Source organism: Pituophis catenifer, unplaced genomic scaffold, assembly GCF_029215685.1.
Source record: "Pituophis catenifer annectens isolate HBS135680 unplaced genomic scaffold, rPitCat1.0.hap2 SCAF_4, whole genome shotgun sequence".
NCBI classification, from domain to species: Eukaryota; Metazoa; Chordata; class Lepidosauria; order Squamata; family Colubridae; genus Pituophis; species Pituophis catenifer.
In genome coordinates, this window is record NW_027256884.1 from 96112207 (window position 1) to 96234102 (window position 121896).

The 121896-nt window shown below is 37.7% G+C and overlaps 1 protein-coding gene across 1 annotated transcript; it reads left to right on the plus strand.

Moving 5' to 3' along the window:
- Positions 1-54361: 54361 nt before the first annotated feature.
- Positions 54362-120972, plus strand: CD47 (CD47 molecule). The gene is made up of 9 exons (XM_070943766.1): positions 54362-54486; positions 67284-67637; positions 92180-92269; positions 99227-99328; positions 100609-100701; positions 101722-101817; positions 103401-103493; positions 108482-108513; positions 120189-120972. The coding sequence occupies exons 1-9, from the start codon at positions 54438-54440 to the stop codon at positions 120198-120200; spliced, it is 921 nt and encodes a 306-aa protein (XP_070799867.1). The 5' UTR covers positions 54362-54437; the 3' UTR covers positions 120201-120972.
- The last annotated feature ends 924 nt before the right edge of the window (positions 120973-121896 follow it).

Genomic DNA, 121896 nt, shown 5'->3' on the forward strand with positions numbered 1-121896 from the left:
TCTGTTATGGTGCTGGTTATTAATGAACTATTTAATGCCTCTAAACTCTGTGGGAAAGGTTTCAAATGATTGAATTGAACCTCCTTCTCCTCTCTCTTTTTCTGCCCAGTTAAGTTAAGTCTAGCCTTCTCTGGCCTTAAAAGAGTTGCTAAGTTTTTTTTTTTTTAATTTGATTTATATGCCACCCTTCTCCGGAGATTCAGGGCAGCTTACAATGCGTTAAGCAAGTGATACATTATGTCTACCTGATTAGAAGCATTACAAGAATAGTCTCTTCTGCCATTGTCATTTGGTTGGGTGGTGTTTTTTATCCTAAAGCAAAGGTGAATATGATTCTTAAACATTCAAAGGCAGTTGGAGTGACTTGAATATCCATCAGAAATTCTTTCATCTTTTATGATCATTAATGACAAAGTAAAATGTTTAAATATTAATATGATTCTCTTCAGTTCATAGCAGCTAGGCAGCTGTGTGATTTTGTTCAATTACTAGGATGGACCTGACATTGCTGTGGTTGTCTAAGAGAATATTATTACTCACCTGTTGTGCCATATGCTCTTGTTCGTATCTTTCAAGGCCATCTGAAGCCCCACACTGTTTAACTGAAGCACATGAGTTGCATTCTGCGTAAGGGTTTGAAGTAACAACCCATATGGTTAAGGGAATTTGAGGGAGGGAAAATTCTTATTGTAATTGCCATCTCTTTTTCTCTCCTTTTTTTTTTTTTTTTTTTATTGCAAAAGTTTTACAATTACATTTTCACCCCTTTTTTCACCCCCCCACCTCCCTCCCCAAACTTCCCATCCTCCCTAACCCTCCCTGACCCTCCCCCCCCCAGACTTCCCTATTACATACTCATAACTAATAACACTAATATATAAACCTGAACCCATCCCTCCCCCTATATAATTTTTCCTCTTTATCTCTTTACATTAAAATATTTCTAATACATTATTTTCAAATAAAAGCTATTTGATACTTTCTAGTTTGGTATTTGTTCTGAACATATTCTATCCACCTTTTCCATTCCCATTCATAAGTCTCTTGTGAACAATCTTTTAAATACGCTGAAATCTTCGCCATCTCTGCAAAACTAGCCATCTTCAAAGTCCATTCCTCGATAGTAGGCAAAGCTTCATTCTTCCAATATTTACCTATCAACAATCTTGCTGCTGTTATCATATACAATATTAGTTTTATTTCACCCCGTGTAAAACCCTTAACTATACCCAATAAAAACAATTGTGGAGAAAATTGAATTTTTTTCTTCAAAACATTCTGCATGACCCACCAAATTTTTATCCAAAAAGCCTTAACTTTCCTACAGGTCCACCAAACATGATAATACGTAGCATCCAAACATTCGCATCTCCAACATTTTGGCTGAACATTAGGGTACATACATGACAACTTTTTGGGATCTAAATGCCATCTATAAAACATTTTGTAGAAATTTTCCCTCAGGTTCTGGGACTGTGTAAATTTAACATTCTGAACCCAAATATTTTCCCATGTCTCCAACATCACTGGTTCTTCAAAATTTTGTGCCCACTTAATCATACAATCTTTAACTAATTCAGTTTCTGAATCCCTTTCTAGCAAAACATTATAAAGCCTTTTAATATGCATTGGACCTTTCTCTCTTATATGTCTAACCAATTCTTCCTCATGCAACATAATACCAGTTTTTTGGTCCTCTTTCCATCTCAATTGTAATTGATTATATTGTAACCAATTTAAATTAATTCCTTCATCCAACAGTGTCTGTAATGTCTTCAGCTGCCATCTGCCCGCATCTGTAAAAAGAACCTCTTTATATAAAAACCCCCCGAGTGACATTATATTTGTATTCCACATAGTATGACCAAGATCCAGCCATAACGGTATTTTATAATCCCATTTGAGTCGGTGCTTCTTCCAAACTCTCATCAAAGATTCTCTAAGTATATGACTTTTAAATACTTTATCTGCTTTGTCGTCATAAAATAAATAAGCATGCCATCCAAATTCAAGATCAAAACTTTCTGCATTCAGTATTCCAGTCTTTTTACTTCCAAACCAATCACTTGTTAAAGTTAAAGCTGCTGCATCATAATATAACTGTAGGTTTGGGAGTTTAAGGCCTCCTCTTTCAGGAACATCTTGCATAATTTTCAGTTTCACTCTCGGCTTCTTCTCGTTCCAGACAAACTTATTCACACCAGACTGCCAAACTTTCAGTTGTTTATCACTTTTAAGCACCGGAATCATTTGAAACAAAAACAGAAATCTTGGCAAAATGTTCATCCTTAACTGCTGCTATTCTTCCAAGTAAAGACAGTTGCAGCTTTTTCCAAGTCTCCATATCTTTCTGGACCTCTCGCCACAACACCTCATAATTATTTTGAAACAATTTCATATTTGATTCTGCAACCTGAACTCCAAGATATTTTACCTTAGGTACAATTTCAAAACCTGCCCTCCTTTCAAGCTCATGTTTACGATCTTGTGTCATATTTTTTACTATCATTTTAGTCTTTTTTGAATTCAGTCTAAAGCCTGAAACTCTACCATAGTCTTGTATAATGTCGTTCATCAAGATTATTGATTCCATTGGTTGTGATAGGGTAACAACCAGATCATCTGCAAATGCCTTTATTCTGTAATCCTCTTGCCTTATCATTATGCCTTTCAAAATTTTAGAGTCCCGTATTGTGTTTAGCAAGACTTCCAATGTTAAAATAAATAAAAGTGGGGACAACGGACATCCCTGTCTTGTTCCTTTTTCAATTTTAAACTCTGTCGTCAAACTTCCATTAATAATAATCTGTGCCTTTTGCTCTTGATAAATTGCTGAGATCGCCTGTATAAATTGGTCCCCAAAGTCCATCTTTTTTAAAGTCTTTAGTAGAAAATTCCAATCCACTCTATCAAAGGCCTTCTCTGCATCCAAAAAAGCCAGCACTGCAGGAATCTGTTTATTCTTATCAAGATATTCCAATAAGTCTATTACTTGCCTTACATTGTCCTTCATATATCTGCCTTCAATAAATCCCGCTTGGTCCTCATGAATCACCTTTTGGATTACTGGCATCAACCTGTTGGCTAATACCTTCGCATAAATTTTATAGTCTGTGTTCAAAAGAGATATTGGTCTGTAATTCTCTGGTTTTTTAGGACCAACTTGTTCTTTTGGTATCAAAGATATATAAGCAGTTGTCCAAGATGGGGGTATTTTACCCCCTTGTTGAATGTTACAAAATAAATCTCTAAGTTGTCCCACCATTTCAGCTTGCAAAGTTTTATAATACACTGCAGTCAAACCATCCGTGCCAGGAGCTTTGGCTGTTTTTAACTGTTTAATTGCTGCTGTTATCTCCTCCTCTGTTATGGGATAATTCATTCTTTCCTTTTGTTGATCAGTAATTTTTGTAACTCTCTTATCATTTAAATATTTTTCTATAAGTCCATTCTGCACCTCTTCTTTAGCATATAATTTAGTATAATAGTCCACAAAAGCTTCTTTAATTAATTTTTGTTGAAAGATTTCTTTCCCACCAATATCAATACTATCGATAGTCCGTATACTTTGTTTTTTCCTCAATGTGTAAGCCAACCATCTGCCCGGTTTGTTAGCGTTACAAAATGTATTATGCTTCGCATATTGTAGGCTTGTTGCAACTTGTTCCGCCATAAGCATTTGAAATTGGTCTTTCAGAAGTTTTATAGCACTTCGGATTCTTTCATCTGTTGGATTTTTAATAAGTAGCTGTTCTTTATTCTTTATTTCCATTTCCAACTCAATTCTTTTCTTTTGTCGGAACTGTCTATGTTTAGAGTTCATATAGATAAGTACCCCTCTCATATAAGCTTTACTTGCATCCCAAACAATTTCAATTGGAGTACCTTTATTCAAATTTATTTCAAAAAATTCTTTCAAATGCTTTTTAAGTTCTATTGTATTTTTTTCATATCTAAACAAGTTCTCATTTAATCTCCAAGAACGTCTCTCAACCTTATCCATCTCAATTTCTATCCATACAGGGCTATGGTCAGTCAAAGTTCTTGGAAAAATCTTTGTTCTTTTTGTCTTAACAAGTAGATCATTTGACAACAGGATAAAATCAATCCTAGAAAAAGATCTATGTCTATCAGAAAAAAAAGTATAATCCAATACGTTTGAATTATGTATTCTCCAAACATCTTTTAATTCCATATCTTCTTTCATATCAAAAAAAGTCTGTGGTAGTCTAATTCTAGACTTTGCCAAGCTCTTTTTATCTAGTTTAGAATCAATTACTCCATTCCAGTCTCCCATAATTAAAATAGATCTATAGTATCTCTTTTTCTCTCCTGATTCAATCTAAAACCCAGGGATTCCCACTCAGGAAATGGTTATCTTTTCAAGCCTTAGGCAAGAATATTTGCACCTGAGGGTTGAACGGTGGGGTTCTTGGTGGTCTCTGAACTTGGTTATTTTCTTGCAGATATTTCATTACCAAACTAGATAACATCATCAGTGCTAGTAAGGAGTGCGGTTTGCTCTCATTTTATATATTAGTGACTTGCCCTGTTGATGGGAATGGTCTTGATAGTTCTTTGATTGGCATGTTATTTGCTTCTTGATTGCTGGTCTAATGTTAATCTTGGTGTTAATCTCTGCTCATCTGGGCGGCGAGGAGGTGTTTTGTCTTTTTGTTTCCTTTTTTGTTTTTTGATTGTCTCTTTTGCATGGGTAAGGTAAAGGTTCCCCTCGCACATATGTGCTAGTCGTTCCTGACTCTAGGGGGTGGTGCTCATCTCCGTTTCAAAGCCGAAGAGCCAGCACTGTCTGAAGACGTCTCCATGGTCATGTGGCCGGCATGACTAAACGCCAAAGGCGCATGGAACGCTGTTACCTTCTCACCAAAGGTGGTCCCTATTTTTCTGCTTGCATTTTTTATGTGCTTTCAAAATGCTAGGTTGTCAGAAGCTGGGACAAGTAACAGGAGCTCACCCTATTATGCAGCACTAGGGATTCAAACCGCTGAACTGCCGATCTTTGATTGACAAGCTCAGCATCTTAGCCTCTGAGCCACCGCGTCCCTTTTTTGCATGGTATGTAGATGTTATTTATCTGTATGTGCCTATGATGGGTGATTTGTCTAAGTGCAAGGCTTCCAGGAATTCTTTAGCACTTTTGGACTCGGCTTGCTCTAAGATGCTCTCAGTTTCCCAATTGAAACCATGATTCCATTTCCAGACTTACTTGTTTTTAATGTTTGGGGTTCTTTCTTCTAATTTCACCATCCACTATTGCATTTACAATTTGCCATGCACTGAAATTGCTATCCTCTGAGCCATGGCAGAATGCCCCACTTCAATTGCCCTACATGTCTGTTAGACAAATAAAAAAAAAACATTAAGGTCACTTGTTGCTACTCTGCGCAGCAGTAACTCATCTATTTTGAGTTGTTTAGAGCATTTGGTAGATGTTAAAGATTAGTAGCTCTTCCTGTGATGATTCCTTCCTTTATTCTTTTTGTTCTGAAATTTGTTGCTATTCCTCCTGGTGTTGTTATTTATGTTTCCCATTTACAAAAAACAGTGTCCTCTGGGACAGTTGCTTACAATCAATTGTTTTTATTTCAAGACTTAGACAGTGTGGAATTGCTTTGAAACACATCTGTTTCGTTGAAATCTCCCTTGCAACCTTAAAATGCAGAGAATATGCAAAGACCTGCACAACTCAGTCATCTATTTGACTGCTCATCTATTTTCCCTGATATTGACCAAAGAACAGGCATACCCACTGGTGGTATTCAGCCAGTTCTATCCAGATCGCGCAAACCAGTAGGGCCGACTGAGGGAAGCCCTGCCCACCCATGCGGATGTCATGATGTCCCTTTTTTCCGATGATTTTGAGGCTCTGCGCATGTGCGGAAGGCATTGCACATGTGCAAAGATGGCGTGCACGAGCATAGCTCACGCACGAACATTTGCGAACCGGTAGGGAAGGTAAGTGAATACCAGCCCTGGGCATACCATATCTAGGCTGCAACATTCTGACAGACTTATCAGATGGCAGCAAAGAGTTAGTGGGTAAATGAGTAGGTCTAATCAATCCCAGAACAATTATTGGTCTTCCCTCTAACATCAGTACCACTGTGTCTGATTAGGGCTACCAGTTCTGGATTGCAAAGCACTAAACTATCTCTAGATGGCACAAAATGGACAGAATTTTATGTTTCTCTTTGCAACCATGGAGTTATTGACTGGATTTTTGCAGCCCAGATTAGTATGTCTACAAAAGAATGTCACCCAAACAGTACCCTACACCCATAGTTATCATCAGTTCTTGAGTAGCACAAATTTCATCATCTGTCCGCATCTCTCAAAAAGACCAAATTGTTAGTAGCTCGCCTTTTTTATTTAAAACATTTCTATGCTTCTTGGTATTTGTATTTGTCTGCAAATTGGAGTTTTTCCAAAAACTGAGAGATTGCTATGGTGAGAACCCATAAAAATATAAGCAATGCAAATTCTTCCTAGCAACCTCACCACTGTTACTCTGGTGTATTTAAAAGTCAGTTGGAATTATGAGAGTAACTGTAGGGTTATTATTTTGTTCATCTGTATGGTTTTCTGGAACTGCGGTTACACGTAATTGCAAACTTCAGCAAATCTCAGTGAGCAATGTTCCCAGCATGTACAAGGACACAGGATGAAACAAAGTATAACCTGTAACATTTGCTGCTTTCATTGTTTGTGCATACGTGCATATTCACATGAAAACCAATTATGTAATTACTAACTAATTACTGTAGCTTGGAGATTTGTTAACCAATAATGAAATAATGGAAGTGATTGTTTCGCAACTTCAACATATTTCTTCTTCCTGGTTATTTTCTACTCCTCCATGTGAATTAAATTTAGTTAAATAGAATTATCTTCGTATCAATCAGTTTACTTGAGGTTTATGTTTTTGTTGTTATGCTCGTCATAATTGGTTTACTACATGGTCTGATTACCCGAAAGCTAAACGCGTCTTAGATAAAGTGGGGAATTATAATTATTGTATTCAGAAATATTGGTTATGGGGTACTATTAATAAAGCATCACAAGGTCATAATATTATACCTGATATGTATCCTGATAATTTTCCTATTTTTAAAACTAATGATTCTTCTAATATTGGATCAAGTGGATCAATCTGTGCTGGATGGCAATTAAAAGACCCTACTATGTGGTTTTTCTTTGATAAATATGCAACTAATGTACATCCTCAGAACTATCAATGTGCTGCAATTGAATATTTGTCTTTACCTGTACAAATAGGTGTTTCTGGTAGTTTATCAACTCGAAGAAGACGTGCAGCCTTGGGACCAACATGTTCTGATGAAGTCATTATTGATACTCAATTTGCTTCATTGCCTACTTTTGGACGTGCATTAGCTGGAGCTATAACTGGAACTCTTACTTTGGGATCGTACCCAGGAATAATGGCTCAAGGAAATAGACATTCTATTCTAGGATTCACATGTTGATTGGAGAAATCTATTAATGCTACTGCTGCAATTATTCGAGATTTGCAGAATGAAATTGAAGAACTAAATCAAGATTTGATTCAACAATGCTTTGCTATAGACTATTTGTTAGCTTGTCAAGGTAGGTTTTCTACCTTGGTTGGTCAACGTGCTTGTGCTGTGCATTTTCATTCACTTAATAAAACTATTGAAGATGAATTAGCTAATTTACAAGCTTCTATGAAAAATAATGTACATGAAGAATTTTCTCCTTTTGTTTGGCTAACTAATTGGTTACCTGATATTTCCTGGTTAAAACAATTGTTTTTCTATGGTGTGATTGTAATTGCATTACTTATAAGCTTTTGTTGTTGTATGCAATGTATTCCTTCATTTTTTGCAATGTTTTGTAAGTCTCTTTCACCTACTTTAAATCCAATTCAATTGCGTGCTATTGAAAAATCTCTTTTCTCTTCATTAAAAACAAAAAGCGAGGAAATGTAGGGTTATTATTTTGTTCATCTGTATGGTTTTCTGGAACTGCGGTTACACGTAATTGCAAACTTCAGCAAATCTCAGTGAGCAGTGTTCCCAGCATGTACAAGGACACAGGATGAAACAAAGTATAACCTGTAACATTTGCTGCTTTCATTGTTTGTGCATACGTGCATATTCATATGAAAACCATTGATGTAATTACTAACCAATTACTGTACCTTGGAGATTTGTTAACCAATAATGAAATAACACGTATAGTAGGTGAGAACGGAGAAACTAAGAAACTATGTAAACTGTGTCTGATGCTCAATAAAATTGCTGTTGATTATTCTATCCGTGGATGTTTTTCTTTCACTCATCTTCAGCCTCCGGGAACAAATGCAACAAGTAACATGTTGACACACGCTTGCAATTTGGCAAATAGATGCTTTTTGAAATAATTCTGGCCATCATTGTATGCTTTTATGGCAATGTTTCTCAACCTTCGCAACTTTAAGTTAAAACTGTAACTTCAATTTAAATTTCCCAAGGTTGAGAAACACTGTTTTTTGCCATCTTGACTGAGGAGGGCTATATAAATTTAAACTATATAAACAGGAAGAGACAAGCTCTAGGAATTGAACCCAGACATTGAAGGTAGAGGGATTAATGGGAAGCATGAACCTAAGAGGCCGTTGAGGCATGAGTGTATAGATTACCCACAAAGTCAGAAGAATGATGTGATTTAAAGAAAAATACCAGCTTTAGTATTTTCAAATAGACTGGAGAAAAGTCAGACATACATTAATTATCCAAAACAAATTATATCATGACATTGACAAGTCTGAAGCAGATCTTATGCTTAAAATTGCATAAAACAAGTAAGAAGTAAAGTAGCACAAATACAAAAGGAGAAGGACCTTTTTTATTGTGGCACCCACTCTTTGAAACATCATTTCACTTGGGATTGGGTTAGCTCCAACTCTGGTAGCCTTTTGTAAAACTTGGTTTACTGTCCAGATCTGGGACCCTGGGAATGTGATAGAAGGTGTCTTTTGACTTTGTTGATGATTATTTATGAAGCTTGGCTGCTGTGTGTTTTTATTTTATTTTATTTTATTTTAAATACATTATGTTGTAGAGAGTTAGCACCCACCCCTCTCCCAGAAAAATGAAATATTTTGGGAAATATTAAAAAGGGCAGAATATTTCCCCCAAAAAAGGAAGGCAGAAATTCACCCCCCCCCCTTTGTCATTGGGTCATTAAGGCCTGAGTCAATCCATTCTGCATAACAAAGATAGGATTAGCCTCTACCCATTTAGCAACAGAAACTCATCACATAGCACCTGGGAAGATTACATCAGCCAGCAAGGCTAGCTAAGGCACACACTCCCCCCCCCCCCCCGGAATCTGACAACCAATCAGGATACATTTCTTATACAGGAACAGAAAACACTAAGGTGGGGCCCAACAGAGGGTATAAAACTCAGGCACTCTCAGCATCTCACCCTTTTTTTTTTCTTCACCCAACATCTTGAAGCATGCGATTGCCTTTTCTGTTCAGGAACTCAAGCCATGTGGTCCTGCCATTAAAAAACCATCTTTCCAAGTAGTCTTCATGTTTCCAGTGTCTTTTCCCCCACTTGGAACTGAACCCAGGTGGACATTTCTTCCAACAATGTATTTTATTGTTTTTATATATTTGTTTGTAAGTTTCCCAGAATCACTTATACAAATATATAAACCAAATAAATACATTAAAACACTACAATGTAAAAGTGTCATATTCATTGAGGACCAGCTTGTCCTCTTTTCTGTTTATTTCAGTAATTAATATTTTTCACCATTCTAATAGTATCCTATATCCATTGCTAGCAATTTTTCTCATAGTTATATAACTTTATTTTATTTTTTTCATTGTTGATCCCTAAACTCTGCAGGTTTGACTTCCACAGTGGGGCATCATTTGTTGCCTTCTTCCCATCCAACTGTTCCTTCTTCTGTTGAAGGTCATATTTAATGTCCTTTACAGTGTGACTTTGTTCATGTAAATTACTTAATATTCCAGATAGTTTTATCTCTTTACCAATCCACATGCTTTTCTATCCATTGAATTGGTGGGTTGTTTTTTTTTTTATAGCAACATACACACTGATGGTGCTTGGTAAATGCATAATAATAATAAGATGACTGAAGCCAGAAAATACCATTTTTATGTAAGCTGTAGAAGATTAGCTGTGAAATCTATTTTTGTATAGGGGTGCGGAGAGAACACAGAAGAGTCTAAATGAAAGAGCAAAAACACATGACCATTCAGAGAACAGCAAGCATAAATTGGTGCAATTCCTGTTTGCGGATAGCAGCTGCAATAGGAAATGCAGAGAAGATTTTAAGCAAGTGTGAAAGAAACAGCTTATGAAAGAGAGTGGAAACATATAGGGGTTAAGTTAGGACAGATACTATCAGGGATCAGAGGGAGAGAAGCAGAAGTAAAAGGCATAAGTAAAGAAAGAGGAAGAAATGGGAAAGCTAAAAACTGAGCAATAAGGATGTTTTTCACACAGCTCTTTCAGTTCTTTTCTCTGAATAGCTGAAAATGTTCCAGTTGATGTGAAGAGGGGTATTACATATCTGCCACAATCACAAAGAGTCTGTTAAGATAAGTGTTGGCTGATACAAGATGTAGCCTTTTTGCAATGTCTACAAATTGGGATAACACTCCCATTGTTTGCTTGATCCTTTGCCCTTTTTCCCTAAAAGGAAGAAAAGGGGAAAAATTCCCTCAGTTGCACTTTCACCTTAGCTGGTTTTCTTTCATTTTTTTTTGCTCCTCATCAGAGCAGTGCTAAAGAGCCAATAATGTTTGTCCTGCGATTGTTTCATGCTTCTAAAAAGCCCAGGCTGCAGCTTTATTCAGCAACAGAATATCAATCAAAAGACCATAATTTAGATTTCATTTCCAATAAAAATGCAGAATTATAACTATAGAAATATATAATTCAATTTAGCACTGTCACAGCATTACACCATTAATTGGTGTATTAATGATGAATTGGGTTTAACATCCAGACATTATATGGCATAATTGTTACCATATTGAAGTATTCTCATTGTTTTATTTTTCATTGTTTGTTTTATTGTTCTATTATTTTACTTATTTTACGTATACTCTTTTCATTTCTTCCTTTTTATTGTTGTAAGCTGCTTAGAGTAGCCTCATGGGAGATAGGCGGCAAATAAATCTAACAAATAAAGTGAAATAAAAAAACCTTATAAATAAATGACCTAGACTAACACATTCCCCAAGAATGAGGAAGATAGTATCACTGCAGCTTTCTGATTCTCCTGCAATGGGTGGGGATTATTTGTCCAAGTTACATATGACATTAATAGTATCTTTGCATTCTACTTTGGCTTTATAAAAATAAATGCACATAGATTCAGCTGGAGGAGGTGATAATAAACAAAATTAGAGCAAGCCTGCTCTGGAGAATTTAGATTTTATTCTTACAGAGGTTCTAAGGAATAAAAACAGAATTCTATTAATTCTGTTAAAAATCCTTCATTTGAAGCAAAGTGTATCTTCCATTGTCATTATGGAGAACATCCTATGAAACCTGCGTGTGAAATGCAGAGATGTATTTAAGCCCATATGAGCTTTGGTCTATAACTAACAATCAACTGAACAATTAAACAGAGAATAGGCTGCTTCAGGCAACAGCTTTTAAGTGTTAAATTAGGAAAGAAAAGTCTCTTTCTTACTAAAAAGGAATTAGTGTTTACCTCCATCCTTGCTTAGGAATGGAGGCTTTTGTTAGTCCTTTGGGAAATATAGACAAGGGGTGCAACTATATTGGAGAGTATTACCAATAAAAGATAATATAGGTAGCTCAGGGTTGAACTCTGGAGTTCTTGGTGTTCTCTGAGCTTGGTTGCTTGCTTGCAAATGTTTTGTTATCTGACTAGATAATATTTTCAGTGCAAGAAGGGAGTGAGGTTTTCTTTCTGTCTATATACACTAGTTTGCCCTGCCAGCATTGGTGGATGTATAGAGTTCTCCTTGTTATTCCTTGATTACGTTGTTTACTGCTTGATTGTTTGTCTGGTGTTAATCCTGGTGTTAATCACTGCTTATCTGGGTGTTGATTGTTGGCAAGAATGTGTTCTGGTCTTCTTGTTCCTTTTTAGCTTTTGTATTGTATCTTTTGAATTTTGCGTGAATATTGTTTATTTCTGTGTGCCTTTTGATAGCTAATCAACCAACTGATAACAAAACTGTTGATGGCTAATCAGATGGCCTCTTGATGGCTGATGGTGAATGTGTAAGCAAACACATCTGGGAACATGTGCAGAACCTGTCTCCATGAGGGATGTGACAAATTACGGTATGAAAACTGCCAGTTTCTTTATCTGAAGAAATAAGTCATTCTTGCAATGTATTTATTGCAAGAATGCAATGTAGTTATTTGGAGATGGGTTTTTCTTAAAACTAGAACTAACTTGTAAAGCTTACTTTTTCCTTAGGAAGGTTCATTTCTGCTGGATTAAATTGCATGTGTGCACTTTCCATGCTTGTGCTGTCTACGTATCATAAAGCCATCATGTAAATCAGTGCATGAATTGTATGAGCCAAGAAGTATCACATCAACAAGGAAAATTAAAATCAAAACAACAGTTGGAAACAGACCTAAACAGAGAAATCAACTGGTGGACTTATACACAAATCCAATCTAAACACAAAGAACATATAAAAGCATACGAAATCTATAGAGAGAAACAAGAACTAGATAAAATTATATTAGAATCAGAAGAGAAACTAATTAGCAAAATTTATAAATTTTTATTACGATATAAAATGGAGGAGAAAACAGTGAAGGATACGATGATCAAATGGGTGCAAAATTTTAAATATACAATAGATTTGGAGAAGTGGGAAAAATTATGGCAAGTGAACGCAAAATTAACACTAGCGGTGGCATACAAAGAAAACCAGCTGAAGATGTTTTACAGATGGCATATGTCACCGACAAGATTGGCAAATATACACCCGAAAAACAGTGCAATATGTTGGAAATGTAATAAATCTCAAGGAACCTTTACCAATTATGGTGGATGTGCCCAGCAGTAACAAAATTTTGGTCTAATATTAAGAAATGGATGGAAAAATAACAAAACTGCAAATAGAAAAGAAACCAGAAACATTCCTGTTAGGAATCTTTACAAAACCATACCCCAAAGAAATAAAATATATGATGATACATATGTTAACTGCAGCACGAATAACATATGCAAAAAACTGGAAACAGGAAAAAATCCCAACCGAAGAAGAACTAATAGATAAAATCTTAGAATGTGCTGAAATGGACAGATTTACAAAAGAAATCAAAGAAAAAGAAGAGACAGACTACTACAGAATATGGAACAAATGGTATAATTGGTTTAACACCATCAATAAAGAAACATAAATACAAGAAGAAAAGAATAAAAATGTAAATATGTATATAAATAATTTTTATAGGTATATAATATGAATATAGAAATGTAAAAAAGTAAAGATATAATCAAAATATATAGATCTCTATGGGGAAAGACAAGGAGGGAAAAAAAAGGAAAGAAGAATAGGAGGAGGGGGGGGAAGTATTAGATTAAGAAAAAGGGGAAGAAGTATAAAGTATCAGATGGAAAACCACTATGAAACAATGCTTAAAAAGGATAAGCTATTTATTTATATGTCGTATGTTGTGTAAATGTCTAATTTGTGTGTTAATAAAATTTATAAATTTTTAATAATAATAAAAAAAGAAGCATCACATCCTAAATTCACAAAAGTGATCCATCAAATGTTCTTTTAAAAGTATTTTAATCCCCCACATTGCCTAAAACCAAAAATAGATCAAATTACTTTTGTCCATCAATTTCTCTGTTGCCTATTCTCTGTTGCCTATTCTGCTTATTCCTATTTTCATGGTTTTCCCACCACTCCTTTCTTCCAAATGCCAAGATTGAGTATAAATTATTCTTTACATAGGCTATATTTATTTGTTTACCAATAGAGCATATTGCAGTAGTTTTTATGGGAGATGATCAGGGCATGAGTAATTGAAAAAAGGGCTTCTTGATTCAGGAAAGGGTATAATGGTGCACAAAATAAAACTGAGCAAAGACTCTCCTAGCTACAACTGTCATCTGTTCCTCAAGCAGGAGTTATGAGTCTAGGAAGACCTCCAGATTACATACCAGGGTCTTTATGTGGTAGTACAACCCCAACCAAGACCAAAGATGGTAAACCCCAGATACAAAGGAGCCTTCTACCAGTGGTAGGATTCAGATTTTTTTACTACAGGTTCTATGGGTGTGGTATGACTTGGTGGGCGTGGCTTGGTGGGCGTGGCAGGGGAAGGATACTGTAAAATCTCCATTCCCTCCCCACTCCAGGGGAAGGTTACTGCAAAATCTACATTTCCTCCCAATCAGCTGGGACTCGGGAGGCAGAGAATAGATGGGGGTGGGGACAGTCAGAGATGGTATTTACCGGTTTTCCAAACTATTCAAAATTTCTGCTACCGGTTCCCCAGAACTTGTCAGAACCTGCGTGAATACCACGTCTGCCTTCTACCCATAACCATTCCATCTTTACCAGGTTTCAGTTGAAGTCTATTCCCTGTCCAGACCCCCATAGCCTCTAAGCACCGTGAAGGGGCCTCCACAACATCACTTATTTCACCCAGGTCAGAGATGTACACCTGGGTATCATCCATATCCTGATAATACCTCATCCTATGGTAATAGATGATCTCACATTTTACTGGTAAGTAAAATTACTGTAAAATATTTTATATATTTTACTGATGAACTGTGGTACCATCCTAGGATTGTAGTTCCCTGCAGCCTCATTTCTTGATATTTCTAATCTCTGCTGATTATTGTAAATCAATGCGAAACTCTTTAGTCTCCTTTAAACATTTGTTATTATCCCTATCACTTACAGGAGATTCCCCAGTGTTTATTCCTGCCTCTTTATAACAGTTTACCAAAAAGCTTAATTTGGAATCTTGTCTAATAAAAATATATTTGAGGCAACCCAAGTACACAAAAAGGAAATTGTGCAACAATGTAAATGTTAATGAAACCACATTGGAATACTTCATGCAGAAAGTGAAACTGCATTGCATAACACATAAACAGTATGTGCTCATTCTTATGCTGTTCAGGTTGTCTGTCACCACTACTTTCTGGGTAGCAATTAAAGTAATGAAGAGTCTTGTGGCTTAAATATTAAGGACTAGAGACCACTGATCTCATTGCAGTACACTATAATATTAAATTACTGTAGCAAAGCTAACAACATTATAATATTAGTCCCAAGAATTTCTAACATTGGGGTTGTGTGGATTTTGGTTTTACTTATTGTGTTATATAATTTGTTTTAAATGCAGGTTAAGCTCTGACACAGTCTTCTTAAAATCCCCACTGCAGCTCCAAAGTCTGAGAGTTGTAACCATAAAAATTAAATAAAATGTATGAATATCCCTGCTGGATCAAGTATCCTGATGTTAAAGAATAGACTCTTATTTGTGATCAGTTTTTAAAATGTCTTTATATTCTACAAATTAGATGTTGGAGCAATACATTTCCATATGGTCTAGATTTAATGACAAATTTAAGAACTAAATTCATGTTATATTGCTATTATATGGATTTTCCTAGTTTCTTTTTTCTTCCTTTTATGTTTTCTTCATTATGTTTCTCTATAATGTATGAAATTATTTTAACCTTTCATTGAAGTCTTACTATGATTTGCTTTTTTGCTAAACTTCATGAATAAATATTTTAAAAAATATAAAAATGTGAATGATTTAACCCCATCTCTTTCTTGCAATGGTCAATAATATGCATTCAGGAAGATCACAAAAGTGGATCAAGGGACGATTGACCTCTTCTAATCTAGCATCCTAGCAGCTAACATTGAAGCATGTTGCTAAAGTTCCAAAAGTAGGAACAACTATTAAGGTAGCTAATAATTGATAGCCTTTCCTAAATTTCCTAAATTTAGCCAATCCAAATTTTAAAATGTCTCAATTGGTGGTCATCATCACTTCTTATAGATCTTTCTATCCAATTCTTGTAATTAAACCCAACTTCCTTTAAACCCCTTCTGGATCCTGAATCTCACTGCGCTGAGTTTTAAAGCAAGTCTGAGAACAAACACTGCAATAAAGATAGAAATTTTTCTCTGAATGGCCATTCTCCATTCTGTGCATGGTTTTTAATATATCACTATCATGTTTCTTCTTACCTTTCCTCAATTCAAACAAAACCCCTGGACATTTTGCTCTCTTTTCATAAAAAGCTGCTCTTGTCCATTAATCATTTTGATTTCCTCTTGGTGTACCCGTTCTTGTTCAACTACATTCTTTTTCACCTGGAGAAATCTAGATGTGATGTCCATATTATACCAAAATGTTTGACTCTCTGTAGCAAAAAAGGAGAGTAATTTTGAATGGAGCAACTATTTCTTTTCTTTTCTTTTTTTTTTATTGAAAAAGTTTTCAAATACAAATTTCCCCCCCTTTTTTTCCCCTCCCCCTCCCCCTCCCTAACCCCCCCTCCCCACCCATCCCCCCCTGTGACTTCTTCGTAACAAAAAACCTAATTCATAACAGATTACTTACTCCCTCCTCTAAATACTGACCTTTACTTACTAAAAATATTATTAATATTATAACATCCCCCTTTATCCATACATTTCAGAAAAGAGAAAAAAAAAAAAAGAAAGACATTATACTATAACATTGTAGAATAACTTCTAATTTAGCATAATAGTATTATAACTCCCAATTTGGCAATAATCTGCCCTTTTTTCTCCTCTCCCAAACTTATATCTATATATTATTACAACAATTCAAAACCACCTTCCACTTTAAGACTATACGATAAGTCCTACTTTAACATTTAATCTTCTATATATATTACTATAACATTTCAAAGCGGCCTTCCCCATAAAATCTAGTTTAACATTTATTCCACTCTATCCATTTCCTCCACTCCCCTAAGTATATCATTTAAAATCCCTTTTCTTAAACTAATCAGTCTGCTAACTAACTTATTCACCCACTGTCCTGCAAAATTACCATACACAACAATTCTTAATATCTTTGATTCACTGCCCACACTACTTAAAAATATATGTATATATATTCCATTATATCTAAATAAAAAAAGAAAAGACAATGACTTTAAATTTATCGTCCATATAATATCTTCTTTGAAGTCTTTCCACTGGATTGTTAGAACCAACATCCATAATAGGGTAACATAGCTTGCTAATGCAACAGTTTATTCAAAATCTTCAATCATATCTGCCCCCATCAGTAGTAATTATCTTCTTATATCTATAAAAGTAAAAACAACCACCCGAGTGACATTATAATTATATTCCATATAGTAATAATTGTGGGTTTCATCAGGATTATTGATTCCCATCATCATAGTGGGTAACAACCCGATCTTCTGCATGCCCCAGCATAATTCTCTTGCCTGATTCAAGATAATTATAATATATTTATCAACACAAAAAGAAATTCCAAAGTGGATAATTCAAATCCATCAGTTTAAGGCTCTTTTTTTTTTTTTTAATTTTGATTTATATGCCGCCCTTCTCCGGAGACTCAGGGCGGCTTACAGTGCGTTAAGCAATAGCCTTCATACTTTTGTATATTTATACAAAGTCAGCTTATTGCCCCCACAAACTGGGTCCTCATTTAACCTACCTTAGAAAGGATGGAAGGCTGAGTCAACCTTGAGCCTTGGAGAGATTCGAACCAGCAGTAAATTGCAGGCAGCTGTGTTAATAACAGGGTGCTTTAAACCACTGTAGTACCAAGGCTCTTTTCACGTCCCAAGATTACGGCAATGCAGAGATCTGCCACTATCCTCAGGATGATATTGACCAATACGTCGCCTCCTCTATGTTTTCATATAATCATTCATATTTTAAAGTCACTGGCTTCACTGTTGCTTGATTTAGAAATTTCTATTTTTATGCAACCTATTTCTTTTTTTCTTTTCTTTTTGTGGGTTTGATTTCCATCCTGGTTTCCTTTCTACAGATTGTGTATCACCTAGTCGGTTTTCATTCTGCTTTGTAGATTGGTCTTGTTGGTTTTGTTTTTGTGTCTCATGTTTCTTTTTTATCCCTTGTATATCCCCTAATTGGTTTCCATGCTTGTCCTTGCCTTGATAAGTCATCACATTAAAGTCAGATGCCACTTTTCTCAAATTTGTAGATAATCCAGCTGGGATATCCGATAAATCCAAAGGCAATTTATCTGGTACAGTCTCTGTAATTCGATATTTTCCCTTTATTTCCAGCTCCTTCTGCTTATCCTGTATTATACCTGAAGATGTTAAATTCATTTTCAACCTATTTTGATAAAATTCTTCCGCTCTTTCAACAGTATTTAGCTGGTATCTTTCTCCTTGATATCTCAATATAATACCAACTGGGGCGTCCCACCTAAATGGGATATTTCTCTTTTTTAACTCAGTCACCAGAAAACCAAATTTCTTCCTTTCCATTAATATCTTAGGTGGGAGTTCCTTGTAAATCCAAATCTTTCTTCCATACAATTGCAAATTAGAATTGAAGGAATTTTGCACAATATTATTCCTAATTTCTTTATCTGTGAAATAAATCACCACATCTCTAGGCAGTTGCCTTTGCTTGGCAATCCAGGAGTTTATTCTGTAAACTCTGTCAATCCTACAAAACACTTCGTCAGGTTGAACCTTTAAAATCCCAGCTAGAATTTCAGAAGATATTCTCCTTAAATCATCTCCGTTATTTTCCTGCAAGCCTCTCAATCTTATCGCATATTCTGTGAAATTATATTGTACCATTAGAACCTCTTTTTCAATCCTCTGTTGCAGATTTTCTACATTACCAGACTTTTGAACAGCATCCATTTTAGGTTTTTCTTCTGAGCTATTATCCTGAGTGTTTATCAAATCATTTTCAATTTTTTGAATTCTATTGTCCAATTTATCTTGAATTTCTTCCATTTTAGACTCTAGTAAATTAGTATTTGTATCCAGCTGTATCATAAATTCTGAAAAACCATTAGCCACTTTTAAAATTTTTCGCTCCAAAAAATCAAACTTAGATTTCACTAATTCTTTAATTTCCTGCTTAAATTTTTCAAGATGCTGATTCACAATCTCATCCCTTCTTTCAATCTCCTCTAAGAGAAATTCTATTATATTAAAATCAGGTTTCTGAGACTGAAGAGTTAAAACTTGTTCCTTTAAGTTGTTAATGGGGGAATCCCCCCCCCTACTTGTTTATCTGACTTTATAAGTCTCAGTGCCATGTTTCCACCCAGGCAGGCTTTGTTAAAAGAAAAAAAAAACAGGAAAGAAGACTTCTTTCCAATCAACAACAATGTCAAGTCTCCAGGGGAAAAAGAGAAAAAAAAACACAGGAGCAAAGTTTTGTCTACAAATGTAGCTAGTGGTATTTATTCCGCTACATTGTAATAGTAGAAAACGGAAGGACTTTCCCTTTCAGCCTCTTCTCCAGCCGCGGCAGACACCATTTTAAAAGGTTTTTTTTTTTCCCTTTCTTTTCCTCTTTTCTCTTAAGTAATTTTTAAAAGATGAGTAAAATACTTGCGATTCAGTATTACAGGTCCAGCTCACATTTTCTTTGAATAATCTGTTAAATTCGCAGGCTTGCTCTTGACGCCTGGCTCTGCATTAGCAGAGGTCTCCCAAAGCCCGGAGCAGCGGCTGGGGATATGGGGCATCTCATCCGCTCCGTCCCAAAAGTAAAAGAAAAACTTTTGGGACTCTGCAGAGAGTTCTACCCACCCCTGCCGGCTCTATCTCCATTTCCTCATGGAAACAGAGTTTTTTCGAGCCGCCATTCCGTTGTGAAGGCGGCTCTGACAGGCAGTGGAAGCTGACGATCCCGAAGGAGCATCTGGCGGCGGCAACTATTTCTATATTGGTAATTATCCTCACTTGATTCAAAATGATATATTGCATGATGACATCATCAAGTAATTGTCATAATTATTTCCAGGCTTCAAAGTGTCTGATACATGTATAAGCATTTGCATTCTAAAGCTATAATGCATATGTCATCATTTTCCACATATCCCTTACAACTCAGAATTTAACTGTTCTTGTTCTTGGAATAAATAGGTAGTGATCTTCAGTTATATGGGCATCCAATAAAAAGAAACAAGTTAATAATAAAAGAAATTAACTCAAGGTACAAATGTCCAGGCTAATATTATCCTACTCTGAGAACACTATGTGAAGATTTAGCTCTCTGGTGGGCTATTATTCTGGAAAAGTAGAAGAAGATGGAAGAACATAGTCACAGAGGTGATAGTTGCACCATTGGAAATGATGAAGGTTTAAGCTAGGGAGAACATCTATCTATTCAATCATTAAGAGTTGACATTAACCAGATGCTATATAGTCAATGAATCTTTCTTTAAACCAATGAAATATTTTTTTAAAAAGAGGTGAATAAACAATAGAGAGAAAAAAAATAATGCAGGGAAACAAACTGAAGGCTAACTATCACTAGCCTAATCAGTAACTAGGGAATAAAAAGGCTTTAAAAGAGAATTTTCCTTAAAGGTGGGCTCAGCTCCAAATGACTTTCTATACACATCTGTACCATTTTCTTGGCAATAATTCAGAAATGCTTTGCTACAGCCCTCTTCCAGAAGATAAACAGAGAGACAGATTTATAAATTTAATTACCAATTTTGCCTACAAACCTGGTATATCTTCATGTATCCACCATTTTCATTCTTCAAATGCTAAGATTATTTCAAAATTGTCCTCATTGCTACATACTCAGAACAATGAAATACTGAATAAACAAAAACTTAGTGTTGAAAATGCTTCTAAAACATTTTTACCATTCCTGAGATATGGGTGGGGGGGGGCAAAATAGAGAGGAAAAAGCTATTGCTACAGGCAGTTTCAGAATAGAAAAATAAAACAGGTTAGGCAAGGACTAAGGTATAGTGGTTGATATATTTGGCAGACATCACAGAGATCTGGTTTCCACCCCATCTACAGGAATAGTAGCTCACTTGGTAACTTTTAATTCAACCTAATTCATAGGGTTGTTGTGAAGAAATATAGGAGGCTGGAGCACTAGATATGTGCTTTTATTTCCTGAACAACCATTGCTTATAGACTCATATACATTTATTTATTTATTTATTTATTTATTTATTTATTTATTTATTTATTTATTTATTTATTTATTTATTATATTTCTATACCGCCTTTCTCCTGTAGGACTCAAGGCGGTGTACAGTCAAGAAAAAATATAGACACACAAACATCATAAAATTGCTAATTAAAATTATTACTTAGTTTGGTCAATCAAATAAAACCCAGAATTAGATAACATTTAAAAAATCATTCACATGTTCGTATGTTTAGCCCCACCTGTTGGAACATCAGGGTTTTGAGGGCATGGCGGAAAGCACGGAGATCAGGGATATTCCGTATCTCCGGGGGCAGTTCATTCCAAAGGGTTGGAGCCCCCACAGAGAAGGCCCTCCCCCTGGGAGTCGCCAGTCGACATAATTTGACTGACGGTACCCTGAGTAGTCCCTCCCTGTGAGAACGAACTGGTCGGTGGGAGGCTATTGGTGGCAAAAGACGGTCTCGTAGGTACCCAGGTCCTAAGCCATGGAGTGCTTTAAAGGTGATAACTAACACCTTGAATCGCACCCGGAAGACCACCGGGAGCCAGTGCAGCTCGCGTAGGAGAGGTGTTACATGGGCGTAACGAGCTGTGCCCATAATCACCCGTGCGGCTACGTTCTGGACCAGTTGGAGTCTCCGGGTGCTTTTCAAGGGGAGCCCCATGTAGAGAGCATTACAGTAGTCCATACGGGAGGTAACTAGGACATGAGTGACCGTGCGCAAGGCGTCCCGATCCAGAAACGGACGCAACTGGTGGATCAGGTGAACCTGATAAAAGGCACCCCTGGCCACGGCCGTCAAATGATCTTCTAAAGATAACTGTGAATCCAGGAGGACACCCAAGTTGCGGGCCCTCTCTGTGGGGAGCAAGATCTCATCCCCTATTGTCAGTGATGGTACTAGCTGACTATACCGGGATGCTGGAAGCCACAGCCACTCGGTCTTGGAGGGGTTGAGTCTGAGCTTGTTTCTCCCCATCCAGATCCGCACGGCCTCCAGGCAACGGGACATCACAGCAAGGGCATCATTGGGGTGGTCTGGAGTGGAGATGTATAGCTGTGTGTCATCAGCATACTGATGAACACTCACCCCAAAACCACGGATGATCTCGCCTAGCGGTTTTACATAAATGTTGAACAGAAGGGGTGAGAGGACTGACCCTTGCGGCACCCCACAAATAAGGTGCCTCGAGGTTGACCTCTGCCCCCCTGCCAACACAAACTGCGAACGGTCAGAGAGGAAGGAGGAGAACCACCGAAGCACGGTGCCCCCTATTCCTAACCCCTCCAGCCGGTGCAGTAAGATACCATGGTCGATTGTATCAAAAGCCGCTGAGAGATCTAATAGGACCAGGATAGAGGAGCAACCTCTGTCCCAAGCCCTCCAGAGATCATCCACCAATGCGACCAATGCCGTTTCCATGCTGTATCGTGACCTGAAGCCCGACTGGAACGGATCCAGATAGACAACTTCATACATGCTTGCGTGCCAGGGAAGGGGCACATAACACAATAAAAATATCCAAACTTTTCTTCATAAACTTAAAGTTGTTGTTTCTTTAAGAGCCACATGATGAATCAATTCCTTGCTGCTGGGTAGGGAAGAGAGTAAGGGATTGCAAGACTGTCTGAGAACCTGTCACTAAACAGTGAAAATGAAGATCAAGTGACAGCAGCACAACAGCAGTTGATAGCACTGAAGCAACCACCTCTTTCCAAAATTTCATTCTCTTGGGAGTCATGGGTCTTGGATTTTGGACACATTCTTCAAGATAGCCCATTGATACCTTGGCTTAAAAATGGTTGCCCTATGATGCACTGTTTGCCTAGGTAAAGGTCATGACCACAAGAGCTTTAGCTTTAGTAATATTTCTATATAGCAGAAAGGGCCCTGACCTCAATGTATATTACTCTGAAATCAGCATTTCTAAGACTGCAACCTAAAATTATAGTAAGGGAATTACTTCAGGCATGATGGCAGGGTCCCCAAAGAAAATATGGTAGCTGTGTATAATTTGGGATTCCAAATCACAAGGTAGCCAGGATTTATGCAAGGCTATAGTAAGAAATCCTGTGGTGCTGAATTTAATTCATTTGCCCTCCAGGCAATCAATGGAAAGGACACCTAGAGAGAGATATGGTCAGAGTTGTTTAAGTCAGTAAAATCAGTCATTCTAATGCCACAGGCTGTATGAGTTGGAAGCGGCAAAAAGCCCTGTCAGAAGCTTATAACAGAGAATTACACATAATAACAAGGATATATTTTCATGAATGTTGATTTGCTTCAAATGGGATTTGCATCTGAAGGTTTCAGTCTTGGCTCTCTGCAATGTATGTTAGGAGACTATCTTCTGCTCCAAATGTTGTTTATTTTGGACAAGAGAGAATAAAGGTCAAGAACTTGCCTTTCATATTTTTGAACTTTGGTCTATAAGAATTAATTTGGGTCTCCATCCTGCCTTTCTTCTATGTTATGGGTTAGAACAGACAGTTGGCCTTTAGATGCTGGATTTAACTGGCTATTTACCATAATTATCTGCAATCATTTTGTTGTCACTATTGCCGTTGTTTCTGTCAGTTTAATTCTTTCTTCTTTAAAACATTTCTTTTTAGAAAAAACATAAACATCATGAGAGTTTACATTATGAATTATGCAAATGTTATAATTACTTATAAAAAAACAATTACAAAGAGTTGAATATTATCATCAAATAACCTACACACAGAATGACTTTCTCGCCAATCCCTCACTATTTTTTCCTCTTTTGATCTCAGATAATGTAATCTTAAATGAACACAACATACTATTTATTTCCATACTATTCCAAAATGTAACAGCATCATATAGGGAAGGACAGAGACAAGAGATACACACACCCTTCCTAGGGCTATGCAAATCTTTGAAGCGGTAATTTGATGTAAAGGAGATTGTGTTGAATCATCTTTTCTGACTGAATCTTTGAACAAAATCTTTGAATCACATCAAAGCTCTGAATTGAATCAAATACTTTAAAAAAAACTCTTTGGCAAGGCTGAAGATGATTCAGAGATTTGATTTTTTTTTAAAGCTTTCAAAAGCATCAATCACCACTGCATCTTTTGTTCCATAATGGACAACTGAGGGAATGAAGTAGCACAATGGGCTCTCTCTGATGCTGATATAAATGGGTGGTCAATGAGTTTTATCTCACCTCCATAAACTCTGATTTAGGGGTGCTTGGGGAAATTTAATTTAGAGCTTGTGTCTTACTTAATATTTAATTAATCTGGTTCACCTGGAGGAAGGAACAAAAGACAGGAAACGGAAACTGAGATCTATTCTGCCACTTAAATTTTGGTTGGTCTTTCATACATGGTTTTCTACCTTTTCACAAATCCAATCATTTTTATCCTTTTATTTCATTAATTTTTAGTCTGATTGTCTATCCTTTAATATATTTCCTATTGATCTCCATATCCAGGCTGGTTGTAATTCTTTAGCACTTTCCCTACCATTCATTCTTTTCTCTATACTCCCTGTTCAAAGTTCCTGTTTTCATACTGTTACTTAACGGTCTCTTTCTTGTTTTATAAAGACAGAGTGTGTCTTCTTCACTGCATGAATGTGTCTGAGATAGCATGCTTGCCCTTGGGCTAATGTTTATAATATTGACTATTATATGTAGCAGTGATAAAACACACTTTTCTCAGCCTTAATTGCTGTACATTTAGAAAATAACATCTATCTGAGAGGAGGTTATGAGTTATGCTAGTAAAACTGCCAGCCTAAGAAAACAAGTAGGCCAAAAGATGATACACATTTCAATTTTTAGTTAGAGGTTACTTTTTTTGAAACAGTTATTTTAATTGTAAGACAATTTCTTCAATAATTCAGAACAATTTTTCTACAGCCTTTTTGCTGGATAACTCAGAAACTTGCATTCTATAGTCAGTGCTCGCCTTACGACCACCATTGAGCCCAAAATTTCTGTCGTTAAGTGAGTTTTGCCCCATTTTGCAACCTTTCTTGCCACAGTTCTTAAGTGAAACACTGCAGTTGTTAAGTTAGTAACACGGTTGTTAAATGAATGTAGCTTCCTCCTTGACTTTGCTTGTCAGAAGGTCGCAAAAGGGGATCACATGACCCAGGGATACCGCAACCGTCAAAAATATGAGTAAGTTGCCAAGCCTCTGAATTTTGATCACATGACCATGGGGATCCTACAACAGTCGTAAATATGAAAAATGGTCATAAATCACTTTTTTCAGCAGTGATATAACTTTGAACAGTCACTAAATGAATTGTTGTTGTAATTGTTGTAAGTCAAGGACTACTTTTATTATCCTTTCCCCATTCCTGTAATATAGACACTGGGCACTGAAAGAGGATTTTTCAACAATGCTTAAATCGAGTCTTATTGAACTGATATTGTTATTGAACTGAATTTCAATTAACAGTAGTTTGCTATGTATTACTTTCAATCCAAACCTTCCAAATTTAAATAGAACCTTACAATATATGATTTCCAATTTAAATGTAATTTTGTAAACATTTTACGGAGCTGGAATTGTCTGCAGAAAAATCTGGAACTGTATTAAGAAAGAGAAAACTGAGAAGGAGTTTGAATCTCTTAGCATCTCTCACATTTAGCTTCTCAACAAATCATAGGACAAAATTGATTTTTAAAATACAAAATTGCTGAGAAGAAAGAGGAAGGCATAGATTTTTTTCCCCCTGCCATATCAGTCTTTCGTTGGCAGACTGCCATATTTCTCAGAGCCTCTGGCCTTGGAGCAATTTGAAAAGATGAGTTAGATTTATTTACCAGCCTGCAATTATATCTGTGATACATGGAAACTTCAATTCTGCAAATCTTATAGATTTTAGGTACTATCTCTTTCCTCCTCCTACCTAACATTAGTTCATATAATGTAGGAATAAATAGCCTTGTGAATTAAGCTTTTCCTTTATTTCAGATTTTATTCTTCCATACAATCATTCTTATGAAATCATTCCTTTATTGCAACCCAAAGACCATCTTATCTCTTGAATGTTATTTATTGGAGGACAAAATTATAATGCTAATTTTGTAGAAATTTTTCTCGTTTCAAACAACAAAAACAGAAGATAATACTGCCAATGCTCATTTTATAAAGTTTTATGGTTATGAATGAGAATGATAAAGATCTAGGATCATATAATGTATTAAGTTAATGTACACATATCAACCCCTTCTGTCAGAATGTAACAAATAACTAAAATTCAAAGGCAACAAAGATATTTTGGATAAAAGCAATTCCAAGTTTTTGATGTTGGAGAAGACTCCTGAGCATATAGCTAAGCAAACAAACCAATGTATTACTGAACATATTTATCCAGAGTTCTCACTTGAGGCTGAAATGACCAGATTCAAATTGTCCTACTTAGCAGTAGCAATAGCAATAGCAATAGCAATAGCAATAGCACTTAGACTTATATACTGTTTCACAGTGCTTTACAGCCCTCTCTAAGTGGTTTACAGAGTCAGCATATTGCCCCAACAATCTGGGTCCTCATTTTACCGACCTCAGAAGGATGGAAGGCTGAGTCAACCTTCAGCCTGATGAGATTCGATCTGGTAAATTGCAAGCAGCGAGCAGTCAGCAGAAATAGCCTGCAGTACTGCACTCTAACCATTGCACCATCATGGCTCTACTTCTGACACATTGTGTGAAGACCCAGCTCTGTGGAAAAACTCTAGTGCTGGAAAGGTGAAAGAAGATGAACAGCAGCAAGATGGACTGACTCAGTGACAGTGGTGATGAATACACTATTGGAAGATATGAAAGAACCGTTTACGGACAAATCATCATTGATAAAATAAACTATTTGATCACTAAGAATAAAAAAATAACATAATGGCTCGTGATCAATCAGTTCAATTGAATGATTGATTGATACTTACTTACAAATTATTGTTAATCCAAATTTGATTTTCTGTTGGATTCATCCTCTATGTTCACTTTAAGACGCACAAGATCCACAAATAATTTGATAGAAAATAGAACTCATAAATCGTCTACATTCACCAATTGTAGTGATTCTGCTTAATTGTAAATTAATTTTACAATTGTTAATTGTAAATTTTACTCTATCATTGTATAGTTTGGAATGAGCTATTGCTTAATGGTTGGCCTCACATAACATACTAAATGAGATTACAGTGGAGTTGATAGCTATAATTCAATGTGTTGCTGGAATTCAGCTGTTTTCTTAGTATGTTATGCAAATTAGGCCAACATACCCAATCACTATATGGTTTATTGGTTTGAGTACAGAATATTCGGTCAATACAGCAATTATGTATTTGTTAAGCTTATTTTAGAGTCTAGCAGGTTATATGACCCCAGTCTATTACATATTTTTTTAATTATATGTGGTAGAGGTGTGGGGTGTGGTATGATACAAAGGACTGATAATTGAAGTTAGCAGGAGTAAAATCACTGAGAAAGTCTTTTTCTAAAGAGAAAAAGAGCAAGAAGGGCTTGTAAGAAGCTCTCCATAAAGGTGTTTGCACCAGAACTGGGTCTGTTCAATCTTAAATATTGGCTTTGCCTGGAAGTTAAGTTGATTTGTTACTGGCTTAGCTGCAGTGTTTCTTAAATCACATCAGTTGATCTTTTCACTTGAAGCGCTGCAGCTTTGTGGAGCTTATAAGCAGTCTGTTTTCCTTGTGGTGAGAATTCATCCTCTCTCCCCTGCAGAGTTATAGCTCCTTTGTTTTCAGCCATTTTGAGTTTGGCAGAATTGAAGATAGATTTCGTGCTGCTTTTGTGGGATTGGGGAAAAGAAATGGTAATGCTGAAGAAATGGCCTTGGTCTATAGTGTAAAGAAAGTTAGATTATTAATCAATCTAAATGGTAAGGAATTGGGAAAATTCAGAAATTAAAATGGTTATACGAGTCTTTATGTTTCAAGAATTGAGATTTTAGTTCAGGGAAAACTAACTAAAGAAAATCCTATGTGAATTGGGGCTGCAAAAGCACCTTGGGATTTGAAAGGAAAAGGTGCTTCAGATGTGCCAGATGCTCACATAACCCCTGTCATCAACCCCCTATGCAGCAGCATCTTTTTCCAGGTTGCATGAGTATCCTTCTATAGTTCCCATGCAATCCTGGAAAATGGCCGATCTGATTTAAGGATCTACCAATAAATAATTCATGTATATCCACACATACTCTGAAACAGATTTTTCCCTTCAAATCTGAAACAGTGCACAGCTGTTATAAGTCTGTTTTAGAAGTTAATTTATAACTAACTTCACAAATACTGACAAGAAATATATGAAAACCACAACCTTTATATAAAACCATTACATCAATTTCTGAACCAATAAGCATTTGAGTGAGCTGAATTATCTCGCAAGCATGACATTTCAGGAGTTTATAAACAACAAACTTCTAAAATACAAAACAAGAGGCTATTTTATTTTTTATTATCAGCTGACACTTTTACATCATCTACTTATTTTTGGGTGTTCTCCAAGAGAGGTTCTAAACTCCTTCTGTATTAGATAGCTAAACATCTATTTATATATTTATTTATTATCCAAGACCAAACCCTACGTTGAAAGATGAAGAGAACTATGTTGTGTCTCAGAGTTGACATATATTTATGAGTAAAGCAGCAGTACTTGAAAAGAAAGACATTCACAAACATTTTCCAGTAAATATTTTTATTTCAGAGGTTGAAAAAGGAAATAACAACATTTGCCTACAAGTGAAAACTGGTGGGACTACAAAATAGACAAAGGCATAGAAAACAAAGAAGCTAAAGTGCTTTGGGACTTTAGAATTCAAACAAACATCTACCAATGCCCAGGTTTAACAATTGTCAATTAGAAAGAGAAAAAAGTCTGGAGAGTGAATGTGGCAGTTTGGAATGTGGAAACAACAGGTTTGAAGAGAAAGAATGGGAGAAAATCACAAAATACAAATACCTGCAAATAGAAATAGAATGACTGGCAAAAAGAAAGCAAAGATAGTACCTTGACATCTTGGGTGCAATCCAAAACAATGAAGCACTACTAGAACACCTCTGGCATTGACAAAATAACCATCAGTTAACTGCAAAAGCAGATTTACTTGGAACAGCTTACATCCTGTAACCATATCTTTAATTCCATCAAATAACAACTTCTGCCTATTGGGAATGATTCGATAAGTTAGTAAAAATGAGAAATCCAGTCTAAACATCTGGCTGACTGTGCCAAACCATAACAATAATAATCCCCAGTGAGGCACTACCTTGGTGTGATAGTGGGGCTTGTGTGCTTTGAGGAAGACAAAAGTTCTGCATTAGAAGAGGGATAGAATCAAGATCACATGAAGTATTAATGCCATTTAATAATGCCTTGGTAAAACCACACTTGGAATATTGCATCTGGTTTTGGTTGCCACAATATAAAAATGGTGTTGAGTCTCTAGAAAGAGAAGAACAACAAAGATGATTATGGGACTGGAGGCTGAGACTTATGAAGGACGGTTGTAGGAATTGGGTATGTCTACTTTAAGGAAAAGAACTAGGGGTGACATGATAGCAGTCTCCCAAAATCTAAGGGGCTGCCACAAAGACGCACCTAAAGCACCTTATTCTCCAAAGCACTTAAAACCTGAACAAAATGCAATGGATGGAAACTAACCAAGGAGAGAACTGAACTAAAACTAAGGAGAAATTTTCTAGCAGTTAGAGCAATTGATCAGTGGAACAACTTGCCTCCACAGGGTGTAGGTGTTCCCTCACTGAAGGTTTTTAAGAAGAGATTGGACAACCATTTGTCTGAAATGGTATAAGGTTTCCTGCATGAGCAGGGGGTTGGACTGGAAGACCTCCTAGTCCAATTCTGTTATTAAATCATTGTCATTCCCAAGCCAGGTATCCTCTCCTTTGCCTTTTCCTCAGAAAGAACAAAGCCCTCTAATAAAAAGAATTAAAACAAAGAATAACTAAGCATCTAGAACAGCACAAAAACAATGGAAAAATGTTCACTGTATTGAAGCTTATTACAAAAAATAGCTAGTACTAGTATTGAAAAATGGCAATACTGTAATATCAAATATAAGCAGCAGCTCAATGCAAGAAACAAGCCAACTAATATAAAGCATAGCTGCAGTTAAATCCCCAGAGCTGTTAATCCTAAAGCTTGATGTGAACATTCTGTTTTTTTCTTACCCGCTATGTGGAAAATAGTGCATAAAGTAATGCAACTCCATGTTTATTCCAACATATATCACATGTTGTGTGACACCCAAGTGCTCTTTCTAGCAACCCCGTTCTAATACATTTGAGAAACAAAACTGACTTGGAACTTACTGGCAACTATACTAAACAAATGAAATCCTCATAATCAGTTTTTATTTTCTACTTTTATTTCTTTGAATTTTTGTAAAAAATTCAATTGCTGTTCAATTCCAAAGTGTCTCTGGGTAGCATTGATCAGAGCACATAACTACAGTTCTTTCAATCTCTCCCTCCCCACCAACCCCACCAACAATGATGGCTTTACAGGTAATCCTCAATTTGCAATCACAATTGAGCACAAAATTTCTATTGCTAAGCAAGACAGTTGTCAACTGAGAAATGCCCCATTTTACAATCTTTTTGCTGTAGTTGTTAAGCAAATCACTACACATCAAAAGTAATTCATGCAGTCATTAAGCAAATCTGGCTTCCCCCCATTGACTTTGCTGGTCAGAAGCTCCTTCAAAGATTTCAGGTAACAGTTCCAGTATCAGGGTTCCAAGTAACACCCCCAATTGAATAAGACTCCGAAGCCAGCAGTCCCATTTTATTAAAAAGTTCCATTTTATTAGAGATGTCATATTGGCACATCTGGGAAAACCCGAATCTGAAAGCTTCCAGGTTTTCCCCACCCAAAGGAAAGTCAAAGTCCCTTCCCCTGCATCCACATGTCCATCACATGGTCCAGTCAATCCACCGTCCCAACTGGAGATGTGTCCCAGTCACGCCTCTCCAGGTACAGGCTGAACGTCCTTGACTCCCAGAGAAAAGAATGTTATTTTGGCTATCTATCTGTACCCACTCCATGCAATCCCCCTCCCAGTTTCCCACAGCAGGCCTATGCACTAAATGTGGCAGCCCTGAAGATCCAAAGAGAAAGATGGCCTCCAGGGCTGATACCCAGGACCTTGGGACGCTGCAGCCATTGTAAATCCAGGCCAGGTGCCATGCACCTGAAGTTTGATCATGTTACAGTGGAGATGCTGCAACAGTCATAAGCATAGAACTGCTTATGTCACTTTTTTTCAGTGCTGTTGTATCTTTGAATATTCATAAAAGCACTGAACAGTCATTAACCAAATGGTTGTAAATTGAGACCTACCTGTATTATTTATTTATTTATTTATTTTTCATATTTGTATACCGCCCTACTCCCGAAGGACTCAGGGCGGTGAACAGCCATAATAAATACAAATACATATAGAAGTTAAAAACTATTAAGAAACAGATTAAGTAATTTAGGCTCAAAGATTAAAAAAAAAAAAACATCCAAATTTATCTAAAGAGGTTTAAAACCCAATTTAAAAGACAGTTTAAAAGCCAATTAAAAAGGGAGAGTTAGGCCAGACCAGCTTGTTGGAATAGAAATGTTTTCAGGGCACGGCGGAATATGCGTAAGTCTTGGATGTTTCGTAACTCCGGGGGAAGCCCGTTCCAGATGGTAGGTGCCCCCACAGAAAAGGCTCTCCCCCTGGGGGCCGTCAGTCGACATTGTTTGGCCGACGGCACCCTGAGGAGTCCCCCTCTATGGGAGCGAACTGGTCGGTGAGAGGCTATTGGTGGCAGGAGGCGGTCTCGTAAGTACCCTGGTCCTGAGCCATGGAGCGCTCTAAAGATAGTAACCAAAACCTTGAAGCGCACCCGGAAGACCACTGGGAGCCAGTGCAGCTCGCGCAGGAGGGGGGTTACATTATTTGCTTTCTATCTTGTCTTTTTATGTAATATTCTATAGCCTGATTTGAACATATGAAGAATGATAGGTGACAGAGAGATGAAAGATATTGGACATTTTTATTTTCTTTCTTTACTTTCTTTCATCTCTTTCTCATAATCCATAAGCATTTTGCATTAACTTTGGATTCTAAACTTTCTCCCCTTCAGAATGTTAAATCTGTTTCTATATAGAAACTATTGTTTGATCCTTATTAGAACCACCATCCATAGATTAATGTTTGATGTATGAATACCATGCTTAATGTTTAAGCCCATGCATTCTAAGGCTTTGCTAGTAGAAGATGGCATCTCTTTGAAGATGCCTGATTAATCTGAGAGATCACATATATACAGAAAACTTCCTATTCTAAAATCTCTCAAGATGAATAAAGTAAGCAACTCAGCAACAGAAAGAATGTTAGAGTAGGTGTCCCACTCAACATGTGAAGCTTGAATATGACAAGAAAGTTGTTCTCAACTTATCATATACTACACTCTGTAGACTTCAGTTCCTCTGTCCTTAACATTCCATTTTCCAAACAATTCAATCTTTGACCCACCCACACACTCTTACATAGTTCAGTACTCCACCATGCACAGACTGGCTAAAATATGTTTTATCTTTATTCATTAGAACTGTATAGATTATATCACTTATGGGTCCCCCCCCCCTTAGATCTGTCTAAAATGGTTTATTAATGCATTAGATGCTTTTTATCTTTTTTCTTGTCAGTGGTGTTTCAAGGACGTTGATAAAAGCAGTGCAAAAGAAGAAGGGAGCAGGAGAGGTTACATATGTTGACAACTCCTCTAGGGTAGCCAGTTATTATTATTATTTTAAAAAAGGATAATTGCTCAGGTCATCATCAGCATAGATAATAAATTCAGAGAACAGGTCAGCTATGAAAATCATGGTCAAACTGAGGTATGGTGTGATTATGAAATACATAATAAGCAAACAAATGAATGGCAGTCTCTCAAGTTGAGAGGCAAAACTGCAGTGTTCTTCAATCTGTCACCTTTCAGACATGTTTACTTACATAATTCTTAGATTTAAATCCTTTCCTTCAAGAGCTTGAAGAGATTTGTATGGGATTATCTTTTATTTTACCTCCATTGACAGCAATTCTGAGTGACAGGTAAGACATTTTAAGATGATAACATGAAGAAAGGAGAACCCTAGTACTCCATACATCTACTGTAAAGAACAATGTTAATCTATTGAAATAAAAAACGAAACAGAGATTTTGCTGTAAAGTGTAGCACAGATTAAGGGGTTGTTGTTGTTAGTTGCGAAGCCGTGTCTGACCCATCGCGACCCCATGGACAACGTTCCTCCAGACCTTCCTGTCCTCTACCATCCTCTGGAGTCCATTTAAGCTCATGCCTACTGCCTCAGTGACTCCATCTAGCCACTTCGTTCTCTGTCGTCCCATTCTTCTTTTGCCCTCAGTCTTTCCCAGCATTAGGCTCTTCTCCAGTGAGTCCTTCCTTCTCATTAGGTGGCCAAAGTATTTGAGTTTCATTTTCAGGATCTGGCCTTCTAAAGAGCAGTCAGAGTTGATCTCCTCTAGGACTGACCGTTTGATCACCTTGCAGTCCAAGGGACTCGCAGGAGTCTTCTCCAGCACCATAGTTCAAAAGGTCTCAATTCTTGGGTGCTCAGCCTTCCTTTTGGTCCAACTTTCACAGCCATACATTGCAAGTGGGAAAACCATAGCCTTGACTATACGCACTTTTGTTGTCAGGGTGACATCTCTGCTTTTTAGTATGCTGTCTAGATTTGCCATAGTTTTTCTCCGCAGAAGCAAGTGTCTTTTAATTTCTTGGCTGCAGTCCCTATCTCCAGTGATCTTGGAGCCCAGGAAAATAAAATGTCACTACCTCCATTTCTTCCTCATCTATTTGCCAGGAAAATGAGAGGGCCGGATGCCATGATTTTAATGTTGAGTTTCAAGCCAACTTTTGCACTCTCCTTCTTCACCCACATCAAGAGGTCCTTTAGTTTCTCTTCACTTTCTGCCATTAGAGTGGTATCATCTGCATATCTGAAGTTGTTGATATTTCTCACAGCAATCTTAATTCCAACTTTTGATTCATCTAGCCCTGCCTTTCTCATGATGTGCTCTGCATATAAGTTAAATAGGCAGGGTATTCACCTTAAAATCAACATCTTGGCTTATTAAGTTCCTTATCCTAAATGTAGTTTTATATGGGTATCTTTGTTCTCAGTCAATCCACTGAGAACTACAGTCAATCCACTGAGAACTATATAAAACTACATTTAGCTTGAGGAACTTAATAAGCCAAGATGTGTAGTGTCTTCAAAGGTATCTGAGGAAGAGTAAAAGACAAGAGGTAGATTGTTCCATCATAATCAAAGCCTCATTTTGGGGGGGGGATGGGTGGGTATATACATGCCATAAAAGGGGAAGGTCTTCCAACCTATTGCCAAACTGCCATCCTGACTTTCTTGAAATCCCACACTCTGCCACCTCAATAGATACAACTGCTGCTTTTACTGAATTCAGTTGTTGAAGATTATGTATGTTTAATATACTCCATATATTCAACATTTGAATATACTTCAAATGTTTAAGTACTGCTCCTTTTTGATTTGATAATGAAACAAGTATTAGATTACCAGAACAATTTGAAACAAATGACAGTGCTAACATAATTACTGTTACTGCTACTCCTAATTTTAATGTTAATATAGGGCAACTTTTAGGGACTCCTTGCAAGGTAGTTTATATAACCATAACACATTTATTTGACATATTTTAGTCTGTTCAGACACAAGAATTATTTAATTTTATGAAACATGGGAAACAAGCATCCTTAATTAATGGAGGGCAGTCTTTCAGAGTTTGGCCACATGTACTGTTGAAAGTTGCTTTTTGCAACGAAACCTGTAGGATTTACCGTAGAAAATTACAGATGAACCACAAGTAGACTGCCAAGAACATAAATCAATCAAAGGACTTTGGGTTGGGACAAGAGTAAAATGAAATGTAAAGAAATAATTAAAAGGATTTAAAATTAATTTAAAGCAAGGAACCTATTAAGAGTTTGAACTACAAAAATCTAAAATGGATTAAGAGATCAGTTTCATTTGGAATATTGTTTATTTTAAAATGCTTAATTAAACAAATTAAGTATCTTTGTGGGAATATCTTTTTATATTTTTAAGAAAGTAAATTGCACCTAAAACAAATTGCATACTTCTGGACAGATGGTTTTATTTTTCTCTTACACCCATCTTTTATTTTGCATGTCCTTAACCTCACTTGTTTTAACAATGTTTTTAGATACCTTTAATCCTCTGAAGCTAACTCCATAGTCTGTCTGGAACTTCTAAATGGAAAAGTGATATTGCTACATGTTATCCATATTATTTCTAGATGAGCCCATAAGTTTACTCATCTTCCATTGTATTTAATATAGTTATTAAACCTCCCTCTGTGAAGGAGATGGGCACTTCTTAAATATGATAAATAAATATGTAAATATTCATAGGTAAATGAACATAAATTCACAATTGTGAAAGATTAAAATACTGTATATCCTTCTACTTTCAGCCAAATAATTCAAATTTTGCATCTTTGAATAAAATTCATTTTAATAAAAATCTGATAACTCTGGTTAAACAATGTAATTATTATATAATATCTGATGAATATTAATCTTACACTTCAGATGAAGTCTAAGGATTACTAATCTCAAATCTGGAAAGAATAATGTTTTTTGTTTTGGTAAATCACGAACAATTAAAATGTTTTAATCAAGTCATATGGATCGTATACTTTTGATCATTATCACCACAAATCTATCTCTGTTTGTCCTAATGTTGCTTGGCAAAAATGTCAGCCCTTTGGATAAATGAATGGCTATTATATGAATACTTTGATTGATTGTTTTGATTCATTATGTGCCAACAAGTTCCAAGAATGTTTTCTTGCAAGACAGCCCCCCCCAAACACAAACAGCAAAATATTTATACTATATAACTATTTCTAAATTTCATAAGGCATTAACTTAGGCATTAACTTTAGCACATTGTAATGCTTTGCCCACTGCAGTTCTGGAGGACTGATATAAAAAAGTTCCATATGAGCTGAAACTGTGCACCTGTGGACAAGGGGCCATTGAAACCACAGCTCATATCCTGTTATATTGCCTGCTCTATCAGGACTCAAGATCCCAGAAACTCTGATCGTTTTTATGTTAAATTATTATTGTTGGATCAGTATGATTCAGTTTCTCTAAACATAGTTGAGTTTTGTTACGCTTTCTGTAAAATTAAGCAGATTTTGGTCACCCATTGATTTCACCATCAATTGTAATATATTATTATGGCTTGTTCTGTTCGATTCTGTTCAGTTTTGTTTTATTTTTATGTTTAATTTTTTGTTCGGTCTGTGACCATAATAAAGTTTGAATTAAGTTGTTCTCAACTCCTAATGACCACATGGATAGACTTTCTTTATGATGATCTGTCCTTAACTTGATCCTTCAGGTTTTCCAATGGAGCACTCATTGCCACTGTAATTGAGTCCATTCACCATGTTGCTGGTTGTCCTCTTCTTCTCTTTCCTTCTACCTTTTCCAGCATTAGAGGGGTTTTTTCCCCATAGAGCTAATAATCATTAGCTGGACTGATTTATTTGATGACCCATTTGTTTGTTTATTTGGCTGTCCATGGTATTTTCTGGAGTTTTCTCTAACACCTGCATTAACATTTCCTACATTACCCCAAAAGGCCACATTGATATCTTCATTATAAATTCTGAGGCTGGTTCTTTTACCTGTTGTCATTATATTTTGTACTTGCTGCCTTCACATTTAATAAAAGTTTCATTTTTTTTCATTGCACTCCTTGGTTTTTACAATTAGAGCTTGCAGATTCTTTGCATTGTTGACTATGAGGATAGTTTCATCAAAACAATGCAGGTTACTGATGTTTCTTTCTTCAATTTTAAAACCACAGACAGTTCTTGTTTAGCAGCTGCATCATTTGCCAACTGTTTGAAATTACAGTGGTGATGAAAAAGTAAGTTTATGATCAATTCTCACATTTATGCCCTATGCAGGTCTACAGAGCAAAGAAAATCCAAAAATCAGAAAAGGCAGCTGTGGTTTCACTTAGTGATCACTTTGCTTAACTACTGAGTTGCTGGTCCAAATTATGTTTACTAAATGAGGACTACCTGTATGCTTATCTTCATCCAATCCAGTTTCCTTTAATATATATTTAGTATATATATTGAATAATAAAGAGAAATCATACAGCCCACTACACTCTTTTTCCAACCTGGTTTATTTTCTTATGCTCTGTCCATATTTTGATTTCCTGACCTGTATATAGGTTTTACTTGAAGACAATAAAGTATTTGTGATTCCCATTATCTACAGCTTGACATGCTCAATACAATTGAATGCATTTCTACAAACAATGAAACATATAATGACTTCTTTTTAATATTCTTTGGATTTTTCACATGTTCAGCAGGCATCAGCAATAATGTCCCATGTTCCCTAGCCTTTTCAAAAGCCATCTTGAATATATCTGGCATCTCCCTTTCCATGTAGGACTCTAATCTGTGTTGAACAATACTATGCATTATTTTGCTAAATTAAGAATATTGTACAATAATTTGTACATTCTGATAAGTCTTCTTTTTCTACATTGGAATGTTGATTGTCTTCTTCCAATCTATTGACCACTGTGTCATTATCCGGATTTGCCAATACAGGTTGGTAATTATCCTTCTTGGTTCTTCTACTGTTTGCCACATTTCTGCAGATATTCCACCAGTTCATGTAGCTTTCTAACTTCGTTAGCAATGGAGTGCTGATATAATTATATTTTCTAGTACTAAAGGTTTTTGTAAGCAGGGAATATCTTCTAAGGTGTGTTAGATATTGTATTGTTACTGTACAGTATTTCAGGATACACCTGCCATCTTTCTTTGCTCTTTGATTCAATTATCATCGCTGGTATACTTTCTAATCTGAGGTTGAAACTTCCTTCTGAGTTTCCAGAGATCTTTTGGAAGTCTTCCCTTATTTTTCCAATGTTGTTTCCATTGTCAATGTCTTTACAAATGTTGTAATACCAGCCTGTTCTAACTCTTTGAAACTTTTTGGTAAGTTAAGATTTTTGTCTTTCTTTGGCTTCTCTTTTATTCTTGACAATTTTCAATTTTATTTCTTAGCAATTGGTTGGAAAAATTAATTTCCCCCCAGCAAGAACACCTAAAAGTAGTAATGTTGATTTGCTGGTTTTCTGGATTATCATTGGGAGATAGACACCATATGCCCAAGATACTTCACAATTTTTAAAAATAAATGCAACATTGCATTACATCTAAAAGGACTAGCAAATTTATGCCCAAAATCCAGATATAAATTTGCCCGAGTAGCAATGTGCCCTAGCAAAGCAGACACTAAAAAGAAGTGGTTGTTTGCCAATCAATCCTTTCTGAGACACAGCATATTGGTAAAGATGGAGACAACCACCTTATGCTAACCACATACTTCTTAAAAGTAAGAACAAGAAAAACTCTAATTTTATGGCAACAGATCATTGGCCCTAATGAGCTTCCACATTAGTGACTGCTGATTTAAAAAGACCTCCTGGAGATGCAAGTAATTTGTGAGTCAATCCTCATACTGTTTAAACAGACAATTCAAATGGTAAATAATTAGTAATGCATCTGTATGAGCTCATTTGTAGATGCTGACAAACATTGTCAGTCACATTGATTGCCATACACTAAATAAATAAATAAGTCACATTGATCTATCACATAATGATTTATGGTACTATCGTATATAAAACTACTTCATACGAGGCCCCCATTAATTTTAATGGATCTTAGTCTTAAGTAGGTGGGCAATTGTAATTCTGTGCACACTAATCTGAGTCAGCTCCACCGAAAACAATTTCCTTCTTGTGAAAGGGGCTGCATAGAAGAAGTGTGCAACTCCTTAGAACCAATGGCTGCAGGTGGAATTTGCAACATACAAGAAGATTCTGTCACATTAAAATCAGGTAATGATCTTGATGGTATAACTGATGGATTTAATTCATTCCACTGTCATTTTAAATCCCATCACTGAGGGAAAGAAATGACCATTTCCAAGTGAATGGAAGTAAACAATTCAAATATTGCTGGTGTGAATGATGATTTGTAACAATAAAATCTACATGTATAACATGAGCAATTGGGTCTTGTAAATAGTGACTATAAAAAAGAAACATGGTAATCCTATATGCTTAATCTATAAAATCTAATCAATATATTATTATTATTAATTATATATTTTGCTGGATCTTTCATTATCAGCTATGGTCTTCCAAATATTAACCAATATTCAATTTTACCTCTTTATAGTATGTTGTTAAACTGTTTGGCAATAAATGGGTGTAGACCAGGGGTGAATTTTACTTACCTTCCCTACCAGTTCACCAATGTGCGCATGCTGTCATCTGCATCTTCTGTGCATGCGCAGACTTAAATGTCACAAAAAAGTTATGTCATGTCGTCCGCATAGGTGGGCGGAGCCTCCTGCCGCCGCCGCTACTGGTTTGCCTGAGCCAGATAGAACTGACTGGATTTCACCCCGGTGTAGACCAGTCAGATATCTCAACCAAAAAGTTCCTCTTCAGTTGGTGCTGACCAATTCTGATCTTCCTTGTTCCTTTCTCTACCATTTTGGCTATATTACAAGTTTTTTCATTGCAGGTTCTTTTTTATAATTATCTACCTACTTTATCCAATCTGCATTCTTGTATTTCTTTGGGTTTTTCCACAACTGCACTGTTTTTCTTCTTTATCGCTTGTTGATTGGCTAATTGCAGTTTCTCCATGGATGTATTAGTAGAAACATTTCTGATTCAACTGAAATTGAAGATATTGTCAAACTCATGGCCCACGGGCCAGATGCATCATGCGCTTGGCCACGCCCACACCCGGTTTAGTGAAGGAGAAAAAAGTCACATGACAATGCTGTGACAACGCGAGTTTGACACCCCTGCTCTACAGTATGGTCTGTGATTTTTAAAGTCACCTTCTAGAAAGATGGAAGCAGCATGGGAGAGGAACAGCAAATCCTGTGGTATGGAATTGCCTCCAAATTGACAACACCGTAATAGCTTTTGAAGGGGCTGTGATGGGCACAACCAAGGCTTTGGGGGGAAGGCAGCAATTGGCAATAAAGATTCAGCTTATGTACTGTCCATTAATTACACAAATCATGTGGAGATATACTAGCAAGCAGGTTGATGTTAAGTTTAGAAAAACAGAAAGAAATTAAATAAAACAAAATCATCAAAATGTTTTTGTCTTTCAGATCCACATAACCATCCATCATGCAATCTGACAGTATTTGTATTTGTAACATTTGTAAATGTTATAAAAGCTCATCAGATGAACTAAATATGTTGGTCCATCAGACAAAAAGACTAAGCCAGTTGTTAATTCTGTACTCCTATTCCTTTAAAAATATTGTTTAAAACATGAAAACTGGCAAAAGCTACACACTTAAATCACTTCCTATTAAAATTCATTCTTGTGGAGCGGAATGCTTTGTTGTTTTGGAAGATACTTAGCTACTCAAAAATGTTTGGTTCAGAAAAAGAACAATTTTTGATTAAAAGTAAATAGAAAACAGCTTTATCAATTTCCTTACTTTTAGGAATAGATTCAGACTTTCAGAAAGTCTTGTTAAATTACCTTGTTAAGTAATTTATCAAGGACTTAGAGAACAATTACATTTAAATTATTATTATTTGTAGCATTTAATATATACTGGGGAAAACTATACTGGACTGGTAGAATACATAGTTTTCACACCGAAGGAAATCAGATTCTGTCCATAGAATCTTCATGTATTTAATGAACCAAGTAACATAGTTAAACAACAAAGTGGAAAATTCATGCAATGTTTATTATCCATGACTTATGTGTGTAGTCTACCTCAGGAAGCTCAAGGCAGAATGCATGATTTTCCATTTTATCTCCACAACAAGCCTGGTCTTGTTATGTAGATATGATCTCAAGAATGAGACTAGCTGACAGTCACCCAGTAAGCTTCAATCAAGGTAGAGTTTCCCCATTCTTAATAAATGCTATTGCCTTCACAACTGATTCTCTTGATAATAAACATATCCTGTGTGCACTTGAATAAAGATTGGCTAAGCTAATTAAACTTATGTAGTACATTTAGTAATGCTATCTGATCTGCTTTCTTGTCATTACTATATAAAGTGCAATAGTGTGCAAAAGCCAATCTGAATTTAACAAACAGCATTCTTCTGAGCATTGACAATATGTACTGATTTTTCCATGCAAGTTTTTAACATGGACTGATATGGTTCTTTCATGCATCAGAGCATGAACTTGCAGTTATGCAAAGAGGCCCTTTATAATGTGTATTTTGCTTCCATTTCAGCCCAGCTTTAGCAACTCTAGAAAGTTGTGCCAGAATGTTGATAAGATCAATTATTTAAACATAGAGTAGAATGTGCATACTTTTGAAACGAATGCACTGTAGTTAGCTGACATCTGTGTCTGTATAACCATTAATTTACGGTGGTGGTTTCTGATCCAGAAAATAACAGACATGTAGAAACTTGCCTGAAAAAGTGGTTCGCCTTAGTTGAATCGTGGCACTAATGGATAAAATTATTGATGGAACAATGGCTCGTGTTATCATTAGCTCACTGATCCTACGTAGAATTTTAAAATCTAGATATTTCCTGCTTGGCATAAGCAACAATCATTTTTGTAAACTAACTTGGAGGAGGGGAAAATAGGAACACTCAGTTTTATTCCTCTATTTGAGTGAATCATGCCAAGCATTCTCAAACATTATCATCAATTAAACACCATGCCAAGAAGAGCTGGAGGAGGGAGAGGAGAGAAAGAAGACACCAAGTAACTAAGGCAACATTTTTTAAAAAGTCAGAAACAAGCACTTTTAGATACCAAAAAAAAAAAAAAAAACGTTTGAGAGAAGTGACTAAGCACAGGGAAATTTCATAATGAATCTGTGTTTGCCTAAATAAATATGACTAAGCATGCAAATGAGGCCGAGACAATATTTTGTATTTATTTTAAAAATTACAGCTAACTTAAACATGAAATGACAATAGAGCAGTTAATTTTAATCTATAGTAAGATTACTTATAATTTATTGCTGTTGTCAGGTCAGGAAGAGCAAAGATTCCAGGGTTATTATACTTCATGGTGTGCTCATAGTGATGAAGAAAAAACATCAGTGACAGCAGGAGATACTTCAGTGAATGGTACTGCTCCACTTGACTTTTTAAAATATTTCTAGATATTGTTTTTAATTAAAAGCATTATTTATTCTCAAGGATGCCCCTGGGCCTGATGTTTATAAGTGGAGGTAATTGCTTCGAAGATTTTGTATGGAAGTCTATTTACTTAGGAAAAAAGGGCGAGATTAACTAGAGAGCTTCTCCATTTCTTTTCTGATAAAATAATGATTATACATCTGGTATGGCAGTCATTTTGTCAGAGTTCCCACGAGATGCTCTCCAATTTTCTCATATGCCCATTGACCATTAAATTAGAAAACTGTCCAGATACGCACAGTATGTTCTAAAGACACCCAGAAAATCACACCAGAGTAGCAGAAGTTCACAGGAGGAAATACATGAAAGGAAGTCTCTTGTTTTAGTCATTGGACAGTTTAAATGAGAAGCTACCTAGCTAAACAGACCAGACTAGAACTGATAGTTTTGTAAAATGTCTAGGTACCAAATCTATTATTTTTCACAGTATGTCTGTGAAAAAGATTCAAAGGAATGCTGATCAATGTTGAAGAACTTAATGAGGCATTTCTTTTTGCAAAGTGAAAGGAGCCATGTTGTTTCCAAAGCTTGTAAAGGTGCTTTGAAGGTTGTTCCCAACTTTCTCTGTGTGTGTTTGCACCCTTGATCCTGTGATACCCTTTTCTCCTAGAAAGTAAACTTGAGTATAGTTCAATATAACAAGAAAGACTGATACACCGCACATATGATTTTTGGTTGTATCAAGTAAACATATAGCTTTCTAAATAACATTATCACTATAATCAGTACTATTCAAAATACCTGCATATAATTCTGGACATGCCCTTCTATTCACCTATTCTAAGTTTCTAACAAGACAAACTTAGAGAATTTAGGTATGAGAAACTGAAGCTCATGCAAAGAAAGGAAAATGAGAACTGAAAACTAAGATTTATGAGAGGACACTTCGAAAACTGAGTGTGTTTGATGTTTAAAAAAGATCACTGAAAAGGGATATGATCACATTTTCAAACACTTGAAACATGTTTCACTGAAGACCACGGCCTGTTCTTTATTGTCTCAAACACCAGTATTGTGGAATAATAGCCTTATGTTATAGGAAGGCAGATTATGTTAGGAAAAGCCTTCTAACAATAAGAACAGTTCAATATTGCAGCCAGTTACTAAGGGGAATAGTGAGCTTCTCTTTTCTACATGTCTTCAGGCAGAAGCTGGACAGCTGCCTGCCAGCAATGCCTTAATTTGGATTCCCTTACTGAGAAGGCTCAATGGTTTAAATGGCAAGTTATCTGATGCTGTGATTCAGAACAGCTCAGGCATGCTAGCTCTCTGTTCATGTATTTTTATGCCATTTATATTCCCTGTAACTTTTTCCAATGCCTTTGCTCAAAATATCCATTTTGATTGATCAAAAGTAAGCAAGCTAACCTGAGGTAAGTAACGAGGGCCACACAGAATTGGGACTGAAATTATTAATGTTGCTTCTCTTCTGATTAGGTTGGGAATGTTAGCTAGATGATTCTGATTGGTTTGCAAGAACTGGTTGTTAAATGTCTTCTGCTCTTTTCTGCTAAGCTTCTGCCTGAGAGGGATCACACTGGGTCCTGGTGCTGAGCCTTTGTGTATGATCCAAGCAATCCAAGGGCTGTCTTCAAGGCTTCTTCTGCTTATTGCAGGGAGAAGGTCCTTCATGATGGGAGGTCACGTGTAGTGTGCCTTAGAATAATGATCTTTTTACTAGGCTGCTGAAGAGCTTTCAATCTCTTCATACTTGTGTGGGTTGGACAGGGAAAAGAATAAGTACTAGAATCACTCTCCTGCGTTGGGGGTGGGGGAAGAAAAAGAACAGGAATGAACTGGCTTTGTTTAATGAGCATATGCCTGGGTGCTAAGGCAAAATATTATACTTTGGTTGCAAACAAAATCTGGAGAGGAAGGGAAGAAAAGAAGCTGGAACTGACTGTTGCCTAATTGAGATAAAACCCTTGACTAAGAAGTGATAACATATTTGATAGTTCATTGTAGGTGCATATACTATAAGAAGTATGATTATAAGATTCTTTTAACTATCTTCTCATTTCTGTTTTCTAAATGTTATTTTCATTTCTTTGTTCACTTCCCATATTCCTTCAGGATTGGAGTGGTTTTTAAACAACAATCCAAAAACTGTATACGGTATGTTAAATAAATAAATAAATAAAATTCAAAGAGTTACCAAAATATATTCTATTATCCTAAAGCAATAAACAAACAAATCCACATTATAGTTTGAGATAATGGATCACAGAGTGTACTGAATCACAATTTTACAAATTTATTTTAATCTAATGTACACTGAGAGCATATGCACCGAAGACAAATTTCTTGTGTGTCCAATCACATTTGGTCAATAAGGAATTCTATTCTATTCTATTCTATTCTATTCTATTCTATTCTATTCTATTCTATTCTATTCTATTCTATTCTATTCTATTCTATTCTATATGTTTAACTGATTCTAACGCCTAGTTCTGTGTGTACCAGCTATCTTAGTACTTTTTCATTTGCTCAGCAAGAACTATTTGACTTGTAAGATAATATCCAAAGGCTGGGGTGGTCAAATAAGACATTCAGAGAACCTAGGACACTGCTGAGACTTTGAATGAAATATAATCATTTAATTACATCTTAATTGAATGTGTACCATTCTGTTTCGTAATTTTAAAAAAAAAATCTAAAGCAATTGAAGCTTGGAATTATAGAATTTAAACATTAAAATATGTTATTTGGCTCACAAAAAGGCATACATTTTAGGCTTCACGCTGTTCAGCACGTGTTTATTGGACCATAGACATGGTTCTTGGTGCCATTATTATGACTGAGCTTGCTCAACACAGAAGGCTAAAATGTGGTAATGTAGTTTGTGGCTCAGTGTGTGGTAAAAACCTAGCCAGTATAATTAATTTATGGTTCAGTATGTGATGTAAAGCTAGGCAATTGGGTTAATTTTTGAGGAAAAAAATGGCTCAATAAGCCACACATTAACCTATCAGGGCATATACATTTGTAGAAATATCACTATCAGTTCCTGACACAGCTTACATGATGAACACCTTCTGTCTTAAACTTTTGTCTGATGTGTGCACCGCAACATAGAACAATGTGCTTGCAATAAGGGCCACACAGAGCTGTTGTTATTGCTGCTAATCCTAGAATTGTTCCCATCAAATAAAGTTCTCACACAGGCTATCTTCTATCATTCTAAATAACAAAGTATTGCATGAACCAGGATAAGCAAGTCTCGTAATAATTTTGAGTCTTATAGCAGCAGCTTAATGTTTTACTCCTCTTTGCTTTTTAATACTGTATCGGCATTTCTTATCTTCCTTTGTCTAGCACATTTCTGTTCAGAGCTTTCTCATGCTACACAAGAAGGAGACTTTGTCATTGTTCAAGGCCCATTTGGCCTGTCAGGCTGATACGTTTTCTCTCCTCTTTACAGATGGACAAGTTTCCCAGGGCAGGGACAGTACTATTGGAGTGCTGATATTTTTGAATGCAAATAAAGGGGAAGTTGTTTTGCTTTACAATGACCTCTATGGCAGAGAAATGCTACTAGCATTTGAAATGCTTCTTCCAGAATGTCTTTGCTCACTGTGTGAGAGAGCAGGGAAATAATCCAAAATACTTCTTCTTTAACATTATGCATATGTTAGCATGATAAAAAGAGGTGGAGTGGTTAAAAATTTATGGCAAAACTTTCTCTCTCTCTCTCTCTCTCTCTCTCTCTCTCTCTCTCTCTCTCTCTCTCTCTCTCTCTCTCTCTCTCTCTCTCTCTCTCTCTCTCTCTCTCTCTCACACACACACACACACACACACACACACACATGTCTCACAAGCACCTGCATACCTCTTGTTGTATATGGGATTCTTAGAGGCTCTGTATACTAAGAAACTCATCCATGCAGTCATTTACAATTGCATGCATGACTACAAAATTTTGTGCAGAGAAGAAAACAGCTGGAGGACATTTTGTGGTTAGGGATGCCAACATTCATCAAGAGAAAAATAAAGAGATTTGAATCAGCAAATCTTCCCTAAGCTGTAACTAGGCAAACATGAATTCACATGCACCCTTCACAGGCCTGATCCTTCCATCTGTTTCATTCAGGCTCTATATCTAGAATGTCAGAATGTCTCATAGTCTTCAATGGTGCTATCTGTGCAGCATCTTTTTGTAAAACTAGGATCTGAAGATGGACAATCACATGCAACATACTAGGTATAAAGAGGGTCATCCTGTTGGTAATATTGACTGTTCTAATACAGTAACAAGTGGTGGGTTGCCCCCGGTTCGGACTGGTTTGCAAGAACCGGTAGTAAAGCCAGCAGGAGGCCCCGCCCATCGCCCCGGATGTCGTCATCGGTGATCTGCGCATGCGAACCGGTAGTAAAGGTAAGTAGAACCCACCCCTGACAGTAACTATAAGTGTTCTTTAGTTCTTAAATTGTTATAGAATGCCTTCACATTGTGTGAATACATAACTGTTTATTACACTATTCACCTCTACTCTGTGACACACTTAGCTAACTGTTTCAAAAACAAGTGGTTCAGAAGTAGCATGAAAAATATTAGAAGTACAATGTTTATAATTGTGAGATATTTATTTTCTTTTTGACAGAAGCTACACAGGGAAGTAATAACTGGAAAACACTAAAATGCAGCTGTCTTTTGACTCACTTCTTCAGTGAGGCATTTGTAAAGCAGGCAAGCTGGCAGAAGACAAGAGCAGTAGAACATTTATTTCCCTCATTTTCTTTCAGCAGACTACCACCCAATTAAAACAATCTTAGACTCTTATAATTTGCTGGCGCCTGGCTTCTGATTTCTTAGATTTTTGAAACCACACTTTCCTACAACAAACTACGTTAGTTCCTTTGAAATCTCAGGCTAGACACAGGAATGTGCCTTTAAATTATTGCAGAGAATGGAAGACAGAGAGAAATTGCTAAGGAATAAAACTATGTACAAAAGGACCCAATAAAGTGTAACAGGAATGTGAATTTTAGGAAATAATGCTTACTTGGAATAAAAGTAATCACCAGGTTACAGTCATCCAGTGAAGCTGGCAATAAATTAAGAAATGAGAATATAAGTCAATCCTATATATAATGCTTTCTGATTGATGATACCTACTGCCAAAAAGTGTGGCCAATTTCTCCCTCTCATCTAGCTAAGATGACCTTAAAAAGAGAAGTATATCAATAACTCTTAATCATCTGGTCTCTGAACCTATGGTGTGGCAACCTGATTCAGCAGGTCTTTGCTGTAGTCTTAACAACTATTGCCCTTTTCTTCTACCTGAACAATATTTTAAAAATGTAATTTTTTTTCTTCACCTACTAAAACTGCTAATCTAATGTTTAATTCTACCTGAGTGACTAGGACCATTTTCAGTATTTTTTTTGAAGTCAAGCAGCTATTTAACTGCTATCTGTTGCTGTCTGTCAATTGCTAAGGCCCATTCTCAGGTGCTTTTATGTTATGAAGTATGTCTTGATTTCATGAGCATGTATGATATCTTCTCATCGATTTATGTGCTCCTCAAGAGAAAATCTTGTATAACAAAGAAGAACACAAGAAGAACACTTCCTTTTTATGATATTATCTTAGTTTCCGAGCCTTGGGGTTATTGTTTAAAATGTACTCATCTACAGTTCTTCACCTACAGCTGAATAAACCATAAATATCATTTACTTTCTTCCTTGAATAATGACATTTAAGAAGCCTTGCTGGCCTACATCTTGAGCGTTTCTAGCCCAGTATTGTTTTATCACGTGGGAAGTTCAAAAGTATGTTGATAGCATGCTCCCACTCATATTCCATAATAAATAGTATTGGGACCCAGTCTTCTATATCAGCAGCAGTATTTAGTCATCATAATTAGTAGTTGTTAGTATTTTCTTCCTTGAATTTGACTAATTTCCTTTTGAAGCCATCCAACATGATGGGTAGTATATACTTTGCAGTTGCAAAATTTAAATGTTAATTATGTGTTAGGTGAAGAGGTATTCTTCTATAAATTAGTATCACTGGATGATTCTGGATTGTAATAAACTGTATATGTGAGGGGGAGAGAGAGAAATAGAGAAATAGAGGGAACCCGCTTTATCCATTTTCTGATAGCAGGTGGGAACAAGCATGCAGATCTATCAGGTTTACTTATTGCTGAATTGTGAAGACTTTTTCACTTCTAACTGGTAGGGCAAGAGACTTCACAATTAAGCAATGGGTAAAACTAGTAGATCTGCATGCTTGTTCCAATTTGGTATAAGAAAATGGTTAAATGGATAACTATATATCTGAACATGAAAACTAACATAACCTAATACAAAATAAAACAAAGAAATGAAAAAAAAGTACAGAAAGGAGAAACAAAGACAAAACTTCTAATTTCCTTTGCAGCAAACATAACTACAAAGTTATGACTTACTGTTTTGACTATAAAAAAGCTCACTATCTTCTGTTAGCCATTTTTTCCCAATTATCAAAAGTGCAAATCTATGTGCATTTTTTTCTCTTTCATGCAAAAGTTTATGCAATATAGGATTTCTAATCAGCCATAAATAGATTCCCCCCCCCCTTTAACCAAGAAAGTCAATTTAGCCATCTCTGCAAATTTCATCATCCTCACCAACCATTCTTCTATGGTGGATAGTGTTGAATTTTTCTACTTCTGAGCACACTACCAATATTCTCATGGATATGTGAACATATTATCTGCAATAGTGCATACAGAGGAAATAGGTTTGTCATGCATATTTGATGGTGTATGCAAAGCTTTGGACATGTTTTAGTTTTATCATGTTAAAAACTGATTCCTAGATATGTAGGTAACTACCATGACTCTCCATGGTGCAGAGATTCCTCATTTTTTTCCAGTTATCTTTGCCATCATGATCTGTCACACATTGATTGATATTGCTCTATGTGCAAAGGAAATTTTAGACATGTATGTGCAGTTGTCCAAAGCTAGTAATGGAGCTTTGAAATTGTCCAAAGCTCCACTGTCAAAATGTTGAGTGTAATTATCAGATGCTGTGATTACGCATTCCTTTTAAGTTTAGTTCTATATTCATTGGATTGACTGAGCTGTGTTTCAGAGTTTCACAACAACCAGATGGAAATCAGTAACCAACTTCAGTATTATACAGAACAAATGCTGCTGTTAATACCATCTTTCCATAGTAGCTGTCACAATACAGCTTCACCCCCCTCCTCCTTTTGCAGAGAACTCAGCATGTATGTTACACATCTGCTTTCCTACGCAGCACACCCTCTTGAGAGGCAGCATCCATAACTGGTTGTGTGTGCGTGCCATGGCTGCTTCTAGCGGAGTGTGGGTGTATTAGGCAGCCGGGAGTGGGTGTACTCGGAGAGCTGCCTTGGCAGCCAAAAGATGAGTGGGTGTGCTGCAGCTGCAGCGATCTGGACTCAGCAGCGCAGAGGTAGCATTGCACAGTCATTGCACATTCAGACACTGTGCACCTGAATGCAAGGCCAGTATTGCCAGAAAGAAGCCAGCCTGTGTTTCAGTCTATTCAGTTATTATCTAGAGAACTGAATCAAGAATTTCTCCCTTTGTATATTCCCTGAGCTTCAGTTAGGTTTCTGTTGGCTATAAATGAGTGCCTTTTGACTCCCTCTGCGGAGAGGAGACTAGCTGGGTATTGTATCTGCCTCCACCCTTCTGAAAGCTTTACCCTTTCTATTTGATTTCTTTTCCACAGCCAGCTGGATTGAAATGCTATAGGAAATCCTGATTACTGGCAGATTTCTGACTGTGTTATGGCTTTTCAGGTAGAAAGTATATTTTGTCTAGGGTCAAGGTGCAGAAGGATTCAAAGCATTTACTAGATGGGAAGAGAGAATAGAATATTCCTTCACAGACAGATACATACACACACATACACACATCATCATCAAATTGTATGCTAAGAGTTATATTGAAAATGAGTTCTAACACATCAGGCTGGACTCAACCCTGAAACTAGTCTTTATTTCTACAACAAAGAAGTCCTTTCAAGTAGATGAAATATTCTATTCTCTCACTGAACATAGTCAATCTTGCTTCCTTAGCAATTAATTGTTGCTTTTAGGAAGATTTTTTTAAAAAACTAACAGCTATAGTTTTATCGTCTTATTCCTTTATGCACATCTTTGCTGGAATATATTTACATTTATCTCACTTAGGTACACTTCTATACATCAGAAAGCTCCACTGGACTTAATTTTCAGTCACAACACATAGCCCACTTTTGCAAATGCGCCAGGCTGCCAGCAGAACTCAAACACTTATGTGAATATTCCCACTTAACCTTCTTCAAGCAGAAAAACAATGAAATGGTACTTATTTTATCTTATTTCCAAACGTAATGGTTTGTTTTGGCAATAATTAAAAATGGCAGCTTATAGACAGAAAATATTTTGTCGCATAAGCTTTTGTAAATACTGCAACTTCAACAAACGCATGATTATCCTTAGCTAGAGAAAACTGCTCTTCATGAATGCAATTAAGTAGACTACTGGTCACAAAAGCTTAGACTATAAAAAAAAATTCACAGAAGAAGTCACAGATTTTTGTCTGAAGCTATAGATTTATTTATACAACATTTACCCAGCCTAACGTATTGGGGAAGAAAATTAAGTCAATATTTTTGGCCAGGTGTTTTAACAAACTTTATTTTAATTAGAAAACAGAGCAAATTGCTAATGGATAGGAACACAGTGGTTTCTCAATTTGATAAAGTCCTCCTAAATTCAAATGTTTGATGCTGTATTTAGGATTTATTTAGCAAATTTATTATCCTTAATTATATTGTGTTCTGTCTTATCAATGTACACACCTTACTTCTATCATCTTCAATTGACCTTGCTCTGCCTCATGTAACACAGTACATTCTTTGATGCAGAAGCATCTTGTGAGATAAAAAAACAAAACAAAACCTAGGCTCTGAACACAGCCATTCATGTCTTTGTTATCTCCTGTTTAGATTATTGTAAATTGCTCTACATGGGGCTGCCCTTGAAGATCAATCAGAACCTTCAGCTGGCCAGAACACTCTGCTACACATACTCACAAGCTAGTATAGCATCTGTATTGTCATATCACTGCTGCAGAAGCTGCACTACTTGATAGCATGTTTATGAGTGCAATTGAAGGTGCTGGTTGCTACTTTTAAAGGCCTATATTGCTTGGGACCAGGGTATCCAAGACATTCCCTTTATAAAATAGTTTCAGAACTATTGAACCACATGGCCCAATAGCCTCTACTAAAAGTTTTCATCTATTAGGAGATATGGCAAGAGAAGATGACAACATCAGGTGTTCTCAAGGGCAGATTTCTTCCTATGGAACAGCTTGCCCCCTTAGGTGACTATCAACCCCCATCCTTATGGCATTCTGGCAGCTAGTAAAACCCTGGCTTTTCCAGAATGCCTTTGGTAACTGACAATAAAGCCACAATTTATTCTTTGTGTGCGACTTAGTGCATGCATGCATGAATGTTTATTATTTCTTGTTATAATTTATTATTGAAAAATTTAAATGTATTTTATTCTTAATATTTTAATATTTAACTGCCTAGAGTCCATAAGGATTAAGGCGGTAGCTAAATTGCATGAATAAATAGATTGTTCCCAGGTGTAAAAAAAATATCCCTCTAGTATAAGGAAGCTATTTACAAGACAATGTGGCATTATTTGAACATAAAAACAGGTCTGGTCTAGTTCATTTGCAAATTATTCATATTACTTTTTGAAAATGTAAAAGGGGAAGAGAAACACATATGTTAATATGAGTTCCTAGAAAAAAGTGTGAGATATGAATGCCATTAATAAACTTACTCTCATGTTAGGCATCAGTTTTCAATTAAATATTTGTCCCTGTCCTGAGATAAGACAATTAAATTCCAAAATTAGGGAAGAGTCCCACAATCAATGAAAAAAAAAATGAAGCTGAAAGTAGATTGGATATTTCAGCAAGACAATGATCTGAAACATATCTTCAATTTAACCATGAAGTAATTTCATGAAGGAAATATGATGTCGTGGAATAACATTCACAATCCCCAGACTTGGATTGTGTGAAAATTTGTGTGGAGTTCTGAAACAAAGTTTATGTAAAGAGACGTAAGAATATTTCCAAGTTAGAAGAGTTCTGCAAGGAAAAGTAGAGGAAAAATTTTTTAAAGCAAAAATAGGCTGTCAGTTGTCTACAGGAATGCTCACATGTTTTTTTTTCTGGCAAAGGAGTTATTACTAAGTCATGACTGAAAGGATATCCAAATATATGCACCTGTGACACTCATTGTTTAAACAAAGATACAATTTGGTACATCTTTGAGATATTGCCTATTAATCCTGAATTTCTCCAAAGCCACCAAAAAATATTCCAGTCTGGAGAATTTAGAGAAGAAATGATTTCCCATATTTACCTAGCATTCTTCAAACAAAAAAGATATTTAAAAAAATCCAGGATATTCTGGGTTAAAAAGGAGATAAGGTTGCCTCTAGATTCTGTTGAAACTGGATTACTTAATTTGTCTTTATTTATATGCTATGATTTCAACGTGCAGTTGCTGAAAAACCCCTTTGGCTTATTATTAACATTGCCACTAATAATCACTCTTGATGAAGGAAACATCAAGAACGATTGTCTGAAAGATGGCCAATTCTCTCCACATGTCTGAGTGGAAGTCCTAATATGATGACAGCATGTTATTTATTATATAGCAGCATATTGAAAAGGCTGTAGAAAGGCCATATTTATTTCAGTTATTCTAAATTAATTTACTTGAGATTCATCTAATGTGATTTATAGTTGAATTTAAAACGCCAGCTTCTATCATGGTTATATGGGTTTTAATTTCAAATGTTCCTAAAGCATGATGCATTTACACTTTATGAAAAAATAATAGGCACCAGCACAGCGAGGACAGGGGGACTGAAAAGACACCAGCAAAAAAAAAAAAAAATCAAAAAAAAAATCTCCTATTTAAATTCCCTGGTGTAGCAACCTCAGATGAGACCAGGAAACTCATATATGTCTTATTTATAGCTACTGCTTTTCCTGCAACTGTGCGTGTTTAAAGGCTGCAAAGACTTTACTTCATAACACCGCCTTATTTTAAGGCTGAGCGGAAACACTCATGGAAGATTGCTGTAAAGATTTCACTGGGAGTTTTAGCTTCGGGCTCCGCCGGAGCCTCAGGACCAGTCTGCTGCGCCATCTCAGACTTGCACATACTGTACAGAACATAAGATGGGCGAAGAGTTCTCTTTGGCGGCGTCGGCTTTCCCTGACGATCGCAAGCTTCACTATGACGCAGAGTTCCTCCTTTGTCACGCCAAGAGCCCGGCGTTCATTTCCAAGTCTGCGCAATTCCTGCGTCGCTAGAAGACACGGGAGCAGCCGAAAACGTCGCCTCGCCAGGTTGGAAACTTTCGGTGGGCGATTTCAAGGTCTTCTAAAGGGCTGCGGCGATTCTCGAGGACCGCCGTAGCTCCTCCCTGGGTTTACCGCGGACCAAGCTGGAAAAGGGGGAGAACCTGCAGGTCTTTCTCCGGCTCTTCACGAAAGAAAGCCCACCTGCTCTCAAGTTGTAGCGCGCAGCATCAGTCCGGCAGCCGGTTACGGAGGGGGCCGTTCTTCCACCTACGCCTTCGTCTCCCCTCCTGCGGCGGAGAGCGAAAGCGAAAGCCGGGTGTGGCTCCGCCCCGCTTGCTGCGGCTGGAGGGAACCGTCGAAGCTTGACAGGCTGCGGGCTGGGCGGCTCCGGCTCCGCGATCCTGATCTCCTCCTCTTCCTCCCCCCGCTACAAGTCTTTCCCTTGGCCTGCGAGAGAATCGTCGCGGCAAGAAAGCGGATTGCCCTCCCTTACGCCAGCCTGGACATGTGGATGTTATGCGTGTGGTGGGTGCTGCTGGGCACTCTGGGCGCCGGTGAGTGTCGGTTCTCCCTTCTTTTGCTGCTCTCGCCCTCGGCGGCGCTGTTCCCGCTCCAATTGCTGAACCCCTCGCTTTTCTCTCCCGGCCTTTCGCCTCCTTCCGAGTCCAAAAGGGGAAAAAAAAGCTAGCCGATAACCCCGCGCTTTTTGCTCCGTGGCGGTTTTGGAGTTCCTTTCCCCGTTTCTGCTTGGCCGTGTCCTGAAGCCCCCCGGGGGGGAGCTGGGTTGTCTTTGGGGCTCCAAGGACGGTAGAGTATGGCTCTTTAAAAAAAAAATAAAAAAAAATAGCGGAAGGGAGAGAAGCTGCCTCCCCCCCCACATACTCCTCCCCCGCTCCCAAACCCCCGGGGGCTGGTGAGACTTTGGCTCTCCGTCCTATCCACTGACTGCGCCACGAAGCTGAGGCTTTGGGGTTTGTTTGGCTGGAGTGTGCCACCACACGTCCTCTCCTCTCCTCTCCGCTCCCTCCCCGTTCCCCCGAGCGAACCCAATTATTTCGACAGGCGTAGGGGTGCTGAGCTCTGGGATTGGCTACCTCTTTTAACGCCTGATGCTTCCCATACGCTTCGCTTCAGGAGTCCTGCTGCTCCGAATGTGCGGTGGCAGAAGTGACAGCAGGCTGGCGGGTGTATGCGTGTGTTTGTGTGTGTGTGTGTGGGGGGGGAGAGGTGGGGGTTGTTGAATGTGACTCCGGCGTTCGCCCTGCTTCGGAATATGGCGAAGACCTTTCTGGGTGCCGCTTTCTCACCTTCTGGTTGGTTTGGTTTGCGAAACAGTTCTGGTTTCCCCCATTCCCTCCTTCCGGTTAATGGTTACTGTTGATGGCTGCTGCCCTTGGAAGAACCCAGCTAAAGGATTGTGACAGTTGTAGAAGCCACCGCTTCTTTTTGACGTTAAAACTTCGGAGCACGTGTGCACAGCAACTTCCCACGCTCTCCGATTTACATGTAGCAAAGGGAGAGGAACCTGGCCCGTGAAAGTAACCAGTATTTCGTTTCACCTGGGTCACTGCTATATATATATTGTGGGAAAGACAGCAGAAAGGCTGAATAATCTAGTTCAGGCTTGCAGTATTGCATGTACCAAACAGCATTTCCCAGCAACACAGGATGCGACTAATGTAAATCCCCAAACCTTGTCATGGACAGATTTCGAGATTAAATGAATCATACAGAGTGACAACATTGCGCTAGCATACTTTTAATCAGATTGTTAATGAAGAATTTTGTTGCAAGCAGATTGTTGAGTTGTACAGGGATTATGAAAGCTCAAGTTATGCATTTCACACAGCTCTTCTGTAGAAAAGGAGATAATAAATTATCTTTGACACCTTCCGGCTTTTTGAGAATAACTAAAATTGGTAAGCGTTCTGGGATAATTTTAACATTTATCTTTAAAGATTTATTGACAACTTGGCTTCATTTATTGGACAAATAGGTTTCAGATTCCCAAGGCAAACTCGAAAAATTGTATTTCTATCATTTGGAAATGCCAATGAGCCTTTTTTCTTCTAATGAAAGGCTACCACCAGATTGTCACCTTAGGAATTGATCTCCTGAGCTTGGTACTCCTGTCAGATATGTTGAACACAGCTAAGACTACAGTAGTTTGACCATGGAACCAGTAAATCAGTAGGGTGGTGATCTCTACTAGATATATTCAAGCAGAGTCTATTGAGCTATTTCTCTGGGTTACCTTAATTTGAGTTTTTGGTCTGAATAGGGGATTGGACTTGCTGCTGAAATGGGTATACAGGTAGTATACACCTTGTTTCCATTGATTTATGACCACAGTTGAGCCCAAAATTTCCATTGCTAAGCAAGACATGCATAAGATGAGTTTTGCCCCATTTTATGACCTTTCTGTCCTCAGTTGTTAAGTGAATTGCTGCAGTAGTTAAGTTAGTAACATAGTTGTTAAGTGAATCTGGTGCCCCCATTGACTTTGCTTGTCAGAAGATAGCAAAAAGTGATCACATGACCCCAGGACACTGCAACTGTCATAAATTCATCCCTGTTACCAAGCATCTGAGTTTTGATCACGTTACCATGGGGATGCAGCAACAATGGTCATAAGGGTGAAAATGGTCATAAGTCACTTTTTTTAGTGCTGAATGGTCACTAAACAAATGGTTGTAAGTCAAGGACTACCGGTACCAATTCTATAACTTTACAGTTTCCAAAGTCTCCAAGCAGAACTAATTGTGATAATGGGACAAGTACAATTGTCCAGTACAATTGGAAAGCACCAGGTGCTGCATGATGCTTCCTCAGGTTCTTGTAGATATTAAGATAATTAGATAATTCATATAATTAATTTCTCCTCTAGCCTCTTATTATTTTGACTGTTTTCCTCTGGACATGTTCTGCCTGTTTAATGTTCTTCTTGAATTGCAGGTTCAGCCAGGATCACATTTAATTAGTTATGCAGCTGCATTACACTATTGGCTCATATTATGCCCAGAACCTTTTTGCATGGCCAAGTATTACATCTCTCTCATTCTATTCCCATGCATTTTATTTTTCTTGTACAAATTTAGGATATTGTATACTGTCCCTGTTGAGCTGAAATTTATTCTGTTATTTTGGGGCCTAAATTTCCAGCTTGTCAAACTTTTCTTGAACCTTATTAGTATCCTTTAAGTCAGATATGTTAAACACGTGGCCTTGGGTCAGATCAGGCCTGTGGTAGACCCAGAGTTGTCCCATGGGGCTGTCCCGGAGACAACAAGGGACCAGCCTGTGCCACCCTGGCCCCGGCCCACCCCAGCCACGTCTACCCAGTCGGCTGCAACAACCAGGCCATGCCCACCTCAACCCCTCAAGGGCAAACAAAATTCTGATTCTGTGATCCCGTTCCTCAGTGGTCGAGATTGACACCCCTGCTTTAAGGTATTATCTGCAAATTTGCAAATCATGTTTTCTGGCCATTCATGTCATTTATACATATATTAAGACAAGCCCTTAGATATATGGAGCCTGCCCATTATGCTGTAAGTCCTGATGTCATAAAGTGTGACAGATTAAGTCATGTGACTGACTTAATTTATGACTTTTTTGTGGGGGTGGTTTGCTATAGGGCAGTTTTGCCAAAAAACGGTAGTAAATGCTACTTTTCAGCAAAAATATAAAATGCAATCACCTGATCATGGGATGCACAAACAGCTGTAAGTGTGGGCCAATTGCCAAATGCCTAAGATGTGATCATGTGACCTTGGGGGGCAGACCTTGGAACTTCAGAACTGGGTAGTTAGTACTTCTGGGGAAGTCCATCATAATTTTGAACAGTCACTGAGCAACCAATTATAAGCTGAGGACTACCTATATACCAGTGTTGGCACTGAGTGCTGAAATGGGAGTGCATGTGCATGTGCTGGAAACCGGAAGAGCAGCCCCCCGATGCACATGTGCATGCTGGGAAGATGCATGCCAAAAACCGGAAGACCAGGTGGCCAGTGTGCATGCGCGTGTCCGAAACCAGAAGATCATCTTCCCGGTGCGCGCATGCGTTTGTGAAGACCAGCTGGTCGATGCACTGGAACCTGGAAGAGCAACGGCTGACAGCTCACGTGCCAGGAGATATGGTTCTGCATGCCACTTCCAGCACGCGTGCCATAGGTTCGCCATCACGGCTATATACCATACTTCACCCCAGCTTGACTTCATACAGGTAGTTCTCAACTTACAACTTACAACAGTTCATTTAGTGACTGTTCGTTACACCAGCATTGAAAAAAGTGACTTATGACAATTTTTCACAGTTACAAGTTTTGCAGCATCCCCATGGTCATGTGATCATAATTTAGATGTTTGGCAACTGGTTCATATTTATGATGATTGCTGTGTCCCAGTGTCATGTGATCACTTTTTGTGACCTCCTGACAAGAAAAGTCAATGGGGAGACCATATTCACTTAACAATCGGGTTACTAACTTACAACTGCAGTGTTACACTGTGCAAGAAATGTCGTAAAATGGGGCAAAATTCACAACAGATGTCCCACTTAACAACATAATTTTGAGGCTCAATTGTGATTGTAAGTCACAATTGACTACCTGTGAAGGGTCAGTCAAAAACCTACAGTTGGGCTCCATGTTAAACTTATTGTCTTCTAATTTCAATATTGCTGAATTTTATGACCTTTGTGGTGATTACCCTGGACTGATCCCTTAGTGGAAAGAGCACAGTTTCAGAGGGAAGCCATTTGAAGCATCAGCTAATGTGTGGGGTGATTAACTCTAATTGCCAACAATGATGCGGGGTAGCTTAGAAACAGATGCAATGTGAATAGATGCAAATGCATTTTTGAAAAGGGATATTGTTAAATCGTGTCTCTATTATTTGCGAAGGTAGGATATCAACTCTTGCCAGGGTGAATGCCCTTCCTTGTTAGGCAGGAAGGACATTGTAGAGGTATTTTGGAGTGGCATATAGCGTGTCAATGAAAGTAAAGTAGCAGCAATGCGTGGAACTGATTCTGTCGGCTAACAGATCTGAGTCAAATACTCTTTGCTTGACTTCAGCCATGCTTTCTCTACTGCTATCATAAGCAGAGGTTGAAGTGACAGTCCTCATTAGCCAAATCAGCGGTTATTTGCCTCTTCCAAGAACATATGAATTTCTCAGCTAGGATAAACTGAGCTAAAAACATGCTCGTAGGTATTTCAGCCAATAATTTCTCATTCTGCCTTTACCGAGGCACAATTTAACTGCAGCTGGAGAAATGTATTAGTCATTATGGAGAAAGCATGAGACATGGTTCTCTTGTATTTTAGTTGAATGGATTCCAGTGTGGATGTGTGTCCTGTTTTAGGTTTTAAACTCTCAGACACCGTTGTTAGTGATAATAGGAATTTACTCAGGCTGGGTAGATAAACAGTACTAAGTAAAGGGATTTATATCAAAACAGGGTCATTTGGAAAGAAAGCATGCCTGACCAGTTTCGTTTTTAATGGGAGCAAACAGAAAAATCAAGATCTAAGCTAAAGTTCCAATAGCCAAATCAGTTTATCAGCCAGTCCAAAGGTCAGAGTTACAGGAACTTTTTATAAGACCGAGATATTGAAATAGAAGATCAGTCAGTTGTTTCAATAGAAAAACATGAGTTGGGAGTGTTCCTAAATCAGACTGCAGCCATCTATCTTTAATTAAGACAATTATTCCTTTGTGTGGCAAGGGGTCTCATTGAGCATCTTCATTCTGCTTGCCGAGTCCAAGGGAGTGGAGAACATGCCTCAGCATCCCACTGATCCAGCTTTTCTGATGGTCCCTGTGTTTAAACAGCCAAAGGTGATTCCTGGCTTGGTGTCTCCTGGGGCTGATATTCCACTGGTTCACCTGGAGCAACTTTTTCATAGTCAGACTCTGATTCCAGGCCATGACAATGTATGCTGTAGCTGAACTATGAAGGAAGTTTGGGACGTGAATTCTAAATGTGTACAGTGCCAGGACACAATTACAACTTAGTATCTTGAAAAGTTAACTATTATATTGATGAGTTTTTGTGTCTGAATTGAGAAGTTGCTGATTTGGTGATTCCTTGAAGTGAAGAACTAGTATAAAATCCCTAGGAAGTGAATATATTTTCTAGTATGAGTGTGACATTAACACTCTTGATCACATACTCATATTTACCTACCTTTTAAAACTGCATTGAATTAAAAAAAGTAATTTTCCTCTGATATTTTTGATAAAACCCAAGCAGTATTTGGGAGAAGGTTATTAAGAAATTAGCCCTAAAGAGCAAGTTAATATAGCATGGAGGAAAATAATGGTAAACTATCTGTAGTAGTGTGACCTGCAATGTGATGCAAACATCAAAGTCAAATGCATAAAGATATTCTGGTTGAAAGAAACAATGTCCCAAGCAATGTACTGTGCCATCTCTGTATTGAACTGAGCCAACTTTTTCACTATGTTATTATTAGAAAAAGTATGTAAAACCCCAGGATAATCAGCAGGAGATCAGTTGAGATACAGGTAGTCCTCAATTTATGACTGATTGCTTAGTGACCTTTTGAAGTTATGATGGATCCCAATTTGAGGTTCCAAAAACTGACCAGCCCACCTCACCTCCACCCCTGCAGTCATATACCGCATTTTGGGCATTTGTTAACTCACCCATATTTATAGCTCTTTGCAGCATCCTGCAATCATGTGATCATGATTTGTAATGTTTTTGTTGGAAACCGGAATTTATTTTTGGTTTCTGGCAAAAAATGCCCCATAGCAAACTATGGGTTTGTTTAACAACACCTGCATTTGCTGAGTAACAGCTGTGTTTTCTTGATGCAATGCGATGATCCTCTTAACCATCACTACTTACAATTATAATTGTTCAAATGTTACTATGGTCATAAGTTGAGGACTACTTATAGATGTTCTGACATATCTCCCTCTCTTATTAAATAAAACAAAACATATTATTTTCTACCGTTGCAATCTACTATTCACAACATGGGTTTCTGGATGTATACTTCTATCAAAAATAATTCATGCCCCAATCAAAAATATTTCTGTGGAGCTCAGAAAAAAAGGTCCTGATGTTCAATTTGCTGAAAAGGTGTACAAAATCATTGCCAAAGAAAATGCTCTATCAGCTAATAGAGTGTGTACTAACGTGGCGCCACTGTTATTCTTTCCAGGATTGTTTGTCTAACAAATTTGCCGTAGGCATTCAATACAATATTGAATTTTGCAGGCCACAAACATTTACAAATTGTCTCTCATCACTGTAAATATACAGAACAATGTGGCCGAAGATTAACAAACAAGGAGGACAGTTGTTGGGCCTGACAGTTTAGTTGTGTACTATACAATACAGACAAAAACTGAATTTCAATATTCTGCCAAATTGAGGGTTTTTTTAAGTTTATAATAATTTTAAGTTTATAATAATAACTTTATTGTCATTGTACGTGTATACACAATATACCCATACAACGAAATTCACTTAACACCCAAAGACCAGGTCCAACACACATAACAATCCCCAAACCCACTCCCACCCACCACAATTCCCCACCCCTAAACCTAAACCTATGATTTAAGACCTGTACATCCAGGTATTCAGTTTGGAACTAATGATTTAAAACTTAATATTATGAGTGAGCTTAATTGTTATGACGCTTAGCCAACAAATGAACATCTAAAATCACTTTACCACAACATAAGAATCCCAGTGAAAGAAAGTATTGGGAAGGATGGATGAGGAAGATGATCTGGATATTTAATGAAGAATCTGCTCCCTACCTAAACATGGATCTATGAATACTAAGAAAAAAAATCAAACCAGACAACAAGAAAATGTAAAGAAGTATCATTCCAACTCAGGTCAAACAAACAAAAGATATAGATATCTTTCATTGAAATGCTTATTCCAGTCAATCCCTAAATTAATAGAAGTTGACATAACCTCTTTATGGCACAAGGTTAAACATGACGTCTCTATGCAAATATGAATCTATACTTCCTATTTATGTGCAGTTTGCAGATAAAAAAAGAGTAAAATCGCAAGTATAAAATATTGGACATTTTTTCACTTACTAAATTCCAACTCTTCATTGGCACAATTAATTGTGCCAATTGTGATTTCAAACTATCTGTAGTGAAAGAAAAATCCTTCTATTCTTGCTTTTAGGGTTTTTCATCCATTCTTCCTTGGAGAACTTTCTAGTTCAGAAATGTTCTTCCATTTGATTATGCTATATGTTTGATATTTCTCTCCAGATTTTTCAATAGTGTTCAACTGCGAGAACTGTGAAGGGCATCCAAAAATCTTTTATGTCTCCTTCCTATTTCACAATTGATTCGGAGATGTGTTTCACATTTTTACCTTGTTGAAATAGTCAACCTTTTTTCGGTATCTTCCCTGCCTGCAGAACTTCTAGGATATATTGATACCTAGATGAATGTATTTCTTCCTTTTACCAGCACATTTCCTTGACACAAGATGTCACACAACCCCAAAGCATAATAGAACTTTTGTTGAGTCCTTGATGATTTCTGAGCTGAGTTGTATGCTTGCAGACTACCTAACTAGGTAACACCATCAGTGCTAATGAGGGTAGGGTTTGCTTCCTATTTATATACAGTAGCTTGGCCTGCCAGTGTTGATGCAGTTCTCCTTGGTAGTTCTTTCAATTGGCAAGATGGTCTTTTCTTCAAACTTATCTGATTGTGGCCAAACATTTCAATTTGAATTTAATCAGATCAAATCATTTCAGACTTATTGAAGTTTTCTTTTGTATATTTTAAACAACTTCTGTAATAAGATCAGAGAGGGAAGGAGGAAGGGAGGTGAGAGAGAGAGAGAGAGGAGGAAGGAGGGAGGGAGACAGAGAGATTGAGATTCTCTCATGCAGTTTGTTGTGTATAGGCAGTGTTGTACTGTGGCTCTACAGACATATATCACAATGCCATTACACTTTTGAACAGGTTGTTGAAGTGATCTGTGGATTCTGCTTTGTAGATCTAACTAGATTTCAGGTAGCTTTAGTAAAGATTTCTCTTAATCTTCCAGATCTTGTCTTGTCTTGATTTCAACAGTTCAGTATAACTTCAATTTCTTAATTCTGTCTGTCATAGCTGAAATTGCTAGCCGGAAGTCTTTAGAAAATTATTTACGCCCTCACCCTGTTTTGTAAGAGTGAATTATCTTCATTTTGTATTATGTAGGGATTGTGTCAGCTTCTATTCACTTAAGGATTCATTGAAGTGTAAAGTTTGACCAGAGGTGCCTAAACTTTTGCATCTAACTGTAAGCCTGACAGTCATGCTGTTGAACAGTTCCTGTTTTGACAAATCTAGCTGCCCCTGAGGGCATTTTACTCAATCCATTCCTGCTCTCTTTTTCCTGGGCTCTTCCATCCAAAGACACTTCCTTGTTTGAACTCCCAGTACTTTTCTTTTATGAAATATTCTCCCCCTTTTTCATGTAGAGGAATATGACATTAGCTTGTTAGCAGCTGTATATAACAATCATTTAACACCTATCCACTTTATACCAATCTACTCAATTTGGAGCCTGAGTAGAGTAATCAAATGCTTAATCTTAGCCCCCAAAGTTCAAGTAAGCCTACTGTAAGCCTTCTTTAGGGGACGCTGCGGGTCAGTGGCTAAGACACTGAGCTTGTCGATCAGGTCGGCTGTTCAGCGGTTTGAATCCCTAGCGCCGCGTAATGGAGTGAGCTCCCGTTACTTGTCCCAGCTTCTGCCAACCTAGTAGTTTGAAAGCATATAAAAAATGCAAGTAGAAAAATAGGGACCACTTTGGTAGGAAGGTAACAGCGTTCCGTGCACCTTCGGTGTTTAGTCATGCCGGCCACAGGACCACGGAGACGTCTTCAGACAGCACTGGCTCTTTGGCTTAGAAACAGAGATGAACAACGCCCCTAGAACTGGAAACAACTAGCATGCATGTGCGGGGGAGCCTTTACCTTAAGCCTTCTTTAGTTAAAGCTAAAACAACTTCTCAATATAGGTAGTCCTCAACTTACGACCACAATTGAGCCCAAAATTTCTGTTGCTAAGTGAGACATTTGTTAAATGAGTTTTGCCCCATTTTACGACCTTTCTTACCACAGTTGTTAAGTGAATGGCTGCAGTTGTTAAGTTAGAAACATGGTTGTTAAATGAATGTGGCTTCCCAGTTGACTTTGCTTTGACAAAAGGTGATCACATGACCCCGGGACACTGCAACCGTTATAAACATGAGTCAGTTGCCAAGTGTCTGAATTTCGATCACGTGACCATGGGGATGTTGCAATGGTTGAAAGTATGAAAAATGGTCATAAGTCACATTTTTCAGTACTGCTATGACTTTGAATAGTCACTAAACAAACTGTTGTTGTAAATCGAGGACTACCCGTAACTTCATGAACTCATCCGTTGCTTTCTTGGCAACAATACTGAAGTGGATAGTCACTGTCTTCTTTCAGGCTACTCTCCTGATAGCATAGGATTTTTTAAAACTTCAACAGAGAACTGTTGAAGTTGTTTTATATTCTTGATCTCAAAACAAAATTCTTTCTCTGTAAGACAATCCATTATCTATATCATATTTTATTTCTTGACTTTATTTCCTTTCTATCTCTGTTTTTTTAAAAAATATATTTATTTTGTTTTCCAAAATTTCCACTTTGACTTTGATTTGGCTCTGCACTCAATTGACCTGCAGATTTTTCAAAATTATTTTTCATCCCTTCTTTTATCTCTTCATTCAAATCTCTTTTGAATTGTGTAGTCACATAAAATTTATGGATACTGTTATTGTAACTGTAATGTTCTTTCCCAACTCTTCAAAAATATTTTGGAATGTCTCAAGCGTAATAACTTTTTCTGTCACTTCTGTACATTTCACTACTTTTCTAATAACAGCCATTTAATCAAGTACAGGTAAGAGAGGATCTGTCTCTCTCTCTCTCTCTCTCTCTCTCTCTCTCTCTCTCTCTCTCTCTCTCTCTCTCTCTCTCTCTCTCTCTCTCTCTCTCTCTCTCTCTCCCCCCCCCCCCCCTTTGCCTTTCTGAAGTCCTTAAGTATTTGGTATCTTTTGCCACTTGTAATTCTATGATCACATAGTCTACCTGAAGTATCCTTTATCTCTACTTTGCCATTAATCATATCTTTGGTAAAACTCTATAAACAATTTGCATTTCCATGAAGCATTATTTGATTCATTTAATTGTTTCAAAAACACCTTAACAAAAATCATGTTTCAAATTTAACTAGCCCCTTAGTCCATTTTAAACTTTCTTAAATTAAGAAACCCAAACTTTTTGCCTGGTAAAATTCTTTAGTTTATTATTTTACTCTTTTCTTTAATGTTTAACCTTTTTTTAAATCTTTAATCTGGAATAAAGAGTGTTTTTGGTTTTCCAATGTTCCAGAGATCTTTTAGCTGTAAAATAGCGATAATCCAAATATGCTTAAGAAAGTGAGATTTTAGGGGACCTAGTTTCCTTAAAGACTCCACTGCAGGTGTGATTTTATTGACTTTTCTCTGACCCCATCTCTCAGACTGGGTTCCAAGGAGAAGCTGTCTGAAGCATAAGTGGATGAACTCTTGTTCTTTCCTTGTGCAGAGAGGCTCTTTTGGCCCGGGCTTCTCATCCAGCCATTGGTCTCCACTGCAGTATTATCACTGTCCTTCAGAAATGTCTTAGTCTGCCATTGCCTGACCTGTAAATAATTTACTTAAGCATATTTTTGACTGAAGGCCAGGTTAAAAATTTTATAAAATAAATAGCATAACATGCCCTGATTTGTTCTTACATCATGTTTAATATATTTGTACAGAACACTCTTCTTTTTCTGTTACAGCCACTTCATCAGGAATGGGTAAGAGGTACTTTGCATGTAACCAAAGGTCTAAGAACTGCACTATTAAAATTTGATGGGCTGAAATTTTTCTTTCCTTTTTATAAAACAGATAGAGAACAGGTATGCCAGGTGCATTACATTTTTTGCTTTAGGATTTTAAGAAAAATTATTTTAATAACATTCAGATTTTGTAACATTGCTGTGCCCAATACAACCCCGAAAAGCATTAAAAAGTGGAACCCCTTTTGGACTCAACTTGGGCTCAGGTTATATGTGGACACCCCCACCCCCCCACACCAATCCCTCCACTTTTTAAGATGCCAAGAAGTGCTGAGTACCAGCTTTCTACTCTCAAGGAACTAATGATCTTCTGGACTCTGATTGAGAGCTGTTACTTTCAAGCCCTTTGAATAAGTCTTCACCACCAAGGGAATGATAGTCTTCTACCCTCTAAATGGAGATTGTCAGTTTCTCCCATTTGGGTATTATTGTCACAGTGAGGTACTGGTCATCTTCTGCCTGTTGCATGGAACTAACATTTCCTTCCCTTGGGGACAATGACTTATTCAGACATGCACACAAGTGTACATATATATATACATGCTACATTTTATCACTCTGGCCATCCAATTTGTATATGTACACCTAGATGATATTCCCCTTTGTTCTTTTCCAAGAACCAAACCAGGATTAATCTTTTGTTCCTTTTCTGAAGCTCAAAACTGTTTTTCATACAGTGAATCATTACTATCTCTGTCTGAAGGTCCGCTAATGGTTATTAATTGTTCTATACCTATCAATGGGAAAGGATAGGAAAGAGAAGACAGCATAGGAAAGGGAGAAGAAAGGCAACAGGGTGGGAAAAATCATAGACCCATAGGGCTGGAAGGGACATTGTAGGGAGGGGTCCTTATTCCATTCCAGGCAAATAGTTGTCTAATCTTTGTTTGAAAACCTCCAGCAATGGAACACCCACAAATCTGGCAGGCAAGCTGTTTCATTGATTAATTGTTCTCACTGTCAAGAAATTCCTCCTTTAAAAAAAGCTTAAAAAGGAAGCTTAAGGGAAGCTTCCCTTAAGAGAAAGGGAAGCTTCTTTAGTCAAACTGGAAGCAAATGTCTCCTATGGCTTGTAGTTGATGTGTTCAAAGACAGGGTTGGATGAAAGAGAAGAGAACTCTCCTCTCAGTTTGCAGCATCTTCCCTTCCTTTTAAAACTCTTAAACTACAATTCATTTTCTATTTGACAATTTCGCCTTCTAATTGGTTCTTTCACCAAAGTGGGAACGGTGGATCTTTGAGCTCTCAAAAACTATGCTGAGGTAAAGCAAAGATTCAAGCTTTGAGAATGGCCTCTTCCAGCAAAAGACTTCTTGGCTCATCTTCGGCTGAGATAAAATACATGTACTCCTGCGTTAGCCACGTTTTCTTCTTAAAACACAAACATTAATATTTTTATTTCTCTTTCTTTTAGGTTCAGCCCAGCTGTCCTTTGCGAAGGTCCCATATCTTGAAATAAACAACTGTAATGGACCCAAAATCATCCTCCCTTGTGTGGTAACTAATCTGAAAGATAATAGCAGTATGGCAATGTTTGTATCATGGCAATTTCAAGGAAATCAATTTTTCATTTATGATGGAGTTAATGATAACATTACCAAAAACAATAGTTTTAATACTGCAAATTTTCTGAACCGCTCGATGATACCCTACGGCATTGTTTCACTTTCTGTGTCGACAAAGCAGGCTCGTCTTGGAAATTATACTTGTGAAGTAACAGAAGGAAACAGAGAAGGAAAAACAAGAGTTGAACTGAGAGAGAGTTCAGGTAAGTTACTTGTTTAGATTTTCTGTGGAATCCATTGAAATTTTGGTTTTTAAAATCTATCCATTAACTATTCAGATGTTGGAGAAGATCATGTGATCATCAGAAGAATACAGATGCTAGGCTTGGCTTAATATAGCTAGTCCTAATTTGGGTTTATCAATCGTAATATCCCTTTCCCTACTAAGCTCAGAATATAGCAGGCACCTCCTATGCTGCGTTTTTTGGGTCCAATAGGTCTATAAACACTACCTCTAATGGATTTCTGGTTTTAAAACCATTAACACGGTTTGCTGGTGTTACCCTACTTTTTTGCTGACTACAGGCATTGCAATTCAGATATTTACTACATGCTTGTAGTTTTATCCCTTCAGATAACTGAACTGTTTCCTTTAATATTCTGAAATTTAAATGCCCAAGTCTCCGGTGTAACAGATGAATACATTCATCATGTGGTTTAACATTCTTATAAACAGACTTAGATTTAGCCATCAATACTGGGTTATCCCTTAAAACAAATAAATCATTTTCTAAACTTGCAGTAACAACCTTGCTATCTTTCTCAATAAAACACTTATCATTTTTAAATGTTACTGTAAACCCAAATTGCAATAATGATTTAACAGATAATAAATTGAATTTTAACCCAGGAATATATAACATAGGCAATGGTTCATTGCTAAATGACCAACGAGCAACACCCTCTCCAGCTACCTTAACCTTCCAGCCATTTGCTAGTTTAACATGTTGGTTACTCTTCTCCATTTTAACAAAAATTTTTCTATTCCTAGAAATAGATTGAGAAGCACCACTGTCAACAACCCAACAATCCTGGTTAACATCAGTAGTTGAACTGGATGTAGCCAAATTACAACCCTTCTTGGGTGTAGTATTGTTCCTAACAGACATTTTCTTATTCTTACAATACTTAGCTATATGCCCTTTAGCCCCACAAGCAAAACAAGGTTTTACAAAATAGGCAGTTGAATACATTTTTTCTTCTTTTGGTTGTTGCACTCTCAACTGATCCCTTTCTTGCCTTCTTTTGGATTCTTCCAATAACCTACCGGTTGTGCCAGCCAATGTCAGTTCATCTCTGGACAAAACCTCTAACGAAGAAACATAGTCATCATAACTATCATCCAATGAAGAAAGAATTATATAAACTTGTTGTAGTTCTGAGAAAACAAGTTCCTTTTCATGCAGCTCCTGAAAAATTCTGGTCATGGATTCCAAATGAGCCATCATATCTCCACCTTTAAGAAGATGTTGTTTAAATAATCTCCGTGTGAGATAAATATGAGCACCCACAGAGTCACGAACATATAGTCTCTTCAACTTGGTCCAACACCTAGCAGCAGACTCTTCGCCACGAATATGGACAAGCTGCTGGTCACCCAGTGTTAGTCCAATAATGCAAAGAGCTCGTTCATTGTCTCTGTTAAACTTGGCTAATATCTTCGCATCTTCCTCATCAGCAGGATCCCATGCTGTTACACCCGGTGGATTATTAACTATGTCCCACAGTCCTTCTCTACGCAGAAGTAGACTACATTTTGCAGACCAGGATACATAGTTTGTTCCATCCAGCCGGCTTATCATGGAAAAATTTGCTGCTTGTTCTAGTGCCATCTTCACTTGGATTGTTTATCACAAACACAGTTTGTTCTATTCACATTAACTCTCAGTTTAGCTCTTAATCCTAGTTAGTTCTGTTTGGCTCTGGGCCCATAACCAATGTTAAGGATATTGGTGTTGTGTTACCAACCAGCAGAGTAAATGCACAAGGAAACGTTGCTGAGAGCAATGAATAAGAGTTATGCAAACTGGTTTATCAAAAGCTTACTTTATAGTAGAAAAACAGTCTCATAGTCTTTAAACCAATTCCAAGTCTTTGCCATTCAAATCAGTCCAGTAGTTACAGATATCTTCTTTACCAAACAAACAGTAGTTGGTTAGAATAACAAACTCACTCTGGTTCACAAACCAAGATGGTAGCAAATCCATCCAACGATGATAGCAGATAGCAACTCCTCACACTATGGCAGCATATCATAGCAGCTTCATACACAATGGCAGCATATCATAGCAGCTCCGTACACAATGGCAGCATATCAGTAGCTTCATCATAATGGCAGCATATCATAGCAGCAACTGAACATGTTACAATACCTTGCTTAAATACTCTCACAACCAGTCATTACCTAATTACAGCATGACTCAGCATTAAAGCCTTAAAAGTCACACAATACATATTCATATTAAAGTCACAGTACACATATATTGCCTGGACAACTATGAGAAGTATATAAAATAGGCAGAGTAAGGTGATTTTTTTTTCTCCTTCAAATCTCACAATTTCTACCACTCCATATCCATGAGTAGGACAGGGAAGTAAAGAAGTGTAAATAAGACAATCTAAAATTTTGCAATTAGGGCAAATTTGGTAGTTTCATGGTGGAATACAATTTACTTTTCAGGTGGTGATTGAGAAATAGTTTTCATAGCTCTCCTGTATGCGTTCCTAAGGCTGTGAGAGAGGGCAAGGAGAAGGTGGCTTGAGAAGCTGTTGAAATGTTAAGAGTCAAAACTTCTTGTCTGTCTTGTAGCACCAAATAATGTTGCCACAGGAAGGACTTTTAGCTTTTTGCTGTAAAAGGAGGACATGCAGACTGTTTTGTGCATATAGTAATATCCTTTTAGAGGACATTACTATACTCTGCTTGAAAAGTCTGACTTTGCAGTCTTAATCTGCTACTTTCTCTGGCCTGAGTCATGATGTCTAATAATAGATCAATGGAATGAAGATTTGCATTTAATATAAACAGGTAAACTAACAGTGGTGGACAAAACCTCTAACCCAAAAATATAGATTGATTGGTTCTGAAATGTTCTTCTCCCCTTGGAGAGTTGATCAGAGTGGAATCATTAGTAAATCATACAGAAAAATAATTGATACCGGAGTGCTCTCATATAAGGTTTTTCCACTTCTTCATCTTCAAGTATTTGCTATGCCAAACTTTAGCTGTCCCGAGTCCCTTTGGAACTGTAAAGAACCATGAAAACTTTCACTGAACAATGGTGATTGTGAAGGCATTTCATTTCATGTCATGAAGGCTTGAAAATAGAGGTAAAATCTAATTGTTAGCTAAGACTATCCCATGCCATTTTTCAATAAAATTTAAAAAACCATTTTCCCCCATAAATCAATAGGAAGAAAACTTTCTGGTAAATGTTGAAGTAAATCTGTTGGATAGGGGAAATGGTGTGGGTAAATGCCATGCTATTATACTCATTCGTATAATTTTGCAGCCATATTTTAGAAATGCAAAGAAAAGCCAATTAAAATGCCCAGCAAATACAAACTCTTCTCTGTAGAAAACTCTGATAAAAATATTCAACCAGGGAGCTGAAGATTAACCCCATCATAGACACAATATTCTCCAGATATTGTTTTCAGTTACTCTAAGCCTAAAGGTGAAATAATTGAGGAAAAGGGATACACATAATTGAAAGAATGAATGAGGTTCAGTTTTTTCATGATTAAGGTAAGATGAAATTATAATAGGATGTATTGGACATAGTACGTTGGACATACAGGACGAATGTGTACCTTAAGACTGAAAGGAGAAGAACTGAATTGAATGAAAAAATTTGCAGGTTTGAAACTGAACGCTATTTTCAATGTATTTCCCAAGCAAATCAATATTTTTGAGAATAATAAAGTCAGATGTTTTAAAAATAAGTATTACTATATGAAGAAAATATGTAGAGACGTGTATTTTTCTTAAAAGATTGGAATATATTGAATGGGTAGAGAAGGATCAGAATGAAGGAAAATGGTAACTAATGATACTTAATTATGTGATCAAATGCAGTTCTGCACAATAGTGTAATTATCATTGGAATAGTTATGAAAATGGATAGGCTAACTTTTGAGAGAACCAGTCCACCAATTACAATTAATAATCATAAGAAATAAAAGCTCTTTGTTCATAAATTTGTTTCTTTATATAATCATCCATTTGCTCCATTGAGTCTTTATATCTTTATCTCACTTTTGACTCTTTGTCATATGATTTTAGCATAATTTTGGAATATTATCTAATTTACATACGGTACAATCTGTGTTAAGAAACATCTTAAATGATTCTTAATGTTAGAATCTAATCCTAACTCTATATAAGACCAGAAATAAATGACCTACAGCTGGATGTTTCTTAAATTTCTAATATTTTTGAGTGCACTTGTAAGGTATCTATGTGCATGTCCAAGGAAGGACCGCTGCACCACACTGCAGGGAGGCGGAACCGACCAGGTGGTTCCGCCCCAGGCGCCTGATGGATCCTGATAGGTTCCAGAGGGAGCTTGGGCCAGTTCCTGAAACTCTGGCTCATGACTCGGCTGAAGATCTGGTGGCTGCCTGGGATAGGACGGCCACCGGTGCTCTGGCCCGAGTCGTGCCTTTGCGGCCTCTGACCCGACGCCGAACCTGCCCAGCCCCTTGGTTCTCCGAGGAGCTGGGGGAGATGAAGTGCCGGAAAAGACGCCTAGAGAGTGGTTGGAGGGCTAGTCGCTCCGAATCCGACCGAACACTAGTTAGGTCTCATATTAAGACCTATCTAGTGGCGATAAAAGCGGCAAAGCGTAACCACTTTTCCGCTCTTATTGCATCGGCAGATAACCGCCCAGCCGCCTTGTTTAGGGTGACTCGCTCCCTCCTGCATCAGGGAGCGCGGGAAGACCCCTTGCAAGGGCAGGCTGAGGATTTTGCACAGTATCTGCACGATAAAATCGCTCAGATTCGGGAAGGCTTGGACTCTGACTGGGTAGATCCTGGCGGGGTGACAGGCTGGTCTTGAGAATGTTATCTGGGACGAGTTCGACCCTGTGACTCCTGAGGACGTGGACAGGATCCTGGGGAGGTTAAACGCAACCACATATTTATTGGACCCGTGCCTCTCCTGGCTGGTACTGGCCACCCGGGAGGTAACATGAGGCTGGCTCCAGAGGATTATAAATGCTTCTTTGAGAGAGGGTTTCTTGCCTCCCGCCTTGAAAGAGGCGGTGGTGAGGCCCCTCCTCAAGAAGCCTTCTCTGGACCCGGCCGTTTTGGCAAACTACCGTCCAGTCTCCAACCTTCGCTTTGTTGCGAAGGTTGTGGAGAGTGTGGTTGCGCGACAGCTCCCACAGTACCTGGATGAAACCGTCTATCTAGATCCGTGCCAGTCCGGCTTCAGGCCTGGGTACAGCACAGAGACGGCATTGATCGCATTGGTGGATGATCTCTGGAGGGCTCGGGATGGGTTGTTCCTCTGTTCTGGTCCTGTTAGACCTCTCAGCGGCTTTTGATACCATCGACCATGGTATCATGCTGCGCCGGCTGGAGGGATTGGGGGTGGGAGGCACCGTGTTGCGGTGATTCTCCTCCTATCTCTCTGACTGGTCGCGGTTTGTGTTGGCAGGGGGGCAGAGGTCGACCTCGAGGTGCCTTGCTTGCGGGGTGCCGCAAGGGTCGGTCCTCTCGCCGCTCCTATTCAACATTTATGTGAAGCCGCAGGGTGAGATCATCCGTGGTTTTGGGGTGTGATGCCATCTGTACGCTGATGATACTCATCTGTATATCTCCACCCCAGACCACCCCATTGATGCCCTCGAAGTGATGTCCCAGTATCTGGAGGCCGTGCGGGTCTGGATGGGGAGGAACAGGCGTCGACTCAACCCTTCCAAGACCGAGTGGCTGTGGATACCGGCGTCCCGATATAGCCAGCTGGTGCCATCGCTGGCTATTGGGGGCGAGTCACTGACCCCCACAGAGGGGGCTCGCAACTTGGGTGTCCTCCTGGACACACGGCTGTCTTTAGAAGAGCATATGATGGCCGTGGCCACGGGGGCTTTTTATCAGGTCCGCCTGATACGCCAGTTGCGCCCCTTTCTGGATCGGGACTCCTTGTGCACGGTCACTCATGCCCTGGTCACGTCACGCCTGGACTACTGCAACGCTCTCTACATGGGGCTCCCCTTGAGGAGCACCCGGAGGCTCCAGCTAGTGCAGAATGCAGCCGCGCGGGTGATTATGGGAGCGACGTGGCGCTCCCACGTAACACCTCTCCTGCGCGAGCTGCATTGGCTCCCGGTGGTCTTCCGGGTGCACTTTAAGGTGTTGGTTCTCATCTTTAAAGTGCTCCATGGCTTAGGGCCAGGATATTTGCGAGACCGCCTGCTGCTACCGATAACCTCCCACCGGCCAATACGCTCTCACAGAGAGGGCCTCCTCAGGGTGCCGTCGGTCAGGCAATGTCGGCTGGCGGCCCCCAGGAGGAGAGCCTTCTCTGTGGGGACACCTGCCCTGTGGAACGAGTTGCCTCCTGGAATACGATTGATCCCGGACCTCCGGACCTTCCGTAAAGCCCTGAAGACGTTTTTATTCCACCAAATCGGCCTAGCCTAAATGGTTTTTAATTGGGATTTTAAATTTTATGGATTTGGGGGTTTTAAATTGGGAAGCTAATGATTTAATTCTTTTTTAATTATCTTAACCTTTGTATTTGTATGTATTTTAATTTTGGCTGTTCACTGCCCTGAGTCGCCTCTGGGAGAAGGGCGGTATACAAATTAAATTAAATTAATAAAATAAATAAATAAAAGAAAACTTGTAAAAAGTCAAATGTTTCTTGTAATAGTATGCCAGAAAGGTGTCTCCTAGTGCATTTGGATCAAAAGCTGCTGGTACAAAGATTTTCTGTCTGTGTGAAACTGTTCTGTCCCCGTCTCACACACGCACACAGACAGTCAGCCAGGGGTTAAATAAAATTTGCAGACAATAAATTCCTTCGATAACAGGATTGCCAGCAACCCAGTAGCTGCTTGCCAAGAACTTTACTCACAGAGGGAGGTGTTCCTCCTCCGTCAGATAAACCAAAACAAATACACAAAGTCAAAGAATTGTCAAGTCCAGTCTGTATTAAATCCAAGGCAGGCAGATAACGTAGTTTCAGAGATACAATACGACTCGCTAGTTGTTTAGTTTTGTCCGTCACAGAGCCTGAATGGCCACCACACCCCCTTTTATCCCCTGTGGGGTGTGGTCCTGTGACTCAGTTTAATCTCTGGCACTCCTCCTTTTCTGTTGCGTGCGCTTGTCTCTCCGACGCTGGCGTGGATCCAGCCAAGACTTATCTCCATCACTGTCTGACTGTTACTGCTCAGAGATACCTGGCTCCTGGCCAATCTCTTCTCCTTCGGGAGACACCTGAGGCATTGCCAGAGAGGAGGGTCCTGGAGAGGGAGGCCTGGCCAACTCCTCTCCTTCACTTTCGGAGCCTTCTCCCTCCGATAAGACGGGCTCGGGGGTCGGAGTCACAACAGAAACCCTCTACTGCTACCATTCCTGTGGCTGTACTTCAACTAGATCAGGACTGTCAAACTCATAGCCCATGGCCCAGATGCATCATGTGCTGACCACACCCGTGCCTGGTATAGTGAAGGAGCAAAAAGTTGTGATATGTCATGACGACGCGAGTTTGACACCCCTGGACTACATAGACCCACAAGCTTGCTTGGTACAAGTTAATTTCATATTATAGAAATATAAGTGAAAAAACATAAAATGTTAGCCAGTTTTTCAGATTATAATTGTGCAATACTGAATGATCTTTCCCTAATCTGGTCTTTCATGGTGTGCCTAATAGTACTGTAAGTCCATCTTGCTGCTGGTCAGCCTCTTTCTTCTATCTTTCTCAGCATTCAGTAGAGAATTAAGTCCTTGCATAATGTGTGCAAAGTAGAATAATTTGAGTCTGGGCATTTGTGCCTCAATTGGGTTGATTATTTGTTTTTCCTTAGCTGTCTATGTAATTCTTAGAGATTGTTTTTTCCAACATCAAAGTTCCAAATATCATTATTCTTCCTATTCTGGTTCTTTAAAGTCCAACTTTATGTTCCATAGAGTGTCACAAGGAGTACTATTGTTTGCACTACAGGTAGCCCTCGATTTACAACAATTCATTTAGTAACTCTCCAAAGTTACATCACTGAAAAAAGTGATTTATGACTATTTTTCACACTTATGACCAATCCAGGGTCACATAATCAAAATTCAGACAGTTGGCAATTGACTCATATTGCAGATGGCTGCAATGTCCTGGGATCATGTAATTACCTTTTGTGAACTTCTGACGAGCAAAATCAATGGGAAAACCTGATTCACTTAACAACTGCAGAAAAGTTGTAAAATGGGGAAAAATTCACTTAACAAATGTCTAACTTAGTCACATAAATTTTGGGCTCAATTGTGGTCGTATGTCAAGGACTACCTCGGGTGGATTCTACTTAACTTTCTACCAGTTCGCAATGGGAGCGCGTGCATTCACAGAAGTTTCTGCGCAGGTGCAGATCGTCAATTATGACATCTGGGCGGGTGGGTGGAGCCTCCCACCGCTTTTACTACCGGTTCTAAAGAGCCGGACAGAACTGGGAGCAACCCACCACTGGACTACCTGTATTTTGATCTTCGGAGATATAGACACATCATAGCAACTGTATATCTTTTCAAAGAATTGTAATGCCATTCAGTAAATATCCTGTTGCAATTAATTTGGATACTGCAAAGAACTGTAGCTAGTAAGCAAAATTGAAAAGTTCCTTAAAGTAAAACCACATATTAGGCAAATGATAAGTAAGCCTTTTTGAGATTAATAAACTAATAAATAATAAATTCCTTAGAAGGTTCAGGCATCAGATTTCATTTATCTGCTGTTGGAGAATAGTATTCACAGGCTGAAGGTTAGCAATATTGTGTAGAAGTGATAGTATATTCCTCCAGTCCTAAGAGAAACAATTATCTTAAGGATGGTGACTGCAGATTATACTATAAGGGGGTTAAGAAAGCAAAACTTCCTTTTCTCTCAGTTCCTGTTCCAGTTCTTTTTCAGATAACAGCCAACAAGGTATTTTCCCATCTACTTTCATTATATTATTTTTTTAATTAACCAACTCTAGTTGGAATTTGAGGCTTAAAGCAGGTGCCAGCCAGCAACTAGATGACTTAGTTTCCAGAATTTTAAGAGGGTCAAACCTGATTATTATTTAGGTGAAGGATTATCATTAATTCTTGGGCTATAGGATAGAACAGCGATGGCAAACCGTTTTGGCGTTGCGTGCCAAAAGTCTGAGTGCGAGAGCCCACGAGGGCTCTCGCGTGCCAGCACCCATAATGCAATGGGCGCCCCCATTTGTGCATGTGCGCAGGACCCCCCATGCTCCTAATGCGCATGCACCTCACACTGCACATGCACACATGCAACCCGCACTGCATATGTGTGCGCCCGCCACACATGCGCCCCCACTTTTTCCAAGAGGGCCGGTGCGCCTCTTACTGGAGGACAACTAGTTACCGGCCTGTAACTGGCAAGACAGCTGTTCCCAAGCCAGCGGCAGCGCTCTCGGCCCTGCCACCTTGGCAGTGCCATACGCCGGCCGGGGAAGCTCACCCCTCCACCTCCGGCCCTGCTTGCAGCCTGCGACCGTGTCACTGCGTTCTTTTATTTACCAGCTGAGCTCTCATTTCTGGACTATCAGACTTTCCGTAGCTTGCCAAGAATTGTTATCAGTAAGCTAAACTGCGCATGTCCACCCACATTCTTTCACACACCTTTCCTTTGTTCTCTTGCCAGAAAGGTCCGGCTGAGAAATAGCTGGCACGAACTTTTGCAAAAATGTAACTAATTAGATCAGTTAGATGTTTTATTTTCTTTATAACAAATAAATGAGTTTTCTTAGAAGAAATATATTCGGGTTTTGTTTTCTTAAAGTATGCTTGCAAGGAAAAATCTCGATCCACTTGTTAATCAAGGTGCGATTATCCCAAAAGCAGAATGGGATTAATCAGCGCCCTGACATCTGGTAGCAGAGGGCGGTTTGAATTATGGCTTTTTCCTTGTTTGTTACTTTGATAAGACCTCTAGGCTAATTAGACAGATGATTATTTATTTTGCGACCGAGGAACGCTAACTAATTATCTGCTAAGATGCCGAGCAAGAAGAAAAAGGGCAAAATGAAACTCAGAGCCGTGGGAGGAGAAGAAACAGATGAAATGCTCTTACAAAGGGTTCAGAAGGAAGATTAAGGCAAAACACTACGACTGAGGTCAGTAACGGCCCCTTCCAATTATGCCGTTGCCCCAGAGCCTTCTGATTTTGTAACGCTTGGTGCAGAGCCAGATTCTCCATAAACAGCAAAGCCTTTTTACTCCTACGCAGAGAGAGAAACATTTTATTATCCCTCTCAAACCTTCAGGGTCACTCCTAAAGAGCAAGCTATAAGAAACTATCGTGACCAGATAGAAATTTTTGAACAGAAGCTATCCCAGGCAAAAATGGATTTATTTATGCTTGAGCAAGATAAGGGAGAATCTCGTGACTTCAAAATCTCTGAAAGCGCCATTTTGGCTCCTTCTTCGGAGCCAAAGACACTCCCCCTGGTGGATTTTGTGTCAGGCTAATCAGAACAGAGAGCTGTGCACACGTCACATGAAATTCTCACCGATCAAATTACATACAATGCCACGTCGCCACGGGGTCGCAGCAGAATGAGCAGCCAAAGCCCATCTTCGCCGGCGCGCCTGTCTCTCCCCCCCCTTCTCAGAAGAAGAGCAGCTTGCCGGCCCTGAGCGCCCAAGGGAAGCACCAAGTGGCTATTTTGAAAGGGGCGGGAGCAGTTTATGCAAGCTGCAGAATAAGTGCATTGCATTTCAGGTGGCGGCTGAAACTGTGGTATTCTTGTTTTGCCTCTCCACACCTCGTTTTTGGAATTGGGGAGGCAGCGAAGATCTCCAGGCAACGGAGATTGCGGCAACAATGTTTTCAGGTAGCAGCAGGCGTGGTAGGGATTGAGCGATGGCTCCAACCACAGGTAGCGTGCACCCCCACCTGACCCCCGCTGCTGCGCTGCCAGCTGAGCCAGGCTCTCTGACCATACACCAGGGAAGGAGCCGCGTTCTGGGCAGCTGGCCGCCCTGCCAGCAAATGCTGCCCTGTGCACCTGAGCCGGCCGGTCGCTCTTCCCTTCTCCCTACAGCTGCAACCACTGTTGCTGCTCTTCTGGGGCGGGGCGGCTGCGCAGGAAGAACACATCCCAAGAGGGGCGTCTCGGCCCGCTTTGATGGTGCCACGGGGTCATCTGAGCAGGCAGCCCACCATCACCCCACCCTCACCGGCTGCTGGTCCACCGATGGTCCGGACCGCCTGGGACCGGCAAGTAGCTTGCGCGGACAGGGAGTGAGGGAATCCTCACTTACCTTGCTCTGCTCCCTTAGGAAGTGACCGCCGGGATTCCCTCTCTGCGTCTTTTGGCAGGCACGCCAGTTGCTGGTCTTTGCGTGCGCATACGAGCCAGAAGCCAGACCAGCTGCCGGTGTGCATGCGCGCTCTGGAAACAGGAAGATCATTTTCCTGGAGTGCGCATGTGCAATGGGTGACTGGTCTTCCAATTTCTGGCATGCCCGTGCACATGAATACCAGATGGCCGGCATACCAGAACCTGGAAGAACAACAGGTGATGGCTCCGGGTGCCCAGAGAAATGGCTCTGCGTGCCACTTCCGGCACGCGTGCCATAGGTTTGCCAATACGGGGATAGAATTTGAAGATTATAAAACATCCTATTGAAAGCAGCCAAAAATTACAGTGCTTCAGAATATTTGTCAAAAAAATTACATGAATAGTTCCACGTTATCACTAAGAATCAACTTTAAATCAAACCAGCCTCTACTTTTACCTTCATTGAAAATGGAAGCAGGTAATTATCTTGCAGCCTGAAGCAATTTAAAGTATGTTTCATCTTTGTTTTTTAGAAATATTTAAGTTAACTTGAAATAAATTCCTTAATTCTATCTCTCTCTCACCTCACTTTTTCTAAAACTGAAAAATATGATTTTATGAAGCAATAAAGCAAGTGTTTCAGCAGCTGCTGGCTGTTATTCCAGTTTATTTTAAAAGTCCTTTTATATTTCTGCAAAGCTTGAACTTCCCCAAGTCTTTTGAGATTTTAATGCATGCTGTGTTGCCTCCTTTTGCCTATCTGAAAATCGGGACACAGAAAAATAAGTTTTATAAATGAATAAATTGATAAAAGCAAAACTTAGATTTTTGACTTTCTTTCACTTATTCAAACTATGATTGTATCTGGATTATTAGATTAAAATGTGTAGTCTTATAAAATTACATGACTATGAACATCTTTATTTTTATTTAATTTGATTTTCTACCGAATGTTGTAGCATTTTAGAAATATGAATGCATAATTATAAAAATGATATATGGTAACATTTTAATAATTCTGGACACTAGATAATGTGTTCACCATTTTGAGTAAAAGTTATTTTGTGACAGGTGAACTTGCAGATGGGAAGAAATCTGAATTTTATTAAATATATAGCAATAGTAATAATTGTAATAATAATAATAATTTCATATCATGTTAGGGAGTTCATACTATATGAATATAGCACTCAAAACCAGTGCTAATAAATATACTTAAATAATATGCAAATTTTTTCAGACAAAGGATATCTGGAATCTGCTAAAAACATGCATAGAATAGGTAGTAAAATGTAGGGTGATGTGAAAATAACTAACTTAGATTCCAGGATCAGAGATGGTAGGATGAAATATTATTTTATTTAGAGTATGGCATGCAGTGTCATGGAAATCTACATATGCTGGACACAATGCAGTCCTGACAGCCTTAATTGCTAGTTCATTCTTTTCAGCACTTGCATACCTAACCTTGGTGCACCACAGGAGGTGAACCATCTTACACCAGCTGACTAGTAATGCTCAGGTTGCCTGCTCTTCCAGACTCCTCTGTCGGTCTCACAGCTCCATTGCCTCCAATTCAGCCAGGTCCAGCGCCAGCTTCTGCTTTCCGCACACACATGAATGCAGCTAGATTTTTCCCATTGAAGCTTGTCTCTAGTATAGGAAGTAACCAGAACATAAGTGAACATGAGCAGTACCTCTTGATCCAAAAAAATAAAGTTACATATAAGATAGATTTGCTCAAAAATCTTTTTGTCTGTTCCTTAACAGGAGCCTAAATCCAGAAAGTCCCCAGGTGTGCACACAATTCTGTTTGCAGGAGTGTTATCTCATTAAGGAAAGAAACTGGAAAATTTCTCAGATCTAGGGACCCGAGAACTCAAAGCCACTTGCTTTTGCTATTGTTTAAGCCTGTTCTTCCCCCTCCAAACCTCCACAGCTTCTAGACACAGAGAGAGAATTGACCATCAAGCCACGCCCATAAAATAAGCCACGCCCACAGAACCGGTAGTAAAAAATTTTAGAACCCACCCCTGGACCCAATGATGGTAGCCGAAAGTGGAGTCAATGAAAGAGTTGGCTCCCTGAACCCAAGGGGAGGACTTGAGAATTCCCAACAGACATTCCCTGTGATGAAATTGTGAAACAGTGGTCTCCAGCTGGTTGAGCTCTCTGCATGAGGAGTCAGTTTTGCCCAAGCCTTTAAAAATATTGGGTTCACTTGCTTCCTCTCTTAACCATCCTTACTGGAAATGGCTTGTCAATTGCTTTTAGATATTAAGAACCTTCAGAAGGACAAAGTTTTACTATTCTGGGTATTTTTCCTTCAACTTCCAGCAAAAGAAATTTTATGTAAGTTTAAAAAAATAAAAAAAATCTTAAATTTAGAAATGAGTAGCAAAAAGATAATTAGAATGTTGATTTTGGAAAGCTTTTAAATGGACTAAGAGGCCAGATTTATTGAAAATTAGATTCCAAAATATTCCCTATAATGTGTCTAAATCTTATTAAAAATATATGAAGATTTTGAATTTAAGTGTTAAGAAATTCCTCTGGGAAAATTTGCTGGATGATAGAAAAATGTGATAAGAGGAGGCCTTAAAGGCTAGTTACTAGAAGCTACCAGAAAGAATTAAAGATTATACTCAAAGGAGAAGATCCACTATTATAGAATGGAAAAAATGATTTTAACTCTGGAAGAATTCAAGGATATTTGACAATGTACCCAGAACTTTCTATTTAGACTGTCTTACATCATAAAAATGGGCTTAAAACAAGAGATAGAAGAAAATATTGAAAATCAAACTGTTTGGGATATGGCTTAAAATTGATGGGACACGGTGCATAAAAATCGATGATTTTTTTAAAAAAAACAAAAAAATGCATTTTTTAAAATTTAAATCGGATTTTTTTATTTTTATCAAATTTATTTTAATAAAATGCTTATGGAATAAAAATCTATCTAAATATAGTTCTTTATTTAAGATACATTAATGATTTAGTTTATTCAGCATGAAATGGAGCTTAGTTATGTAGCATGAGGCTGTATGTTCTGCAATACTAGGACTATCGGTGAGTCAACAGGGGGTCAGAGGAGGAGCTGCTGCGGGACAGAGATGACAATTGCTCTTTTAAAATTATGATTTAAATTGAGTTGCTTTAAATCAAGCCTTTTTACTAGTGATTTAAATCGTGATTTAAATCGACTTGATTTAAATCAAATCTACCCTGTGATAGGTTACAACAATGATATTGACAAATGAAACAGATTGAGGTTTTAATAATTAAAAGGGACACAAAAATAACAAGCCAGAAGAGTGACTTAGATATATGGATTTTTAACTCAGGAAAGTGACTTGGACAAGTTTCTTACTTTGGTTTTACAAAAGAGACGTGTTATACTTATGAAAGAATTCTTGAGAAAAGTTAAAGAGAGACAGAAAAGAAATCAGCTTTTGGGGCATTCCTTAAAAGAACTAAACATCAAGATCTTTGAAAGAAAAATGTAAGTTTGCAAAGTTGGCTTATTCAATCAAAGTTAAAATGTATATAATTTTTTCCCTAATAATTTTAATTAGTTTTGTTGAACTAATAAATAGTTCATAAATAGTTGAACGATGAGGCTTTAAAGATTTGTTTATAGAAAAGTAATGGAAGAAAGAGTTTTTGTTATGTTTTTAGTAAAAATGATGTTACCGTATTAAATTTGAGAGAAGATGAAGACAAAATGATAAGAAATCAATTTGAGACATCATTTGAAGGGATTAAATATTGTAATTTTATATATGCTGTTCTTGTTTCAGATAGTTCCTAATGGAATTTTTGTTAAGTTTGAATGATGAATGAAAAATCACATCCTAGCCTAAACTTTACCAGTTAGAATCTGTTGAGTGGAGAGCATATATAATTGATGCAAAGCAAGGTTGTTAGGTGTTTTCTCAATAATTATTAAAATCTCAATTATTTTAAAGTCCAAATAAAATAATTAAAACCCATTTTAACATTATTTTATCTCTTGAATAAATACAAACCTGAAATTGTGTCCCTCTTTTCCACCCATCTAGGCTGGGGAAGGAAGGAAAAACCGTAAATGTTAAGATTTTTCTGTGCCAGAAGTATAAACCATCTTGTAGGGAGAAAGAGCACATTGAAAAATTGTTTCCTGAGATGAAATCTTTTCTTGTATTCTCCTCCTCATTGGAATCTCATGACTATCATATGAAAAAGAGAGGATCTCCACAAATGTGGGGTCAGAAAGAAATTTCCCTATGGCCACTGTGAGAATCCATTGCTTTTTCTTAGTGAGAGCATGAATTAAAAAAAATAATTAAATAAATTTCCCACAAGAATAAAACAAAATTAAATCCAATTGTATGCAGTAAATCCCTCTTAGGAGGTTTCACAGGTTTAAAAGGTTTAATCATCCATGGGTTTGGGGGGAAAACAATTAGAAAATCCCCATTATAATAGCTGAGCATGTGCAAATTTCCAGTTACCAAGGCTAAAGTTTAAAGCTTCTTGTCACATCAACTTTATTAATCATTAAACTTCATTTTATGATACAACATAAACAGCTGACATAAACTTAGAATAGTCAACCAAGTGATAGAAACATTGAAACATGAATCCATACAATATATAGCTGCAAGGAACTTATATTGATTTTTAATTTATTAAACGTAAGGTGCACGAAGGAGAAAAATGGTTCAAAAACTTATTTATCTAAAAAAATATCTTCAGTCTGGCAAGCAAAAAGGCCATTGCCAATTGAAAAACAATAGGCAAACATACTAATTTAAAACTACAATACATTGAGAAAGAAGAGATGGTTAAGTCAAACCTCCAAAATCAATTCAGCTTCTTTTATACAACCACTCTTTTCTTCTCTTCTTCCTGCCCCTTTTCATCCATTCTCTTTGACCACTCAAGGCAGGCAGTGTATAGAAAACACACACAATCTTTGAATATTTACCCAACAGTTTAATTTATCAGGAAAGGAAAAAAGACTGGGGGAATGAAAGAAGAAAAGGCAAGTTTCTGGAAGGCTTTCTCAGTAAGGTGAGAGTTTTTGCTGAGGACCTATTGTCTTTTTATTGCCTGAGTTAAAGGATGCAGCTAATCACTTTCCAGTAATTTTTAAAATAGGAGGAGAACTTGAATGTAGCCAGCCTGGCTGTTCTGCATAATTTGAAGACATCTTTCCTTTTAATAGGACTTATGAAATTGCTAAAGGTTGCAGGGCCAATATATGTACTGATGCTAGATCTGCGTTTGAGGTTGTACATGATTTTGAACAACTATGGAAACAGTGCAAATTCTAAGTTTCAGCTGGCACTCTTATTAAATGTGGGGCTCTTATTGCCGACTAATGGAATCTCTCATCTTGCCCTCTCCTTTGGCAGTTGTCAGAATATCTGCACTTTCTGGCCTTCCTGCTAGTGAATGAGCTGATGCAGCAGATCAGCAATGCTCTCTCTGGGCCCAATGCAAATAAGTTTCCATTTATAAAACTTCATCCATGTTACTGTATCTCTGGTTCAGTTTTTGGCCTCTTCTTCCAACATTTGAAAAGGTAAGAAGCAGGTTGGCCACAGGATGCTTCAGATATTTAGAAACACCTAGGCCAGTGATGGTTAACCTTTTTGGTGCCGCCTGCCCAAGGCGCGTATGCACACATGCAAATGCACATGTGCGTGCCAGAACCCCCAAAATGAAATGCGAGTGTCTCCTGCATATGCACCCTGTCCCCCCACGCATGTGGCCTGCCCCGCTTGCCCCATTTTTGCTTCTAGGTTTGTGCAGGAAGCTTTCTAGGCCCAAAACCGGGTGCGGGGGCGCCTTAGCCTCCTGCACCAACCTGGAAGCCAAAACAGGGTACGGGGGTGCACACGAGGCCCCTGTGCCTTGTTTTGGGCCTGGAAAGCCTGCACCAAACTGTATTCCCCCCACGCATGCACGTGCACTTCCTCCCATGCGCCCCACCCCCCGCATGTGTGTGGCAGAGACCCAAAGACCAGTTGTCCGACTGGAGGCACAGGCGCATGTGCAGTGGAGCTGAGCTGGGGTGACGGCTGGGTGCCCGCAGAGAGGGCTCTGCATGCCACCTGTGGCACGCGTGCCATAGGTTTGCTATCACGGACCTAAGCATTTCAAAGCTAGCTCTTCCCAAAGTCCTTTCTTGCTTCGTATATAGTCTATGGTTCACGCAAGCAAAAGACATGAAATGTTAAAATGGTAGGCACCTGGAATTCACACTATTGTTGCAAAGACTTTCAAGTGTGGAATGTCTCCCGGACGGCCCCCGACCTCTGCACCTTCCGCGCCGACCTAAAGACATGGCTCTTTCAGCAATTTCCCTGATCTGCCGTGGATTTTAACTTGGGGATTTGGGGATTTTAAATTGGTTTTTAATATTATTTAATCTTTATCTATTGTCGGGTTGTTTTATTGTTGTGAGCCGCCCCGAGTCCTACGGGAGAAGGGCGGCATATAAATCTGACAAATAAAATAAATAAATAAATAAGTGTGTCCTAAGAGATGTAATACCGCAAAAATAAAGTTGGTAGTTTAAAGAACAACAATATTCACAGGTCCCTTCTGGCCTTGCAAATAAACCATATGCCGATCAGTAAAATATATCAGTATATATAATATATCAGTATAGGTATTTTACTGATACTTGTTTACTGAACAGACTTTAAGAAGCTCTGCTCAACACACCATTCCCATCTTGCTTTTTGTCCCTCTTTCTCTTTTCCTAATACATTCTCCCCATTCTGTGCAATAGGCTAGAAATTTGAAATTCGATTAAGAGCACAGATTGCATATACCCCTGGTTTAAAGTATTTATACCTTCTTCAGCTCAAAAGGCTCCAAGAGAGCTTACATAAAGTCAGTAAAAAAAAAAAAAAAAGACATGCTCTGCCTGAAGGATTGCAACGTAAAGATGAGGCAGAAAAGAGGAAAAAAGCTTAAAAGGGAAAGGAAAGCAAGAAAGCGAACTCAGATGACTGTTCTTGAACCGCTTTTCTGCAATCATATGTAGTGTAACATAGTATTATCCCAGGAATAACTTTTTAATTCCTCTGTGGTTTTCCTAATTCATTCAAATCAGAGACCACCTGTCTAGATCTGATAGTTGCTAATCTTGAGAGAGGCAAGAGATTGGGTCCTTGTTTGAATCTTCTAATAGTTTTTTCATTAGTTTTTGTTTTAGTAATACAAAACCTGGTACTATGCAGGAAAAAACAACAACTTTTTAATAAGTTCTGATGTAAATTGAAACAAATTGTTTCTGAAGCAGAAATGGCTGGTCTGGAATGGAGCAGCATGGGTATTTTAGGATTAAATAAATAAATACATTTCAGTGAAATATTGAGTGTTAAGAGTTTAATGGGTCGAATTCAGGGATGGGTTCTACTTACCTTTACTACCGGTTCGCAACGGGGCTCCGCTTGCAGAACACAGAACACAGAAGCATTCTGATCACATCGGGGTTGGTGGGCGAAGCCTCCCGCCGGTTTTACTGCCAGTTCTATAGACCCGGTTCGAACCGGGGGCAACCCACCACTGGTCGTATTTTTATTTAACATGTAGGAGATGGTAGGAGAGAGTTGAAAATGTCCTGCTCCATTGTCCAAGGTGTACAGCAGTGGTGGTATTCAGCCAGTTCTATCCGGTTCGGATGAACCGGTAGCGGGAGGCTTCACCCACCCACCCAAACCTCATCATGTCCCATTTTTGCTGCTCTGTGCGTGCACGAAAGGTCCTGCACATGCGCAGAGGTGGCATGTGCGAGCGAAGTGCGTGCGTACTCACATTTGCGAACCGGTAGCGAAGGTAAGTGAATACCACTCCTGGTGTACAGCCTCTCTGTCTTCCCACCCTTCATTTAAGCACTACCATAAAGGAGCATCTCCCATTGAGCTTCTTTCATACTGAGAAGTGTGGCCAGCCAGCTGTGCTTCAGAATGATGAAAAGATGTATCATAGAAAATAGTAACTCCAGCAATTGTCCTCTACATGCAAAACAATTGTCCTCCTTTTAAAAAGTATAGTGCTGTGCCATGATTAAAAGAGTAAAGTTAGGTATATGTACACCAACTGGGGGACACTGGGTAATATATTGTCAGAGTTTCTAATGGTTCTAATTAGCAGATTTCTTGTCAACACTTGAATATTGGAAGGACCAAACATTTTCTATTTTGCATGGATTTGGTTCTGATTGTGATACAATAAGTTCGAAACACCACTTAAAGTAGTCTTTAAAAAAATCAGAATAGAATTTTTTAAAAAGGGAAGAAAACATGAAAAGTTCAAGATACATTTTAGCTAAAACTAACTTCCTAATAGATCTAGCAAGGAAGAGATTTTAGGCTTCAGCTGAACTTGTTTCTTCCAGTTTTATGCAAAAACCAACTCCTTCAAATTGCATGTTTTAATTAATCCTTATGTTGGGGATTTTCAAACCCTGTTTTGTGGAATCCTAGGCAGAGGTGGGCTTCACATACTGTAGCAACCAGTTTATTTATTTATTATATATTTATTAATCATATTTCTATGCCGCCCACTCTCCGAGGATTCTGGGCGGCTTACACCAAAGACAGTATACTAAATAGCATATTGCCCGCTAACAATCTGGGTCCTCATTTTACCCACCTCAGAAGGATGAAAGGCTGAGTCAACCTTGAGCCGGTGAGATTTGATCAGCTGATCTGCTGAACTAGCAGTCAGCTGAAGTAGCTGCAGTTCTGCACTCTAACCACTGCACCATCTCGGCTCTTTTCAGTTCACCCAGCACCAGAAATGTGAGTGTGTGCGCGCCGTACAGGCATACGTGCGGCATCACAAAACACAGCAATTCGCTCGCACCGCCCACACATGCATGTGATGTCAAACAACACGGCAATTTGCTGACATGTGTTTTCCACACATGCGTGCAGCATCAAAAACACAGTGATATAGGATGGGATTGCGCCCGGGCGGGTGGGCAGGTCCACCCGCAGGTTGCCCAAACCGGACCAAACCAGCTGAATACCACCTCTGATCCTAGGGACCTGTGAAAATCTAATGAAGTTTCCTGAAAAATTGGGAGGGGGGAAGTTTACTCAAACTCAATCAGTGTTTTATCACTATAACTTTGTGCCTTGATTAGGAGGTTCCAGGCTAAAACTCTATGAGGTAGAGCAGAAGGAAACTGACACCCAGTGAACACCAGTATTGTATAGTATATTTTGTAAATGCCTTTATATAACCCCATTATATAAAGGTAGTCCTTGTTTAGCTACCATAGTTGGGACATAGTTGTTCATTAAACAATGCAGTCACTAAGTGAGATACCATGTGACTTCAACTGTGCTTATGATCTTGCTCATCTTTCCTCTGCTTTACGGACCTGCGAAGCTCATAAATGCAGGCATTGGTGGTGAAGTTATTTCTTTATCACCATCATAATTGTGAAGGGTCATTGTCTGAAGCAGTGGTTAAGTGAGAACTGTATAGTGAGAAGCATAAAAGCCTCCATTATCCTGTTTTTTTCTGGGTTGGTTATGTCCCTGAAAAACAGTACACTTTCAGTTAAAAAAAAAACCATCTTGTGACACTAGCTGTAGGAGACTTCAGTTGAAGTCTTGTCTGGAGGTATCCATATTCCACCCTACTTATTTGCATGCTAGAGTTATTTGCTGGCATTTTATTTTATTTAAGAACATTTATATGGCCACCTCCTAGAGGTGAAGCTCTCGCCTCACAATCAGTAGGCCTTGAGTTCGATCCCAGGTAACAGTAGATATTTCTCGGCGTAATGAGAAGATATCTGCTGTGAGCTCCGCATAGACACCAGGAAGGGCATCTGGCCATTTAAACACTTAGTTCCATTCAGTCGCCCCAACTCCACCGCAATCAAGGGATTTAGGGTTGCTAAAAGAAAAAAAAAAATGGCCACCCAACTTGCTCTTGGTGACTCCAGGCAGTGTTCTGCCCCAGCTACTGACCCCAAAGAACACAGCACATACAAAGTCCGTTCAAATCTTGGTTTACTGAATAAACCAGTCTTTTACAACAATGGCTGTTAATTAATTGCATTAACAGCTGCCAAGAATTCAAAGAATAATAACTGAAAACTTACTGTGGTTGGCAGAATGCCCAGAAGCAATTTGCAGAAAGCTGATAAGGAAGACAAAACAAGAAGTTATGTGAACTAAGTTGTTCCCTGCAAATTGCTTCAGTTGGTGTTCCTCCTTAAATAGGCTAAGGGAGTAGCCAATTAACCCCAAGCCTTACTCTCGAGGAGACCTCCTCCTGAGGAGCCACTCCTGCCTTTTGGCAGCTCTGCGCGCCCGTGCATCGAGAAGAGGCTCCTCCTCTTCGTCCTCTTCACTTAAGGGAGCTTCTGGAGGTTCTGAAGGCCCTGGCTGAATCCCCGCCTCTGGCACCACATCTTCTCCAGCCTCCTCATTATCCGACTCGAGTGCCAGCTGCACAGGCTGCTGGCGCAGCACCACACCAGCCTCCTCGCTGTCTGAATCAGCTACTAGCTGCACAGGCCGCGTACAAGCCACAACAGGCAGTTTACATGGACTAAACTTCAGTACAAAAAGCTACCCCTCCCCCCAAACAGATAGAAGTAATATGCAGAATTTTCTGAATTGTCATTAGGTTCTATGCGGTATTTTCTTCTTATATCATAATAAATAGACAGAAGCTGGTCTCCTCTTCCACTTCCCTTGCCCTTAAATATTTCATATCTTTCATCTATTGTTGTAGTTTATTGAAGGTCTTGCTTTTTCATGGAATAGGTGATATTATAGAAAAAGAATCAGATGGTAAGAAAACCGTGGTAACATTAATTCTGTAAGTATTTGAGAATTTAGAGCGTTGTAGTTAATTGAGCCTGAATCAGGGATGAAATGCTCCCAGTTCAACCCGGTTTGGCCAAACCAGTAGCAATGACGGCTGGTGGTTCGGAGAACCATTAGTGATGGCAGCTTGAGGCTCTGCCCACCCGCCCGGTCATTGTTACTTCCTGGTTTTAACCAGGAAGTAACCTGTTTTTTACCCTCTATGCATGTGCAGAAGGGTTTGCGCATGCGCAGAGGGTCGGTGCGTGCACGTAACGCATGGCACATGCACTTCTGAACCGGTAGGGAAGGTAAGTAGATTTCACCCCGGCCTGAATCTATATATTGATCCAGAATTATGCTCAGATTAACTTGGTGGTAGGTTTAGATCAACAGACAAGATATGAGGTGAAAAAGTGACTTTCTAAAAGGATTTAAATGGAGATAGCTTCAGTTAATGTAATAGTAGCCCACTTCCTGATATAATTTTCCCTTTTTTAAAAGAAAATATTAGATTTGAAGTCGAAGCAAGCTATAGTTTGACAAGTTGAAAATTATACATTTATCTGAGCCTAAGACAGGCCATGCTTTTCTAGCAACAAAGTGCGGTGGGAAGTTCAGTGGGCTAATGAATTGTACTTTATGTTAACCATGGCATAATATATCCAAACATAGAAATTAGAGTTGTCCCTGTTTTGTTTTTTTTCCCCCTTACAGCCTGTCCAAAAAATTCATCAGAAATCGGTAAGAAGAATATCTGGAAAATGAAGCTGCATTAAAGGCTTGTTTACTCTTTCTGACAGTTTTCCTGAATTAGTCCTCCCACTTCAGTCAGCCTGGCAACTGCATCAGCCTTACTTCTTAAGATTTCACAGCTGCTGCTAAAAAGAAATTAAGAATGGGATCATAATCTACTCAATATTGTCATAGCAGAATTGGGTGATCAACATATTACTTCTTTAATTCAAAAAGCATATTTGACCCAACCATAGTTTGTGGTATGAATAGCATATACTACCGCATTAACTAGGTCAAAATCTGAAATTGAGGAAATGCAGAAGCCTAGTCAGTTCCTGCGGGAAGTGCCTGGTATCTCTTGATCCCTGTGCCAGCAGAGAATTACTAAGGCTTACTTTGTCAGCCCTTGGGCAGCACAGTAGATTTAGCTCGGGCACTACTATGTTCTGTGGAAGGACGTAGAACTACGTTTGAAAAGGATGTCCAAAGATTCTACACTTTTTTCCTTCCCTTGTTAAAATAGCAGAATGGAAGAGAAGGGAAAGGAATGTAGTCTTTATTGATGAAGTCATTTGACCATATCAACTATATAAAACTAATATACAAATGATTAAAAAATAGGGCATGCTTATAGTAAGTTTTATCTCTACTGTCTTCAAAACAGCCTTTGAAATAAAGAGTGCAGTCTTACTAATGCTATGGAAGATAGCAAAAAGTAACACTCTTGGGTATCCCAGTAATTTTTAGATTTTAACTAAGAATCTAAGAAGGCAGCCCTTTCTTCAGACCACAGTTTGCAGAAATGTCTTCAGTGGCTGGTGTTTTTACATTTACATCCATATATTTATTGAAAGTGCTTTTTAATGCCATGACAAAAGACTACAGTTACAGTTTAAGGTCACAAGTGGAAAATTACAAAGCCTCTGTGATGCAAACGTAATAGATAGAATGTAGAATGCTAATTCTCAGAAGAAAAGTCTGGGACTGTGCAGGAAGGTGAAGGAAATAAAAATGTGCAAGAATGTCAGGGACAGATTTCCAGAAACTTCAGGAAGATAGTGCTAGGATGATAATTTGAAACACAACCAAAAGACTTGAGTTGTTCCATGGTTTGAACCAAGGCAATATAAATGACAACTTGAATTGTTTTCTTAAATCTTGCTGTTGTCTGCAATAGATTGCATGTTAGGACAAAGGTCCACTTTACTTTGTGACCTGCTCATCTTGGTTTCGTTGTGACCTATTTTGAGAATATTTTTCAAATACCACTCGCAGATGCCATAGGTATGGTAAAGTGCTGCCAGTCCTTCGGTATTGCTTCCATTTTTAGTAACTGCTCTTGCTTACATTATGCTTGAAATCACTAAAAGTTGTAAATTTAATGTAATAAACACAAGTTTATTAGATTATGTGTGTTTATTGTTGTGGATAGGCAGACACTAGTAGAGGAGTGGGACATTTCAGGATGGATGACTTAAAATCTTGCCCCCTATGCTTTTAATGTGGAAACCTAGAATAATTGTATTGTAAATGATATGACTTTTTCTACTGTAATGATAAAGAAATGTCCAAAAGGTCAGCACAAAAATATGTGAAAAATATTATAAATGTGCACTCATTCCTGAAGTTGTACTGTATTTGTTTTGTTTATAGTACCTTGGTTTAAGCCTGTGGAGCGGTTCTCTATCATTTCCATCATAATATTGATTGTTATTTTGTACTGGTGCCAGTTCATTATAGTAGGTAAGTACTAAATTCCTTTTTCTTTATTAATATTGATATCAATAAAGTTTATTAATGTGTGTGTGCATGTTTATGGAATATGTGTGGAATAATGCAAAAGAAGTTTGTGCTTTACATGATTAAAAACTTGTGTAAGCATCTTTATTTTGAGCAGTTTATGTAATTGCTTACTAATGTTTTCTTGACTCTGGAAATAACAGAATAAAAGGTGACATTCTAATTAATTAAAAACTGCTACCCTTTCATTTGTGATATCTATGAGTATTTATTAATACCTTCTATAACAGTCTGCACTAAAAAAAAGTTTGTACTTGCCTGTGACTGTTCAACATTTGGCCATAGAGTGACATAAGTTGAATACAGACAACGATTGTTCTTAGAAAATGTCCTTTCTTTTAATGCCATTATTTCTATAAATTAAGTTTTATATTAATAATAATATAAAAGCAATATGTTTCTGAACATTGATAGATATGCTACAATGAGAAAGAAGCAGTATGTGTCTGCTGCAATGCCAGAGCAAATCCATTTTCTTTATAGAATTACTAGTTTAGTAGATTAGGAGAATGCTGTAGAGAGTACTTGGGCCTCAGTACTTAGTCTTCAACAGAGTCTTGAATGAAATTTTCCTTAATAAAATGGTAAAATGTGGACAAAATGGTCCTATTGTTAAAAAAATTTATAATTGGTTGAGTGATCATGCCCAGATAATGCTAATGAATGGTTCTACTCCTGTTTGAAGAACTGAATGTCATATTGAAAAGAGAGTAGACTTACTTTGTGCAGAAGGCAGAACCAGAACCAATGAAAAGTGCTTCAGGCTACGTTCAGTAGGAATTGCCTAACTGTATAAGCTATGTGAGCAGGTTGCCACCTGAAGTGAAGAACTTAGTAGAGTTCTTTAAAAACTGAGTGATCATTTGTCATAAACAGTCTAGTGCACTCTGGGAGTTTTGTTAGTTTCTTAATATAATTCTTTTTGCTATGCCCCATGCCTGAGATAACTGGAGATCACCTCAGGTATTATAGGTCTCCCATTGTTTCTGCCTGCCTAATATGCTTGCTCCTACTGCCCCTTCTCTCTAGGTCCTTTCTATTAAATGTTGCCTTTGTGTGGGACCCAGGAAGCATGGTGGCTTCTCTGTCACATCTCCCACCTTCTGGAACAGATCCCACCCAGAGATATGGATAGCATCACAAGGTTTTTTTAGCTATGCCATTTAGTTTATATTTTTATGATCTACTTATAAAATGATATCATCCGAACATGGATTTTGCTTTATTTATTGTATATTTCCTTTAGGTTTAAGTAAATACTGTACTAATATCTTTCTGTGGGGGAAAAAAATAGAGTTTAGCCAGTAAATAACAATCATAGAGCCATCACAGTTATTTTGAACTGGTAGGGGTTGAAGGAGAGCTGTTCATTTACAGTAAAATGAAGGTTCATGGTCTGATGATTTTTCTGCTGTATCATTGGGAGTACAGATTGTTTTGGTGAATACGAGGGCTCTCTTATTAGATCAGATTAATGTGTTTCAGTATTTTTGTATCATAAGATATATTTGATGGTATAAACAAGCTGAATGATTATCTATCTATCTATCTATCTATCTATCTATCTATCTATCTGTCTGTCTGTCTGTCTGTCTGTCTGCCTGCCTGCCTGCCTGCCTGCCTGCCTGCCTGCCTGCCTGCCTGCCTGCCTGTTTTATACATGCTAGTCCTGGGTAGTTCAAAAAAAATTCCATTAAAGCAGAATAAGTATAACCAACAAAATTCCATCGTCACATCATATCAAGGAAGGATAAGATTTTTTATTTTAGAAAATTATATTGCCACCTACTCGCACATGGCAACTCAAGGCAGCTTACATGGATATAAAAACCCATATGAAAATAATAATAATAATGAAGAAGAAGAAGAGGAAGAGGAAGAAGAAATAGTAAAAAAATATCCACCCACCCCACGCCACCACCCTGGCAACAACACACATTCATACAAACCATTTAATGGACTCCATCCCGCTTTGGATTCCCCAGGCCTGCTGACAGAACCATATCTTCAGTGTCTTCTGAAAGAGTGTTAGAGTGGGGGTCAGTCTAATGTCTAATGCTTTCTTTAAGGGAACTTACTTTGAAACTCTTTCATTTTAATCTTAGGTACATTTTTATTTTTATGTTTATGTTATCATTTTATCGACATTAAGAATGTCTTCCTTAATATAATTTTTGTTTGTTTTGTAAACAGATTTATATTGTTAAATCCTGTGGTAATTTTTATTAAAGATGGAATAACCGTGTTCATGAGAGCTAGGTCGGTTTAGCAGTTAAAGGGGTAATAGGAGTGAAGAGGCCAGAGTTCTAATCCTGTCATAAGCACAGAAACTAGAAACTGGTTAACTTTGGGCCAGTCACTCTCTCTCAGCCTTTGAAAGATGATAATGGCACTCCCAAAAATGTTTTCTAAAAACTGCTTAGACTTGTCTACGTAGTCACTATCAGTCAAATCTGAATTGATGGCAAAAATCATAGTAATCATTCATATCCATATGGAATCAATAGGGATTATGTAGAATGATTTGACACTAACTTCAAATATCTAAATGAAAGATATCATTTAAATCAGGTTGGTGATGAAAGAAAAAAAAAATAAAGCTACCAAGCTACCAGTAATCTTCAATCCCAGTTGTTGGATCATTTTGCTGAGTGAAAATTTTATGGCCAATCTTAATATATTTCTCATTCTACATTGAATCATATTTGTACCCAGTTGGGAGCCTATATGAGAAAGAACAAGTTTTTTATTTTACTTATAAAGTAATATTCTTCTCCAATTTACTTAGAAATATTTGTAAACTTTGTAGTAAGATAAGTGGCACACAAATTAAATAATAAATAAATTTCCCTATGCTGTCTATTTTACTAATTTTGTTTGCACTGTACTAGGTACACTGTACTGCACTAGGAACACAAAATGGTACACAAAATTTAGTATGTTAAGAATATTATAAAATATAAATCTAAAATCTAAAATAAAAAGATACGTTTTGCTTTTGGTTCATAAATGGAGTTCTTGAAAAAGCTACTGTATTTATAATACTTTTATCATGTAAAATATTTTAACATACTAATACAGTCAAGTAGTATTTGCAGACATTAAAGGAATTTAAAGTATGAGTCACAAATCTTCATATCCAAGGCAGTAGCAAATTACTTTGCTATAATATTTATTGTTAGGTTTATTAATTAAGATGTTAACTGTATAATATCTTAATTGCTTTATATTTTACTTAAATCTGTGTGGTATAATTTTTTTTGAAGATACTAACTCAATACCTATTGGCCTTACTTCATGGCACACCGATTATGTAAACTGAATCAAAACAAAATTGAATGTTTTCAAACATTTCTTTATATAAAAGCCAGTTCCAATGGTTAAGATACCAGGCTAGAAATCAGGAGACAGTGAGTTCTAATCTGCCATAGACATAAAAGATGACTCTGGACCAGTCACATCTCACCTCACTGGGCTGTTGTGGAGAAAATAGGAAGAGTAAAGAATATGTTTTCCACCTTGAGTCATTTATAAGAATTTATAAAGGCAAGAAAAATATCTAAAAAATAGGTTGTAGAAAGAAATTATTAGTAGCTTTTCATTTGTTAAAAGTTGTTCTTTAGAACTGATTGCTTTCTATATATCAAAAACCATGCTGTGTTTTTTCTGCCTTGTGCAACAGCTACAGTGATAATATTGATTGATAAGGTGTATTTTCTCTTACATATCAAAAAACATGCTGAGTCTCCTGGTTCATGCAATATCTAAAACTGTAGTGTCTATAATAGAAATGTATCTGCCAGTTTGTTAAAAGAGCCTCTGGCAAAAATAAGAATGGTTGGTAATAGTGTTCGGTACTTCCAAATGCCTCTTTTTAGAAGCTAATGTCAACTCGCAAAGCATCCCTGGCCTGCTCTCAAGTTGCCATAGACATCCGTCGGAACCCTGACAGGTACATGACCTTACCAACCACTAGTTGGAATAGTCCATTTAAAAAATCCTTGCTTTTGCTGGTAAAAAGGCAGACTTGCATATCTATTGGGGAAATCCTGGTAGTCAAGGTAATTATTACAGTTTGGATAGGTTATCTCTAGTAAGCAATAATTGATAGTATAGCATATAGGAAAAACGTGTTTAATAATTTGAAGTACATTGCAAAAAAAAAAAATCATTAATGGCATATAGTGGCAATATTGACCTCCCTATATCTTTCTTTCAAATTAAAATCTTTGTTTAAATCAGTGATACGAATCTTATATTTTAGAAAGTAAATATTTTAAATTAACCTATGCTACTGTATGTCTGCCTTATGCAATGTTTCATTCAAACCAGCGTAAATTAGTCTGAGATATTTATTAACATTAACAGTTCCAACTAAATTTAGTTGAAGTAAATTTTGCAATATTAGCATCTTGTAACTCAAGCTGCCTTTATTTGAGGGAAGTACAAGGTATTGTAGCTTTGATCCTGTAATCATAACCATGACAACATAAAAAGTCCAGACTTGCTTGCAAAGAGCAAGTGACTCACGTACCAGGAACAGTTTACAGGAAATTAAGTAAATACCAGTGATGAAACAAGCTCCACTGTTGATCCATTTAGAGGAACTTTGTATTATATTTTGATCTAGAAATCTTTAATTGTTAAACAGACCAGGCAATTAAACAGAAAGACAAGTAAAGGAAGCAAAGATAAAGCTAAGTGAGCAAAAAAAAACAACACCCTGTTTAAAAATAGGTAAGCACCTATGCCTTTGTATCTTTGGCAGCTTTATTGTAGTGATTCCAGTTCTCCCAAGGCTTTTAGGTGGAAGATCTAAATCCCAGGTCAAACCAATAAACTTGTTTCTATAATATCCCAGGATCAGCAGCTTGGACTGGATGAAGGTGGGAGGAGGGACTCTTCTCAGTTCCTGCCTTTAATGGAATATCACAATGGTTTATAAACTACTTAAAGTACAAGAGTTATAAAATACTTAAAGAGTTACAGCCTTTCCAGCTGTAGCAGTCACACATCATGAGTGAGTCTGTAGATCTATTATTATTATTCATAATGATTATAAATTGATCGTTACAGTTTTTTATGTTTTCATTTTATCATTAGTCATAGCTGCTCATTATATTTAATGAAATTGCTATCATTCCATACAAATAATAAACAAAATCATTATATTTCCTGGTGATTTGCATTAATTTCTCAACAAATTGTTTGTAAACTTGTTTGTTTAATTTTTTTTTTAGTTTAACATACTTAGCAGCTTGATGCCTACATTGAGACTGGCTTTTCATGTCTTTCTTTCAAGCTTTGAAACACTGCATCTTGCTGGATTATAAGAACCAAAGCAAGTGTTGCCTAGTAGATAAGCCTTACCTAGACTGAGACAAGGGAGGTACAATTTATTGACAAGTACAGTGATATTGGAATCTTATGTAATTCTAACAGCCTATAGAACCTAGGATTTTTTTGAGGCGAAATCTCATTGGTGGAATTCCCACTCCAGAAGGTTCCATTAGCATGCACATTGGCATTATTCGGTGCTGGGTCAAGACCTTTCTATTTTCCATGATTCTTCTATTTTCCTAGATATTCGACTTTTAATTGTATTTTGTTTGTTTTAAATTTTTCCGTGACTGCTACCTAGGTTATATGACGATTTCAGTTGGAAATGCTAAGCCTTGGATAATAAATAGGGAAGATGAATGTATTTATTTTTTTATTGTTTAATCAATTTGTAAAGCTTGCCCACTTGCCAAGACTTCTTCCAAAGAATTAAAAATGATCTGTGGAAAGAATAGTATAAAAGATTAGCACACCAGGAAAAAAAAAGAGGTAAAATGTGCAACAATTAAAAAGTTACATAGCAGTTGTTCAGTGATTAATGTCACGGCAGAGCCTGTGAGAGCTTTAGTTAGGAAGGTTTAAGTACTCTCCCAACAGACAGCAAGATTGGGATTATACAGAATTTTCTTTGTCTGTGTGTGTGTGTGGGGGGGGTACACTCTTCCAAGGAGCAGGTATGCCTAAGAAATGTGCAAGTTTGTTTTCTGGGTCTCACCCCCCCCACACACACACATACTTTGTCTATCTTTCTTTTGAGGTGGTTGTTTTAATTGTTTTCTTGTTAATCTCCCTTATGTGTGATCTTTTAAGATTAAATCTCCGGCAGTGTAAGGGTTATTTTGCCTTACAAAATTCATTCTGGATTGTTTTAAAGCTAGAGATACACAATTTGCACCTCTCAAACCTACGTGTGACCTGGATTTCATTTAAATCCAAGCTTTTCAGAATTTTGCAAAGCGGATGAAAAATAAAGTTGGAAGAGGCCATATAACGCATTGTAAGCCGCCCTGAGTCTCCGGAGAAGGGCGGCATATAAGTCTAATTAAAAAAATATATATATATACTACATGCCATTGAGTCCAAAGCTCTTGCTCAGTGCAGAAATTCAGGTCACACCAGCCCCATCAGATGGCTGTCCAGCTGCTACTTTTAGAGCATTTCCAGGAAAAGAAAGACCCCTCCTCCTCCATACCTCTGGATTAGCTAAATTTCTAAATTGACTTAATTTTTAAATCAAAGCATATTGTACAAAAATTTTTGTGTACTAGATTAAAATCATTTCCTTAGGAGAAAATAAATAGAAAATATATACATTAGAAATGTGCATTGATTTTTGTGTGAGCTTTCATGTTTTTTCTATAATTTGTAAAACTGTAGGAGCAGTGGGCCTAAATAAATAAATAATATGGGAATGTAATCTAAACAAAATTCTACATACACACACACACATACATACAGCATTCATATTCAGTTGATGCTGTTCAAAAGCATAATTTGAAAGCCATATACTTATTTAAGCATTTAATCTCTAATTGTTTTTATTTTTTATTTTTATTTTAGCTAAAAAGTTTGACATGACGTTCGAAAAGAAAATTGGCTTAAGTGTTACAGGACTATTAATATCAATTTTTGCTGTGATTGGTACCATTTTTTATGCCCAAGGTAAGAATTTTAATAAATAAATGTACTCTATCAAGCTAAATTGGGCCTTAAGCTACATATAGCAAGACTGAATCTGATAATAGCCAGTATGTGACTGATAATAATTTTTACATAAAAAGAGGCAAATTAATGTCTGAAAGATTCAAAATGTCACCAAGTGAATTAAAGATATTACTCCTAACCCTGATTAAATTACTACTTCTATTTCTGTTACTGTAACTGTCCTAGTTTTATAGGTTCAACATATCTTTTGAATACACTTGGTATATATTATTCTTGCTACATATTAAATATTTATTTATTAGAAATATTATAAAAACATATGTATCTCTGAGGTCATGAAATATTTGGTCATGGTTCCGTCTCACTGTCCTTCCTGATTTTTACTTTAATATACAAAACATACATTTTTATTTTTCTTGTTTAATAAATCACCACAAATATAAAATAAAAGGAATCTTACATGCATTGTTATTTGTTCAGCTAATTTGCAGTCATAAACAGCCAACATTGAGACTAGAAAGAGTAGAAATCCTTCATTAAAATATAGAATGGTTCATATAGATGAAGCATGTCCAGTATTAATTCTTGTCATTTTAAAATATTTGCATTAATATTTTCTTTCTGTGTTAGTAGGATAACTTCCCCTTACTATTGGGTAAACATTTAATAGGAAAATGGTATTTCTCTTGTGCTGTTGTTCCCCTCAGGAAGCACTTAAGTAGGTCACCTTCATAATTTTCTGCTAATTTTAGAATACAATCATCACAATTATTTCCAAGTATAAAATTCTTATAATAAGCTATTTTACATGTTGTCTTCCAATGTTAATATTGCATCCTAATTAAGAACTAATAATTAGTGACATATCAAAAAATTATATGGATTAAATATGAATTGATGAAGGTATATAACTAGTCACAACTCAAATTTGTTCCCTCTTACTTTCCAACTGTAGCTTTATTAGTTGCAAATTTTAGAGCTAAGGGGCAATCTTTTTCTTCAGATGTAGCAATTTTATTCCTAGCCAGTGTGGGTAATGGGGGGGGGGAATGATGGTGGTTCTTCAATATCTGGAAATCCAAGGTCCTCCAGTCCATTATATTGGAATAAAATAAAAAAAGACAACTTGGAAAAAGTAAAAATATCCTTTGGCTTAAATTTGATGGTCTATTTATTGTGATTCCCATTGAAGTTATTCTTAATATAAATAGTATTCTTACATAATAGTTTGACAATAAAGACTGGATTGATTTTTTTTTTAAATTGACCTCATCCAGGTGGATATACAGCATTGGTTAAAACTGGTATTGGCCTCATTGTCATCCCTGCAATCATCGTAGTGCCTCTTTTATACTTCCTGTTCACATCAGGTGAGAATCTTCTAATTTATTTGATCACTGTATTTCTTTTTAGAGACTAAGTTAAATGTAACTGAATGTGCAGGGGGAATGCAGAAGAGAAAGAAATCATAAAATTAGTAGAGATCTATTGGCATTGAACAACAGTATTCTCATTGAATTTTAGACAATATTTGGGGAGAAGGATTTTGAATTGGTACCAGAGTACCAAATTGTGATATTGCCAAGGAAATCAAAGTATCACTTTTCTTGAAGTGAAGAGATGATTTTTTACTGTCCTTTGTGAGAGAAGAATTTGAGCTAAAAATACCCTCTGGGGAAAAATGTACAAAACTTTTATTTATAAGTAGGTGTACAATAACTGATGGACTGTTTATGGGCTGTACTTGTTGCCGGGTTGACATTAGGTTAAGGCCAAGTAGGCACTAGCTTAGAGCAGCAAAGCTTAGAAAGCACCAATACCAATCGTTTTAAATATGGAAATCTTTGCATCAGTAGAAGATGGAGCCATAAGTCAGTGTGGCCTAGAAGTTCCATATACTCTTGTGCCAGCCAGCATTGTTTGTTGGCCTTTAGTATCCAAATTCTGTTCTACTACATTATACTGAGAGTTGTGAGAGCCTCCTTGGTGTAGTGATTGCATCAGGGTGGAAACCAAGAGACCAGAAGTTGTAGTCCTGCCTTAGGCACAAAAACTACCTGGGTGATCTTGGGCAAGTCACTTTCTCTCAGCTCTAGGAAGGAGGCAATGGCAAGCCTCTTCTGAAAAACCTTGCCAAGAAAACGTAGGGACTTGTCCTGGCACTCTTTGAGAATCGGACACAATTGAACACAAGAAAAAATAATTGAGAGTTCCACATAAAAAAAGTTACCTTGGGATTATTTCATTCATCCATCCTATCTGCTTCACACCCGATGCCAGAGATATATTTGTACAAGTTTAATTTTTTTTTTTAAGATCCTGACTTGTTCTATTTCTCATTTGTTTCTGAATATGTTCTTTTCTCAGTAACATTATTGTTCTTTCCCTAGTTTTTGAGAAGCAACCACTTTTTGCAGTTATTTTGCTAGCTCTGAAAGCACTTGGATATGTAATTGCTGTGGCTGGATTTGCTTTGTGTGTGACAGGTAAACTATGTACTTTATCAAAGTAATATGTGTTACAGCTTGGTTCTGAAGAAGTTACTTAACTTTTATACTGTGGCTATCACAAACTAAAACAAAAATACAACAAAGCATAGCTATATGTCTATATCAAATTCAATACTTTTCAGATATTATCAACCCATATCAAATGCTTCTGGACTTCCAGTGTCCTAGTTAGCATGGGAAAGAATGCTGGCCCTTGCAGCTCAGCATCATCTTACATGGTCTTGAAAAGAAGGTAATAAATCAAAAGTGCAAATTATCGCAAGCATCATTGCTGAAAAGAATGAATACCTTTGAAGATTAGCTTAGCTGTAGCTTAATTTGGGCTTGCCTTTGTGATGCTGTCTCTGGTTTTTTCCTTCCTTGCCCAATGATTTCCCCCTCCCCCAGTTACCTTCTCTTAATTCATTTTATTCATTCCCCCCCCCCTTTTGCTTTCCTTTCTATCTTCTTAACTTAACTTAATTTCAGCGTGGTCCTTCCGTCACTCCCTTCCTCCCTTCCTTCTAGTTGCTACGTGCTATGGTTGTGCATGGCTTCAGTTTCAAGAGGGAAAAGGCACTTTGCACAGTGGCCTGCATGTAAGCATCCATCGCATCTTCTAAAGCCAAGCATAGATTTTTCCTGGAGTTTTGCTGCAGCAGCTGTTTGCAGCTGATACTCAACTCTGGGAAAAGACATGGATGCTTTAAGGAGCTGCCAAAGAGGACAAAAATATTACATTTGGCGATTTGTTTCTTTTGACCAAGATTAGTGTTTTATATCTTTTGCATTGCTTTCATGTTTCCCACCTTACATGCCTGTGTGACAGGTGGGATACAAATATAACAAATAAATCTATAAATAAAGATACTGCCTTAATATGGGGCTACCATATCAGAGCTGTAAAATTCCAAATAACAGATAAAACTCTCTTTGCTGCCACCTAGTGATTATTGCACTTTTTTGAAGCCCAGATATGGAAGTTCTGTATAATATAAACTGTGAAGCATTTTGATACAATTTAAATAGTATCATTTTTGAGCTTACAGTTTTGTTCACTATTGTGGACTACTGTACCCTGATATCTGATGAATCAGCGTTTGTGAGAACAGATATGTTACCATGACAGACATTTTGTCATGCATGTCAGGCTTCCTTCATGGCATATATTTGTAAGAATTTTGAGTTCTCTTAAGATTCCAGATATGCCTGTCAAGCCTCTGGGTTGTGGGTTGCTTCTTAATCTGGAAATGTTTAATTGTTATGTAACTGTTTTAACTGATGCAACCTTCCCTATACAAGTAAAGCAGACTCATGCACAAACTATTCTGCCATAAAAAAATAAATAAAATTATGTTAGTTCTAACTTTTATATAGTAAAGCCATGAAAAAAATCAAGCCTCATTTATGTATATAATTTCAAGATGTCCTTGCATGTTTTACCATCGTGTCTGAAAAATATAAAGTGTATGAACACTCAAACATCTATACAGTATTGTTCAGAGCTGATGAAAGTACCAGCCCCCTCTTTCATAATCTTTCACCGCTAACTTAAATGCCTATCTTTTTACTCTCAACAGAATGTCTGCCGAAAAATGGAGCTGTTCTAATTGCAGGCTTAGCAATTATTAGTGCTGTAGCAGCAAGTGGCTTAATTTACATTATTATTATTGGTAAGTAGTTTCTGTAGAAAATGTTTGCTCATTTATTTCATAAGATTATTTGACCTCAGATGATTCTGGGTAGGTTACTTTTCTTAAAAAAACCAACACCCCCCCAAGAATTATGAAAGAAAAAAAAGAAAAAGAAACAGATGATCAGCATCCAGAAGGCAAACTGTGTAATGGCACAATATCCAACTCAATTACTTCTGTATCCCAAGGCTTGGATGTATAGCCACATTTTCAGAGATTTTATGAATGTCATCAGAGTGACAGCTGTATGGCACTCTGGTGGGATGCTATTCCAGAAGGCAGGTGTTGTTAGAGAGGAATGCACTTCTTAGGTCCCAAGAGTGAAGCTATTGTTTCGTTGAAGGCATCCCACTCTGCCCAGTGATGCTGAATGGGCAGAAACATTCAGCTATAACCCAATATAGTACATTCAGCATCAATATCCAGGCTGTATGTCATAATAGACTTTTTATATAATAACTGTCACCTGGAATTACACTTGAGTACTACCATGACATGGGCATAATATGGCATGTGTATCATTTTGGGCAGCATAATACGGCATGCTTGCATTCTGCGGCAGCTGTAGCTTCTGTGTGGCCTTTACAGACAGCCTGATGTGGAGTACATTGCAGTTACGCATTTATGAGGTGCCTAGGATGTGAATGATTGTCTGAACAGTCAGGAACAGGCACAACCAGCACAGTGTTCAATCTATGTGAAAGCCCTCTTGATCACAATTGCTGCCTAAAGTATATTTAAATATATATATGTAATTAAGCTTATATGAGATATAAGTATTCAGAAAATTATTGATTTTTTAAAGAGATTCTTGTTCAATCATTTTCTTTTTTTAACAAAACAAATATTTGGATCATAGTATTGTTTGCGAATGAAGAAAGTTAATACGATGTGTGGCCTATCATGGCACATCAGTCATATGTTATATTTACAAGGTTATTGTTTTTAATCAGTGTCCACAGACCATACTTTTTCCTCCTGTACCTGATTCACATATACAGCAATTAAATCTAGTCAATCATCTGGGGTCACATGGGTTTTTTTACCCATTTAGTTTAAATCATTATCATATATCTATGCTTAGGCATATAAATATCTGAATGAATCATACTTAATATATGCTGTTCTACTACATAGCTAAGTGTCTTCTGACAAAAGATATTGCTTAATGAACATGCAGTTAGAAAATGTAGCCTTGGTTATTGGGAAAGCTAGTATAGCACTGTGTGGTTGGTTATAGACTCAATAACAACACCACAACAGCACTTAAGACCTTCAGCTGAATTAACAGTTGTATGATATATTTCATATGATCCACAACTAGAATATGCTTTAATATACCCTTGATCAGGAACATTTCATTTGCATTTTATTACTTATTTTTATTAATACATAAAATGCCATACTTTTACATTTGAATATTGGAAGCTTCAGGCAACTAGGGGAAAATTAAGAAAGTTTATAATAGATTAGAGTGAAAGAGTAAAAATTATGACATTTAGAGTACTAATTTATGACATAAATTAATTAAAAGCTGCCAAAATTAAAGGAGGGTTCAACATAATTAAGAGGAGTACAGATGATCAGCTGATTGTGGACATTTATCCGATGTTCTAATATTCAGTATCGTAAAAAAATGAAGATGACTGCTGTATTATCGTTGCATGCAATGCCATAAATACTTTCTTTACTTTGCACAGAATTACTCTTTTTAATTGATTCAGATACACTGCTAAGCATAATGTGCTCTTAGCTTATGTTATGTCATGAGATGACATCATAGTATTTTGTGTAGACTAGGGCACTATGGCTTGTTTAGCAAACCATATTTAAAATATTGGATTAGTGTGTGAATTTCAACCATTCTGTTTATGTTCATATAATATTTAAATTTGTGCCTATAGAAAATGTTCGTAATATGTATGATGAAGAACCTGCTGCGACTGGAGCTTTCATTCCCAATAGTTACCTCAGACAATGATGATTTTTGTTGTGCATAAATCCTCACTGCTGCCTAGATAGAGAACTGATCATGATAGGTAGAAATATAAGCAAAGGCACGACTCTGACTATTTAAACAAGTAAAAGTCAAACAAGCACTTTTCAATAGTGGCTGTTTAATCCTGAGTTATATCAAATACAGAGAAGTACTTGAGTCCAGAATTATCTACTCAAGTGTTACATTTAGAGTTACTTTTTACTATATGTTTTCCATTAATTTATTCGTGCATTGCGTTGTTACGCATGTTTTTCAGTGAGAGACATCTCTCATCATATATGATTGGTTTGTATGCTACAATCTTCCAATGGTGTATCAGGTACCTAATTTTATTTCTATTATAGTACAAAGAGAAAAAGGTGTACTATATTGGGTTGATGGTAACCCTACAACCTGTAAGTTATATATTTCCCATTTGGAACTTAATTATAATTATAATACATTTGTGCAGTCAGCAGACAGAAGTACTGCAATTTGCTTTATTTTTGTTCAAACCACTTGGTCTGTCTAGCTTAGTACTCTCTGTTGCAGTGATGATCAGTTTTCCTCATGTTGGTCTCCTAAGGCTTGAGGGAATAGGATAGTGACCAGAGCAGAAGGACAGTGTGGTATTTAGAGTAATAGTATTAAACCAGAAGAACAATAAAAAGAAATCCAAACAATTTTTTTCTGGAAGGAGACCATACTCAGTGTACAAGGTTGAATGGCTTAAGATCAGGGGTGAAATGCTTCCGGTTCGGACCAGATCGCCTGATCTGGTAGCGATGGCGGCACGTGGTTCAGAGAACCGGTAACAAAAATCCCTCTCCCCCGCTCCCCCCCCATGCCCAGCTGAGCTGCGCAATCATCAGAGGCTTTTTTTTTATTTTTAAAAGTATTTTTTCTACAACTTCTTTGGCCGAAAAAAATGGTTTTAAAAGTAAAAAAAAATGTTCGGCCGAAGAGGTTGTTGAAAAAATGCTTTTAAAAGCCTCTGATGATTCCAGCTGAGTTGCCTGATCGTCAGAGGCTTTTAAAAGCATTTTTTCTACAACCTCTTCGGCCGAACATTTGTTCGGTAGTAACAAATTTTACATTTCACCACTGCTTAAGATTTAAAACTTGTTGCCATTTTTGAGAAAATTACATCAAATAATATTGGCAGAGTTATCAGGAAATTTCTATAGTGCAATCCATAGGTACTCTGGAGCCTTAAAATGAGATGTAGGGCAAGGTTGCTCATGCATGACATAACTACCCATGATATAATTCATGATATAATTGCCCTCTGGAATATTCCCCTGTCAAAGGGGAGATCAGCTCCCATACTCCTGGCCTTCCAGAAGAACCTAAATACTTGGCCCTGCTGCTTGTCCTGTGGCCCTATAGGGGTCCTCTACATTGAAGGGGGGCTGATAAGATAGAGAAAATTCTTTCCCCGAGGCTGCGTATAATTTTGGTTTTAATTTTTATTAATTTTTTACTCTTTTTAAATTGCTTTTTGCACGTTTTAACCTTTATTATATTGAAACTGGCTAGAGTCACTGTAGTATTGAGATGGGCAGCATAGAAGTCCAATAAATAAATTCTATTTTAGTTTAAAACAGTTTAAACTAAATGCAGTTAGTTAAATATCCAATAAAATAGTCATTTTGCTATAGAATTTCAGTGGCACAGTTTAAAGGAGCTTCAGAGAACTCAAATTGATGGCTCAAATATGATTATCGTGCATACAAATTCTTTCCAAATTCCCAGAGCTTCGCTTTATGTGGCCCTTTGTTCTACAGTATAATTAATTTTGATGTCCCATTATTATATCTTGATTTAAACAGCAAGATTTTAGTTTTGGAGGGTGCTGATAAAAGACTGCTTTGAAATAACAAATAAAGCAATCTAAAACTGCATTAAATAATAAATGATTTGAGCCAGCTTTGATGTAGAAAGTTATTGCCCTTATATGTAGTGCCAGCTGGAATGTAATCATGGCTAGTTTAAAAATATTTATATCCTGTTGTTTTGTTACAAATAACTGCACCTAATGGAAAATATAAATCAAATAATTAAATTATAGTGTGAGAAAAACTTCAATGAACAGAAAGAAAAAAATCAAGGATGACAGTCTACAATAAGTATTGTTTGGTGTATTCCTGAAAGCCAGTTCACATATGCAGTTCCATCATACAATGTCTGTAATTAGTAGATACTGTATGAATAGATTTCACATATCTAAAGAACAACTTAATATTTTCTTTCAAAAATTCTTCTTTTCCCCTTCATGCATCTAACATCGAAAAGGGACAAAAAATGTGGGGTGAACATAGAACGTTGAGACTATTTTAACGCAACATTAATTTTTTACCTGCATGCTTAGATTCTAGGAGATCGGAAGTAAAGATGAACTATTAACTAAGAAATAATTGTTTCATGTGGTCAGATTAGATAGTAATTCCAGGATCATCTTCAATTCCTGTATCCCAGTATCACTTTTTCCATTATTAGAATTGTTACAGTTGCCCAATTTTCTTCCTATGTCTTCTGTAAGGTGGGAGTCCCAGTGTTTATGCTCCAGATACAAGAAAATGAACCTGTAGCAAATCATATCTGAGAAATATATGTTAACATTTGAAGGCTAAGTGTTTAAATCCCTTTTTGGAATCATCAGATTTCTGATAGATTAACCCTGTTTTAGAAAAATGATTGTAGAAGGAGAGTTTGTTAGTTTTCAGATAAGTCTTCATTCCTGTCTTAGGCAATTGAACTATTTAGAGTTTCCCTTAACATTGCAGTGGCTTGCTTCTTACTTTCCCCCCTTTATTTAGCTTACGAAAGATGTCATATTGTAATAACTGAAAGATAGAAATAAACCCTCATTTAAAAATAATTAATGAGACACTCGGTTTAAATTCTGATGATATCACCCGTGTAAAGTGATCCGATATTTGTGCTTTAGTTATCTAATCAGAAAATATGTTCTATATTTTTAACCTAGGTTCCAACTTGAAAGATCATCAACCTCCAAGGGTAAGCTTACCATTAATGTATTTGGGGTGTCTACATGGCTCGGGAAATTTGTAATGAGATGCTGAGCTTTCATAATTGCAGGTTGGTAGCAAGCAAAACCCACAGAAAACTTGGCAAGAATGTGTGTTGTCAGCAACTGGCTATCTATACTTTCTTCAAGGATCTTTACTGATTATGTGCCATCAAGTCTGTATCAACTCTCTTGGAACTCATTAAACCTGGGTTTCCACATTTCTCATTCTACACTGTAAGAAGTCTTTCTGGCAATATCTTTTCATACCCTGTTTCATATTGAAACTGCAAAATGCAAGCTTGACTTGCAGCTTGATCAGTTATCCACTGGAATCAGGATATTTTGTCAATGGGTGATCAGTATTATTATATTCCATATGGTGAAGATTTAATGAGGTACCAATTAGATTGAATTGTTGTCTGCATGTAATAGATTAATTACATATTCATTCATTCATTCATTCATTCATTCATTCATTCATTCATTCATTCATTCATTTTTATTTGAATGTATAAGCTGTCTAACTCCAGTGGACTCATTTGTATTAGTTTCTTTCTCCTTTTTTCCTCTGTGTGTCATTATACAGTCTCACCGATCTTTTCTTCTTCTTTCTTTTTATATTAAAACAATAAAAAACTAAAATACCATTTACGGAGCAAATACGATTTAAAAAACAAAATCCAAAAATGTTGGAAAAATACAATCATGCTAATTAATTTAGGGTTTGAACCCTGAAATCGCAATTGACTTGTTCATGCTTAGTTATTAAAGAATAACTAAACCAGTGTATATTCTCTAAGAGTGCTGCCTACTGTAATCCCCCACTCCATCCCAGTCTAACTGGAGGCCGATTTTGGGTGGCATGTCAGTGGCCAATCAAAAAAGTAGCTAACCTAATACAAAGAAGTTGGACAAAATAAAAGCTTAGTTAAATGTGCACCTGACTAAAATAAAATTTTAGTTGGAGGACCAGCCGCTCCGAATCCGACCGAACACTGGTGAGGTCTCATATTAAGACCTACCTAGTGGCGATAAAAGCGGCGAAATCTAGCTATTTTGCCGCTCTTATCGCGTCATCAGATAATCGCCCGGCCGCCCTGTTTAGGGTGACCCGCTCCCTCCTCCATCTGGAAGTGCGGGATGACCCCTTGCAGGGCCGAGCTGAGGACTTTGTGCAGTATCTGTATGACAAAATCGCTCAGATTCGGGAAGGGCTGGCCTCTGACTGGGTATGTCCGGACGGGATGACTGAGACAGGTCTTGAGAGTGTTATCTGGGGGGAGTTCGATCCTGTGGCTCCCGAGGACATGGACAGGGTCCTGGGACGGCTGAACGCAACCACATGTTTATTGGACCCGTGCCCCTCCTGGTTGGTACTGGCTTCCCGGGAGGTGACACGAGGCTGGCTCCAGAAGATTGTTAACGCTTCTTTGAGTGAGGGGGTCCTGCCGGCCACTTTGAAAGAAGCGGTTGTGAGGCCCCTCCTCAAGAAGCCCTCTCTGGATCCGGCTGTTTTGGCTAACTATCGTCCAGTCTCCAACCTTCGCTTTGTTGCGAAGGTTGTTGAGAGTGTGGTGGCGCAACAGCTTCCCCGGTACCTGGATGAAGCTGTCTATCTAGACCCGCTCCAGTCCGGCTTCCGGCCTGGGCACAGCACGGAAACGGCATTGGTCGCGTTGGTGGATGATCTCTGGAGGGCTCGGGATAGGGGTTGCTCCTCTATCCTGGTCCTGTTAGACCTCTCAGCGGCTTTTGATACCATCGACCATGGTATCATGTTGCACCGGTTGGCGGGGTTGGGGGTGGGGGGCACCGTTTTGCGGTGGTTCTCCTCCTACCTTTCTGACCGGTCGCAATCTGTGTTGACAGGGGGGCAGCGGTCGACCCCGAGGCACCTTGTTTGTGGGGTGCCACAGGGGTCGGTCCTCTCGCCCCTTCTGTTCAACATTTATGTAAAGCCGCTGGGTGAGATCATCCGTGGCTTCGGGGTGGAGTTCCATCAGTACGCTGATGACACCCAGCTGTACATCTCCACCCCAGGCCACCCCAACGATGCCCTTGAAGTGATGTCCCAGTGCCTGGAGGCCGTGCGGGCCTGGATGGGGAGAAACAGGCTCCGACTCAACCCCTCCAAGACCGAGTGGCTGTGGCTTCCGGCGTCCCGATATAGCCAGCTGACGCCATCGCTGGCTATTGGGGGCGAATCACTCGCCCCCACGGAGAGGGCTCGTAACTTGGGCGTCCTCCTGGATGCACGGCTGTCGTTAGAAGATCATTTGACGGCCGTGGCCAGGGGAGCTTTTTATCAGGTCCGCCTGATACGCCAGTTGCGCCCCTTTCTAGATCGGGACTCCCTACGCACAGTCACTCAGGCACTCGTCACTTCCCGCCTGGACTACTGCAACGCTCTCTACATGGGGCTCCCCCTGGGGTGCACCCGGAGGCTCCAGCTGGTCCAGAACAGGGCCGCGCGGGGGATTATGGGGGCGACGAGGCGCTCCCACGTAACACCTCTCCTGCGCGAGCTGCACTGGCTCCCAGTGGTCTTCCGGGTGCGCTTCAAGGTGTTGGTGACCACCTTTAAAGCTCTCCATGGCTTAGGGCCGGGGTACTTACGAGACCGCCTTCTGCCACCAATAGCCTCCCACCGGCCAGTACGCTCGCACAGAGTGGGCCTCCTCAGGGTGCCGTCCGCCAGACAATGTCGGCTGACGACCCCCAGGGGGAGAGCCTTCTCTGTGGCGGCACCCACCCTCTGGAACAACCTCCCCCCAGAGATACGTACAATAACAGACCTCCGGATTTTTCGTCGGGCCCTGAAAACCCATTTATTTCAACTAGCGGGGCTGGCCTGAGTTAATTTTAAATTGATTTTAAATTGGGTTATTTTAATTTACGGCCAATAATATTTAATTATTTTAAATTGTTTTTAAATTTTGTATGTATTGTTTTTTACTCTGGCTGTTCACCGCCCTGAGTCCTATTCTGGAGAAGGGCGGTATAGAAATTTAAATAAATAAATAAATAAATAAATAAATAAATAAATAAATAAATAAATAAATAAATAAAATTTAACAAATTAAATCAATTTGTGGGTTAATTCCCTATATTTCTTTTCTTCTGCTGTGTATCTGTACTTCATAATTTAATTATTGAACATATTTCAAAGATTCACTGCTATGTTGATTTGGATGAACATTTGCATTTTTAAGATAGACATTTTGCTAAGTTTTGGATAACTGGTATGGGCAATGGAAATATGTTATATGTGAATTATTGTCTTGCGTGATCCCCTATAAATTCTTGGATAATTGAAGAGCCAGTATCACACTACGAAGTGATTAGAAAATAATTGTGTGCATGTCCACAGTGTTCCCAAGCCTTGCTTCTTGCTTTCTACTAGGTACTTCTTTATACTACAAGATCTTTATGAAACTGCAACTATAGATATGCATTATTCTGCTATATTGAAAAATTGTTCCTAGAAATGATTTATAGAAGACAGCATGACTTCACATTAGTGATGGGTAATGCAAATCTATGGACAGCTTCAGAGGGTGTGCTAAACTGGCCATCCAGAAACAAACAAATACATCTGAAATATTACAACATTGTTTGGTTCTTAACGAGATCTCATGAAATCGCAAGATTTGGAATTGCAAGCCATCCAGAGTCATTGATTGAGATGGGTGGCTATAGAAATTAATTCATTAATTAATTACGATGCAAAATTCCCCAAGAGTAGCTGCTGCCCGAGATGGTCACTGATGCCATCTCTACTGTCTTTCTTCTATGCTGCCTTTATTATGCTCTTTCTCTTTGATATGCATGGAACATAGGAAGATTGTTGAACCTGTGAACACAGTTGCAAAGCCATGTCGAATAAAATGCAGATAGGATGTTCTAGGTCTTTTCTATAAACTCAGTGTACTACTTGAGTTTATTGTTACTAGTTTTCCAACAGTACATGAAAAAATAAGCTGTACTACAAATCCTTTTAATACTGTAGTCCTTGGCTTATGACTGGTCACTTAACAACCATTTGAGGTTACAGTGGACTTCCTTGGATATCTATGACTCCAAAGTTCCGATGGCCACCAGCCTCTCCCATGAACATGTGACCGCATGTCAAGCACTTGGAAACCAGCCTGTATTTATAGTTAGTTGCAGCATTCTGCAGTCATATAAACTGGGTTTTGCATTTGTAGTGAAAAACAGCATTTACTTCTGGTTTCCACAAAAACCAACCTATAACAAATCATTAGTTTGCTTAATAACTGTGGTGTTTGCTTAACAACCCTGGCAGTTGGTTTGTGACCACAACATCCACTTTAAGAGCACTGCAAAAAATAATAATTGCAAAATTGGGTTGGTCACATGGGTTTTACAACTTCACAATTTACAAATGTAAATGGGCAGATTCCCATTGATGGTTGTAAGTTGAGGACTACTTGTAATTCAGTCATCAAACTTCAACCACTCTTTGGCTTGGTTTCTTTATTAGTCTGGCAACAAATGAATTTTCTAGCCCTTTTCTTTAAAGTAGGTGTATAATGTGCATGCACTATTGTGGGTGTGTCAAGTTTTGCACTTGGACATAGTGGAGAAGTTAACTTTAAAATAGCAGAGCAGAAATTGGGTTACACATTTCTTATACCTGTCCATGTCCTATTTGTGAATCCATCTCTTCTGGCTTGCTTTAACTATAGCATGGCATTACTTCTGCAATGGCATTAACCAAATCTTTAGATTCGTTAAGTTTGAAATAATCCCTAAACCTGATTTCTAGTCTATTGTTACTAGTTTTCTAACAATACATGAAAACATAATCTGCAATACAAATCCTTTTAATACAGGTTTTGTGGGCATCCCGGTTTAGGCTGTATTCTTTTCTTAAATGATTTATATCTTATTCTATTGTGTGCCCTTTTTCTGAAAAGTTCTTAAATTATCTGTATAATTCAGCAATCAGGAAAACAAGAAACATATAAATACAATCATTAACTGGTAAAGATTCAGTTTTTCTCTGTGTATGCAAAGCATGTGTGTCTGTGCATGTCTTGTCTCTCAATATACCAACATAAACTATTATCTCTCTGAGAGCCAGTGTGGTGCAGTGAGGAATGTGCTGGAGTAAGATTGGGGAAACACAGGTTCTAGTCCCCCGCTAGCCAGACAAACCAACTGAGTGATTTTGGGCCAGTCACTCACTCTCAGCCTTAGACTGGAAAGTAGAAAGCACCTATCTACCAGCCTTTACTGGACTAGACAAATAGGCCAGTGGATTGATTCAGGTTGAAAAAAATATATACAAATAGAAAGTAGGCACTGAGATCTATGCTTTGTGTCTCATACAACATACATAGACAAACTTTAGTCCAGTTTAAATAGTTAGTGCCTGGCCAAAATGAATGTGGTTAAATAAAGCATTCATAAGATTATTATTTTGGTATTTTTTGGCCATTTTAGTGACATCATTAAAAAAATAATGAGCATATTGAAATTAATTGAAATAAAAAGAAAAGGGGTGCCTATTGGTAGTTTTCAATTACAGCATTTGTATATTCCTGATGAGTTCATCACATCCCTTTCCTTAGCTATACTTTGTGTGGGAGAGCTGCCACGGTTAAAGCAATAATGCTGTTGTATTCCAGTATTTTGACAAAAATATAACTGATACTATCTTTGTCAAAGTTTTGATGATGTGTTTGAAAGATTTGGTTCTTCAGTTTGTTTCTGTGATTTGTAGTTTGCTACCAGTTAAATGAAATGTATTCCACAGTTGTCATTGCAGACGCGATCTTGCTGAATACAGCTACTTGTTCTTTGTAGTGTTTGTTTTCTGCATTACTGTTAAATTGCAAAGAGAAGCTATTGCCACTGAAGTACTTCTGAAGCAGGCATGTCATCATCATTTATAGCCTGGAAATAACCAAACCTGTCACTAATCTTTCTAATGTTTTGCTGCCTCTTTTATTTCTTTTATAGAATCATTATTTATTGTATATATCAATTAGAGTTGTTTAAATTTTGGACCTCCAAAGTAGACTTGAAAGCTTTATGTATTTTAAATATTTTACAGAAAGCTGTTGAAGAATCACTTAATGGTAGGTGGTAATTTTGTCTAGTTTGGGAGAGTTGAAATTGGTGTTTTCATTAACATCAGACAATGATTGCTGGTGCCATTTAGAAATAGACATATATGCAGGATAATGTAACATGAATCATGGCATCAAATCACTGGTGATCTTCTGGTCATTTCAAGTGTTACTAAATACTTTGCGGTGCAGTAGTTTTTGGTATGTCTACTGGATGGTATTTTTTTAGGATAAATGGGATAGTGATCGTATATGTTGCTTGGCCAAAAGAATCAGTCTCTTAATATGAAAGCAGATTTCTTCTTAAAGGTAGATGTTACCCTGCCTTTTGCATGGGGTGCATGAATTTCTGGGATTATGCTGTGCTTTTTCTTTTTCTTTTTGGCTTTGTTTTGTTTTGCTATTGGATATCCAATTTCTTATTTTGATTCAGCTGATTTGAAAGCACTTCTGCTGATACAAAATCAAGAGGAATGTTAATTGTTTTTTGATTATCCAGAGGGATTTTTGTTAACGTTGGTGCTCTCATTTCTTTCATGTTACATGGAACTATGGCATGCTTGAACTATTCTGTTCTTGTTTGTTTGACTAATTACTAACTTTTTGCTTGCTTTTTCAAAAGATGCAAAAGGAGTAATGTTAGAATGATGATGGTGAGTAGCCATTGTCTGTATTTTGGGTGCATTTTTGTCAACATGACATACATTTTCTTTTGTTCTACATCTTTCTAAAATAGAATTTGGAATACATGATTTAGTGTTGTAGTCTTATCCCAATAAGACATGAATGGCTGTCAGCTTGGTTATGATATAGAGTTTACATTATGACTTATGCTCCTATATCTCACAACCAAGTTTCTTTTCTAATGTGCAGCAGCAAAATACACCAAACTATTGCTCTTCTTATTTTTAAGAATCTTGGCACATATTACACTGCATAAATTTTTTCAAAAGTTTTGCTTCCTGAAAATCTCTTGATGATTATGATTAGACCCCTTCAGACTGAACACAAATATGATTTCAAAATCATAGTAATCTTGACAAATATGAAATTAACTTTTATTGACTATAATTTATTTAATTGCATCATGGTTCCAACATACTGCACCAAGTTCAACAACCTAAAAGTGTTTTGCTGTTGATTTTCACTTGTACTAAGTGTCTGATGCATTTCACTGCAGTGTCCACAATAGTCAGCCAGCATTGATGAATTCCAGTTGCCCTGATACTGATTTTCCATTATGGCAATGTTCTCATGAAAGCTTTCACCATGTTCATCACTGATTGCACCTAGATTTTCGGGAAAGAAGTCCAAGTGTGAATGTGGAAAATGAATCTTCAGTGACATGTTGCACTTCACAATCTTGTATGCTGTAATTAACTTGTCGACCAACTGAATTCAGTTTGGTGCTGTGCAGTTGCCAAGAAAATTCTCAACAACTTCCTCAAATGATTTCCAAGTGATTTTGTCTCACACTACTGACAGATCTTCGAACTGCTTTTCATTGAAGATCTGTGGACCAACAAAAATGCTTTCCTTAATTTTAGCATCAGTTATTCATGGAAACATCTGTTTCAAATAATGAAACCTTCATCTTCCTTCTTCATTGCTTTCACAATTTTTTCTTCAGTCCAAGTTTTACATGAAGGGGAGGCAAAAATATATTTGTTGGGTCAACAAGTGGTTCATCTACCACGTTTTTCTGGCCTGGAACCAAATTCTTTTGGAGTAGCCATTTCATTTCCATGCAATGTGATTCATTTGCACATTCTTTTGTAACAACGGTACTTGATATATCCAAGCTGCATCGCAAGCAGCAGAGCGAGTACTTTTAGATATCCACAGAGTACTTTTAGATATCTAAATCCACAGATTTAGATATCACAGATATTCCTGTTGCACTTGGCGTATTGGATATGCTTCAACAAGAGTCCCTTGTTTACATACATTTCTTTCATGTGTGCCGCAGAGCCAATAGGAACTGAAGGATGTACGTTGCCATTGTGTAACAAGCCAGCCTTGAGACTTAATACTGATGAATCAGTAAAGAGATGCCAATCTAGTGGGTCATGCTCCCAACCCAAAACTGTGAACAAATGATCAATGTCAGTACAAAAAACGAAGTTTCAGCTTGTGCAAACAAATTTGTTAAATCATCTTGACGGCTTTGAAAGACAGAAAGCTACGTACTGGTGATAGCAAACACCATTCTAGCAGTTTTGAACCCAGCTTTTGTTCGTTTCATTTTAATTGTGTATGAGATGAGGCTTACCAGACAAACACACTTCAAAATCCAGATCATCATTACTGTTCCTTCCGGCACTGGTTTTATGGCTAAAGGCAGATTGGGTTTTTTAATTTATGTCTTATTTTTAGCAGAGGAGCCAGTGACATTAATCAGACAGAAGTAACAGACTTTCATGTGATCATTCTGTTCTCACTATATCATTGGGATAACAAATGACATTGAGTTCCAAGTTCGTCGGAGTCAAGATCTAAGATGAACAGCACATCTTGCATAACAAATGTGAGGAACCCAGTTGTCTGGATCACCAATCTCATAACCTGAATAAATTCATATGCTTCCTTAACAAGTCCAGTCCTCGTGCATCTTTGAGACTTAAGTTGTACTTGCCACAAATGTAAAACATATCACAACTGTTCCAACATGAGTGAGACATTTCTGCTATCACTAGTTGTCCCATAGCAAGTCTATAACTGGCTTACTTGTTATGTAAATTACATGTGCCTAGACTATCCTTTGTCTTGAAACAATCGCATCAAAATACATGGAAACTGATATCAATGAAATGAGCAGCATCTGTGCATGCAAGCTGTTTACAGGCAGCATCCAGCCACCCTAAGTATCCCCAAACTATACCTGTTCCAGAAATAGCAATACTACTTAGATTTATATACCACTTTACAGCCCTCTCTAAGCAGTTTACAGAGTCAGCGATTGTCCCCAACAGTCTGGGTCCTCATTTTACTGAGCTCGGAAGGATGGAAGGCCGAATCAATCTTGAGCTGGTCAGGATCAAACTGTAGTTGGCAGAGTTAGCCTGCAATACTGCATTGTAACTACTGTGCCATCTTGGCTCTTTGTCAAGTGCATGCGTAGACATGCATGAGTTACACCAAGCATTTTATAACACAAATGAAAATTAATAAACTTAATATGTATATATATATAAGAAGAAATTGCAAAAACAGAAGATTTCTATAAACAGTACCTGATACATTAAATTATTTTCATGATTAGCTGCCAAAAATCTTAGATATGCCCAAAAGTGTTCAGAAAGCAAAATCTTTATTGTTCAATGTTATTTTTGACAATTGCTCCAGAAATACGTTGTTACATTGGCATATCAAGAAAACATAATTATCTCCAAAATGTCTGTAAACTGTTGAACTGCCAAACTCCACATGAAAATAATGCTGAAGAGCTTCTGTCTGTTCCTAAACTAGTCTAAAGGAAAAATTTCCCATGTCTTTAGAATATATAGGGAATTTGAGACAAATGGTTCAATTTGATGGGGTGTTTACTGCCATTTTGGGCAGAGAAAATTTATATTCTTAGGTTTAATATAAATTCTTACATATATATTGAAGTATCCCAGGCTGTATCACATTAGATATAATGTTTGGTTCACAATGCTAGTTCTATCTGTGGTCAAGCTGAAGAGAGGCACCAAAATAAAATTAAGTAATTTTAAAATAGCTAAGATCTCAATATAGCACCAAACTCTGCAAAATTTTGGGTTCCCCCCCAAAAAGGGATTTGAAAGGATTTTAGCTAGAACATCACAATCTCAGATTTTGCAATTTTTTAAGATTTAATATATTTTAATCAATAGAAAAATTGTGAAAAATTATCTGGGGAAATTCTTCACTGGGCAAAAGATTTGTCCAAAACTTAAACTGTATAATTATTTGTGTGAAGTTCATTCCTAGTGCTAGCAAATGTTGCAGTGCTGATTGTTACTTCTTGTCATAGTCCTCAAAGTTATTTATAATAATACAGTTATATGTATAAAGCAAAACACTAATAATCTCTCTTCTCAATATTTTCATTATATTTTTAAAACTTGAAATCAGCTCTGATGTCTTATAGCAATGTTTCTGCACTTTAGTCTGGTCTTCTTAAAGTTGCAAAGGATGAGGAACACTGTCTACAGCAAATAAGGTTATTTATTGTTAGAAGAAACTAACCCTCTAAATATGATTCCTTTCAAGGCCAAAACTGAGCTGCCTATATTTAAAGGGGGAAATGTCAATAGACTTACTCCAACTTTTGAAGAAGTATGAAAACTTATAGGATTTGGAAGAACAGGGATTTCCAACACATAATAATAAGGATTGAATGTATATGATGACTGGTACAGATGTGGAATATCATAGGCTAAAGAACCTGACTGGGTAGTTGTATAAGGAATAGGAGCCTTTTACATTTTAATATTAAGTTGTGGGTTCTACTTGGTATAACCTGCCATTTTGATTACTAAATTCAGTAACAAAAACAGTCGTGTTTGTGAGTCAAACCTGTGTACTATGGAAATATACAGATATAAAAAACAAAGATATATAAATCAAAATGACTGTTTCCATCTTTGTTTTTTATGTATGTAAGATCTCTGTAACATAGATCCATTTCACTAATTTATAGCTATGAAACTGACTGCAGTGACTCAAGCACACAATCTGTAAAATGTATTTTTATTTATTGGCTTAATAGTAGTAGAGAATGCCGTATTTGCCATCAATCACCTGAAAGGAAAAGTAATTGAACAAATGTTCATATTGTGTGTGCAGCATTCCACTCTGACTTGCTATTTACTTCAGACTTCATTGATTTTTATTTTATACTAAAGCCATTACATGGGGATCTAGATTAATTAAACTTTCACTGCGGCCTAACTAATAAGTAATTAGGTCTTATGTAGTCAAGCAATTAATCAGTGGGATAATGATGAGTGTTCATCAGTTTGTTCCACATGCAAATTCTTATTTTAGATTCAGTCAAAAAATAAATTTATTTACTCAAACTTGGTAACAAAATTCTTATCTAATTTTATAGTTAATTTAAATACATTTGGTGAGTCTAAAGTGCCATGCAATAATGTATATGCACATTGGGTTTTAAATTCTTATAATAATCTATTGAGGTTGCTGAATGCTGTCCCTGAAAGTTGACAACATTTAATCTGGTAGAAAAAGGAGCCTCATGACTCAGCATTACATGCAAAAATCTTCCCTAAATGTAAACAAAGAGCCTTTCTTCCTTTTATCATTCAAGATGATCCAGTATGTTTTTATCTTGTCACACATGAGAAATGAATTTAAATAAATGCTGGGGAAACTGAAAATAAATGTGAAAATTTTGTGCAATTTTACATAGAGAGTTTCCTATGAAATGATGATGTTACAGTTGTCCTTTCGCCTTTCCTTTCATTCTGGAAATATAAAAGTAATCCATGAGCAAGATGCTCAATGTAGTTGTAAAAAAAAAAAAGTAAACAAGAAAGCTCATATTTTGAATAAGGATTTTGTTTTTTATTTTCCAGCACTGGATATGAGGTAATTGAATCCAATTATGAACATGGAAACAAGTGGAGAGAGACTTTTGTTGATACACCGTGGCCTTGAAGATGCACTACTCAAAGAGAAATAAAATCAGGAAATTAGTTGTTTTGCATGTTTGGAAAAGTGCTATACTGGCTCACCTGATGTAACTTTATAGTCACAGCAGCTGTAGTAATTTTAAAAGAGAAGTAAGTGTATGCATGTGAGGTTTCCCCCTTTCCCTTCCTTACAGATGGATGAGAGCAAAAACCATGAGGCTCTTGGTCCACTTTCTCTTTAGTGCTGCACTTCTCAGAGGATCTTGAAAATGCTGTTTTGCATAGAGACCAAACATCATGAAGAACTACTTTTGGACATCACAATCTTGATACATTGGCTGTCATCACCTCTGGGCCAGGGTTTTTGTTTGTTTGTTTTCCATTTCGCTTTCAGTTTTGGTATCCCTAAGCAACAACCGCTTATATGGAATAGCAATCTTTATATTTTAGAAAAAGCTGCTGAAAATCTGAAGTGGGGATTGCTCAAAGGTTCTCAAAGAACAATGTAGGTATGTATTTATTTGCTGATCCTCTTGCCCGCCAAAAATTGGTGAACTCCAGCCCCACTTTAAAAAAAAAAAAAGTTTAGCTAAGCCAGCACTGGGATGTTTGAAAGTATCTCAAGGTCACAGAAGAGATTTCTAGGGGACCACTTATACAAATATTTGTACTGCATGATAGATTGTATGATTTTCTTTCTTGAATTTTTATTCACTGTTCTCTTAAAAACAACTGCATTCCCAATCTATACTGTCATGTGAAAAAAGTAAGTACACCCCGTGTAAAGTTTTCTCTAAGATAGATATATATGGAAATATCAATATTTTTCTTAATTTAAATAATATATAAAGGTGACTTAAATGAACTTAAAAAAGAAAAAAAATGACTTTGCAATCATTTTATTTAACCAGAAAATTAAAAGATATGCCATTTTCTTCTATGAAAAAGATTAAGTACATCTGTGTCTCTAATACTGTACCCTTTGACAGAAACAACCTCAAGTTAACCTTTTTTCAATCATTTACTATTATCTGACATTGCCTGTGAGGAATTCCCCCTCCCCCCCACATTTGCAGATTTTTTTTTTTCATCTGTGCAATGTTTGGGCTGTTTCAAATTTCAAATCATCTGATAGCATCTCAGTGGGATTTAGATTTATACTTTAACTTGGCCATTCTAGTATTCATTCATCCATCCATCCATCCATCCTTCTTTCTTTCTTTCTTTCTTTCTTTCTTTCTTTCTTTCTTTCTTTCTTTCTTTCTTTCTTTCTTTCTTTCCTTCCTTCCTTCCTTCCTTCCTTCCTTCCTTCCTTCCTTCCTTCCTTCCTTCCTCTCTCCCTCTCCCCCTCCCCCCCCTCCCTCCCTCTCTTTCACTTATGCTTGACTTTCAGTCTTCTGCAAGATGGTATCACATTATTCTCAAACACCTTTTGTTACAATGAAGAATTCATAGTGGATTCTGTGATGATGAGCTGCCCAGATCCTGATTGCAGCCTCAAGCACTCTTTACAGTTTGTTATTAGGTTCTTCTGGTGAAATGCCATCTTTGGTTTGGGCCAAATATGTCTTTTGTTATAGTAACCAAATAACTCTATCTTTGGCTTGTATGTGTCTAGAGCACATTGTTCCATAAATCCTGGTCTTTGCCT

Coding starts and splice junctions, on each gene's coding strand:
- CD47 (XM_070943766.1), top strand. CDS start 54,438: ATGTGGATGTTATGCGTGTGGTGGGTGCTGCTGGGCACTCTGGGCGCC. Junction 67,638..92,179: donor TGAACTGAGAGAGAGTTCAG/GTAAGTTACTTG, acceptor TTTTGTTTATAG/TACCTTGGTTTAAGCCTGTG. Junction 99,329..100,608: donor TACCATTTTTTATGCCCAAG/GTAAGAATTTTA, acceptor GACCTCATCCAG/GTGGATATACAGCATTGGTT.